This window comes from Marmota monax, unplaced genomic scaffold (genome assembly GCF_021218885.2).
Source record: "Marmota monax isolate L192 unplaced genomic scaffold, Marmota_monax_Labrador192_F-V1.1 WCK01_AAM20220418_F8-fsc00174, whole genome shotgun sequence".
NCBI lineage: Eukaryota > Metazoa > Chordata > Mammalia > Rodentia > Sciuridae > Marmota > Marmota monax.
This window is the reverse complement of record NW_026694860.1, coordinates 1,739,323-1,861,218: the sequence shown is the minus strand read 5'-3', so window position 1 is coordinate 1,861,218 and position 121,896 is coordinate 1,739,323. Positions and strand designations below refer to the sequence as shown.

General features: G+C 36.0%; 1 protein-coding gene across 1 annotated transcript; it reads left to right on the top strand.

Annotated features, from left to right (window-relative positions):
• Positions 1-1,799: 1,799 nt before the first annotated feature.
• Positions 1,800-102,494, top strand: Frk (fyn related Src family tyrosine kinase). The gene is made up of 9 exons (XM_046426446.2): positions 1,800-1,966; positions 2,116-2,771; positions 52,734-52,855; positions 82,022-82,185; positions 82,983-83,151; positions 87,689-87,847; positions 95,616-95,797; positions 97,070-97,235; positions 97,618-102,494. Exons 2-9 carry the CDS (start codon positions 2,401-2,403, stop codon positions 97,827-97,829), a joined length of 1,545 nt encoding a protein of 514 aa, XP_046282402.1. The 5' UTR covers positions 1,800-1,966; positions 2,116-2,400; the 3' UTR covers positions 97,830-102,494.
• The last annotated feature ends 19,402 nt before the right edge of the window (positions 102,495-121,896 follow it).

The window sequence follows — 121,896 nt, the reverse complement described above, 5'->3', positions numbered from 1 at the left end:
CGAGCCTTCAAGCTTGGGTGACTGGAGGATCCTAGTACTCTTCGCAGGAGGAAGCCCCTTCCCACCCTGTACTCTGCTTCTTGGGCCATCATTGGATGGTTGACTGCTTCTTCACTTTCATTCACTTGCTCTGTGACTCTGCCGTGCAAGCTGCTGCTTTGTCTTTTTTACAGAATGCCTTGTCATAACTATAGTGAAGTCATATTTGAATTTGGAATCTTCAAATTTTTGAAGTCTCAGGCCCCACTTACAAATTGGGTTTGACACATCTCACTGGTTGTTTCCAAATCTGCTTTCATCTCTAGATCATGTAGACTTCAGCATCTGCAACTTTGTTTAGGGGCATTAACAGGATCCTCTACTTGTAGGGTACATATTGCTTTTGGAACAAAATAATTTAATGTTTTGTCAGTATTACATAATTATTATTTTTCTCTTCTGTATAAAATATGGAATTATAAATGCCTTCTATTTTAAGTTCCATGTCATAAAAAAATCAAATCAAAACAAAGCAATACAATAAAAACCTAGCTCAGCTTTTAGCTTTTCTATTCCTGAAAATTTTTACTTCTACTCTGACAAGGGGGACAAGTGGAGAAACCTGGGAGCATGACAAGATTTTGTTCTAACCAAATGATCTGTCCCTTGTACCTAGTTTTAGAGCAATGTAGCTGTGGCCATGATTCTTTGGTTTTCTTTTTTCCTTCTTTCTTTTTTAACTTTCATTATTCTAATTGCTAAAACTGCCTTGCAATTCGAGAAAGAACAAGAGTTTTGAGATTGTGTTAGGGCTAGGTTAGCCAGGTTCCAGACTCTGACAGCTCTTATCTTGTTTTTAAGAGAGAAACTTTGTTTTGCTGCTGGGATTTGAATCCAGGGCCTTGTGATTGTTAAGCACGTGCTCTACCATTGAGCAATACCTCCAGCTCCTAAGAGAGAAAATTTTAAATAAATATCTTATACAGGAACAAGTGGCATATCACGAACAATTTGTAATGCTCTCTGCTGGTTGATCTGCCCAAAGTCCTGTCCAGTTGTTCTTGAGATTCAGGAAACACATTTGTGAGAAAGCTGCCCTAAACTAGGGGAAATAGATCAAAACCCATGGCCTGCCTGGAATGATTGTCTTGTTCTCAGCCTCTTCAGTCCCTGAACTCTGCCACCACCCCTGCCAAGTTAGAAAGAACCAGTATAGAGCTGGGGGTCAAAGTTTAACAGAAAGATTCTTCATGGTGGTTTACAAAGAGCCCTTCCACTTGTTTTTCTCTACTGGTCACCTAATGTGTGTGTGTATGTATGTGTGGATGTGTGTGTGTGTGTGTGTGTGTTTCAGAAATAGTATGTGAAGGATGGGAAATCAAATGTCTCTGTGGGAAAAAACAGTGTTTCAGGTTCTCAGAGTTTTAGTCATCTGCTCTCTTACTTTTCCAGACTGTGAATATACTTTAAGGCCATTAAAATCTATTCCTGGTGGTTAAAAAAAAAAAAAAAGTAGGGACTCAGTGGTTCCTTCTCAGTTGCCCTGTGTCTGGCAACAAATATCTGAACACTCTGATTTGCCTTTTTTATTTCCCCTAGTGGTTGCAAAACAATTCTACTCATATTTGTGGTGGAAAAAAAAATCCTCTGCCCTGATTTCTGTGCTGGGAATATAGCAAAACACAGGCTACCTGTGCTAGCCTGTTTCTCCAGGATAAAATGAAAGGAATTTGGCTCCCTGGTAAGGGGGCTGGCCTATCCTGGGTGTGTGAGAAGGGAGGGGTAACTGGGAGGGGAATCCCATTTAGATCACAGAAGAAACCAGGAAGTAAGGAGAAATTATTACAGTCTGTACATAGCTCAGGATGTTAAAGGCAATAGTTTCTGTCTGTTGGTTATTCATTCGCAAAACAGAAAAGAAAAGTCAGGATCAGGACGGGTGGAACCACAGGAGCACGCTTGAAGCCTGGAGAGGGCTGTGGCACAGGTGAGACATGGAGATTTTACCTGGAAATAGTATCTTTCTCTTGCTAACTTTTTTCTTTAGACAAAGGGCAAGGTGGCTCTTTCTGCTCTCAGATATTTATTTAAAGTCCTTTTAATTTACTTTTATTTTGTTGTGGGATTCTTGAACAGACAGGAAGAAGAGGCATTTTCCTCCTGAACAACTGCCCAGTTCCCACTTGATTTTGCTCTGGGGCAGCAGCTACAGCTGAAGAAAACCAGGAGGTGAATCCCAGGCAGGGCTTGCTGCAACCAGATCTGCGGGGACTGCTCTGAAACAGGACTTAGCACACTCTCCAAAGTATGGTGATTTGGAGCTGATTTCAAAGTTACCTGGAGAAGAAGAGAAGAGAAAGTGGATCTGTGGAGACGACGGGGAGAGGGAAGGCCCTCTCCCCCTCTCCTAACCAGGGCACCATGGGCAATATCTGTTTGAGGCTCTGGGCATACTTGGAACCCTGTCTCCCCTGCATGTCCCAGGAGGCAGACAAGTCGGTGGTAATTGAGAATCCAGGGGCCCACTCTCCCCCTGAAGCTCCTCAGACTGCGAAACATGAACCCAAGAGAAGCCAGAGGCACTACTTTGTGGCTCTGTTTGATTATCAAGCTCGGACAGCAGAGGACCTCAGCTTCCGTGCAGGTGACAAACTCCAAGTCCTGGACACTTCCCATGAGGGCTGGTGGCTGGCCAGACACTTGGAGAAAAGGGCAGATGGCTCCAGCCAGCAATCTCAGGGCTATATTCCTTCTAACTACGTGGCTGAAGACAGGAGCCTACAAGCAGAGCCGTGAGTAGTACAGACCTACACTTTATTTGTTAACTCTCTGAGGGCTGGGTACTGAGTTTTCCTTCCTACCTATCTTCAACCTCCTATTCTCCAGAGTTGCATAGAGAGTTTATGGAAGTGCTGGTAAAAAACCATTAGTTGAAACATACCTTTCTTGAAAAGTCAGTGTGAAACTTGCAGGTAATTGTTGCTGAAATGACTTTGATTAGTATGTATACCCATGGGCCAGGTGCACTTCCATCAACAGAAACAGGAAATAATCCAGCAGTCACTTTAAAAACAGAAATATATTTCATTTGCAGGTAAACCATAGACTCTCTTAAACCATCCTTTAAAATCTAAAGTTCAGCTCTCTTTTGTTTTTGTTTTGACTTTTGAAGCATATATCAAGTCCTAACATGATTCTTTTTTTAAAAAAAATTATTTGTTCTTTTAAGTTATACATGACATCCTAATATGAATTCTAATCCTTTTCATTCTTAGTAGTCACACACATAGGTTAATCAACATAGATGGTGACTTTTATACAATTCTATTTTTTTTCCCACTAAAATCATGACAGAGACATTTTTTCTTTGAATTCCCAGATTCTGAAGTATGTGACTCAAATTATGATATCTTTTGGTTATGATGATTAAACATTGGCCAGGTACAGAGAGTTACTAAAGTTTAACAAGAAAAATAAAGAGAACATTTCTCTGAAAGAGTAGATAAAGATTTGATCCTGAAAAAATAAAAATAAAAAGACTTTATATCTTGGTATTTGAATAAGCCCTATGAATTATAGTGCAACAAAGGAGCAAAATTTTATGTACTTGGTCATTCCATGCTTCCATTCATCCATCCATCTATCCAACCACCAGGAGGAACAGTAGTAGATATGATGAGTGGGGAAGAGAGAGCTACTGCTGATAGTTGAATATACAACTATCAGCTGATAGTTGGATAAACTGCAGTCTTGATGATGGATACATGGGGTCTGGTGAATTGGGAGCAAGTGGAGACTGTTGTGGGTCCCAGTCTTATTGCTGCCTGGTTTCAATGAAATTCAAGACTGAGAATGTCTCTCATGAAATGTACTCATTTTATAGAATGATTCTTTAATGAAAGAGTCTTGGGGATTCACTCATGATCTCATATAAGTATTTTTTCTTTTTATGTGGTTTGAAACATCTCTTACTGTCCCAGGGAATAAGATGATAGGCCAGGAAACATTATTGTTAGTTTCCAAATTCATGTATCCTAATATGAAAGATGGTTTGATGATTTTTGAGAGTCTTTTCAACATCAAGAGCTTATAAAAGGTTTTAATTTATACCTAAATAGAAATGAATTGAATTTGTACTTTTGATGAATGGAATTGAGTTCTTAAATGAGAAAATCACCTGTGTGAACATTTATTTTCTATAATGATCTACAAGAAATATATTTTCTTATTCGTGGAATGTTTACTTATATGTTTTTATTATCACATGATTTCTGTGTAATAAATGGCTGTATGTATATTTTATATTTGGTGTAACATATTAGAAAAATACCATAATGTTAATATTTAGTGCCTTGAATTCATAATCTACTAGGTTTAAATAAATTAAATATTCAGTTCATTTAACTGTGTAATGCCTCCATCTCCTCGTCTATAAAGTCTCTAGAGTTGCCTCGATTTCTGAATTTTCTGATTATTTGGGAACTCAAACTCTTTTATTTTATATATATATATATATATATATATATATATATATATATATATATATATTGGTACTGGGGATTGAACCCATGGGTGCTCTACCACTGTGCTACATCCCAGCCCTTTTTATTTTATCTTGAGACAAAGTCTTGCTAAATTGCTCAAGTTGGCCTTGAACTTGTGATCCTTCTACCTCACAAGTTGAAATTACAGGTGTGGGCCACCACATCTGTCTTGGAAACACAACTCTTATTCTATCAAGCATTCATTCTTAATGCTGAAGAAAGCAGGCTGACAGACTCAAGATAAGCAATCCAAAGGTGATCATGCACTGGGTAAAAGGCACGAGTAGTGTCCTTATTAATTTAGATGGTCTTTGCCTACAAGCCAAAATAAAGCAGCTAAAGTATTGTGGCTATTTTTTGATTCTCAGGGGCCATCTGTAACCAAGAATACTCTTTTTCCCTCTGTGCATAACTCCTGACCTTTCAACTTGAAATCGGTTCTCAGCAGTGTTTCCATCTGTCACTGCCAACTCAGATCTCTGCAGTGAGCCTCCTTGGAATCACTATACCTACTGGAATAAGATCCCGAAAATGCTACCATTCTGCTTCCAGCCCAGGACAGCCCACTTCTTTCCTTCTAAGTGCACACAGAGGCCTCACCTTTGAACCCAGATTACTTCTGGAGGTCTTTGCCACCATATGGCTAAATTTCTTTAATACTTTTGGGGCAAGTAGCTGCAGCCTCTTGAATTCCACTCCATTTCAAAGAGAAGTGATGTGTGTGTGTGTGTGTGTGTGTATTGGGGGAATTCTTGGGATTGAACCCAAGGCCTACGCATGCTCTCTACCACAGAGCCACATACCCAGTCCCTCAAAGAGAAGTGATTTTAACTTAGCAGTCATCAGAAGGAGTGTCTCAAGAGGCCTGCCCAGTGCTGTACTATGGAAGGAATCATACAAAAATAACTTATTTTAATATCTTTAGTGGGTTTTTTTTCAAACTATAATTCATTTTTCCTTATGAACACTGTGGAGGTTCATGTGGTTTATTGAGTTCAGTAAATATTACTAAGGGAAGATTATTGTTTATATTCATACATGTGAGATGGGTAGGTAATGGGAAGCCAATGAAAATTGAATCATCTAATTTCTAATTAGAACAGTGTAATGCAGTGTATATTAGTGTTCATATATTTATGTCTTTTTGTTCTGATACTGGCTACTGAACCCAGGGATGCTATATTCCCAGCCTTTTTTATTCTTTATTTTGAGACAGGGTCTTGATAAGTTGCTGAGCCTGGCCTCAAATTTGTGATCTCCTGCCTGTGTTCGCCACCCTGCCCAACTGTTTATATCTTTATTCTTGACTTGCGTAAGTAAGAAATTTAGTGCAAGTACTTCACGAGTTATTAGTGCCAGGGTAAATCAGTTTGGTTTGTCAAATTCTTTTCTTTTTTAGTACTTGAAAGTAGAGATGTTGACAAAAGAGCTAGTCTATTGATAAAAGAAACCAATTTACTAACTGATGATTATTCCTCTTAGAAAGGCTGTAACTTTTCTGAGTATCTTACATTAAGTGATATAAAAGCTCAATTCTTAAATAATTTTGTCTCTGTAAAGAATCATTACTGCATTTATCTTATCTTCAATTTGAACTTATTCATACAACCTTTTATAGATTTTTTCCCCCTACATCTTCAAAATGAAATCCCTCATGAACTTACTCTCAGCATCTTTTTACTCAGAGCTTTCTCTCTTTTTAAAAATATTTATTTTTTTAGTTGTAGTTGGATACAATACCTTTATTTTATTTATTTATTTTTATGTGGTGCTGAGGATTGAACCCATGGCCTTGTACATGCTAGGCAAACATTCTACCACTGAGCCACAACCCCAGCCCCACAGAGCTCTCTTTAAATATAATATTATTATATTTAATAATATATAGTGTTTTTCAAGATATAAAGTTAACCCAGAAAATAATGAAATGGAAATTACATATGAATCTTGAAGTCAAGAAAAATGGCTTCACGTTTTGCTAATTTTAATGTAAGAAATTCAAGCATTGCAATATATTGATGAAAAATAAAATGATCAGCAATAATGTAGCACCATTTATCTATAACTAGTTTAAAAAGTTGTTTGCCCACTTGCTTAGTGTCATGATGGGCAAAAGGTGTGACTTATGCAGTCGAGGGGGAGAAATAAAGAATGTCCACATGTTTCTGCCCTTTTCAATACTTTATTCACTCAAATCACTCAATATAATTTCACTCTATAGGTTATTAAGGTTCTTAATCAAGAAAATGACAAGCCTTAATGCTAGATACTACAATAGACACAATCAATTCACAGCAAACAATTCTAGATTAATTCTAAGCACTGCAGACACACTTAATTATGACAGGCTCATGACAGACATTCCCTCTGCATGCTAAGCTCAAGTGTCAGATCAAAAGTCTCAAGCCTTAGGATCTAAGTCCAGCAGATGCACACTCACTCAGACTGTGGTGATTAGATCAGGGACCAAGGCAGACTTCTCCTGGGTTAGAGCTGACAGCTGGCTGAGGAGGTGGTCATAGGGAGAAGTCCTTTTCTCACCAGAGTCAAGAGGCTGCTGTAGAGTTTGAGAGTGGTGAGAACAATGCAGAGGATCAGGCAGATGATACGAATTGGGATGTCAGTCTAGGTCCTCCTCAGGTGCTCAGGCTTGTGTGCATCAGTGTCGGTTGGCTGAAAGTCTGTTCATTTGTTCCATCATTTATACTAAATTTTGGGGCTTCTGACCACCCTTTCAATCCCTATCAGCTGCTGTGGGATTTCTAAGTGATGTCATTCGAACTGTGATTAAAGCATCTGGTCTGGTAGTCCCCACCCTGATTTTCTTGTTTCTTGCTTTTATCAGAGTTAGGGCAACATACCATTGACTTCACTCTGAGTTTATCAAGGTGGGGATTAGTGACTTGTTTGTGCTTGAGGGCCATACTGGAAGGCTCCTTAGGCATGCCTGGTTAGACTTCAGTTTTCACACTGGAGTTTTTAAATGAAGTTGCTTAGGCTAAGGCCTAAGGCCATCATTACATTTAGTTGTGCCTTAGCTGTTGTCTGTGTCTGAACTAGGGTCAGAGATGAGGTCCCTTAGTCTCCTGGAGAGAGGACTGGTGGGAGGGGAGTGTGGAAAGAAGCACAAAAAACAGCAGCTGATGGTTTTTGCTTCACCCACTTGACCACACAGGCCAAGGGGTAGCAGTTAGCATAAACAATTTGAATTTCCTTTGCGTGTGATTCTTGTTACGGTAACAACAGTGAAATACACTGCTGCAGTTCTACTCCATAAGCTTCTCAAAGGCATAAATTAGGTTTTCATAAAAAATAAAATCTGAGCTTGGAGTGTAGCTCAGTGATAGAGGACTTGTCTGTTGTGCATGAGGCCCTGGGTTTGATTCTCAGCACCATGGAGGGAGAGGGGATGGTGGAGTGAGGGGGACAATGAATCAATAGAGTAATATCTAAATCTTATATTTTAATTAAGCTCCATATCTTTCTGTGTTGTATTCTTGTGTATGCTCCTGCTGGAGAGTCCACAATTGTGCTCTCTGTCCATTCCATGAGCCAGGTATGGTGCTAGGTGAATGACTCAGCAAAGTCGAGGAATCAGCCTTTGTTTTGTTACTTGCCTAATGTGGCTTTATGTTAAGAAGTGTCTCAGCACTGCACCTAAACTGTAAAGGCTATGAAGTTCTGTCCCCCACTAACTTGAGAATGGCCTACCTTTGTGTATCCGAGGCCTGGAGGAGCCACCGATACAATGGTATCTTTGTATGTCTTGTTAGCACTTCAGCAAAGGAAGTACTTTAGCAAAGGAAGAAGCAAAGTAGAAAGTTTTTTTTCTTCTCCTCAATTATTTTTGATTCTTTACCTGCTCAGGATTCTAGGGGCTGCCTTGAAAAAGAAAGCAAGAGTAAATATTTGTAACTTATAATTATGTTGGTAGTTTATGGGCTAAAAAGATTAGAATGTTAATAAGTACAAAGGTAATGAAATTTCTCTCTTCGTTTAGAGAGTATTTTCCTTCTCTTTAATGTGTTAGACAAGATTTAAGATTTTGTATCATCTAAGGTCACTGCCATTGTCTGGCTTTAAGAAAGTACATGGTGAAATGCTAAGAGTCTATGCTCTGAAGATTCTTACATCTTTGTTTTAGAACCACGTAAGGTTTTCCTGTTTGGTAATTTAAATATTGAAGAATTTAAAAATTATCCAATACTAGTTGTATACAAGGTTTCTAATCATTTTTTACCTAGATGTCAGTTTCTTTCTTAGCTGGGATGTGAATCCAGGTTTTGAAAGTCAAATTAGTCAAAGAGAAATAATATGGCTTAAAAATTAAAATTACTATTATAAAACAAGAAGGAAAGAAAGAAGAGAGAGGCATCAAAATATTCCTAAGTCAATCTTACATAATGGATTTTTATCTACTATGAGTAGTTAAGTCACTAGAAAGTGGTTCTTTATCATCCCACAGTGGTTCTTTATCCAGACTGTTTCTTTACCTTGGTGTTTTTTTTTTCAAGGAATAATAAAAGCACATGTGTTGACATGAAAATAATGCATTTTCAGTTCTTCTCTAAGATAAAATATATTTAAATACTCTAGTTTTTTGAGACTAAGCAAATATATATATGTATATATATAATATACATATTGCTTTTTATCAAATCAAATGTTTTGGATAAATCCAAGATGAGATTTTAGAATTTAAAATTTCTCAAGAGCATGTTTAGATCCCATGAGTTTAATTAAAAGCATCTATTATTAAACGACAGTATTACCTATAGGATTACAAGGTATTCTATTCTCCCCATCCATTAAATTGTCATTATGAACCATTTATCAAGATGTTAAATAATAATATAACAAATATGTTGCTAAAATAATTAATTTAATACAGACTTTCATCTCAGGTATATAATATTGTATAATTTTTCATGTTAATATTACCATACAATGTTTATGTTAATAAAACTATTTACTTCAATTAGTAACCTAATGAAATTTTATATAAATTGTCACCACTTTGACACAAAATTATAGTTAACTACCAAATTAAAATAAACTGTATAAAAAAATGACAAAGTCTCCTGAACTATCAAAAAATGTCTTTTGTTTAAGCCATTAAAAAAAAGGAAAAGTCAGAAAAAGAGGAACAAATTGAGATACATTGATATCAAAGTTAAAGTTTAGTTAATAGCATTTAAAAGTAATGGCAATAAAACTTGATTACTTGTATTTCAAAAATACCTTTGAGAAGCAATGAAACACCATAGTATGGAATCATAAAAATGAGCTGGGTATCATCTTTTCTAGGAAATGTAATAAAGGTGATAATACTATAAAAATTTCAGGGCTGGGGATGTGGCTCAAGCGGTAGCGCACTCGCCTGGCATGCGTGAGGCCCGGGTTCGAGCCTCAGCACCACATACTAAAACAAAGATGTTGTGTCCGCCTATAACTAAAAAATAAATATTAAGACAATTCTCTCTCCCTCTTTCACTCTCTCTTTAAAAAAAAAAAAAATTTCAATTGCGATATTTCATTCAGAAGCACTCTCTCTTTAGTAAAAGTATTGATTTTTTTTCTTTTTAGGTTTTCAACAAACAATGGAAAAAAATCTTGTGAAAGTAAAATAAATCATTAACTACTGAACTGTAGTCTTTTTTTTTTTTTTTTTTTTTTTTTTTAAAGAGAGAGTGAGAGAGATAGAGGTAGAGAGAGAGAGAATTTTTTTTTTTTAATATTTATTTTTTAGTATTTGGCGGACACAACATCTTTGTTTGTATGTGGTGCTGAGGATCGAACCCGGGCCGCACGCATGCCAGGCGAGCGCGCTACCGCTTGAGCCACATCCCAGCCCCTGAACTGTAGTCTTAAAGATTAAAACCTAAATTCCACCTTGATTGAATTTACTCTTTGAAAGCACAAAAGATTCTATTGGATTTGAATGGGCTTGTTTTTATGCAAGTAAATTCAGTTAAGTACATGGACTGTCTCTGTTCATTTATCTTGATGTTCCCTTTTGACAAATAATACTTAAGCATCTCACCAAAATAATATTGTCAACGTAGACACAATCTTCTATACAGTGAAGCATGACTAACTTTTTTTTTTCTTTAGAACCTACTATGTACTATGCACTTTAATTTGTCTTGTGTTCCCAAGGCAGAAAAATCAACAAACAATTCTTTGCCTCAATTAACTAACTGGTTGTCAGCTCAAAAAAAATTTCCTTTGGATTTTCCAACTATGAGTACTACACTGAGAATTTACACGGTAAATAAAAACTAGAGCTACTTTTAGGTTCTTCCAGTCGATATTTTAACTGTCCAAATGTTAGTGGTATAGAGTTTTAATAGAAATAATATGCTGGTTGTTCTTTTTGACATGTAGTGTGGTATGCTTTAAAGACACAGTATAAGGACTCAAAGGTTCTGGGACTGAATTTGTCTCTGTTATCACTTAACTATGTGATCTTGAGTAGTTTCTCTTCTGGGAAATATAAATAATTATGACATCTATCTCACTTGATCGTTGTAGGACATTAATGAGATGCTGTGCAGAAAGGGTGCAGAGCAGAGAACCCGATACACAGGAAATTTGTAAATATTGTATATTATTATTTAGTCAGCAGCTTTTCCTTCACCTATATAAATGGATCATTCTTTGTACATCTCCATTCTAGTCCAAGCTCCCGATATTCTTTCCCTGGGCTGGTCTCCTGTTCTGAGCATCTTTTCTGTCTTTGAAAGTTCCATTCTGTCACCAGCAGGCTTGCCTTTCCCATGGTCTATTCTGTCTGTCTGCAATCCTCTCCTTCCTCTACTTTCCCTGACCAGCTCTAACTCATTATTTAGGACTCGCCTTTTTTTGTCCCTCCCATCCCAGGCCTTTCTGAGAATTCTAGTCTAGATTAGGTGTTCCTGCTTGGAGCCTTTTAGCATCCTTTGTCAATATTATTAATTTGTTTTCGGTCAGACTAGGAGCTTTGGATGTGAGTGATGGGAAGGGGAGCCATTGCCTAGCCCCTGAGCTTAGAGTGATGCTAAGCAAAATAAACATTGGTTGGGTAAATGGATAATTAAACGAATGATTGCTCCAAATCTCAGGTCTTTTAAAAAACATATGACAGAGTACCACCCCCCCCCCTTTTTTTTTAACGTTTTCTCTTTCAGTTGCTTTTTAATACCAGGAAAACTACATTAAAGGCACAGACTGTTATCCATTCTTCTCTCAATTAATTGTTCATATCTTAATTTTTGTTTAGAATTGCATTAATAGTAGCATAATTCCAGGATCCCAGAAATCAGTTGCTCTAATATGCCCCTGGGGTGAAAATACTAAATTCATAGACTGATTCAGATATTCGTTATAATGTAGAATGAATATCAAGCCAGCAACACATTGTAAATCTCATGAAAATGGCATCTAAACATCACATGAACACATTTAAAACCATATAATGGTTACATTCAAAGTTAAGGAATTACTGGCTAGAGCATTTAAATGGACAGAAAACCAAAACCCAATTTATAAAATTAACGTTTTGGGACCAAACTTGTTTCGGTTTTTATGGTTGACATACATAATTTAAAATTATTATGTATATGAAATATTTTTCAGCTAATATATACTGAAAGTTTACTGAATATTAATAGATTTTTCACTGTTACATTCCTAAACCTTATCAAACAAAATAATTATATCTTCTTTTTGCTAATTTTCTTTCTAATTAGCTGCTAATTTCTCTGCAGTATTTTGTGGCTCCCATTTTTAATGGGGGTTCTTAGCACTTCTTAGCATTGAAAGCATTGGGTTGCTTTCCCTGGGGAAGGTAGTTGTGCAGATTAATAGCAGCTTTAATGATATTTCAGGGCTCCTTACAGCTATTTCCCAAAGCCTGCAACTTTAGTATTAGTTTATGTGGCTGTTTCTTTGAAGATTAATGTAATAGAAGAATTTTGCTAAAATGCATAGATGCAAATATAAATCACGTGATCCATATTACCCACCTTATTGCTTATTTGGCTAAATTCATATGCTTAATAGACTATCCTTTGTCAAAATCTTTCTGTGGTGTCATTTTTTTCAACAAAAGTTTTTTTAGATGTTTTTCTTTTTAAAAATTGAGTTAATTTGCATGTTAGTCTTTAATGTTTTTATTAAGGTCTTCTTTTTAAAAATGTACATGGCATATTTTATAGTGCTTTTACATTTAGGCTACATTTCTCAGATCTTTTTTTAATGATTTCTCTGGCATTTTGAGAGTAACATGACAATGCAACTCAAGGAATGGCAATTACTATAAACTTTTGAACTTCATTTATGTAAGGTATACATAATATATCTTATGTGTATAATTTTTAAGGAATTGAGAATCTTATCACAAATATTTTCTTTAACAGAAATGTTGCATACTGCATTGGCAGCTTGATTTGGATGATTTGGAAGAATCCCATATGGTTCTTAAGGTCACTGTAATGCTATCCTAGCCTCACATATGTCTTTTTTGCCATTTCTGAATATTAGCCAATTATGACAGATCAAGACACCATCCTGCAAGCCCCAGCATTGTGCTGACTGCCAAGTCATTGCCCAGGAGTCATTCCTCTAAGGAGCCTGTTATTCCTCTGAGTAACAGGACTCAGAATGATTTCCCTAAGTCTTTTTGGCACTTCTGATGATTGAAGAAAAGAAGTTCTAAGGGATTCATGTATGCATTCAATAAACTTTTTGTATCCTCTCACTTTATTAAAGGCATTGTTTTTCCATCGTGGGAGTTATAAAAAATTAATAAGATGGTGTTTCCTCTGCAGAGAATTTTGCAATCCTTGGAGGTAAGACTGAAAAAAACAAGAATGTTATGTCAATGCCCTTCAACAAAAGACCACCAAGACCACATCTGTAGTGGTACATTACTTGTTGCAGAGAAGAACACATACCATGGAGAAGAGTGGATCATTTCTGTAAGAGGATGTTAGAAAGGATTTAGAAGTTTGAGGGTGTGATTTTGGGGAGAGTTGAAGCAAGCGGGGGTTTGCTCTGGATCAATGCTGTCAAGAAACGGAGATAAATATATGACTGGGTGTCCATAAATATTTTTGAGAAGAAGGAAAGACTAGTAGTAGATTGATGCCGTAACTGGTGCTGAAATAGCAGTCACTCAGGTTTGTCAAGATAGATAGATGTTTGGTCATTTTTGTGGTTGGACAATGTTCATTTTTTGTGGATGTTCAAACATGATTCTGGAGTGATACGATCATGTTTTTGACTTCATACATCATGGTCACAGGGTGGTCTTGTCTGATGTTGATGAGGGAACACTGAGGCCTGACCATAGTACCTGGCCAGCTCCCTGATGCCAGGGGCTGCTCATCATTCTCTCAGCATGGACAGATGCTGATCAGTGTACAAGAGTGGCACAAACTGTCATAAAGTACACACTTGAAAAAATAATTACTTAATGCTTAAATGAAGAAACAAATATGAGAATGAATGCACAGAAGTAGGATAGATCAGTCTTGATTTTGGGGAAATTGTACCCTTTTTTCAGTGTTTAGCTTACATGATCCTCTTCTTAGAAGCATTTTCTAATCTTTGCAGAAGGAACGAACATATTTTCCTATGATTTTGATTTATTGTTAGTAGAACAATAGATTGTAATAATTAGCATTTGAGGGCTTACTATTTATTGTGTTACCCACCATATAAAGAACTCCATTTGCATGTCTTTTGTATCTCACAACAACTCAATGAGATAGATAGCTGTTATTATCCTCATTGGCAAATGTGGAGGCTGAAAGTAAGTAAACTCCTTGGTGGGAGGTCATTAGAGCTTAATTTTGATTTGTGTCAGTTAAAAAAATGAAGGGTATGGAGGTGACAATCTCATGAATAAAGACAAGAAGACTTAAGAGGAAAGGAAATAACTAATATTTTTGAGTATCTTCAATATGCTAAGCACACAAAACTAATTTAATCTTTATAATAGCTCTGTATGGCAAGTTTTCTTATCACTATTTTTAGGGTTGGAAAATGGAAACTAAAATTAAATAGATTCTAGAGTATTCTTATCTGGTAAATAGTAGAGGCAAAACTATAAATTAGATGAAGAAAAAGAGAAAGTGACTAGAATAGAAAAATATGTGATTTGGCACCAGGTGCAGTGTTAGCAGAAATAGTCATTTCACACAGTAATTTTTTATGGGGATGGAAGGAACAGTTAAAGCAGAAAGGGAAAAAATGCATTCAATTTTTAGGCATGTCAAATTTTGAAGTTGTAATAGGACATCTCAATGAAAATGTCCAGGAGAAATTTAGAAACACAAAAGTCAAGACAAAGGAAAAAGTCTATTCTGTAAGGATGGATTCTGAAGTCATTCACAGAGAGGTGCTGTTATAGATGTAACAGGAATATATAAACAATGGAACATTGTAGACTTCATGAAGTTTATAAGAACCATAGCAGCAGAGTCTAAAAACACAGGAGAAGGAGGCATTTCTTTAGAAATGCCCATAGTTTAGCTGAGTATATGTGATGTGTAGGTTGTGGTATGACTCCCTTTGTTCCTGCCTCTTTGTGTCCCCACTCTTGGGTAGTCTCTCGCCATATTGACAATCAGCTTGATTAATTTACTTGTTTTGATGAATGGCATGGTAGCAATTGTGACAAAAGCAGAGACTTCCTTGGAAAGTACTTGCATGTTGTGGTTTGCTCTCTCACTGCTCTTGGAATTCTGCAGCTACCATGAAAAAACTCAAACTAACCTCCAGAAGGATGAGAGGCCTGACTAGTCCCAGCTGACCAAAGATTCATGATTAATCCGGCTAAGATCAGTGGAGCCTGTCTCAAAGTCCTAAGCCTTTAGATTTGTGAATTAGCTAAACAGTATGGAGCAAAACCTAATATAAGAAAGAACAGTCTGGACAGGAAACAATGAAGAATTAATAAAAGTAGAAGGAAAAAAAGCATCTTTTTAAATTAAGAAAATTGAATATAAGGGGATTGGGGATATAGCTCAGTTGGTAGAATGCCTGCCTCTCATTTACAAGGCCCTGGGTTCAATCCCCAGCACCACCACCACCAAAAAAAAAAAAAAAAAAAATCAAGATGGTGGTTTGGGGTCATATGCTGAAGAAAGATCAAGGTAATGAAGAAGAGAAAGGATTGTTGGCTTTTTGGAGGATTATTGGGGAGACTGAAAAACAATTTCATAAAGTAATGGTAGGTCAAGGCATGCAATAAAGATAAAGTGCATAAAGAGAAACTGGCTTTTCTATCCAGGACTCTGCACTGAGAAGTTTAGGCTGAGTTGGGTCCTAGATGATGTATTGTATGATAAGGATCACACATAGAGTTAGGTTCACCCTGAGAATGAGAGCTGAGGGAAATCCAAGGCCAAAGGACAGTGGAGCCCAGCTGCCTCCACTTCTAAGCAGAGTCTGCAGGGTCTGAAAGGATTGTATCTGATTAGGATTTGAAAAAATGTTTCATCCTTTCTAGGGTGTCAAAGTTGGTAGGTATTCGTCATCACTGGATATCCAGCATTTGAAAATTGAGGTATGTTGAGAAAAGGTTTAGGGTTCATTTCTAATTTTGTGGGTCTGATCTTCCCAAAATTATTTTTAAAAATTTATCAGTTTTTCTCCTAGGTACTCTACTATCAGATTTGGGGGTCATGCTGTGGGAAAAGTGAACCCAGTCCTAAGTCTTAGAGAGGCAGTAAATATATGTTACTTTAAAGAAATTTATCTGTGAAGGAAAGTTCACAGATCAGATATAGAACAGCAGATTAAGGAGGCATAAGGATCAGAATTTGCTTGGAAATACTAAATCAGCCTAATTGTTCTTTAAAAGTACTTCAATAGTTAACTATATATTCTGCATCTATGTTTAAAAAATTTCCTTTCTATGGAAGGAAAATAATGCACTCTGATCCACCTATGTAAGGAATCCTTTTATATACAACAGAAATACACTGGCCTCTGCACTTTCTGGAAAACCCCTGGGGAGTGGGTTAGGAAAGCCCAAAGTTTTCTCCTCTGATATACTGTAGTTACAGAATATTCCTCTGTTTAGCCTCAGGCTATTATAATACAGCAACGACAGTGACGTTTCAGATAAAAACAATACAAAACTGACTCAATAACTTGTATTTGGGTTATGTAATAGTTGATACCAAAACAGGCAGATATTGGTTTTGGTGCTGAATCACTTTGAACTCTGTGATTTCTTATCAAAAGTCTGACTCAGGGAACTAGTAGTTTAGAAAAATAAAAATTCATGTTATTGACTTAGCAGGTCTTGGTAGAATGATGGAAAGCAAAAGAGTTTCATGACTGTTAGTGGAGACTAAAGAACCCCAATAGATAACTTTTCACTTTTGAATATTTTGCTCTTTAGTAAAATTCCAACTATTTTTTGAAGACTTAATGTCCATTTCTAAAAATTTTTAGTCTTATAAAATATTCTAGGATATCAATAATTTTTAAAACATTTATCTTTAAAAATATGTTTGGTAAATACAAAGAATCTGTATAAATTTTAGTAAATTCTAAATTATAATGGTTAATAAACATCCCTACAACTGGCTAGCCCCAAGAATTAAATTATTACTAACAATGAACCTTTGAGTTCCTCCTCTAGGTCCATCCTTAGAGTAAAACCTTCTTCCCAGAAAACACTCATAGTAACTCAGTTCACAATAGAAAAAGACGGGAGTTAGTCCAAATGTCCACTAATGAAAGAGGAATAATTTGTGATTCATGCATTTAATGGAATATTATACAAGAGTGAAAATAATGAATTGAATGACATACAAAAGTATGGATGAACTTTGGAAACATAATTTAGAGTGAAAAAATAGTTGGAGAGACTAAATAAAGTCCCTCAATAAGGAAAACCAAATAATATATTGTTTTGGCATGCATGTTAGTACACTAACAAAGTAAGGGAATGATAGGTTGCTATTTGATTTACTCATCGGAGTATTGTGAATTCTATACTTCTGTAGACCTTTTTTTTTGGTACTGGGTATTGAACCCAGAGCCTGTGCATGCTAGGCAGATACCTCACCACTGAGCTACATTCTTAGTCCTTATTATTTAAAGTTCTTATTATTTAGTCCTCATTATTTAAAGAAATTCTAAGAAGTGGGGACTGGGAATGTAGCTCAGGAATAGGGTGCTTGTCTAAAATATGTAAGGCCTTGGATTAAATTAGCACCTCAAAACAAACAAAGAAACAAAAAGCAACAACTTTTTTTTTTTTTTTTTTTTAAGAAGTCTCCTATTCCATAAAAAACAAAGGCTAGCAAGTATGTTGGTCATAAGGGATCAGATATAAGCATATGTAGTTCATGGTTTGTTCTATCTTACAATATTCTTTTCTTTTCTTTTTGGGATTGAACCCATCCCCAGTCCTTTATATATTTTTACTTAGAGACAGGGTCTCGCTAAGTTGCTGAGGGTCTCCCTAAATTACCAAGGCTGACCTGAAACTTTTGATCCTCCTCCCTCAGCCTCCCAAATTAGTGAGATTACTGGCATGCACCATGTGACTGACACAAAATTGTTTTCACAGAATTATCCTTTAATATTCTGCTTCTAACCTAAATAGAGATAAAAACTGATGATGACTTTTCCAATTTCTGATGTCATTATTTACTTTTAAAACTTCTCTACCCCTTAACCTGTGGACCATGGTCTCCTATAGTTTCAAAAATATGCTTGAGATTGTCCATGAACACTCTGAAATTGCACATAAAATTTATATGACATTTTCAGACAAGGAATTATAGGTTTTATGATATTCTAAAAGAAATAATGTTTAGAACGTAGAAGAACCTGTATTCTAAAATTAGTATCAGCAAAAGGTTGAAGTTTGTTCCTCTTGAAAAATTGACTTGTTTCCTTATAGCAGATACTAATAATTTATTGCACACCACAGTTTTCTTCCTTCTTAGCTGCCAGGAAGCTCAGAGTCCAGTTAAAAGCTTTGTCATAATGACCGTTTTTGACCTTAAGTCTGTTGTTTTCCTCTTTTCATTCTCTTCTCTTTATAAACTCCTTTTTGTTTTTGTTTTATTTTGTTTGTGCTGGGAGTTGAACCCAGGGGTACTCTACCACTGAGCTCTACCTGGCTCTTTTTATTTTTCCTTTTAAAATTTCTTTTCTTAGAACATATATTGAGTTTTTCTAGGGGTCTGTATTGTGATCAACTAAACATGTAAATACTAATGATTAGTCTAGATGTATGTTACACTTTTGAAATCCTAAATTATAAAGAAAAAACAATTTTACATTTTAATCTGTACACTCACTAATCAAAAATACATTTTCAATAATTGTCTTTCTGAGCTTGGTTGGGATACTTATATTCTGCCTCTTACCTTGTTTAGTTCATTGCTTCTCAATTCCATCAGGGCACATCTTTGCCCTTTCTCCTCGTCTATGTGTGTGTACATGTGCATGGGATTCATTTTTTTTGGTAACTGGGATTGAACCCAGGGGTGCTTAACCACTGAGCCACATACCCAGCCCTTTAAAAATATTTTATCTACAGACAGAGTCTCACTGAGTTTCTCAGTACCTTGCTAAGTTACTGAGGCCAGCTTTGAACTTGCAGCCCTCCTGCCCCAGTCTCCTGAGTGAGCTGCTGGGATCATTCTAGCCATCTCTTGATCTGTAAAGTGAGGCAGGAAAGTATTCTCAGAAGGGCTTTTAACCCTGAATGAGACCCAGGTACATTAGAAGAGACACAAAAGTGTGAAGAAAAAATGGAGACAAAGGACAGGAGAGGACATAATGGCTTACGATGTAAATTTAAAAAAAAAAAGGCACTTTTTCTAAACTTTTAAAACAGACATTAGAAAAAGTGTGAGAATACACATACTTCTGTTTAATAGGAGTATAAATAAAAATAAAAGGAAATAAATTAATGTTCAAGGAAAGCAAATACGGTGAGATTACACTAGGAACTACAGAAAACAAGAAGAGGGATTGGTGAGCAGATGATAGCATGCATTGGTTTACAGTTGAGGATTAGGGTTAGGGTTAGTCAGGGATAGTGTGTTAACTATGGAAGTAAGTCAGACACATGTAGGCATTCAGGAAGTTCATGATTCTGTGCTTACATTATTTTAACTATATTTTTAAAAATATCGCTGGAGTTTTTGCATTTGTGTTCTGAAGCATTTGTATTAAGGAGAGGATCACCCGATCTCAGCTTTTCAATTCATGCTTTATTGCTGGGTCCAAATTGAAGGAGATATAATGCTAATCATTATTACTGAAAGTCAGTTAAGCCCATTTCTTCCTGCATTATATCTTCTTGATACCATCCAAGTTACCTGTGAAACTTTGTTGTTGGTTATCTTTCAGAAAGATAACTATCCAAGTTACCTATGAAACTTTGTTGTAGGTTATCTTTCATAAAGAAATACAGAAACTTGTTGGATAGAGATAAAACCAAGTGATTTTAGGGACCTAAAAATGAATTGACCTGTAAATTTGGCACATAGGGTTAAACAAACTTGGGAGTGAGGCAAGAAAAATCTTCTATGTTTGCCAATGGAAATTGGCTATTTAGGCAAGTTGGTAAAACCAAAGGCTGCTGCAGGGAATTAGAATAAGTTAATACCTTTTCTTGCTCCCAGTGACTCAGAAAGTCAAGAAGAAAGCACTGGTATGTTCAGATGGCTCTGCTACTCCTATTAGGGCAAATCTGAAATAAGTGTTATTTAGTGACTTACTAGTCAAAGAAAAACCATGTTAATCATAATAATAACAACTTTTATTCTGTTGGCATCTTCACAAGTAGAATAGAAAATAGCTTTTTAAGGAATTAGAAGAATAGTTAGACATGAATGACAGAAGGTTTGTATAAACTTCTGCACAGTTCTAATGTTGATTTCTAGGACAGAGCTTACTTATTTCATTCAACCTATCTATACCTTTACATTTATAGTTAAATGGACTGATATTTGTCTTGTAAATCTATTTCACTTTAATGGACAAAATAGTATTTTTTTCCTTTCCAAAGGAATCTTATCAGTTGATCTGAGTTTGAAAGTAACTTCACAGAATCTAATCTTTCTCAAATGTAAGGGAAGAACATCTCCCAGGAATCTTTGCTCAACAGTTCTGGGAAGATAAGATTTTCAAAAGCATTTTGTCTTAATATTTCTATCTGCATCTTTGTATACTGACAGGTGCTTGAGAGCCCTTAGTGATTTAGTTTTGTACAATGAGTATTATAAGAAAAATGATCCAAACTTATTTTTCAAACCTTTATTTTTCATTATCCATTTGACATATTTTAGCAATTTTTGGTTATCATAATTTTGTGCCACTGGAAAGGAAGAGGAGTATAAATAATAAATGGTTTAGTTTGATCCAGCAGAAAGTCATTGTATTTGCTGAGGACAACTTAAGTAATTGGCTCACTGCATTCTAGGAGCTTACCTTATCTAATGATCTCAGCCTCTGCAGAGAGAGAAGAGCAAATCACCCCTGTTACTGGAAGATTTGTCATGGAAAGAAGCTTTGTCCAAGCAAAGAAGGAAACTTTGCCATTTCTTCTTAAATTGCTGGTCTATTTTCAGAAACAATGTATTTACTCAAAGTTATTAAAGAAAAGAACAGACAGCTCTCCCACTGCCTGCTCTTTTTGTCCACTTTACCTGGAATGGAAAAATGAAATTAAGTCACACTTAATGGAATTTACAGGTAATAGTGATTAAGAAAGAGAGCCAGATGAAGAGAAAGAAAATATATGAAATGAGGACAAGATGGTGGAGAAAAAGGATAGGAAAAAGGGAGGAGAAGGCAGTACTAAAAATTTTTATCACCAAGGAAAGTAGCAAGTTTCAATCTCTATGAATGTTCTCTACTGTAAATAGAAACCATAGAAACAGACATTCACCTGCTCACTGTTTATTTGTGGGTAGTTGTTGCAACACAGAAATTCAGTACCTGTTGTTAGTACCAAAATGAAAAAAAAATCAGTACATTGGAGATTAAGGAAATATTTAATAAAAACTCTACCAAGGGACCAATGAGTTGAACACTTGATTTAAGGGCATAGCTCATGAATGATATTGACAATTCTCCTTGCTTTTTCCTTTTTTGATATAGGCATTCATTACATTTAATCCAAATGTTCTAGCAATCATGCACTGATAGTTTGCTAATCAAATATGGTAGCAGATTATAACTTAGAAGCAGAATTTTCAATCATTGTTATTAGGAAGAGTGTTTCAGAGAATATGCTTTAAATGGGTGGTGGGAATGAATACCGATTGTGGTTAAATTGGAAAAAAAAAATAAGGCTGTTAGCAAGTTTAGAATGTACATGATTTTTTTTTTCATCTAAATGCTTTGCCCTGTGGTGATCATCTTTCTTTTCTTTTCATTCTTTCTTTCTTTTTTAACTTTTTTAGTTGTAGATGGACACAATATCTTTGTTTTATTTATTTATTTTTATGTGGTGCTGAGGATCAAAACCAGTGCCTGAACCATGCTAGGCAAGTGCTCTGCCACTGAGCTATAACCCCAGCCCTTTTTTTTTTTATTAATTTTTTATTTGTTCTTTTTAGTTATACATGATAGTATATGTATTTTGACATATTATATATACATGATGTATAACTTCCCATTCTTGTGGTTGAACATGGTCATATATTCATATATGAACATAGGAAAGTTATGTTCAATTCATTCTATTGTCTTTCCTATTCCCACCCGACTCACTCCCTTCCCTTGTCCTCTTTGTTTGACCCAATGAACTTCTATTCTTCCCCCCACATTCTTTTTTTTATTGGTTGTTCAAAACATTACAAAACTCTTGACATATCATATTTCATACATTAGATTCAGGTGGGTTATGAACTCCCATTTTTACCCCAAATACAGATTGCAGAATCACATCGGTTACACATCCACATTTTTACATAATGCCATATTAGTAACTGTTGTATTCTGCTACCTTTCCTATCCTCTACTATCCCCCCCTCCCCTCCCCTCCCATCTTCTCTCTACCCCATCTACTGTAATTCATTTCTCTCCTTGTTTTTTTTTCCCATTCCCCTCATAACCTCTTATATGTAATTTTGTATAACAATGAGGGTCTCCTTCCATTTCCATGCAATTTCCCTTTTCTCTACCTTTCCCTCCCACCTCATGTCTCTGTTTAATGTTAATCTTTTCCTCCTGCTCTTCCTCCCTGCTCTGTTCTTAGTTGCTCTCATTATATCAAAGAAGACATTTGGCATTTGTTTTTTAGGGATTGGCTAGCTTCACTTAGCATAATCTGCTCTAGTGCCATCCATTTCCCTGCAAATTCCATGATTTTGTCATTTTTTAGTGCTGCGTAATACTCCATTGTGTATAAATGCCACATTTTTTTTATCCATTCATCTATTGAAGGGCATCTGGGTTGGTTCCACAGTCTAGCTTTTGTGAATTGTGCTGCTATGAACATCAATGTGGCAGTATCCCTGTACTATGCTCTTTTAAGGTCTTCAGGGAATAGTCCGAGAAGGGCAATAGCTGGGTCAAATGGTGGTTCCATTCCCAGCTTTCCCAGGAATCTCCATACTGCTTTCCAAATTGGCCGCACCAATTTGCAGTCCTACCAGCAATGTACAAGAGTACCCTTTTCCCCACATCCTCGCCAGCACTGTTGTTGTTTGACTTCATAATGGCTGCCAATCTTACTGGAATGAGATGGTATTTTAGGGTGGTTTTGATTTGCATTTCTCTGACTGCTAGAGATGGTGAGCATTTTTCCATGTACTTGTTGATTGATTGTATGTCCTCCTCTGAGAAGTGTCTGTTCAGGTCCTTGGCCCATTTGTTGATTGGGTTATTTGTTTTCTTATTGTTTAATTTTTTGAGTTCTTTGTATACTCTGGATATTAGGGCTCTATCTGAAGTGTGAGGAGTAAAGATTTGTTCCCAGGATGTAGGCTCCCTATTTACCTCTCTTATTGTTTCTCTTGCTGAGAAAAAACTTTTTAGTTTGAGTAAGTCCCATTAGAAAAACTAGGGATAACAGGAACTTACCTCAACATTGTAAAAGCTATCTATGCTAAGCCTCAGGCTAGCATCATTCTGAATGGAGAAAAATTGAGGGCATTCCCTCTAAAATCTGGAACAAGACAGGGATGCCCTCTGTCATCACTTCTATTCAATATAGTTCTCGAAACACTGGCCAGAGCAATTAGACAGACGAAAGAAATTAAAGGCATAAAAATAGGAAAACAAGAACTTAAATTATCACTATTTGCACATTCTTATTGCATGTTAACATCCACATATCAGAGAAAACATTTGTCTTTTGGTTTTTGGGATTTGCGTATGTCACTTAGCATGATTAGTCTCCAGTTCCATCCATTTACTGGCAAATGCCATAATTGTATTCTTTATGGCTGAATAATATTCCATTGTGTATGTATACCACATTTTCTTTATCTATTCATCTGTTGAGGGGCACCTAGGTTGGTTCCATAGATTAGCTATTGTGAATTGAGCTGCTATAAATATTGGTGTGGCTGCATTACTATAGTATATTCATTTTAAGTCTTTTGGGTTTATGCCAAAGAGTAGGATAATTGGGTCAAAAGGTGGTTCCATTCCAAGTTTTCTGAGGAATCTCCATACTGCTTTCCATAGAAGTTAGAATGTGCATGATCGTTAAGCATTCCATGGGCCCAACTGAAATTGGATATATGGGTATTGATTTCTTATAAAAATTTTTTGACCTCTTATAAGTTCACATTTATAATTTAAATTCTGGTTAATAAAGAATTAAGTTATTTATTTACAATGAATTTCTTCTTGGAAGGCCATGCAGCAGCAAACAAGTAAAATCAATATTCTTAACTCTTAAAAACAATTCTTGTCTCTACCTCCCCTCCAGCCATTGCACATTAAACTCCTTTCTTATACAGCAAATCTGTTTGCAAAAGTTGTCTGAACTCAGGTCCTATTTCCTTCTTTTTCCCCTCTTTAAAAATTGTTTTATTGTGGAAAATTTCAAACATTCTTAAAGTATAGAAAATAGTGCCCTCACATACTATCAGTCAACTTCAAAAATGATCGACACATGAAAATCTTATATCTTTTTATTTCTTCTTCCCATTTATCTACCACCTCTTCTGTATTATTTTAAGCAAATTCTAGACATATACATGTTCAAATGCAGATATATTTCTATCTGAAAAATATTTTGTAAGTAAAAGACATGAAATACTATTGATAAACAAATAAACATAATTACAGTAGAATAATTAATCCTAATATTATCAAATATCCAACATGGAACTTTCCATAGTCTTGTTGTTTACTTTTTATGGTTTATTTATTTAAATCCATATTTTCATGGATTTATTTTGTGGTTTATTTGTGATCCAGACACAGTTCATTCATTGCGACTGGTTGATTTGTTTCTTTTAATCTCTTTTATTTATTTATTTGTGGTGCTGGGGATTGAGCCCATGGTTTCTCACATGCTAAGCATACATTCTAACACTGAGCTACACCCCCAGCCTCAGTCGCTTTTAATATATATCTCTCCTCTATGTTTACTTGGATTTTGATACTTTATTCTCTCTTGAACTCATTGCAATTAGACTTCTCCTTTTTACCACTTCAGAAAGCTGTTCTTATCAAAGATCAATAGAGAAACTTCACATCACAAAGCTTATTGGCCAGTTTCTAATCTTTGTTATCTTACCAACATCACTTAGTACACTTGATGACTCCCAACATCCTTAATACACTTCCTTTAACCAATCCCCAAGATAGCCACTCCTTTGGTTTTCTGCTATACCACTGACTCAGATGTTTTTGCTGGTTCCTTCTCTTTCCCTTAAACCATTAGATATCAGAGTGCCCAGAGCTCTAAACGTGGTTCTTTATTTGCCCCCACTTTCTTGTCCCTCTCAGTGATCTATTTGACATTACCATTTCCAAATGGAAATGTCTAAATTCTAAACATTTCCAATACTTCCGAAATTGAACTCTTTTATTCTCCCCATGAACCTTTCTCACAAAATTTTCCCCAGTTCTGGCCATGGCAAATGTTCCTGTTTGCCCAGATTAAATATCTTGCAATCATCTTGAGTCCCATTTTCCTTTCACACCTCACTTCCAGTCAGTCAGCACATCATTTTGTCTCTTCCTTCACTGTATGTCCACCAATCCTCTTACCAGCTCCTGCTCTCATTGGGTCCGATCCACCTTGATCTTTGGATCTGGCTTAGTAGGGTCATAGTCTTTCCAAAACTCTTTAATTCCAAATTCTCCAGCAGTTTCAGATCTCATTCAGTTAACCCTTGAATCTCCTTGCAGTGGTTTATAAGGTCTTAATGATCTTTTTTTTTGTGTGTGTGAGGATTGAGGGTAGGGGTGAATTGGAGGCTTAGTTGAAAAATCATTTTATAAATTCTGTTAAGAGCCTAGAATTTGAATTTTACTCTTCAATAAATTTGAATAAGGAGAAAAATAACTGGCCCAAATAGAATTTAAAAGCTGAAGAACTTTGTAAATGGTGTTATAGATAAAATACTTTGCTCTATACTGAACCCTTGATCTATAGGGGTAGGCCAAATTACCCCTAAATACTTAATTTTGATATTTATTGGGAAAAAATGTCCTTCTTTGTCCAGGTACATATGTACAATCATCCTAAATATACTGGTAAGCATAGCCAGCTTCAAAATCTATTGATATTGTGGGAAAGACTATTATTTTCACTCAGACTTTTTTTTTTTTAGTTGTAGGTGGACACATATCTTTATTTTACTTTTATGAGGTGCTGAGAATCGAACCCAGTGCCTCATGGGTGCGAGGTGAGCACCCTACCTCTGAGCCACAATCCCAGCCCCTTCACTCAGACTTTTGAACTGAAACGTGGCCTTTTAATTAGCTTATGCTTATGTTTCCTCTGTGTCTGGCATTTCCAGCTGACTGTGATTAATAAATGGCTGTCTATGTTTTAGTGCATAGTCTTGAGAACACAGTCTTTCTTGCTTCAGAATCTGAGCACAAGAAGGGAACATCTGAGAGCTGAAGAAAATTATCTCTAGTATTTCTAACAATGACAACAGAAGGCTGTATTGTTAATAAACAGGTATCTGGATTTTAATCAGAGGCATTTCAAAATTTTGATTACATTTTTATTTGTATCTTTAAAGAAGGATTTTGACTTTCAGTGAATTCAATACAATATGTACATGCCTAAAATAGTTTTTTTTTAAAGCTCCCTTTAAAAATATATTTTTAGCTGTGATGGACCTTTATTTTATTTATTTATTTTTATGTGGTGCTGAGAATTGAACCTAGAGCCTCACACATGCCAGGCAAATGCTCTACCTTTGAGCCACATCTCTAGTCCTCTAAAATAGTTTTAACATAAAAAATACTGAGTCAATTGTGCAGCACCACCACATAGAATTACTCTCTGAGAGATGTTTTTCCCTCCCCTAGGAAATTAAATACAGCTATGAAATATAAATGAATATGTGTTTGCTAAAATGCTACTTGACATTTTAGTTGTAATTAACAGGACTTCTAATATTAACTAACATTAATTAACAATGCAGAGTGTTTAAATATGGAATGTAATAACAATGCCAAGTAGATTATGCGCACTCATCAGTACACCTCATGTTTCTTGAAGATTTATCTTAGAATTCTGTATCATTAAATAAGTTTATTAAGCTTACTGCACAGATGGTGATTCTTCTGCTGTGCTCATTCTGCAATTATTACACCCTCCTTAGCATGCTGTGGTGCTGGAGGAGACTCCATGGTCTATGCTAAGGTTTAGAAAGGGACCACCTTGGGTGAGGGGTTACCTGGAGGTATGATTCAAAGCTGACTTCGTGATTTGATTTTGGTTATGTTAGCATTGTATTTTTTTTTAAAAAGGACCAAATGTTTACTACTTTCTGCTTATGAAAACTAATAGAACCTCATTATAATTATAAAAAGTATCTGGCAACAATGAAAAATGTGAGGAAAAATTCCGTCTCATCTGAACATTGGACATAGTAACGGTCGGTATTTTTCATGTATGTCTTATTAGGAATTCTTCTGTTGTTGCATATCGGTCTTTTAGGAATTGTGCGTTATACATATACATATATATAATGCCAGATTTACATACAGGACTTGTATGCATGTGCGTATGTTTGTGTTTGTATAGTTTTTTTAAAAGAAAAATGAGATCTAATAATATATATAATGTGTGAAGCTTCACCACCTACATACACCATAGCTTGGTGTTATTGTTTCCTCTTTACCTTGACATTTCTCTTAGGTGAAAACTAGTATCACGTTAGCGGGCATTTTTTCACCCAGTACTGGGGATTGAATCCAGGGTTGCTGCTTCACCACTGAGCTATATCCCCAGCTCTTTTTAGTTTTTTTGGGGGGGCGGGGGCAGGGTCTTATTGAGGGTCTCATTAAATTGTTGATGGTCTCACTAAGTTACCCAGGCTGGCTTCAAACTTTTATCCTCCTGCCTCAGCCTGTAAGTAGCTTGGCTTACAGGTATGTGCCATCAGGGTAATATACATGTTTTAAAAATTAGTACAATTTGAAGTATTTAGTATGTGAATTGATCATTATGAGCATTATGGGGAGAGCAACCCTTTTCCTTTTATATGTGTTGTGAGTAATGTTTACCTGTTTTATTTTGTTTGTTTGTTTTCTCTGGAGATCAAGCCCAGGGTCTAATGTGTACAAGGCATGGGCTTTACCAGTGAGCTCCATTTCAGCCCTTTGTTTGCCTTTTGACTTTGATTATGGTGTCTTTGTGCACAAAACACCATATTTTAAAAATTTCATATAATACTACTTGTCAATGTTTTCTTTTATGATTTTTACTTGTCTTGCTTTTCTCAGAAGGTACAATATTAATGTCTGCTGTGTGCTCAATATTGTGGGTGAGTCTGGGAGGTGTCACAGGGTCCCTGATTCCATAGACCTTGGAATTCCATGAGGGATTCTTTTTATCAGGAAATAATCTTACTTTAGGTATTTCTCTGTTACCTTCTCTTGTGTGTATTTTGAATCTCAATTTAGTTGTAGTTCAGAATAATGACAAAGTTTTATTAGAATGGAATGATGATAAATCACTGTGTATGAATCTAGAAAGAATCATAATATTGGTAGATTTGGGAGAGTTCAATTTGCTACTTAGTTAGATTGACATCTTTAAGTAGTTTATCAAAAACCATTGCGATCATCTTTCAGGAATTGAGAATATCTGAGAGTTTGGTACATTTTTCATGTGAATCGTTGTGTCATTTCTTAAATGAATTTTATTCCCAATCCATTGTTTCATATTTTGAACACAAATGGGTCAAATATGATTTATTTTTATGACAGTCCTACCCTTCAAAGAATAAACTGAAAGAAACTCAAACTGCATCTATTTCTAGAAGATCTTATTTTGATGGTGAAGATGGAGGTCACATGGTTTTGAGGTGGTCCCTGGACCCTAATTCTAATTGGCTTAGATGAACACAGATTCATTGGATTGATTACTTATTTCTTTAAATTGGATGATGTGGAGACCAGAAATTTAGAGTGTTGTTCTGAATATGCTTTTTGAGAAGTTTTTTATTTTCTATTTTTGTTTGTTTCTCAGTCATCCAAATTGTTACAGCTCCAGGGTTTTTTGGTATAGGACCTCTGAGCTACATTCCCAGCAGTTTTTATTTTTTATTTTGAGAGAAAGCTCTGACTAAGTTGCCCAGACTGGCTTTGAACTTGATGTCATCCTGTCTTAGCCTTCCGAGTTGAGCTGGGATTACAGGTGTGTGTTACCACGTCTTACTGAAGGTCCAGTTTAAATCCAGCTGCATTATGTCTCCTTCTAAACCACTACAGCTAGATGTGATTTTCCTCTTCCCTGAAATTCCCTTAAATATTTTCACTCAATCAAATATGATCCTGTGATGACATTTTTGAATATTTCTAAAAACCTTTTCCAAATAAAATATGTATTATCAAAAAAGATACGTATTTTTCAAATATGCAAATATTAAAAATATCTTCTTAGTTTTCATATGCATATGTCTTTTACATGAAAGTATCAAGTATACACATTCTATTTATTTCTATGCATTTTAAGGTACTCTTCAGCCTTCATATTAATTTTTCCAATTTCCATAAAAATCTGACAGTAAATGGACCAGAATTTATTTAGCAGTTCTTTTTATAGTAAGCATTTATGTTTTCTGGCACTTTTTTATTTTTCCAGTGTTTAGAATAATATAGCAACAACGATCTTCCTACACAGAGATATTTTCCAAGTTTCGTATGATTTCTTTAGGATTGATTCCCAGAATCTGAATTATTGAGCCAAAGGGATGAACTATTTTAAGGCTCTTAATATGTATTGCCAAATTTCTTTCAAAAGGATTCCACTGACACAGTACAGAGTGGTTACAAGTTCACAAAGTCCTATCACTACTTGATATCATGATCATTTTTTCTAACACCAGGAAATCACAATTGCTTCAACAAAATTTTTTCTATACTAACAAATTTGAACTTTCTTCCATATGTTGTTTTTCCAATTAGGTTAATAAATTTTCAGACTTTTGACCATGTAAAAATTAAACATATCTCCCTCTTTTACCATTGTGCATAGGCTTTGTCAAAAGAAAATCATTTACTCAGTGTATTAGTTTGCTAAGACTGCTCTAACAAAGTGTCACAAATGGAGTGGCTTAATAGAAATTTATCGCCTTACAGTTCTCAAGGCTAGAAGACTGAGGTCAATGTTTGGTGGGCTGTTTCCTTCTGAAGTCTGTGAGGGAGGTTTGTCCCATGCCTGTCTTGTGGCTTCTGGTTGCACTCTGTAGTCTTTGGAGTCCCCTGTCTTGTAGGTATGTCTCCCCAATGTTTGCCTTCGTGTTTACACATGTTCTCTCTGTGTGCTTGTCTGAATGTTCTATTCCTCCTCTCCCCAACTCTTCTAAGCACACCTATCATGTCAGATCAGGGACCTGTTCTACTTCAGGACAACATCAACTTAACTCATTATATCTGCAATGACCCTATTTCCAAACTGGGTCACATTCTGAGGTTCAGGTGATTAGGACTTCAACATATGGACTTGGAGGACATACTTCAACACATGTCAATCAGTAATTCTCTTACACTATATTTAGGCAGAGAGCATTTATGTGGTGATTTTTACTATACTACATCTCATACTAATCATTGGGAGTAGAGATGAAAGGTACAGCTTTGGTCTTTATGGAGCAGAAAATTGAGATGTGGAGCCTACTGCTCTCTGTTTCCCTCAATTTGCCCCATTTACATAGGTATCCTGCATGTTTCTGGGTGCAATAGTCATACCCCTTCCTCAGACACTTTGCAATTTCTCTTCCCTCTGCCTGGCATGCTCTTCCACCACAAGTCTGTGCTGTGTGCTCCCCCTCTGCTCAGGTGTCACCATCTCTGGACACCTCCCCAGACTATTCTGTATAAAATTCTCCCATGACCCACCTTATCATGCCTATTTCTTTTTCATGCTTTAATTTTCTTAAAATTTCTTCTCACCTTCTCACATAATGTATAATTCAATTCTTTGTTTGGGTTATTGGCTTTCTGTCCATTTTGTAGGGAGTAGTAGAATACCAACTGCTTGAAGAAAGAGACTTTTGTCTGTTTTGTTCATTGCTGTTATCTTCAGGGTTTAAACCCATGCTCAGTAAAAAAGTAATGAGAGAATTATAATGCAGAGTTTTCAGTGGTATAAGATACAGACAGTCTCAATTCAATATCTCCTTATTTATTTAGAGATGTTTACTGAGCACCTATTTAGTTACTTCATGTGCTCTATTTAGTTACTGCATGTGCTGTAGTTACTTATTATTTGTAATTAAAATGGTAAACATAAGTTAAATGTCTCTCTTTGTTCTGTGAGCTGCTATAGAAAATTAATTGAAACTTTCCTTATTATTTTTATTTATTCTATTTTGCACATATTAACATTTAATTATCATCATGACTACTATCAGTTATGATAATCTTTACAATTTTGATGCTTTTATTAAAAACTCCATACTCTACTTTTTCATATTGTTTTTTTTCTAGACATTTTTGTCTTTTTTATTTTTTAATTTTTTTTAAAACTGGTAATCATTTATCTACCATTTTACTTTCATCATTTTCATATTTTTTGACCTTGCACAAATAAAAAGCATATGCTTAGATTTGATTTTTAAATCCATCTCAAATTCTATGACTTGGTCATAGGCCACTATATTCATTATAAGTATTATCATCTGTTATGTATTATTTGACCCTTAAGAAGTATGCCTCCTTGTTTCTTTCCTGTTGATGGTCTGTATTTGGGTCTGTGGTTTTTAATTTTACTCTATTACTATCATTCTTAAAGAATAGCAGTGTTTGAAGACTGCTAGGTTACTTAAGTATTTTCTCTCACTAGTCCTTGCAGTAATTAGGATCTGTTAGTCATTAGGATCTTCAACCTGTCGAACAGCTTCCACTGCATCTGACACATCTCTCCCAATATACTTAGTGGTTGAGGATGGTCAGCTCTTCAAGGCCTCACTGATAACCGCGGAGCATACGCAGTTATGCTTAAAGGACATGTTATGGCCAGAAGGCAACATTTTTGAGTCGTACTGTGAACTTACCGTCTTGTCTTACTCCATGCCCTTATTTCTTGCCCCATTTGCACACATTTTTCTCTACTCCTCAGTCTGTCCAATTTTGATATCAACTGATCATTTCTTCAGGTCCCAAGTCTGGCACCATTCACCTGTATGTTCCATTTTCTTCCATCTGGCAAGTCATTTGTAGGATTATTCCTTTGATCTGTTACCTCTTGGGTTCTTGAAAACTTTTCTTTCCTGATTTCCCTTGTGGATAGAGAAGTCAGCCTTCTCCAAGTTGGGCCTCAAAGAACATAGATCCTTGAAGAATGTCTTATCCACATTCCTGACTCTTTTTTCCATTGGTAAAGACAAACTTCTGTGTATATATGGATGTATATAGGCAAGTATACATATATCTATGTATGTGTGTATGTACATATTTCTTACAGTAGCTGGAGTTTAATCTACTTTGGCCCCTCTAATTGTCCTTATGTTCTGGCTGTGGCTGGTAGGGTCTTTAAAAAAATACACCAGATTTTTGGGTACTGTAATAACTCAAGAATTATTCTAGGCTCTCCTTTTCCTCAGTTACTTAGAATTTTCTTATTAATCTGCATGTCTTGTTCACCATCTCACTGATTGACCCAGGGCACAAGCGTTGGTGCTCTGGGACATTTCTATGCCATTTTTCCTGAAAGTAAATGCTTATCTCCTGTTTGTACCTTTTCTCTTTTCTGTTTTTATCAGTATATGTTATTTGTGCTTGACATTCACATTTTGTTCCATGAGTGTAGAGGGAACTCAATTGCAAATAATACTTTGAATATGCCTGAATTTGTGGCACAGTCTACATTTCGGATCTTGCATTGCAAATGCCTATAGTATAAATGAAATAAACCTCAATTTCTTCTTTTTAGCACTTTTAATCCCACTATGATTTTTAAGAGAAGTAGTTTGTAAACATCAGTGGATTTTTTAAGTGAAACTTTCATTTTGAGATAACTATGAACTCATGTGCAGATGATAAAAATATGATGACATCTTTCAAAGTGACACTATAGTATTGCAATCAAGATACTGATACTGATACCGTGAAGGTACAGTTTCTTCTATACAAGGGTCTCTGCTGTTGCTTGTGACAGCCAGCTTACCTCACTTTTGCTTCTCACCTCCACTTCCTCCTCTTCTGCCTTCAGCCTCCAGCCCAGAACTCTGGAACTCACTAATCTCCATGTATTTTATTTTATTTGAATAATATATAAGTTGAATCAGATATTTTGGAGTTGAATTCTTTTCATCTAATAAAATTCCCTGGAGATTTAATTCAGGTTGCTGCATGTATCAGTGATTTCTTCTTTTTCATTGCTGTGCAGTTTTCCAGGGTTTAGATCTACATAGTTTAAGCATTCACTCATTGAAGGGGATCTGAGTTTTTTTCCAGTTGCTCTCTGTTATGAGTAAAGACACTGAACTCTCTTGGACAGTTTTTTTTTTTTTTTTGGTGTGTGTGTGTGTGTGTGTTAACATAAATTTTTATTTCTCTGAAATGAAGGACCCAAAATGCAATTGTGGGCCATTTGATACTTGTATGTTTATTTTTATGAAAATCTGCAAAGCTCATATTCAGAGTAGCTGTAACACTTTATTTCCATCAGCAATGTAAGGATGATTGCTTCTCTGCATCCTCATCCTCATTTATTCTTTTTAATTTTAGCCATTCTAATGAGTGGTAATATTTTCTGATTTTAATTTGCATTTTCCTAATGTCTATGATGCCAAAATCTTTTTGTGTTTAACTTCTTTTTATTATCTTCCAAGAAATATTTATATATGCCTTTTGCCCATTTTTCTACTGTTGAGTTTTAAAGAATTCTGTATAATTCTAGATATTAATTCTTCATAATATATGTGGTTTTCAAATACTTCATACATTTTCTTTCAGTCTTTAGATTGTCATTTTATCCCCCAAACAGAGTCTTTAACAGCGTAAAAGTTTTTCACTTTGCTGAGATTTAATTTATTGTGGGGGACAGTTATGGGGTTTGAACTCAGGGATAGTCTACCACTGAGCTGCCCCAGTCCTTCTTTGAAAAATTTTACTTGTTTTCAAATAGGGTCTCATTCAAATTGTCAATGCTCTACCTGGAACTTATGATCCTCCTGCCTCAGCCTCCTAAGTAGCTGAAATTACAGGGTTGTGCCATCATACCTGGGTATTTTGAGGTTTAATTTATTATGCTTCCCTATTATGAATCATACTTTTTAATGACAAGTCTAAGAACTGTTAGCTTTCTGTCACTGTGACAAAATACCAGAGATAAATAACTTATATTGAAAAAGGTTTAATTTGGCTCATGGTTTCAGAAGTTTCATTTTGTGGTTGTTTGGCTTCGTTGCTTTGGGCCTGTGGTGACACATGTGGTAGAGGAGGCCTGATTACTTCATGGAGGACAGGAAGCAAAAAGAGAAGCAAGAAGAAGCCGGGGTCCCAATATTGCCTCCCTATGCATACCCCAAGTGACCTATTTTCCTTCACTTTGTAAAGGTCCCACCATCTCCCAATGGCACCACAGCTGGGGACTGAGCCTTTAATGAATAGGTCTTTTGGCAGGGACATTCCAGATCCACATTATAGCAAGCTCTTGTGTAGCTTTAGATCCTGAAGATATTCTCATTTTTGATTTGAGAATTGGGTTGGTATATGCTTCTCATCTGAAATCAGTAGTCTTGACAGCAAAGTTGAAACCTATGTAAATGAATAAATGAATGAGAGCATTAGCTATAGTCTTTATATATATATATATAGCTGGAGTCTTTCCTTTAAAAATATATGTATATGTATATGTATATACTATGTATATACGTGTGTGTATGTATATGTGTGTGTGTATGTATAGTGTGTGTGTGTGTGTGTGTGGTGATGGGGATTGAACCCAGGGCTTTGCATATGAAGCAAGCACTCTACCTACTGAGCTATAACCTCAACCCCTAAAATATATTTTTGATGCACGTTAGCATTGTAAAGAAACATAAAGTGCCTCTTGTGCAGGTTTTGTCAGGAAGAAAGGAAGAACCTGGAAAGAGGGAACCCTCTCTCTGTTCTTTACAGAATTACTGGTAGATTTCTAGAATGAAGGGCATGCAATAGAAATGTTGAGGAGTGATTAAAGTATTGGGTGTTTTCTTGTTTAGTTCTACTTTGACCTTTGCAATAACCCTGTATGGAAGGCACGATAATTACCTGTTGCAAGACGAGAAGACTGAGACCAGAGGTTGTGTGACATGCAAAATGTACTCATTTACAGTGACTTAATTGGCTGACTTTGGATCCAAGTCTGAACAGAGAATGACAGCTTGTTCTAACACTGTTTACCATCCTGAATTACGGAACCAATGTTAGATGACTCATTATTAACAGAGGATTAAGAACACATGAAGATTAGCGATAGGTGAGGGCATGGTCGAGAAACAGACTGTAACAAACAAAGGCAGAACTTCCTACGCTGGGTCTTTAGGTCTTCTAATAAGACTTTCAGGTCTTTTAAAAGGTCAGAATTACAAGGGTCTGTCTTCAGGCTTTATTATTTCTAGAAAGAACTTGATTTCTTCAAAAGTATGTTTATGGCCCAGATATAAATTCTTGCTGACTTCATTATTACTGATAGGAGTTTTCTTCAGAATTGAAATTCAGTAGAATATTTTACAGTTCAATATGGAATAGATTTCTTATATAGATTTTAAGATAAAGTTTTAGTCATTTTTATAGTAAAAGTGAAAATGAACAGTGCATTTTGGTTTAGTTTCTAATCTTAATATATGCTTTCTAAAACCCCTAACTGATTAGAAGCATAATTTTTCACAAGAAATATTACAGATTAGTGACTTCTGACTCCAGGCATTAGCCCTGACTAGACCTCTGAGACTCGTGAATATTTTGAGACTTTTATAAACTAGGAAAATTTTCCCTTTCATGAATCTGAATTCATGCTATTCTTTAATTTAAAGTTTTTATCTTCAGAAGCCCTTTTAAAAATGTAAATAGCTTACCAGGAAGCAGATATTATCTGCAACCAACTCACATTTTGATACCTACCCCTTGCTGAGAATAGGGAAACACAAGGTGGAAGAGTTACATTCACAAAGGTCATTCTAACTGACGTGTGTGTGTGTGTGTGTGTGTGTGTGTGTGTGTGTGTGTTGTATTTAGGAACTCATGGCAGTAGAGGCATAAATGTTATGAAAAGCAGATTTCTGAGGTCAGACTTTCCAATTGAATACTTTTTTAAAAAAAGCAAACCTAGTTATTTTCAAGTCTAAGGAAATGTAAGGGTTATAAAGGGCACATAATTTTGTTGTTCTGTTTGGTTTGGTTTTTTGCAATACCAGGGATGAAACCCAGAGGCAATCTACCAGTGAGCTACATCCCCTGTTCCTTCCTTCCTTCCTTCCTTTCTTTCTGTATTTATTTATTTATCTTAGTTGTCAGTGGACCTTTATTTTGTTTATTTATATGCATTGCTGAGAATTGAACTCAGTGCCTCACACATGCTAGGCATGCGCTCTGCCACTGAGCCACAATCCCAGCCCTTTTGTTTTATTTTTGAGATAGGGTCTTGCTAAGTTGCTCAGGCTGTACTTGAACTTGCAATACTTTTGCCTCATGCTCCCAGTCACTGGGATAACAGGTATGCATCACTGCATCCTTCACATACTATAGTTTTTAAAAACTTTTTTTTTTCTGAACTATAGTTTATATATGCCAGAATATACAGATATTAAACTTACACTTCAATAAAATTTGATAAATTTAAATACTCATGTAAACACACAAAAATTAAGATGTAGAATATTTTTATTACCTCAGAAAATTCCCTTAAGTCTCTCCTCTTCTCCTACCCTTCACAAACACCATTTTGATTTCTATCATCAGACCTTCTTTTTTGTGTTTCTGACACTCACATAGATGTAATCATATATTTACTTCTTTGGGTCTTGCTTCCTTGGCAATAATAGTTTTAAGACCTCAATTATATTGTTGTTATCATTAGTTTGTTTATTTTTAGTGTTGATTACTAATTCGTTGTATGAATATACCACAGTTTGTTTTTTCAGTCTCCTGTCGATGGGCTGTTCTCCATTTTTCATTACAATTTGCTAGCAACAATTTCTTGCAAGTCCATTTGTGACCATAATGTTTTCATTTTTCTTAAGTATATATCCAAGAGTAGAATGCTGTGTCATTGGATAAATAAGTTGTCAAATTTATTGTCATATAGTTACTGATATTTATTATTATTTTAATATCTTTTGGTCCCACCTTTATTAGCTGATATTGATAATTGGTTTTGATTAGTTTTCTTAGACAATATTGCTAGAGGCTAATGCCTTCTCTTTTTTCCTTTTTCTTTTCCTCTTCTTTCTTAGATCTTCTTCTTTTGTGGTGCTGAGGATTGAACGTAAGGCTTTGCACATGAAAGGCAAGCTCTGTACTGCTGAGCTATATCTTCAACCTTCTTTTTTTCTTTTTTTTTTCATTTTATTCTGAGGCAGCATCTTGCTAAGTTGCTGAGGCTGGCCTCAAACTTCCAATCCTACTGCCTCAGCCTCTTGAGTAGTGGAAATGTCAGGCATGTACCACTGTGCCTGGATTGAGGCCTTTTATTAATCTTTCCCAAATCAACTTGTATCTTTGTATGTTCTTTCTATGGTTTTTAAAAATTTGACCATTTTCCACTGTTGTCTTTATTTTTTTTCTTTCCTTCTATGTTTTTAAAGTTTAATTTCTCATCTTTTTTATTTTAATGCTTCTAAAGGGAAGATCTGGCATGGTTTTTAAAAAGCAATAGAAAGATTTGCATTAGGGTATGCTTTGAACATTTATGTCAAACAGATTTTGCAAACTTCTTATTTTTGTTATCAACAGATTTTTTTAAGTGACATGACCATTGCTGTAAGTTTAATTTCAATTAATTATGTATAATGAGCATGAAAACAGCAAGCAGCATAAAGCAGTCATAAGGCAGAAAATCCTTATTTCCTATTATTGTCAATCCAAATTCCTAAAAATAGTACTTTAATTTGGAGGCAGAAGTATGATTATATATCTCAGACAATTGTATTGCCTAGCTCCTTTACTCAGAGCCTCTACTTTATCAGCCATTACCTGTGATATTTTGTCTGCACCATTGACATATTGATCACACATGTCAATTATGAAACATTTCGTTATGATAAATTTATCTTGAAATATATTTCTCCAGTGACCTGATATCAAAATGATGTATAGCATGGGTAGGTAGCTTTTTCTGACTTCTTGTGTTTACCCCTTTCTTTACTCGTCTAAATGTGTGTTTTTCCAACCATAATGTAAACTTGTACGTGTTCACGGTCTTTTCTTTCCCCCCCTCCCCCAGCTCTTAGTAGATAAGTATTGATCTAGTTCAATATTTTTTTGTATTGACCTATTTCAATATTTTTTGAAATGTTTCTTAGCCTTGAAAACATTTATAACCCATCCACAAGAGTGAGATTAGAAAATTGATCCTTGTTGAAACTGGGTGTTGGATAAAAGTGAATATTATACTGTTTCCTTCACTTTGGAATGTACTTGAAAATTTCTATAATGCAAAGTTTAATAATGTCTATAACAAACAACATATGGAAACCCAAGGAGTTGGGAAAACAGTGTTTTGCCATTGAGATTTCTAGTCTTTGAAAATATTTCTTTGAACCCAGATAGAGTCAGTGAGTCTACAGCACATAGAATTTGAAGGGAGAATTTACTTAAATAAAAAGACTACAAAACTATGTATATAGAGCTTAATAAGAAAGGGAATATTTATCTAGATTAAAATAAGAGATCACTTCCAATTACTTAAAGAAGCAGTTAAGTAACACACATTACAATAATAGAAAATTTAATTTAATTTCATTAATGCTTTCTATATATTTTTTTTCTCTATTTTTCAACTTAATTCTCTTTGATTCTTCACATGTCAGTGATTTGGTAATATTTCCTGTGGAAAAAAACAAGTGGTAACTTGGTTTTACTTTCAAAATGTTTGATCAAATTTTTATTGTTGTTGATACCTTACTTAATCTATCAATCAATTAATTATTATATATCTATTTTTTGCAGTACCAGAGATTGAATCCTGGTTGTTTTAACACTGAACTACATTTCCAGCCTTTTTGAGATAGAGTCCAATTAAGTTGCCAAGTTGCAATCCTCCTGCCTCAGCCTCTTTCTGGAAGAGTTGGGATTATAGGTGTGTGCTATGCTGCCCAGCTATTATGGATACTTTAGAAAAGTTTCTTTTTGTTATTTATTGTTGGTAACATCAGCTATGATTTTAATATTGCTTTGCTTTTTTGAATCTCATTCTACTTTCCATTTGTAACTTTCGATTCTTATGCAACCAAACCTACATCAGAACTACAAATGGGAGTTAGTGTTTAGCTTCATAGGAGTGTATTCTGTTACTCTGCAGAAACATTTTTAGAACCTGTAGTATTGCTCTTAAAAAGCCATAGCTGTTTTGTACCCTGCCAATGCCCTAGCGATGCTGATTATTGCATTATTGCATTAGTGCACGGAAAGTAATTCCATTTCTCTAGTTCAACTCTCTACAAAATAGAAATATTAAGTCACCTTCTTAGACCACCCCAAGATTTGCCATAAGAACGAAGCATAACATAGATCATGACAATGTGAAGTATAAAGTGGAATACAAATGTTTTTTTTTTTTCCATGACAGTCATTTTTGTCACCTTTCTTATAGGGTTGTGATCATCTGATTGACTCTAAGATTACTCACCTGGGTAAAACCTGTTTTTTTTCCTTTGCTGTCTATACCAGACCTCTGATATTTCTTTCTATATGCTTGTCCTACTGAGTGAAATGATTTCATCAGCTTTAACGTTTAGCTATGAGTCATATCTCCAAATAATTCTTTGCTCATTCACTTATGTATTCATTTTACAGTATTAAGGGTATATTTAATGCTAGTGTCACTGGGCCTGGCAGTTGTAGTGACAGACTAAAATACAATAGCCTCTTGTTAGCTCCAAGAGAGATTTCAAATATAAAAGGAGGAAGAAGGAGTTACCAAATAATACCCAAAACAGGTTGAACCAAGGAAAGGTGTATAAAGGAGAGGAACATAGGAACTCAGACACAAATGACCTAGAGAAGGTTTTTCTACCACAAGTCTTTGGGTTTCCACTCAAAGGATAAGTAGGAGTCAATGGGAGAAAACTTTACTCATGTAATGAATCTAGAATCATTTGCCTTTGCAGAAATCTGCTCCTCAGATCTATTTGGGGGGGTCCCAATTCTAAGGCTGTGGTGTACTTCTGTTCTGTGCCCTCATTCCAACATCAGGGCATTTCAAATATATAAGATTTAAAAATCTCTTTCCTGGGTTGTGAAGGACACGTCAGAGTTTACTTTGTGTTTTGCTGAGTTGTATTTGTTTTCCCCCAGTTAATCCTGACAAAGGGGCTAGTATTATGTTTTAGTACCTAGTAAAGTCTTGGTATTATAAAAACTGTGGAATGAAATTTTATTTAATAAAATTTGCTAATTAGTTAGGCAGCCACTGAGATGGGACATACTTCAATTTCTCCAAACACATATCTGTATATACACAGTTTACATGCTTTTTATAAATACTATTCACATTGTGGATCATTAAAGTATATCCCCATATGAAGGTACTTTGTAAGAACATTTTAGACTACTTCAAGAAATTCATAATTTTAATAAACTGCATTATTTAAAACATAAATATGACTGGTAGGCACTCTGCCCATCTTGTTTTCCTAGGACACAGACTTGTTCTAGAGTATGTATAATTCTGTTGCTACTGTACACTATAGATAATGGTGTGAGAGATGCTCTGCCTAAGGATTTGATGTGCTAAAAAAAAATTTCTATTTTCAAAGTCTGGCTGTTTGTGTTGCTGAAATCAAGAGACGAAATAGATGGGCTTTTATTGAGCAGAACATTTTAATGAGTGTTGGAATACACAAAGGTAGTCCCACAATGTAATATGGAGTGAGGATGAACCAAACTGATTTGCATACAAAAGCAAGGGGAAATTATGTAGTAAATGCCTGTCAAAGAGAGGAGAGGAAGAAGAGAGCAGACTTAGCAACTGGACAAGGGCCCTGGACAGAAGGGAGAAGGTGGTTTGGGAAAATTGCTCTTCATGGCAAGGGCCATTACATTTCTATAAACAGAGTTTTCTGGTAGTGTTTTGAGCTTATTTTGTACTCTGGATTGTATTTAAAACTTTGTTCTTCACAGACTTTGCACAACATTTCGATTGAATTTATAATGTTTTGGATGGATTGAAAATAAAAGGGTGCACTCCAGTGTGAGGCGGATTTTAGCAGCACCACTTAGGGCTCAGGAGTGGACTCCAGACAAAGTTCCTCCCTTGCAAAAACAGGGCTATGCTTTTCTAAAGGCAAGTCCTGGGTACTGTGCCTCAGAATTCCCTGCTGTGCGGGGAACCTGTAGTACCCTGAGCTCTACTTCAGCCCTTCTTGTAGTATTTACCTTGTACACACACTTTACTTGGGACATTTCTCAGAAACTGGAGTATGAGAACTGAGTTCTCAAAAAAGTTAATCCTTAGGTAGCCCTGGCAGAGCTGGGGACTGGGGACAAGGTAGACAATTCTGAATGCCATTCCCCTAAATTCCAGGGAGTGAGGCTGTTGTTTATCTGCAACTGACTGTCTTTTTCTCTAATTCTATGCAAAAGCAATCAGGAATCTAATTTTCAAATTTCAGAAGAATCTATGCTTCTGGCTGAGCCTTCCCTTTGTTTCCTGACAAATAGCTTGTTGACACCAAAAACAAAAGGTGTATTTTCTGGCACTGGTTCTGGCTTTCTTTTTGAAAGGAACAAGCTGCTTTGTGGACATGATCAGGTCTGCCATTTTCAAGTCAGTGAGTGGCATTTGTATAGTTATAAACAGCTGTAAGTTATTAATGTCAGTGTTACAATTGGTAATTATTAATGCTAGCCAAGTTTAGTGAGTACCTGTGTGCACAGAACCGAATTATTTAAAAAGAGAGAAGATGAAAGCCTGCTCTGACTTTTGGTGGACCCTGTGTCTCACATCTTGGTAGCCTGGGGGTGGGAAGGAGACCTGTTTTATTTTAACCTCAAAGAGCAGTGAAACTAGAACACATCTGTGCATCCATGATGGTAGCTGCAGACACACACACACGCACACACGCACACACACACACACAGGCTTGTCTCTGTGAAACATGTGAATTAAAATTAGGCAATATAGAGATTCTGCTGTGCATTTTATGTTTACCAAAAGTGAAAAACAATTTCATTTCAACATGTTGCCTTTTATATGAATTTAAGAGCTATTGATGGGCTAGGGATATGGCTCAAGCAGTAGCGCGCTCGCCTGGCATGCGTGCAGCCCGGGTTCGATCCTCAGCACCACATACAAAAACAAATATGTTGTGCCTGCCGAAAAACTAAAAAATAAATATTAAAAAATTCTCTCTCTCTGTCTCTCTCTCACTCTCTGTTTAAAAAAAAAGAGCTATTGATTAAAAATCCTACCTTAAATATTTCATTATAATTAAAAATGTTATTTCTATTCTGTGTATGATTATTTTTCATTAAATGGATTCCTCCCTTTTCCTTAGCTAAAGAGTCACAGCTCCCAAGGAACTCTTTGGAGGGTCTATTTAGCTTCTGCTGTTTTGTATTTCCATACACATCTGTGATAGAAATGAGTAAAGTTGATGGGCATTGTTTATTTCTTAATTAGAAAGAAATGCTAATAGATCTCAGCTAAGCTGCTGTTGAGAAATGTGGTTATTGGCTTCAGTCCTACAATGGATTATGATCCTCATTCATTTGTGGCTGTGAAAGTGTTGATCCAATTTGTCTCCATAGCTCTATTTATTCTCTTGATTACTTTGACTTTAGGAACTCAAAGGAAAACCCTCTGGAATTCCACCTGCCATACACAGCTGCCTACTAAGAGTAATTTTAAAAATGCACTCCTTCCTTCTTACTTTGCTTTTTTTCCTCTCTACTCCTTTGCTCTTATTACCTTCAAATACACGTATTTATTTTGTCCATCGTCTTTCTCTATTAGTAAATGAGCACCACAAAGGCAGGAGTTTTTGTTCCATTTATTGTACTATTTTATTCTACCAAACTATAATTGTGCCCAGTATATAGTAGGTACTTCAAAGTTAAATGAAAGATAATGAATGAATTTTGTGGCAGTAGGCCATGGTGATGGTTTCGTTACCAGTTCTTGTGTGAATTTGGAAATAAAAGTCAGCCTTATGGAAGGAGATGGTTAGTTGCCGTCATGGCCATCTTTGAAATTTTAATGAAATAACAGATTCTTTTCCAGAAAAATGCATGTACTTATTAAAACAAAATTTCCTATGAATTCTCATAAAAATTTCTTTTCAACTCAGGAATCTGATGGTTCCCCTTTTTTGTCTTTCCCGAAAGAAATATTTTTCCTTGATCTGCATTCCACACCCTCACTTAAATTTGTTCATCAATTTTTGAAGAACAAGCTATGTTTTCCTGTCATTTTGCTGATGAGCTCAGAACTTGAAACTATCTACTGTGTTAAACATTCATAAAAGCATCTGATCCTTATAATATATTTTCACATTTTGCTGAAGATCTGTTTCTTCCATGGAATTAGTAGTTTCCATATGAATTACCTGTACACATCAAAGATCTGTACAAATCTCTTGCTTCTTCCTGTCCACTGTTACCCATAAAACCAACCTGCTCACAGATATATCATGGTTCACCCATGTGTGCCCATGCGCTTGTCCTTCATCTCTTTTAAGTCCTATTCAAAGTGTATTTGCCTTAGGAAGTTTCATCCTTGTTATAGCTAACAGTTAATTTCTCCAATTGAACATCCTTACAATTACATGCTCTGTTTTGTTTTTGTACTTTTTTTTTTACTACTGGGGATTGAACCCAAGGGTACTTAACCACTGAGTCACATCCCCAGCTCTTTTTTGTATTTTATTTAAAGACAGGGTCTTGCTGAGTTGCTTAGGGCCTCACTGGGTTTCTGAGGCTGGCTTTGAACTTGCTTGCAATCCTCCTGCTTCAGCCTCCTGAGCCAAAGGGATTACAGGTGTGTACCACTGTGCCTGGCTATACTTTCTTTTTTTTTTTATATACCTTTATTTATCCATTTTTATGTGGTGCCAAAGATCGAACCCAATGCCTCTCACACATGTTAGGCAAGCGCTCCTTCCACTGAGCCACAACCCCAGCCCTTCTTTTTGATTAATTGCTCAAAGTAGTTTTTTTTTTTTAATCTTCAGAGTCTCAAAGGAAAGGTAATAGGCTCTTCTTTTGCCTCTTCAACCTTTCTTCATATAATTATCATGAAATCAATGTTAATGACATATTTCAACATATTAAGCATGTAGAAAACTGTTTAATTGTTAGTTGTACAGGTAATAATGTATATCAGGCAAAAGTAGGTTCAGCCACCTTTAGGATGTGTATGATATTTGAGATGGTAAAATTTCATAAGGCTAAGTGATGGCATAGTACATAGGATAGTTATGCTGAAATTTAAGACGTAAACCTATGGCTTTGCTGATGTCTATTCTGATGGCATGTGTATGTGCAGTAACATTCATGAAATATTTTGAATATCGTCTCTGGTATAGGCAAAAAAGAAGACCAATGTTGTCTTTTTTTTCTTTGTTAGAAAAATTTGGATCCAAGAAATACTGAGTGGGCTACTAAGCCCATAGCTTAACATTATAACCCACCTTAAGTGAGTCCATACACCAACTGGCTAAACTCAACGTTAGTATTTTTCATTCCTTGAAGATAATGCCCAAGGAATGTTATTTTGTAGATCTTTTAGGAACACTCCATGATTTAAATAAAGTAAGTTGATATAAGACAATTTATGACAGTGTGAATTAATTCACTTTATTATTAATTAAATTAAAATATTCCTTTCACTGGACATGGTGGCGTGTGCCTGTAATCCCAGCAGCTTGGGAAGCTGAGGCAGGAGGATTACAAGTTCACAGCCAGTCTCAGCAACTTAGTGAAATCCTGTCTTAAAAACAACAAACAAACAAAAACCAAATAAAACCCAAAAAACAGGCTGGGGATGTAGTTGAGTGGTTAAGCACACCTGGGTTCAATACCTGGTACATTTTTTTTCTCAGAATGAGGAAGAAAATGATTCATATGAGAGAAGATTATTGTTTTTGGAGGGGAAATAGAAAAATAGAAAACTGTTACTGCCACTTCAGAAATTTAATGCCCCATCTATCCATTAAGAAGAATATGAGTACCCTAAGCTTATTCATAGAATCATAGGAATGAACATATGTAATGTTTTGTGACATAAAGGAATTTTTCAAAGCATTATATAAGGTCAATTGCATTTATCTTCTTTTGATGTGACACAAAGTATTCAATGGTTAATAATTTTAAGTCATAATCTAGTTTCTGGGACAAACATTAGCACAGATATTATAGGAAAACAAAGTAGATGGGTTAAATTTACTTCAGACTTGATGATTGTCACACTCACACACACACACAAACACACTATAATTTTAAAAGAGAAATCATTATTGACTTCCATTTCTTTTTGCATAAATAGGGGCTGTTGTGAAACAACAGCATGTTTTGAGATTGAATGCCTGTTTGAACTGTGTTGTATTCTTTGTGAACTTTTCCTGTGAGCAATTCGTGCTTTTGGTAAGTAGACTCAGGGAAATGGGTTCAGGGTATAACCAGATTCTTTTGCAAATAGTCACTTCCCCCAGTGAGGGACACACAAATTGGTTCACCTTACTTCCTCTCTCCTATAGTAGTTCTTTCAAAATTCTATTTTTAGAGTGACTATCAAGGTGAGCAACAGCAACAAAACAAGCTTTATCCAATGATCCAAGAGAGCACTTCCTGGTTTCTGTGTGACTGCATGTCCTATCTCAGATACTGACCTAAAGTGACATTGTTACTTTATCACACATTCTTTACATGTGCATAGCCCTGACAGGCTTGTATTTTGAAGGACAGAGAGGTCAGATTAATTTTTGATCTTTACTTTCATGTACAAATGGTCTCTTTGGGAGAAGAGAAAGAAGTCAGATCAGAATCTGTGTTCTAATGCCAATTAACACCACAACTATGAAGGAACTGGCCCATAGAAGATAAGGCACTTTATGTTGTTGCAAAGTGTGTAGCAAACAGAAGTAAAAGATTACATGAAAACACCGCATTATCTGAAGTTCAATGGTCAGTATAAACCCAAAGACTATATAAAACACCCTCACTGGAGTACAATGTATTGATGGTTTCATCAACAAGTATTTAACTGCTCCAAAGGCCAAAGCTTCCTGCCAGAAATAAGTCAAGCCAGACTCAGTCCTTGGGCCACAAGTGAACATAAGGAATAATCTAAAATAAACAAACAAAATATGTGGTACTAGTTTGTGTTTGCTTCTTGTCAAACCAGAAGAGTAGTAGTCACTGAATACTGTAGGAATTCTGAACAGGCATCATGTGTAAGTAATTCTACTACAACTTATGGTCACAGTACCAATTTAGCTGGAGCAGATGAAGGAGAGACAAAGTTGAAGGCACAGGTGATGTACAGGTGGTAGAGAGCCTGCAATTCCAGCTTAATAGGTTTTATTCTAAAAGCAATCAAAATAACACAGTGCAACAACAAAATCAACATTATTTACATGTATATGTTGGTGAGATGTACCAGTTCATACTTTTAGAAGATAAACCCAGTGGTGGTGGAATGAGCAGAGAAGGGAGACTGAGATCATCCCTGTAAAACTTATGACAACATTGCCAGGCTCCTGGTACATGATCAATAAATATAAGCTCTTAATTTTAACTTATTTTAAAGAGAAGAGATTGTAGAATATTGTCATAATACATGTGGTGATGATGAACTGGATGGAGGTTATATTTGGGGCAAATGGAAATGAAGGGACTTCACAGAGGCCTTCCTGGCAATGTTGTTGAAACACAATAGCTGAAGGGAACCTGGAGCCAAGCCTTTCATTTAGATATGATAAATGACTGAATGTGGTTACGAGTGTGAACTGCAAACTATAGGCATTTTGCCAAGTTTAATACCATGGAAATATCCCAAGCCACACTGGTGAGAACAAGATTTGGTTTTAGCTGTCATTACACGCATGGCTATGATGACAACAATAAAGACACCCTTAGCCCTGAGTTACCACAGGGATCTCCTCCCAGGTTACTTTCCCCAGTCATCAGGCCAAGTTGACCCCAAACTTTCCTTTTTGCATTTTCTGGGAGAAATATATATTTAAATATATATTTAATTTTTTTCTGGGATAGGTTTTAGGACCTTGTTTTTATTTTTATTTTCAAGATTTGACTATGGGGGGCTGGGGATGTGGCTCAAGTGGTAGCGCGCTCGCTTGGCATGCGTGCGGCCCGGGTTCAATCCTCAGCACCACATACAAAACAAAGATGTTGTGTCCACCGACAACTAAAAAAAATAAATAATAAACTTCTCTCTCTCTCTCTCTCTCCCCCCCTCTCGCTCTCTCTTTAAAAAAAAAAAAAAAAAAAAAAAATAGATTTGACTATGGTAGTTGAAGACCAGCTGCCTTGTTTTATTTAGGGAGACATTAGAAAAAAATATACATTTGGTTGATATCTATATTATTTGAATGTTGATATTTAAGTGGTAATGCTACTTTTAAAAAAAATTAAAGCTCACTTTATTTATTCATTTTGGTAAAATACAGATTAAGGTCCTCTTCCTCTTTTTGAATTAGTAAAATGGGCTACTGCCACCTGGTGGCAGATTATCAGGAATGATAGGCAGGGATGAACTAACTATGAACATAATTACAGATCATGTTTATATATTCACTCGTGTTCAATCATGAGCTCAAATTCATCAGGTCTAAAACAATTTATAATTTACCCTTTAAATTCGTTTTCTTAAAATGGGTTGAAAACAAATGTGTCCAGATATCAAGCTCTACACAGATGTGATTTTTTCTTAATCTCAAAACAAGGCTGTGAGGGTTGTTATTCCCACCTACAAATGAGAAAATTGAAGTTGGGAGGTTAATTAACATCTCCAGTGAGATGCTGTCACTCTTAACCATTAGTCTACACTGCTTTCTAAGGTGTTGACGGGCACACCATCTGTAGTCACTCAGAGTTGAACCCTGGTGGTGCATGGACTCTCCCATCATTGCGCTGCTCAACCATGCTTACCTGTTCTCATGTTCCTTTGGGATTTTTCTTGTCTCCATCAATTCTAATTGCCAGACTTTCTGGTCCACACCTTTACAACACCTAGAGTTTGTTAAATAACTTAATTTTTTATATTTAAATAAATTATAATGTGATCTACAACTACGTCTCACTGTAGACATTCAAATTATAGAGAAGAGCACAAAGTAAGAACTGAAAGTCCTCTGTCATCACTTTTATCATATCTCAGAGAAGAAGCACATATAAGTTTGGATTGGTTTTAAAAATATAAATAGGACTATATTATTCCGATTGCTCTGCAATGTACTCTTTTCATTTAATGATGTCTTAAAGATCTTTCTCTGTCATGTTGTAGCCTTTTACCCACAGTGGATACTTGATAGATTGTTTGCAAAATAAAATTTAGACTTTAGTCACATATTACTTTTGCCACAAATAGGCATTAACTTTTTTTGTGTGTGTGTGGTGGTACTGAGAATCAAACCCAGGGCATTTTAAAATTGAGCTATACATCCCTAGCCCTTTTTATTTTTATGTGGAGACAAGGTCTTACTAAGTTGACCTGGCTGCTGGCCTTCAACTTGTGACTCTCCCTCAGTCTCCTGAATCATTAGAATTATAGGCATGTGCCACCATCCTTGGGTTTTTGCTCAGTTTTCATCTAATGGAAGCATTTATTTCTCCTGGGATATAAGTTATCATAGGTATTGTATCCTTTTAGTTATTATTAATCAATAGCTTCTTCATGGCATTGTTATGGTACAGCAAATAGATTATTTTCATGAAATATCAATAGTGTGTATCTGTCTTATGTAAATATCTAATTTCTTTACTATTTCTATAGGTCAATAGTCCTCAAGATTTAATGTGCATCAGATCCACCTGGGAGGCTTGTTATAACCCAAATTTCTGAATCCCACTTCCAGAGTTTTTGGTTCAGTAGGTCTGGAATGAGGCCTGTGAATTTGCATTTCTAATAATTTCTGTGTGATGCTGATGCTCCTGGTCTAGAAACTCTACTTTAAAGACCACTGCTCTGTTTGGCTCACCTGTGCAATTTATATCTCATATGATATCTAGATCCCTTCTCAGTACTCATTGTTTTACTCCCTATAAGAACTGCAGGTTAAAGAGGGCGTCAAAAATGGCTGTGATGTGCCACCAAACCTCCGGTATGCGTGTCCTTTCACAACAGGGCCAGCAGGGACACTTAAAGGTAGAACTGAAGAGAATGACAGTCCTGCCAATGGCTCAGACCTCAAATTAAGGAATAGTTTTCACGAGTGCAGAGGGTGGAACTAGCTATTGTTTTCTCATTAGTCTCTGTGGCATCACATGCTCCAAAGATTGCAATCTATAGCAGGTGTGTCATCTTAGCGTATGAAGGATGGTATTATGATGCCGCTACATCCAGAAAACAATTTATTATTTATATTCTCTTCCTGGTAGGAGCTCAGCCAAGTAAAAAAGTGACCTGCTGCATCCAGTCAAACATTTATATCAATTTCATCATTACTGTAGATTCAGTACTGAATCCATAAAGCAATTATACCCATCTATTAAACAAAAATCCAAAATTGAGACAGGATTTTTAAAACTTACTATAGAGTTTCTTTATAGTAAAATTGCTTAATCTTTAATCATTTGGTTTACAAAAACTGCTTGCTTATATATATGTTGGGTAATGGAAACATCATTTATAAGGTTGATTATCTAAAATACTAATATAATGTGTATACATAAACATATAATGGAATATTTGTACTTGAGAATGAAATATAGGAGATAAAAATTATAATTTAAAGAATTTAATTTTCTAGATAAGTTGTAATTCTTGTAAAGGTTTACGTATTTATGTTTTGACCAAGCATTTTAATGTTTATGAATAATCAATGCACTTTGAATGAGGAAAATGCATTGAGCTGATTAGGAGTATTTCATCCATGGTACTTCTTCACTTGAAATACTGTGTGAAGAAATTTTGTCATTTCTGTAAATGGATTTTAAAGAATATTTTAACTATTAAATTTCACTAGGCATTCATGTATGCATAAAAACATGTATAGTTTTTTTAAGTGTCTTTGCTTAAACTTTATACAAAGGATATTATATTGGTATGCAAATTTCTTCTACTTCCTTTTGTCTCTGAACAATTTATGCATTTCAACTTCTGAGTAAAAGTACACTTAATATCCATAACTAAGCTTATATATGTCGAAAACAACATTCATTATTTATTTATTTATTCATTTTTTTTGGTGGTACTGGGAAGTTAACCCAGGGCCTCATGCATGCTAGGCAAGCGCTCTACCACAAAAATTGTGTCCAACTTTTCAATATTTGAGTTCTTTAGTGAATATTTTTGTCATATTTCTCCTTTGGTACACTCACCATATAAGTCAGGAAGTGAAACTGAGTAATGCCATATTGCTCTATAAATTTGTTGAACCAAATTATATTGTCACTAGTGTTGTGTAAAGTTTTTTTTTTTTTTTTTTTTTTGGACTGGTAATTGAACTCAGGGGCACTTTGCGACTGAACCACATCCATAGCCCTTTTTATTTATTTATCTTCAAATTTTGAGACAGGGTCTTGCTGAGTTGCTGAGAGCCTATGTTGCTGAGGCTGGCCTTGAACTTGTGATCTTCATGCCTTAGGCTCCTGTGTTTGGATTACAGGCATGCTCCACTTGCTGGCTGTATAAAGTTCTTATTTCATATTTTCTCCAATATCTGATAATGTGAGAATTTTAAATTTTGGTCAGCATGAAAAGTGTGAAATTGTTTTTCATTGTGGTTTTTATATGTAATATTTAATTAGCATAGATAAAGACTGTGCTTCTTCATTTTTATTAATTATTTGGGTTTCCCATTTCTGTGAACTATCCAATTATGTACTTTGCCATTTTTTTCTACTGTTTTGTCTTTTGTTTTAGATCTCAATATAATCTGAATATTAATCTTATTTTTGTTACATACTTTGAAAAATTTTCTCCAAGTTTGTGACTTGTATTTTAATCTTATTCCATAGTAATCTTGTTGGTGAGGGAGTTTTAAATTGTGATGCAATAAATATTATTAATCTATTCCTTTAAGGTTTGTATATCTTTTTCTTTTTGCTCTAGTCCAATGTCCTTAGAAAGTTTTAAAGTTTGCCTTTTATATTAGATCCTTATGTGAAATTATTGTATAAGCTGTTGGTAGCATCTATATTTCTCTATGGATTATTAATGATATCAGCATCATTGATTGAATAATTTGTCCTTTCATCACTGTTCTATATGTTGGGTCAGTTTGAGTTTTTATTATGTTATAGTATTCCCTTGACTTATTTCTGAAATAGTAGGAAACAGGCATTTGTATTTTCTATGAATTTGTGACCTGCTACTTTGGAACTTTTCCATGTTTTTCATTGTTTCTGTTGGACCAATAATAGTCTATGACTGTTAATTTGGTGCTGACACTGAATCAGTGTGGCATCCATTAGTTTAGTTCCCCCCAGTGTTTCTAGTTCTCTGTCTTCTGGTAAATGGTGGATTGCACTTTCCCCTCTTTTTGATTTAGGCATGGCATGTGACTGCTTGCCAATGGATTCATTCATGAGTCAAAGCTTGAAATAGAATCTCTGTATCTAACTCTTATATTTCTGAAAGGGTAAAGATAAGAGGGTAAAGACAAAGGGTGAGGTGGCACCAAGAAGGTACTTCTCAGCCAGAAGTAGCTTTTTCATGTAATCTCTTCATTGACTAAAGTTTCCTTTGTATTAATAAATTCCTCTTACATATATTTTAGTGGGGTTGGGCCCCAATGGAGATGGGAAAAGAAAGGAATTAATGTTTGGGGGAAGTATACTTTTAATCCCTCACACTGCAATATTAATTGAAATATTTGCCTCCTAACATCTAGGTGGTATTAGGTAAGCAGTGGACATTTGGATAGTGATGATGAGTAATTTTATAGACTGGATCATGTTGGCTTACATGACAAGGACTATAGAGGGGCTTTGGCTTTGATAGAAAGAGGGAACAAGATCTCAGATTGTAGGGATGAGGAGGGGTGTGGAGCAGGCATCCCCCAAGTTTCTGCTTCATAATTTATTTTTATGGACATCCTGAAAAATCATTCAAGTGCAAAAGTCACTACTTATATTTGTAACAATTTATTTAGTGTGTCAGATGTTTCTGATGTTAGGACACTTTCTTGCTAAGTTTCTTGCTTTTAAAACTGAATGTTGATGTTTAATTAAGGTTTTACATCTCTCTCTTTTTAGGTGGTTCTTTGGAGCAATTAAAAGAGCAGATGCAGAAAAGCAACTATTATATTCAGAAAATCAGACGGGTGCTTTTCTCATCAGAGAGAGTGAAAGCCAGAAAGGAGATTTCTCCCTTTCAGGTATGGACATTATTTAGTGGAGTTGGAATATAAATTTGAGAGTCTGCACTCATGAACCTGCTGTGTGGATATGGACATGTTAAACTTGCCTTCTTTTGTTTTCTTCATAATAACTCCAAAATTAAATCTACAGAACTACTCAGGAGTAATATAAAAATTAACACAAAAATTTTCCTATGGCTAGTAGTCTCTATAAACAGTTTCAAATATATGTACTCTAGATATGAAAGTGTAAGCACATGAATCTGGCTGTGTTTTTTCACTTCAGCATTATCTAGGATCCTTTTAGGGAAATGATAAGCAAGAAACAAAACTATACTGTCTTCAAATTTAATTTGGCCATGATATAATTGTATATATGCACATATGCACACATATAATATATGCATTATAATGTATATGTAATGTATAAATTTTAACATATTATAACACATACAAACACACACATATGTATGCATTTGCATTTTACCTGTCTTTGCCTGGTAAATAGGAAGTGAATTGAAATGCTGAATGCAAATGCATTTAATTAACTCATGATATGTATGATGTCATCAAATGTAGTTTTCCGGCTGAAGGTCAAGTACATGTTTCTCCACCCTAGAAAATACAGAAGCTTAGGAGACCTGAGAAAGAACTTTTGAGAGTTCAGGTGATACATGCAGGTCTTTGCTTTCAAATATCTTTAAAGGTTTATGTTGCAGTGTTGCAGAATGGCCTTTTCTTAAAGTCTCTACACTAGTTCAGCTCTAAATATCAAAATTTCTCTCCTCTTGCCTTATCCTGATCTCCAGTGGAAAAAAGCCTGTCCTTTGTGTTATTGTCCTCTTATTCAATTTTCCTGACTAGATGTAAACCTTGTAGGGGAAGAGACTTTGCTTCCTTTCATTCCTTCGGATCTGGAGTAAGTGCTTAGTACATGTGATGTCCCATACCTCACTGTGTCTGCCTGGCTCAGAGCTAGGAGTCAGGACAGCTTCATGGTATCACAGTGAAGCAGGTCCTGAGCCCCCATGTGTTGGGAACTTTGAACCTGTACTCTGGTCATGAAATGTGTTTTTGGCATCTGTTACCTTTCTGCTTACCTGGTGGTCCCAAATATTAGAGCAGGTGGGTTGGAGCTGGAGAAAATCAAGAATGGTATTATTGAGTCAGATTTTGCAGAGGGTCCTTTTGCCTATTCTGATACTAAATCTATATGATTTTTCAAAATCATGTGGATTTGACTCAACTCCTACCTTCATGGATGAGAGGTTAGATAACGCTGTTCTGATTATCATTCTTGAAATGTGTCCAAGTTTAACATGTCCCTAACCTTTTAAAAGTTGCTTATACCCAGGGCAGTAATCAAAATACTTCATTATGAGCTCAGAATAATACCCTACCTGGTTGGGACTTCACACTAATGTATACCTGTACAAATTCAGGTGACATGAATATTTTATATAACATTGTTCTGATTATAAAAAAATTAAAAATTTATATAAACAGAAACAACTCAAATAAGAATTATCTAACATATCACTTTCTGAAAATAAATTTTGTGTTTGAAATATTTTTTCTGTCAACCTTTTTTTCTACACTCCATCTGCATCATATACACTCACACCTTCATACACAGGAAACAAAATTGAGACCATCTTGTAAATATGGAAAAGTCTATCTATGTATATGTATGTCTATGTGCATATATAAGCATATGTATATACACAATTTTGTGTGCATGTGTAATGTGGATCCAGGCTCCATTTTAAATTCTGTTTTGCAGTATCCTGTGACCATTTTTGCATGCCTTTTAATATTTTTTTTAAAAGCTACATAACATTCCACTGTATAAGCATACGATCATTTTATTTGACCTATTTCAAGTTTTGCACATTTTGTTATTTTCAGTGATTTTGCTATTATAAAATATGATATAGTGAAGATTCTTGTAGATAAATACTTGAATATTTAAGTATTTTCATGAGCATACTATGTATGGATGAAGAAAACTGAATCTTTTTGAAGTCTCTATGCTTAATAAGAAGAGATACATGAGAATTCCTTGTTTAAATGCATTCATGTTAGTTTATTTGAGTTTGACAATATTTATATATTAAATTAGGCAGTAGTCATTTACGGCTAGGTGAAATGTTTCAGATCAGCATTAAAAATACAGAAGACTAATATCTCCATGAGAAAAATAACAGCAACAGCTGAATTACGTGATTTTATCTTTGAATAACATTTAGGCTATAGCAATGGCTCAGAACATTCTCTAAAAAGAATATTATGGAGCAAAACAGATTTACAGGCTTAGAACAAAATTACGAGGATATTGGCTGTTGTGTGCTGTGAATACTCTAGAGCTTGCTTATGGATTTAGGAAGCTTTGTAGGCCTTGCTCAGAGACCAGCATATCATTATAGATTCTTTTTCAATGAAGTCAAACAATTTAGAGTCTTTCAAACAAATTATCTTTTGCCGTGTATTCACTAGGAGATAAAGTAAATGCATCCTATTATGTTCTACTGAAAGGAAAATTTTCTTATTAGCCAGAGGGAAGGCTATGTGTGTGTGGGGGGGAAATGGAAAGAAAAAGGTCTTCAGTATATCCACATTAAATAAACAAACAATCCAATTGCTGACTGTTGATTATCACTAAAAATCTTCAGATGTACCGCTCATGGATTTATTTCTTAGTGCAGTTGTCTCCTTAATCAGTCAGAATTGATGGTCTTCAATTTTGCTGACTGCTGTGCAGGTAAAGGCAGGCAAATAATATCCCTTTTCTATCTCCATCTTTCCCACATGAGTTTTCCTTAGAAGTACTGTCTTATTCCTTGGGCAGCACTGGCTTGCAGCTGTCAGGGAAGAGCTTCATGAGAGAGCATGATTTATTGATGCTGGGGTGGCTCTGAGAAGCAGCAACCCAAGGTTGGGGTGGGTGCTAATTGGGTTGTTGTGGTCCTTGCGTGACTGTCGGCTCTTGTGAGGTCTGAGTAGATCGGAAAAGAGAGTTAGGCCATGACACCTCTCATAACTGCAAGACACTAATTAGCTGTGAATTACAGCAGTGCTTTTGGATATTACATATTATATGTGGTAGCCAGAGAATCTGTCTTCATTAGATGCATGACAGGTAGTTTTAGTGGCCCTACTGTTATTTGTCATTGGTAGTGAATTGTTTTTCTGATGAAAAATATAAATTTCTGACTGCATGTCACTGGTTTGGCTACTTCTTGACATCAGTCAATTACTTAAAAGGAAATTATTACACCATTATGTACAACTATAATGCACTAATAAAAATATGGAAAATAGAGAAAAAACAAAAAGGAAATTATTATTGTTATTACCATTAATATTAATTTAATATTTGGTGTCCTATAAAGCGTTGATACTATTGTTTAAAGTAAATTTTAAGGAACGTGCAAATTGAGGGCTAAAATTGAGCTGTCGAGAGTTTTTCAAAACTCATTGCACATTATAATTTTGCTTTAGATGATTTACATATAAAACTTACAGAGAAGGAAGGGGAAATAGCTCAGTTGGTAGAGTGCTTGCCTAATATACCCGCAGTCCTGGGTTCACTCATCATCACCACCAAAACAACAACAACAACAACAATAACAAACAAACAAACACCAACAACAAAAATCTTACAGAGTAGGAAAGAGACTTCCAGATTCATCCTTGGTGAAACACTTTAAAGAACAAATAATAGCAGCTTGCAGGTAGCTGAAAAAGTGACTTAATTGAAGACAGACAAAAGGGCTCATTGACAATGCCTCCTGGTGATGAGCTTGTTTATTTATACATTAGTTTATTTCTTCAACAAATATTCAGAGTGCCCATTATGTGCTAGGCTCTCTGCTAGGTGAAGGGAAGCAAAGCTCAGAAGGGAACAGTCTCTGGATTAAGTCTAGATATAATACAGTAGTCTTGTGAGAGAAGAGGGGCAGGGGCCAAGCCTCCCAAGAAGATTGGGGAGGGCTTCCTGGGGGAGGGAGCATTTGTGTTCTCTGTCAATTTGTGTTAAAAGGTGGCAGTGTGATTATTTTTGTCAACGACAAGTACACAGACCTCTGAGTACATTTTGTGTTTTGTGCAGTGGTGGGAAAGGTGTAGGATAGTGGAAGGATGTGTGTATGTGAAGTGTGTGTGTCTGTGTGTCTCTGTGGATGGAGGGGCAGAAAATGAGTGGGGAAAGTTGGAGCTAGAAGGTTGAGGACTTTGTTCACCATACTGAGAAATTTGGGCTTTGTTCTACAAAGGAAAGTCTTAGGCAGGAAGTAATTGATCTGATCTGTTTTAGGTAGTTGCCTTTAATGTGAAGTATGGATGAGAGATTTATAAACAGAAGTCTGGGGAGATGTGAGAAGAGCAAAGACAAGGGCATCCCTTGCTGCTCTCTGAAGTCACAGGTGAAAGGCAGGGTCCATCAGGTGAGAGGCAGAGTCCATCATTTTTCTGCAGAAAAGCATTTTGGAACCCAAATTGGTGGGTTGCACATTAAGTCCCTGTTCCAGCACAGTGTCCCCCATCAAAGCAATATGGTCATTCTATGGCCTCCTCCTCCTCCTCCTCCTCCTCCTCCTCCTCCTCCTCCTCCTCCTTCTTCTTCTCCTTCTCCTTCTCCTTCTCCTTCTTCATGGGGCAAGTGTGAGAGCGATCCTAGGACTAGGGATAAGAAGACTACTTTGGGTTTAGCAGTCTCATTGTAATGTCAGGCATTTGCAGGGTTATTTGGAAAGCCTAGAACTTATGGACTTCAGGTAATGTGGGAAACTTCAGCTTGTCTTTCTCAGGAGAAGCAACTGGGGGGCCAGTAGGAGCTGAGTTTAGGTGCAACCTTTTTTGCTGGGTGGGGGTGATGGTATTCACGCTCAGTGGACCCTTTGCATTGCAATCCAGAAAGAGCTCCTAGGATTTTCTTAAAGTCCTACTTGTCTGCACAGATGTCGGCCTGAGTAAGGATCAAGTTATGAGAAATGAAGAGAAGGGAATAGAGGTGAGAGATATCTAGAAGATAGAACCCATGGGAATTGGTGGTTGATCAGAAATAGAGTAAAGTAAAGGAGGGTGAAAATTGGCTGTCAGACTTCTGACTTGAGTTGGGGGGCCGTGGTAGCTTCAGCCAAATGAAGTCTGTAGGAGGATGTAATTTGTAGTGAGAGAGAAGGGAGAACCAGGGCAAAGAGCCTCAGAGTTGTTTGATGTACTTATGAGTGGACATTGTAGTAGTAGTTCACATTCTTTTGTGAGCTGTTTCTTGTTTATTTATTTTTAAAACTTTAACTGAGGTTAATTGAGCCAAGACTAACCAGGCAGTCCTTAAACCAGGTTCAGAGTTGTTTCTACTGATTTTGAGGATAGCATTTCCTGAATTTGAATTTCATTACAGTGAACATATAGGTCCCATAGAATATGCCAGAGTTTTGTAATAAGTTTATGGTTACTGTGAAGTCTTTTCTAGAGGATGTAAGACATGCTTTCTTGTGACATAATTTTATCTTAAAGTAAATATTCTAGAATTATATTCTACAATTTTTAGGACCAAATGAATGTTTTACTCTCCAATGTAATTGATCACTGTTGCTCAAAGTATTGCACAAATGGTAGAATTGTCTTCATACAAAGAATGGCTCTTGAAGATGTTATAACCTGATCATTTCATCTCTGCACTTTCTTGCATTGTCTTACATAACATCTTCAACTTAATCATTAAATTAATCCCCTGATATGGAATACCTTGGTGGTAACTGTAGGCAAGTTGGGTGTGGCGTGAGGAGGTGGATTATTGTGGGGTGTGCCTTTGGGGTATATATTTTGTTTCTGGTGATGGCAGAGTGCTCTCTTTGCTTCCTGGTGTCATCCTCCATGATGTTCTGCCTCCTCTCAAGTCCTAAGGAATAGAGTTAGTCATCTATGGACTGATACCTCTGAAACCATGAGCCTCAAAATAAAATTTTCCTCCTGTAATTGCTCTTGTCAAGTCTTTTTTAATTACAATGGCAAAAAAGCTGACTAAAACCAAGTGGACTGTGTAATCCAGCCAAAGGATCATGATCAATCAAATGTTAGCCTCTACCTCCATGAGATTAATGTGTTGTTTTTTTTCCCCTAAGTCTCATTCCTGCTTTGATACATCCCAGAAAACTTCTAGAGTACTGGAGAGGGACAAATAAATTTATAGGCTGGTCATTATGCTCCTAAAAAAAAAAACAAAGAAAGAATAGCTCTTGATGTAGTATGTAATATTCCTACGATGGGGAAATTACGTGTTTATTAAGGGGAACATTGGTACTGTGAAATGACCAGAATTATCTGAAGCAACTTTCTGAATAATATGGATGAATAACCTGAATGATACCATAGATGTATAAATGTTATTATTTCTGCATGACTTATAAGTTAATTCTGAAGGCAATCCAAAAATAATGAGAACAAGTCACTCATGGTGGTGCATGCCAATGACTCAGAAGACTGAGACAGTAGGATCCCAAGTTGGAGGCCAGCCTGAACAACTTGGTGAGACTCTGTCTCAAAATAAAATAAAAAGGGCTGGGGGTATGTTTCAGAGTGCCCCTGAGTTCAATCCCTCATTACACACACACACACACACACACACACACACACACACTTGCATACATGCACACACAAAGTTATGAGAGCAACAGCAGCTTCCTTAGGAAATGTTCTCATGTTAACCATTGACCTTGTGAGTATACTTCATTTTGAACTTACACATTGAAAGATTCACTTATTTATGAGCAACTCGTTCACTATGGGTAACAATGTGCCTTTCAAACTAGACTGTAAACTCCTTGAGCAGAATAAACATTTTCATTGCTTCTGTTGCATGCATGTTTCTATCTCTATAGTTTCTACTAATTCTGTGAAGATAGTAGACCCTCTAATGCTTACCTCTTCATACTATGGTCTACTAGGAAAAAAGCTAAGCAAGGCCACTGTCACTTTTTAAAAACCTTTGAAGTCTGGGCTGTGTAAGATCACAAATAATTCTCCTATCTGTTGTGTTTCAGACTTATGTTAGAAAGACAGTTTCACACCTTGACAGGTTAGTTTTTTCCAGGTAATAAGACTTTTATAGAAGAGACAAATTGGAAAAGGATATCACTTGTTAGTGTTACCCTCTATCTCTCTGCCAGGCGCCGGAGTTCAGACTGAAAGTCACTTTACAGAGGCTACTCAGCTACCATTATTGCTCCCAGATCTTCCAGATCTGCTGACTCATTCTAAACTAAGTTTGGCCCAGTGGCAAAAGTTCAGGGTTTCCTTGTCAGTCTTCTGAACCATCCATTCATTCTTCATTGAAAATTGATGTGAACCTTGTGACCACTAGCGTTTCTCAGTATCCTGTTCTGGTTTAGCCATGAATGTAAATACAATTCTTTATCCTGAGTAGGGCCAAGTATTAAATGACTGGAAAAAAAATTGCCTCTTGGATTTATTATGTAATGAAACTTCTGTGGACTCTGGGAGGATTTTGATGTTGGTTAAAGATGTTTTGCTTTTTAAAAAGTGCACATGCTGCAGAAAGGGAATTTTATGTTGATAACTCTGGTATCTCATATAAAATGTATTAAATTTTAAACATGTTGGTGCCATCTTAGAAAATGCCTTTTAATTAAAGTCATAATTTAGTTGTGTTCAGCTTAATTGCAAATATCATTGACTATAATTGCAAGTGACTTTTTGTGAGTTATCGTATATGGAGGCTTTTCTTATCATTGCTACTAATAAGTTATATTTCAAATGTCTTAAATACTCTATAAAATTAAATAAACATTTTATTATGCAGTACACATATTTGTGTTTGTCTGTATATACTCACATGCACAGGCAAAATACCTTCCCCCCCCAGGGCACTGACTTATGGAGAAATCCACAAGGAATCCATAGTATTCTTTATAGGACTTATTCTTTATCATCCCCCCACCTTCCCCTTTTTGCTTGTCTGTGAACCCCTAATATTGATGCATTAAGGAAAGGACTTCTTGTTATGTGTACTTAGTTTTATTAAAACATTTTTGAGCTATTTGAGGGCAAGAGCAACAAAGAAGTGATGCATATTATTTCACTTTGAATGTAACTATAAAAGTCAATTTCAGATATTAAATAAGTAGAAATTTTATTGATAAGTCCTATAGAGGTCAGTGAAGTTGCTATCTTTTTGTAATTCATAATACATTCAACTCCTTTCTTTTTCATTATAATGCTACCAAATTAAATTGATTCTTTATTTACATTTGTCTCATGTTATAGTTACAGATCAATCTTGTGGCTAAACTAAGAATCTCTGAACTTGGCATCCCCTTAGTTTCTCTTCAACTGTTCAAGAACAGATGTGAGAGATGCAGAATTATAGTAGCCCTATAAACTAAGTCTATCAATCAGTGATTTGTTAGAATCTGGATAGATATTTTTCCCAGATTCCCAGGGAATGTAGAGAAACTGAGATGTTGTAAGTGGCTGAAACAGACTTTGACCTTGGCATCAGATTAGGGATGATCAAGAAGAAGGTAGAAGGATGCTTTGACTTTTGCTCACTTTGTATGGACAAGGTGTTATGGTTTGAATCATCTGGAATGTTCTCCAAAGGTTCATGTTACTTAAAGACTTGGTCCCTATGTAGCAATGTCATGAGGTGGGTTTTTAGGAAATGATTGGATCATGAGGGCTCTGACCTTATCAGTGGATTAATCCATTGTTGAATGAACTACTAGGAGGTGAGGCCTGGTGAAGGAAGCAAGTCTCTGAGAGCATGCTCTGGAAGGCCATATTTTGTCTCAGTTCCTTTCTTCCCTGCCCCCCTCCCTTCCTGGCTGCTATGAGCTGAGCAGTTTTTTCTCATGTACATTTCTGGTCTTCTGCCCTTCTGCCATGAAGTTCTTTCTCATCTCAGTCCCAGAGCAATGGAGCTAACTCACCATGGGCTAAACCCTCTGAAACAGTGAGCCAAAATAAGCTTTTCCTCCTTTAAATTGTTTATCTCAGGTATTTTAATCACTGTCACAAAATGCTTACTAACATACCAGGAAACTAGTCGGTCTGTGCTCTCCTGTGTGGAACTGATATTGATCTGGGCCTTTCTGAAGCATCCATGTGTTGCCCCTCGTTTTCTACATCCAAGGCACAACAGCTTCCCACCCAGCAAATGTTACAAGTGTGAAAAATGATGACTGATAATAGTGTGTTGCAGACTGGCGTGTGAAGCTGACCTTTTGAAATAAAGGGAATTAAAAGCATGGCTCTCTTGTAGTCATTTGCACAAATTTGTCTTACTAAACAAACATAAACCACTAAGCATTACTGTCTTAAGCAATTTGAGATGGTTTGAAACAATGAATATTTATTTCTCACATTCTTGAGGCTGAAAGTCCAAGATCAAGGCGCTGTCAGCTTTGGTGTTTGGGGGCAGGGGGCTAAATGTCTGGTGTGTAGACAGCTGCTTTCTTTGCTGTATCCTCATGTGACAGAGACAGAAAAGAGGTCCTGGTTTCTTCCTCTTATAAAGTTAATCCTATAATGGGAGCTCTACCCTCATGATCTTCTCTAACTCTAATTGTCTCCCAAAGGCTTCATCTCTAAGTACCATCATGTTGTGAATTAGGACTTCAATAGATGGACTTTTTGGGGGGGCGGGGGAGGGGGTTGAGGGTGGGAAAAGGAGGTGGGTACACAAATCATTAGACCATAGCAATGACAAAGTATTGAATTCTTTTTTTTTTTTTTTTAATTGCCAGAAAGCATGCCAGGAGAGTAGGAGAAGATCCACCCTTCTTCCAGCAAACCCATGGGGGTTGGATGTTTGCTAGACTTAGGCAATCTTTAGAAGCTTGGTGACTTAGTAGCCCTGCTATGTCTGAGCTAACAAAAGGAAATGTATCCTCTCCAAATGGATAGATGAGCACAGGTGCATATGTTTTTCCATAAATGACAGTTTTTTTTTTCACTCAAGGATGAATATAAAAGGAAAAGAGATCATGACATTCTGGATACTCAATAACAGAATTTCCCAAATTATTTTATAAAACATGAATTATTTGGAAAGCCAACAATGTTCCATAGAACAGAAGGTTCAGCAGTTAAGGGCATTAAAAGAACATCATACTACATTTCCTCTGTCTTGACTCTACAAAGCATATTAAAGAGTCTCTGGAGTCTGATGGAAAAATAATTGTATTTTCTCAATGGAGAATTTCCCAAACTAGTTGGCATAGAATTATTTGCTTTTATATGAAACATGGTTTGGAAAAAAATAGGAGCATAAGAGATGGCAAACCTGAAGGTAGAGAAAACATTCACTAAAAGGAACAGAAGAAAAATTTTGAAAACCATTTGGTTTGAAATCATAGAATACAAGAAAGCACACATTCTATGAAATTAGGTATAAAAAGCAGCATGAAAAGGCAATAGATGAGAGATAGCAAACAGTAAAATTGGCACTGCAGGGAAGCTTTCAGTGATATAAAGGGCATTCTTGAGAAGCTCTCTGAAGAGATAAGAAAAATAGATCAAAGTTTGTGAAGACAGATGATGCATAAACAGGAGATATATCTTAGAAACTTATCAGAATAATTAAATGCAAACAATAGTAAATATGTAGTAGAAGGAAATTTTCCTGGGCTTTTGTTCTATAAACCTGTTTGCAAATTGAAAGAATGCAGTTACAAACAAAATATATGAAAAACTCTATACCTAGGGTGTCTTTTAAAAGTACTTTAGTGTCAAGGATAAATGAAAAAAAAAATCTGTGAGCACCCAGGAAAAAAAATCACAAAAGAATGAAAATTGAATTGGACTTAGAATTCTCCTTTATAATATCAGAAACGAACACCCAATATAAATTTTTCCTCTATTGATAAAGTGAAAAAATATATATACATTTTGGGGGCCTAACTTTATTGATAAAGTTGGTAAGTTGCATACTTTCACCTAAACTTGCCAGCTGTTAACAGTTTGTGATGTTTACTTTCTCCATCACTCATATGTCTGCATTTTCATACATCTACTTATAAGTTACAGTTTTCAGGTGGCTTCAGCTCTATAAACTTTAATATTAGTCTGCATGTCCTATGATTGCAGACACTCTTCCCCATTTCCATAGTGCCATTATTAAGCCAAGAAAATTTCACACTGGTTTCTATTACAGACTACATACTCAGATCTCTGCAAATGTCCTTTCTAGCTCTTTATTTATTTGTTGGCTGATACAATAAGGGCTTAGGTATTGCATTTGGTTATCATATCTCATTCTTCTCTTTTATCTGGAGGAGTCGAAAGCCTTCAATAGCTCTCTTTTACAAGCCACATAAATTCCTATTTACCTTGCATTTCAGCCCTTTAAGCTGAAACCATTTCCAGCTTAATCTTTCATATTGCCTTAGATCACACTGTGCTTCTTGAAAGATTCACACCAGCTATTGCATGATTAAGGCTTGAACTTCCCAGCTTCCTAATCTTTGTTTTCACTTTCTTTGAGCAAGGTACTCAAGACTTAGCACCATGTCTGGCATACACAAAGATTTTTTTGTTTGTTGGTTTTTTGATAAATGCTTGTTTATGAAAGCTGGACGATTTTAAAAGGATGCTACTGACTTTTTTCCTTGCCTCACCTTGCTTTCATTTAGAAAAAGAATTTTCAGAAATATTGGGAGGGACATTTTGTACTCTTTTAAAAACATAAATGTATTCTTCAAGTCATCCATTCACTCACTTTCATTTGTGTTTACTATGAGGCATGATTGTGTAGGCAACTAAGTAGCTTACATTGTGACAAGTATAATGATCAAGTTGTGTGTACAGTGCTCAACAAAACAGAACAATTGATTTTCTGGAAGGGATTAGTAAGGTAGGCATGATGGGAGAGATGAAACAATTTGCACTGTACCTGGTAGTGAGTGAAACTAAGAAAAACAGTGTGCACAAAAGTTAATTTTTTGTTGAGATAATGTCCATTCTTAAGAATTTTCTTTCTTTAAAAAATCATAATGCTCCTTAAGAATTGAAAATTATTTTTTTCTGACACACTTTTGATTTCTTTAACAAATAACTGGCAGATCTGTAAATTGCCCATCCATCATCCGTATGCTTGAATAACTAACAAAGGTATTAGGTTGTAATGTTATCAATGTGGTCATGATAAATTCAATATGGGTTATATTTTTAGATAGCATGACAGTACCAGAAGTGAGATGGACAGGTCTCTCTGGTTCTTTGGTCCATATATTAACTTAATAATCTCATACTGGAAAAAAAAAGAAGGATTAAAGATCTTGAGCAGTGAAGACAAAGGGGGGCAAAGAGAAGAAGGAAGAATATTTCAAAAAGCATGGTGTCACTTTTGGATTGAACAGAAAATTAAGATGTCTTGGCTCAGTAAATGAAAGCCAGTGACCTACAACCCTCCTATCTCCTCCTTCTTTCCTCTAGCCCTGAGAAGTTTTTTCCAGTTTATATCTCAAGTAAGTAACATCTAAACAAGCATTGCATATCAATTTAAAGTAAATTATGCAAGAGATTTCTTTCTGTTACTCTAAGTGGAAAAAATGTATTACTGAAAAAATACTACAAAATCAAATCTTCCTAGAGTATTTTATGTGTTGGTACAGAGACATTGTCTACAATTTATTTTATGTGTGCTGTATGTGAACCGTTTATTTTGAAATCCAGACCCTATGGCAGCTTTTCTGTTCCCACTCTGAGTATGAGCCATTGGAAGACTTTCAATCAAATTTGCTCCCTCGTGTGGAGTGTCAGGAAATAACATACCATTATACAAACAAAATACAGGGTTTTGTTTTTAGTTTTCATAGCCCATTCATTTACAGAGAGGGGGAAGATATCTGATTTTAGCTGAAAACAAATTTATAATTTCAAAATATTTCTATTTCTAGAAACTTGTGCTCTAAATGAAAATGTACGCAACTGGCAGAAGTTTAACTTTATTAATCTCTAAAGATTGAAGAAGGTTTAAATTTTCTTAATGATTTTGACATCTATTATCTATGTGGTGATTGCTATGCAAAATGTGTTCATAATATAAAAGCTGAATGAATAAATACAGTCAAATTTAATAAGATAGTAGCTCCAATTTTAAACTATGATTTAAAATGATATATGCATATTAGCTAATTTATAACTATTTATCGGTATCCCATCAATCATGAAATCATTTCTAATGCATTTTAGAAACGTGCTTTGCATTAATTTATTAGAAACTTTGGCACAGAAACTATAATCTGAGAAAGTATTCTGTTGTCTTAAAAGCCTATGCATGACAGGGACTAAATTTATTTTCCTATTTATTTCAGTAGGGCAGGGACTTTCTTCCAATCCCTTCTCCCTGCAGAGCTATTTCTTTACCACCTGCAGATGTTTGTAAAAAGGTTTTGTGAAAATTAAAATATGGAGGAGGAGAAAGCATAAAATAAAGGGTAAAAACAAAAAATTATATTGCCTGTTTTTATATAATTATAGAGAACATCATTTTCTATATTGCTGTTACATGTATATTTCTGAACAAAGAGATAATCCAGGCCTTAAATAACTTGAGATTCATCCATCAAATATTTATTTAATGCCTACTATGCATCTGTTAGTATTCAGATGACTGAGCTACAATGGAAAACAAGACAAACTCTTCCTCTAGAACAAACATCCTAGTTGACAGTGGAGAAGAGGTGCCAACCACAAAGAAAGGACATAGTTATGAAGGAAAGTTAACTATTTTTTGTGATACTCTAGTTTTTAATAAGTAAACAAGTAATCAAAATTGAGGAAACATTTTATTTTTCTGTACACAGTAGTAGGCATAATAATAATAATAATAGGTGGAGTAGAATTGGTGATGGTTTTCTTACATTGGGAATTTGAAAGAAAACTGAAAGCAGAATTTTATGCTAAGATTATCTTGATTGGAAAGATAATGTCATCACAGTTTCAACTGGATAATCCCATTAACAGAATTGGTGCTTATAATACAGAATTGTGAAGCCAGTTTGCTTGGTTTGGGTTCTTTCTCCTACTAGTAGTGGCTTTGGGCATATCACTTTGCTTTTCCATGCCTCAGTTTCCTTTTCAGAAGAGTAGAAATTAAAAAGAGCATCTACCACCAATGGTACAGAATAGAAGACACAGAGACAAACTCACATAAACACAATTATCTCGTACTAAACAAAGGGGACAAAAAATTATCTGGATAAAAGATAGCCTATTCAACAAATGGTGCTGGGAAAAACAGAAAGCTACATGTAATGAAATGAAATTAAACCTCTATCTTTCACCCTGCAAGAAACTCAACTCAGATGGATCAAAGACTTAGGCACAGAGACCCTACGCCTACTAGAAGTAAAAGTAGGTCCAAATCTTCACCACATCAGCCTAGGATCTGACTTCCTTAACAAGACTCCTAAAGCACAAGAGTAAAATCAAGAATCAATAAAAGGGAGAGAGAAGGAAAATTGCATGGAAATGAAAGGAGACCCTCAGGGTTATACAAAATTACATACAAGAGGAAGTGAGGGGAAAGGGAAAAATAATACAAGGGGGGAGAAATGAATGACAGTAGAGGGGGTAGAGAGAGAAGAGGGGAGGGGAGGGGAGGGGAGGGGAGGAGAGGGGAGGGGAGGGGAGGGGGGATAGTAGAGGATAGGAAAGGCAGCAGAACACAACAGACACTAGTATGGCAACATGTAAATCAATGGATGTGTAACTGATGTGATTCTGCAATCTGTATACGGGGTAAAAATGGGAGTTCATAACCCACTTGAATCAAAGTGTGAAATATGATATATCAAGAACTATGTAATGTTTTGAACAACCAACAATAAAAAATTAAAAAAAAAAGAATCAATAAATGGGATGGATTCAAACTAAAAAACTTCTTCTCAGCAAAAGAAACAATCAGTAATGTGGAGAGAGAACCTACAGAATGGGAGAACATCTTTACTACCTGCACCTCAGATAAAGCATTAATATCTAGGATATATAAAGAACTCAAAAAACTTAACACCAAAAAACCAAGTAGTCCAATCAATAAATGGGCTAAGGGACTGAACAGACATTTCAGTCTGTTTTTGTATTACATGTAATACAAAATATAATACATGTAATATACATTTTGTATTTCACTGAACGAAATACAATTGATCAACGAATATATGAAAAAATGTTCAACATCTCTTGCAATTAGAGAAATGCAAATTCAAACTATTCTAAGATTTCATCTTACTCCAGTCAGAATGGCAATCATTAAGAATATAGGCAACAATAAATGTTGGCGAGGATGTGGGGGAAAAGGTACACTCACATTGCTGGTGGGACTGCAAATTGGTGCAACCATATCAAAAGCAGTATGAAGATTCCTCTGAAAACTTAGAATGGAACCACCATTTGATCCAGTTATCCCACTCCTCGGTTTATACCCAAAGGACTTAAAATCAGCATACTACAGTGACCCAGCCACATAAATGTTTACAGAAGCTTAATTCACAGCCTATGGAACCAACCTAAGTGTCCTTCAATAGATGAATGGATAAAGAAAATATGATACACACACACACACACACACACACACACACGGATATTACTCAGCTTTAAAGAAAAATGAAATCATAACATTTGCCTGTAAATTAACAGAGTTGGAGAATATCATGCTAAATGAAATAAAAAAACTAAAAGGCTGAATGTTTTCTCTGATATGCAGATGCTAATTCATAATAAGGGGGGCTGCTAGGAAGAATAGAGTTACTTTAGATTAGGTAGAAGGGAGTGAAGGGAAGGGAGGATATATGGGTAGAGGAAGGACTGTAGAATGAAACAGACATTATTACCTTATGTATATTATATTATATATTACCTTATGTACATATATGACTGCATGACCAGTGTGATTCTACAACATGTACAATCAGAAAAATGAGAAATGATACCCCATTTATGTATTAAACATCAAAGTGTATAAATGCATTCTATTATCATGTATAACTAATTAAAAAGAATAAAGAAATTTATAAAGTAAAAAAATAAAGAAAAGAGCATCTACCTTTTTATGATGTTATTTGGATTAAATGATCTAATAAATGAAAAGTGCTTAGAATGCAACTTGGCACAAAGAAAGCCATATAACATTTGCTCTTGTCATTAGTGCTCAAACCTGAGCAACAAGGAACATGTACTGAGCTTGCCTGTGATTCTAGCTGAGTGTCCCTAGCATCACAGTGGACTGTGAAGCTTTGACAATTTTCGTGTGAGATGGACAGAAGAAGATGTTAGACTTATTCTTTTTTCTCTGTAATTTGCGATGTACTGTCTATATTTCATTTTGTTTATTTAGTAATTTAGGTAACAAAAATGGAGAATTAGGTAAATTGGCAGAGCTGCTATCAAGGGTCAGAGGAAAGCCCAGTGAACAGAGCAGGTCCTGGTGTCAACCCCATTACTCCACGCATAACCCATGTTTCCCTGGCTGTGACTTTGCCATGATGATTAAGCTCCAGAATTTTCAGGTTTCAATTCAATGTTTAAATTTGTGTCTTGGTTTTCTCTTTCAGAAAGTGGATATTTTAGTGTTTACCATATTATACTCTATTTCTGTAAATCTCCTTATTAGAGCATTAGTATTAGAGAATTTGAACAGGAAGGATCACCTAGACAAAATAGTTTTTCTAACTAAAGGAATCAGAGGCTTGATAGGATAAGTTACTTGACCAAGATAATCAGTTGGGAAAACATAGCTAGGTCTACAACTGGATTTTCTGATATCTTTAAATATTATTCAGAATTTGCAATGCTTTCTTTAATATGTCCTATAGTAATAACTTTTTGCACCTAAAGCTTAGTCCCTTGAGGGTTGCAGGCTGGCTGTGGCTCAGCTGGACACTGCTTGGGTTGCCAGGCCCAGGCTCATCTCCCTGTCTTTCTTCCTGGGATTCAGGCCAAAGGAGCTACCCTGTGTTATGGCAATCTCATGGTGGAGAACAGAAGATTAAGGGAGAGATTGAAACCATTCATACTACTTAAAGCTTCTGCTAGGATCTGCTTATGTCAACTGAGATTACAGGGAAAAATAAGAGAAATAAATATTAAAACACATACAATAGATCACATTCTGCTTGGGCCTTACCTCTATACATTTATTATTCATGCATTCCTTTATGTATCTACCTGTTCTTGAAACAGGTACCGAGAACCCTCAATAGCTAGCTGCTCCATTCACTATACAGTATATCCACTGCCATACATGTAACCTGATGTTGAATGATATGTTATTATGCAGCACATGACTGTGTGTGTGTGTGTGTGTGTGCGTGCAAATTTGAAAGAGAGAAAGAGAAAGGAGAATGGACACACATGCGTGTTCATGCTGTTAGGAAGTTTGGCTCACATGATTATGATGGAGGCCAAGGAGGCTCAAGATCTGAAAGGTGAAGGCTCAGGAAAGCCATTGCTGGTGCAATTATTCAGTGTAAGTCTTAAGGCCTGAGAACTACAGGAGCCAATGGGGTGAATCCTAGAATTCAAAGGTCCAAAAAGTAGGAGCTCTGATGTCTATAGACAGGAGAAGATAGATCTTCCAATTCAACAAGAGAAAGCAAATTTGTCATTTCTTTACTTTTCATTCTATTCAAGCCCTCAGTGGATTGTATGATGCTGGCCCACAGTGGTGAGGGTGATTCTTCTTTAATGATTCAAATGATAATCCTTCAAGAAATATCCTCACAGACACACTGATAAATTCTATTTTACTAATTCTCTGGGCATCCCTTAGTCAACTCAAGTTGACGCGTAAAATAACCACCCCAGTACCCTTTGTCTAATACATGTTTGAAATAAACAGCAGAAACATCTTTTATCATGGATCCTTATTTAATATGGTGAGAATTTGGAAGGATAAGAGCTACATGTTTTTAGAAATGAGAATGAGTAATTAGCAAATTAGTTCCCTTGAATATGTTAAAACAAGGTAAAAAATGGAAGGAGACAATATTCTATTGTGAAAGTAAATTAGCTTATACACAAAAATAATTCTTTGTAATGGAGAGGAAAATTAAAAATAAAAAATTAATCTGAAGTCATTTTAATTACCATCCATTACATTTCTTAATGATTTTCATGTTTACTTTGTTTAATGGGCCCACTAATTACTGGAACTCAGTGAGGCAAAGGGGAACAAGAATTAAGGCTCACATTCTTCCCCAGGAAGGTGTTTTTGAGAGTTCTGGGAGTTTTGAGGAGAAATAACATTCAGAAAGCTTTGAAATATGTAACATCCTACTGAGAAATTAACAAATTGTCATCTTTTTTTTCTTCTTCAATCAGGAAACAGGCAATAAGTGGTTAAAAGTTCCTATAGTTCTTACTATCATTATGTCACCTCCATGACCAGACTTGGATTCCAGCCCTGCAAAAAGCTAGCAAATTACTTGTTATTTTTCTCATCATTAAAAATATTTTTAAAAATCTTTAAAACTTCTTGTAGTTCACATTACACTTTCTATTTTCCCCATGAATTTTCATTAACATTAACAGAACACTAAAATTTGCAAGGAATGTCTAACCTAATATTGTCCTTTCAGAGAAATCTCATAATTTGAAGCTTCAAACATCCTATGAACAGTATCCTGTAGAACCAACTTATTCCATTATTGGGTAATTCACTTTTATTTGAAATTTTTTTGTGTGTGTTTAGGCGGGGTACTAAGACATTTTGTTATTTATTATTTCATTTGTGCATGTATTTATGTCTACAAAATGTTTTAAATTGACTTAAAATAACAAAACAGCATAAAATACAGCTAAATATATAAAAGACAAAAATCAATGAAAAAGAACAGACAAATAAGTCTTGCTGTGCCTCTACTGGGAGATAATTATCACAGTTTAGAAATCAGTTTAGCGAGGGGTTCTCTGGCAGATAAAGTGAGGTAAAAAGGGAAACATTATGCTTCTCATGGGCTTATGAAAGATAAGGTAAATTATGATTTTAAGAATTAAATTCAAAGAGAAATGAATTTTATGGGTTCTTAATATAAAGAATATCAAGTATCACACTGGACAACGTTTTGAGCAAACTCTGTAGCCATTGTCTGTAGATAGTTAATTTTTAAATTGTTTCTCTAAAAATTCTAGAAGCATTATATGTATATTCTTATTTTAAAGACAATATACCTTTATGACAGTTGGTTTAGAAAACAGATGTAATAAAACACCCACAAATCTGCCAGTTGAACGGTTATTTTCATGTTGGCAAATTTAATCATCTTTGCCCATATGTAATTATGGCTTCCACAAGGAACCTCAGGGGGATTCCTTTAATAGTAAATGGCTCCAGGACATGTGAGCTGCCAGATATATCCTCATGTTTGCAATTATAATATTCTGTAAATTTTATATCCCCCCATTTCACTTAATACATTATTTCTAGATAATTTTTGCAATTATACAATTTTTAAAATTAATTCGGCTTTTGATTTACTATAATTTAACAGTTATTTCATCCTATAAGCATACTGCATGAACATCCTAATGCATATTGCCTTTTCTCTTTTGGTTGATTAACTGTGCTGTTTTAGTTTCCTATACAAATGTTTTTATTAAATTTCATGTTGGAAAATGGCTCACAATAATGGAAATTATAAGAACCACTTTTTTGGGCTGTGTGTTGATGTATTTACCAGTAAGGATGTTTTTGATGATATTGCTTATTACATTTTCTGTGTTCTCTTTATGAGGATCTATGTGAGAAATTTCTTTCTCATTTTAATACCAGAAATTAATAGATGTGTGTGCCTGTGTGCATGTGTGCGTGTGCGTGTGTGCATGCACGTGCACATGAATGCTTTGGACTAATAGTTTGTTAATATTTCCTTCTGGGAATGAGGTAACTGAATATTTTTCCTTATTTACCATGAGCTGCTAGAAAAGCACATAGCCAAATCTTTGGTCTACATCTCACCAGTTTAGATGGGCATCTGAAGCCACCCATGTAAAACATAATCAGCCTTATCCTAGAGTCATTATCCTGTCCTTTACCCGCTCTTGCCTCATCCACATATGTTTCTTATCTCTTTTTATAATAGAACACTATATTCTTTATTTTCTTAAACTTTTGGGGTCCTGGGAATTGAACCCAGGATGCACTTGGCCACTGAGCTACACTCCTAGCCCTCATCCACTTATTTTAAATTTTATTTTATTTTGAAATTTATGCAAGCCTTTGAAGCTTTCTGAAATAAGGCAGGGACTAACTAAATAAATGCATGTAAATATTTAAATTATTTCCTTAGGGTAAGTTTTGAAAAGTAGGAGCACTGGTTCCTATGTTGCATTTTGTCTTAACCCAGTGAAAGATTTTCTGCAGGAAACTGAGAAAATATAATTCAAGTATGTTAATTTCTGGTGATTTATTGCAGATATAATACTTTGTGAGAAGTTAGAGTCCCAAGAGGAATAAAGAGTCAAGCTGGTTTTTTTTTTTTTTTTTTGGAGTTTCTCTGCAATATCAGACACTGCAAAAACCGTTTTCATGCGAAGCTGTGTTAGACTTTCAATTAAATTAGCTGACAAAATATTGAATGCTACAATTATGTATTGTTAATTTACCCTTCTGATTTAGATGCCAGATATACAAACAATAAAATCGACATTCTGTTCTGAAAATTTAGGAGCCAGCTAAATTGGATTAAATTTAGGAGTCAGAAATTGATGCAGGGGTGGAGGGTTGGCTTATTTCCATGAAGGGTTGAATTATAAGGGTCTTGAGAGTAGGACCAACGTTTTCCTCAAAAAATGTGACAAGCATTTGAACAGATACATGGTTCAGGGCACAATTTCTGTGCTTCATGGCATGGAAGAGAGAACTTGATTTTTGTCTGCAAAGGTTTCTGGTTTCTGATTCTGTTTCCTCTGTAACCTCAGCTGGGCTTCTAGACCTGTAACAATCCTGGAAGGACATGAGAGCTATCAGCCATATCCTCGAATAACTGTTTTAGTGAAAAGCTTTTTTGAGTCATCTGAAATAGACATTTGAACCTTTGCCTGATCGCTTGACCAGTTTAAAAGTAAAACTTACTAACCAACATCCACAGCACAGTGAATATTCTTTACTAGGAGCCAGGGATATTCTGCACCCACTAGTTGAGTTATATGCATAGAAAGAATCAGTTCTGTTTGTTCTCTTTGGCTTCAATGGATGTTGTTTCCCCCAGAAAAGGAAAGGGCCACTCTTTTTTTTTTTTAACACCTTATGTATTTATTTATCTTTATGTGGTGGTGAGGATCAAACCCAGTGCCTCACATGTGCTAGGCAAGCTTTCTACCACTGAGCCACAACCCCAGCCCAAGAGGGAAACTCTTTAACATGATGCCACTTCAATGTTTTAAACAGATATAATTTCTCCTTTCAAAGTGCTCATACTGGAGTTCTATTCTATAATACTGAGCAAGAATTCAGTACAGAATAAGTACCTGTCTTGAATTCTATTTTAATGGGGAATGCAGCCTAATAACTCAGTTATGTGTTATCTACTTATTAGTGAAGAACTAACTCAGCATAACTTCTGAGGCAATAGTATGGGGAGAGTCATGGTTTCAAAATGTACAAACAAATCCCCCAAAGACCAAATAAACAAGAGTTTGTAAGTACAGAAATCTTCTCACCTGGAATTAATAGCAATTTCTTCACTGAATATGTTGGGTAGCCACTGGGCTCTCTAGGCATTAGTTGCAGAGAGTAGAAAATGTTACTTTGGAAGTGCCTCTTTTCAGTAGACAAAGCTATTTGATAATACTGATATTGTAATACCCGAACTTGCACATTGCACATTAGAAATATCTATCATCCTTTGTGAACAATGACACTCAAAGTATCCCTGTGGGGTATATAGATAAGATCATTATTCTCATTTTCTAGATAAGGAAACTGAAATGAAATTCCTTGCCTAAGGTCAAAGAACAAATCACTGGCAGAATAAGATTAGGGCAGAGAGTTCTTGATTTTCAATCCTTTGCTCAATCAATGGAGTCATATTGTTTTACTCACTATGGGAACAGATTATTATCAGTCAGTAGGAATAAGACTGTGCCCAGATGATGCCAGAAGACCTGCTGAAAAATGAAAATCTGTTCACTCAACCATTCATTTATCTATAAAATACCAAACTACTTGTTAGACTGATATTTTTCACTGAACTGACTAGGCGTCTTTGTGTCTTTCAGAGACAGCTTCTAACTTCATGTCTATGTTGTGTTCCAAAATTAGTTTCTGTCTTTTAAAAACCTAATTTTGGAATATCTTGGCTTTCATAATTATTTAATAGATTCTGAACAATATATGACCTGTGTTGTAGAGTTGGGACAGATTTATGAAAGTACCTTATGATAAAATCTCACAGCACTCCTTTATTTTGTGCCAGATAACCTGTTTTTTACTTCTGTAGCAATGTGAATAAGACCTCAGCCTTAGGAGAAAGCTGGGCCTGTGTACCTGTCATCAACTACATATAAATGCATTTGGATCTGGCAAATAGGACTGAAATCTCAGACCCCATCTGAGTTTACCTGGATCTCTCCAGCTACTCTGGTTGTAAAGCAAGCCAAATAGGTGACCGGCAGTATAATCCACAGGGAAAATAATGTGCAGAAATAGATGAATTCTTTCAATATTCAATGAACATTTTTCGTACTCTTCATACATGCTTACATATAGCTCTGCAATATATCCTAATTCTTGGACATGTTCTGGTAGATTAATCAGTTGACAGGTGAAGCACTTCCCCCTAAGTCAAATAGCAAACATGAGAGTAAAGATGTAAACTCAGGATCCCTAGTCTGTTCACTCAATTCAATCATGACGCCACTGACTTTGTTTATGAATGATTCCATTACATTTTATAGTTAGCCTTATATATTTTTGAGGTTGAACTACTGAAATGCTTAACTAATCTGAACTCATAGTAATTCACAATAAAAAATGGCACAAGCATTATCATTTACTTATAATATATAGGATTTGGAATAGTTTTGGTTCAGTAATAAAGAGCACAATACATTACAGAAGGAAAAGCAAATTCTTTTCTGCCTTGTTCTGAGACCCATGAATTCACTTTTATTGAGAAAGAGAATTTGCAAGTGTATGGACTCCACTACTAAAACACTTAAAATCACTTTTAAAACATAGTTATATGCTGGGTGTGGTGGTACACACCTATAATCCCAGCAGTTCGGGAGGTTGGGACAGGAGGATCTCAAGTTCAAAGCCAGCCTCAGCAAAAGTGAGGTGCTAAGCAACTCAGTGAGATCTTGTCTCTAAATAAAATACAAAATCAGGCTGGGGATGTGGCTCAGTGGTCAAGTGCCCCTGAGTTGAATCTCTGGTACCTCCCCTCCCCCTGGACAAAACACCATATTTATATAATTTGTATTTGATTACCTAAGAATTTTGTAATATTAAAGGTACTTTCATCTTGACTACAATGTACTGAGTTTCCCTGATGTTTCTGTTACCTGATTTTAAAATAATGTATATATTTCAGTCTTGTTTAAATTGAAACCTTGAATGAACCACATATAAATGGCCATGATGCTAGATAGAGGTATGTTGAAAAGTCAAAAAGTTAGATATATACCTTAATTGGCTATCCCAGTATTTATATCCTTGGTTTAAGTTTTTCTTCTTTTAAAAGTAAGATTCCAGGTTACTCTTAAGTCTTGAAAGTCTTTGTGTGATTGTCTATTTAACTTTGTAGTGGACACTTCAGAAACTTATATTTCACTTTAAATCCAAGAGTTCATGACATCATTCATTCATTTCATAAGTATTTATGTAAATCACCACTCTCTGTCAAGCTTTGACTAGGTATTGAATCAGTACAGCAGAGCCCTTATCTTCACAGAGATACCTTTACAGTGATAAGTGTCATCACAATTAAACAGTGTTATATGATAAAATGAAGAGCTTGGGTGGGTAGGAAAGGCTGGTTTAGGATCTAAATTGATACCCAGAGGAAAGTGCTAACTGCTAGACAATTCATAGGAAAATATTAAAGTATGGTTCAAATGTTTCAAGATGAAGATTATTTGTTTTGTGAATGGACCTTTAAAAAAGGGGGGAGAGAGAGAGAGAGAGAGAGAGAGAGAGAGAGAGAGAGAGAGAGAGAGGGAGAGATATTTCAGAATTCTGTGATCCTGGGAGAGGAAAAAACAACTATCACAAATAGTTGAACATGAAGGTGGAAATATTTGGAAATTTAAGAATTTTTTAAAGCCTACTTTTAAAATTTTAATAATAAAAAAAATCAAAGCCCAGAGAGCTTGACATATTTTTGGTTGCATACTAGATAAATTTTAACCAGTGTCTCCAGTCTCCTACTCTAATGCTTTTCCTATTAAATAAAATTACTCTTATTGTGCTTAAAAACCCTAGATTTATTGACAAATATTGGGTTTTATAGTTGAGAGCTTAAACCTGTATCTACAAAGATCTGGCAAACATTTGCTTGGGCTTTCTTTATAATCAATAGCAATTGCCAAAGCCATATCAATCATTGTGATTTGCATCCCTTACTAAGAAAATAACAAGGAGTACTTTAACCCTTCAGTCATCTATTGACTTTAATCTCTAGCTTGCAAACTATTAGATATTTTGTGGTACATTAAAGTGAAATCCATAAATTTGTGTCTAATTTACACATAGTCTACTTCAATTTGGATCCAGAAAATGGTCAATCTTGTTTAAAAAAGGAGAATTTTTTTATTGCTTTTCATCATTTCCAATTACAGAGAGCTATTGGCTTACCAGACATCTCAGCTATAATTTATGCACTTTTCTTTTTGATAAATGGCAAGGCTTGAATTTTCAGGCTAGTAATTTATATAAATTGCAGGTATACTTTATATTTTGCTACCCTTCTACTTCTAATATTTTTTATTACATTGAGGAGAAATGAATCGAGACTGACATGATATTGTTTACAGCTCTCTTCGATTTTTTTGTTAGCTTTTTAATCCATATACAGAAATCTGTTATGAGCTAAGCTCTATATCCTAATAAAAAGCCTTCTATTTGGTGATGATTATACAGGGCAATTAACCTTGCCCCAAGAGTCACACAGTCAGTGGGATTGGTAACTTGACAGATCAGAACATCATGATGTATTTTAGCCAGTTTAAAAAAAATCTGTAACTTAAGAAACTGATTCTCTTTGGAGAAGTTGAACATACTCTTGGCCTTTGTACTTTAATCAAAAGAACTGAAAGGTAAACATTTCACATATTCAGATGATGAAATTTTATTGTCATGAACCAGAGGTGTTTTAGTTAATCTGAAACCCACTGGATACCGTGAATCTTAGCATCATCAGATCCCTAATTGAATCCTGGCTGTGCTACCCACTCTCTTCAATGAGCAACAAAATTGGTCTGGTAACATCTACCCAGTGTGACTGTTATGAAGCTATGACAAAATAATGCAAGATAATGCTTAGCAGAGTGCTTGGCTCAATAAATGTGGAATGTTTAAATGCAATTTTTGACTGAGGCTATCAAATAAAAGTCAAATTCCAAAGCCAGATCCCCAGACCCAGATTTATAAAGGATTTGGTCAAAGATAGGTACTGCTGCTCATGAGTCCCTCACATGTGGAAGGCATGGATTTGATGAGAGCATTATACTGTGGGCACAATCTGAGCCCAGACTCTCTTTCAAGTGATGAGTGGGAGCCCCAAACCTAGTGAGAAAGACCTTCAGGAAAGGCCACAAGGAGCTTGCTCTCTGTTCTCTGCTGTTGGAGGATAGAACACAGGTGCCTAATGTAGGCTGAGAAGTATGCATAGCCTATGGCATTGGGATAGAAGTGCCTTGTGATATCAGCCTTTCCTCCCAGTAATCAATTGGCAAGATAAGAACTGCCTCATCTCCTATATTTTCTCAGGACCATAACTGGGCCTCCTACATGAGCAAAAATGCCAGGGAACTGTAAATAGATGGCCTGGAGGAGTTCAGAGTTCCACCCAAGTGGAACTTCTGTCAGAGGGTGAGGAGAGACCTCCTGGGGTGAAGTGTGGTAGATGAACTGCCAAAGAGAGCTGAGAAGCCATAGGGTGCAGGCAGCCTAGGAAAACCTGCCTCTTGGGAGCTGTAATGGGAGGTCCTGCAGGGATGAGAAAGCTCTAGAGGGCCTATCTGAGTGTCCACAGGGAAGTCAGCTGGAAACATTGTCAGCATGCTCAGCCTGTGAAGCCCACTGATGTTGGACCCATCTAAGTGTGGGCTTCCTGTTCTTGCCCTTCCTTATTCTGCTTCTTCCCTGAATACTCAGAACTCAGCAAGCAATGCCAAGGAGAGGGAGCAACTCTAGAGAGAGAAATAGAGAGGAAGCCACCTAGACCACTTTTTACGTGACTGCCCTTCAGCTGGAAGCAGGCCTGGGCTGTAAAGGGGAGAACATTGGGCATTTTAATCAAGGAGTAGAGTGAATTGTGAGTGTGTTTCTGATTTTAAGTAGGACTGTCTGATACCTATAAGTGAGAAGCAAATCTTTTCTGGAGCTTTTATCTAGGGATACGGCCGTGTAATTGCCATGGAATACAAACTAAAGAGTGTTTGGAAGGAAATGAAAGGTATGCTATTAAATTATAGTTGTGTTAGTCTGCTGTATTGGTTACTTTATTGTTGTTGATACTGTTATAGGCTACCTTCAAATTTAGTATTGAATTCGTGTAGTTGCTATTTTGTTTGCTATTCCCCCTGCATTTTTCTGGCTAGTAACAAATATACCACAAGTCAACTCATTCAGTGATTTAAAGGAGCATTTTGCAGCTAGGTTTCTCACAGTGTTTACCAGAAAATTTATTTGGTTAAAGTTAATGTTCTGTGAATACTTGATTGAGATTTCCTATACCCAACATGAGAATTAGGTGGCATTTACTTTAACTTTGCAGACTTAAATATTTCAGCAGCATGCACCATGATGTAGCATTTTGGGAAAGTGAACATGAACAGAGGCAGATAACTATTCTCTTGTAGTGTTCTTTTAAATTGATGTATAGTCACATAACAAAAGTACACAGTTCATAAGCATTTAACAAATATTTACATAATATATCCAGGTAACCAATGCTTAGTTACTGTGTGGGATACTGCTGATACCTCACTCACTGACTCCTCGTATCAATGATTTTGGGTCATTTTAAACTTTTTAATAATGGAATCATATGTAAAATTGTTTGTGAGATTCATTCATGTTAAGTGTAGTCGCTTGTTTATTTGAAAATCTTTATTGTATTCCACTTGACAAATAAGCAATAATATATTAATTTATTCTTAGTTTATGGGCATTTGGATTGTTTTTGTGCCACCAAAAGCATTCTTATATGTGTGCTTTGGCAAATATATTGTGCATTTTTGCTGATTTCATACATGGTGGTAGAGTTATTATAGACAGGACTATGTTCAACCTTAGTACATAATAACTTAAAAAATAGAAAAGCGCTGGGGGGTGTGGCTCAGTGTTAAGTGCCCCTGGGTTCAATCTCCATACCAAAAAAAAAAAAAGGTGATAAAATTATGCTTTGCTCAACTATGTATAAGAAGTCATTCCACTGCTTTGCCAACACTTTTAGATGTTGCCTTCTTTCATTATACCTAACCAGGTGCGCACCAATTGTTTTTTTGAAGAAATTCTTTTCCTAGCCATGGGCATGGCTTCAGTACATCTCCTTTTGTTGGGATGAGAATGTCTTCTTTCCTTTCATGAAAGTTTTGCTCCAGTTAAACCTGGTTATTGGAGCATAAGTTTCTATATTTAGAAGGAACTCAGAAAGCTATATTCAAGGTAAATGCTGTTCAATGCTCATCAATAACTTTGCTAAGTGAAAGAATAGGTATGAATTGCACCAGTCAATATTTTGAATGCAAATGTAGAAAACCTAATTCAAACTAATTTAAGCAAAAAGTAATTGACTCTTGCAGCTGTAAAGCCAGAATTGGCTGGCTCCAGGGGCTACCTCTCTTCTCATGTAAGCTTGCTCCATGCTGGAGGCAAGGATTCTGCCAATAGCTCCAAATTCCCATCAGTAAAAACAAAAACAACAGCAGCAATAAAACTCCTCTTGTCCTCCTGGAGCTCCCTGATGTGAACCCTGGAATTGGTGCTCCTTGGATTTAATTGGTCTGATTAGGTCTCCCTCAACTCAAGGTGGGCACCAAGTCTCTCTGCATCATATGTTCTTAGAGAAGCAATGGTTTTATGAGAAAGATTGGAGTGCCAATAACAGAAGAAAGAACAATGGTTGGTAGCAAGGAGAAATAATAAAATATTTGCTGTAAGTCAGACTACCTAAAAATGATGCAGGTTGTTTATTCTTTCAGATCCTATGAGATTTATCTTTGGATTAGTCAAAGCTGCAGGAAATTTGCACATGTGAACTGCATCATTTTAGGACCTATGGAATTGTTTTTATTGAGCTGTGCTGGGACATTCTGGTATAAGCCTACATTGAGGGATAGTACAGTGAATGGCCCTGCAGAATCCCTTATAACATTGTAAGTTAGTACTGAGGACCCTCTTTGTTCTATTTCAGTCTCATGTTATCAAACTCCATGGAAAAATTACCAGAAAGAGTTCAACTGTTTCTAAACACCTTTGTGATTTTATCACAGGGACACTGTGATTTCTGAAACTGACAAGATTTTTTTACCTTGAATTTCTGGAATGAGAGTTAATTTTATGGCTTTTTAAATCAAGTGTAGTCCTCAAAGCATGGAATGGTTTTAGTATTAACCTCACTTCTTTATTTTTTATCTTGTACTTCCTTTAGTGCTAGAATCTTGAAATTATTTTTCCTTTTCTCCTTCCTTCCTTCCTTCCTTCCTTCCTTCCTTCCTTCCCTCCCTCCCTCCCTCCCTCCCTCCCTCCCTCTCTTTTTTCTTTCTTTCTTGATATTTCCTTTAACAAGTACCTATACTATTATTTTGAACAACAGAATGTTAATCTTTCTTTCTGTGTATCCTTGATCAAATTCCTTAACTCTTCTGAGACAAAGTTGAGAAACATTGAATTCTATATAAATTTTATGCCATACATTGAAAAATCTCCGCAAAATGAATCTACTTGGCTTTGGCAATAAGTTTATTAACAGGACTTATTTTGGGTTCCAGTTTTAGATGAAGGAGTTGTGAAACACTACAGAATCAGGAGACTAGACCAAGGGGGCTTTTTCCTTACCCGGAGAAAAACTTTCTCAACACTGAATGAATTCGTGAACTACTACACCACCACAAGTGATGGCCTGTGTGTCAAGCTGGAGAAACCATGCTTAAAGGTGAACTACTTTCTGCTTTCAAACTGTTTTTAAGTATTTGCCATGTGATATCAGTTCAGGAAAAAGAAATTTATCATTTGTTTACTTAAGGCAGGAAGAGGAAAACTATCTGTTTCATATTCATTTTTGTAAACGAGTTTTATTGGAAGAGATATGCTCATTCATTTACTATTGTTGGCTGATTTTGTGCCATTACAGTGAGTTTAATAGTTGCAACAGAGAAAGTGTGTCAGATGGAAATCTTTATTACGAACTCTAAGATGGCAGGGGCCTTGCCTGTTTTGTTTGCTGAAGGGCAGATAGTTCCTACTTTAAAAATTTTATTTATTAAATGAATGAACAAACAAACAAATTAAACAAAAATGAATTGATTTTATTTTGCAAAAATATATAATATATAATACATATTTTGCAGAAATGTATAATATATCTAGTTAATACTACAGCCAGAGTTTGAGAAGGCCTTGTGAATGAGTGGAACTCCAATGGAGGCTGAAATTGGGAGGGTTTAGCTGAGCAGAGAGGCGGAAACATCATTGCAGACCTGTGTGTGAGCATGGTATTGGCTACAGATGGACATCAAAGTGCAGGATCTGAGAGAGAATGAATCTAAAGAGTTAACAATGCAGAATCTCCTACAATTGTTTTCTATCTTCAAGGAATTAGAATGTAACTTCTAGTGTTTTTGTTTTTAAAAGTAATATTTCCCTCAACAAGTACCTACACTATTATTTTGAACAACAGAATGTTAATCTTCCTTTTTCTCTTACACATATTCTCATTATTCTGCAAAACAGATACAAATCCCAACTCCTTTTGATTTGTCCTATAAAACCGTGGACCAGTGGGAGATAGACCGCAACTCTGTCCAGCTTCTGAAGCGATTGGGATCCGGTCAGTTTGGAGAAGTTTGGGAAGGCCTCTGGAACAACACTACTCCAGTGGCTGTAAAGACATTAAAACCAGGTGTGAAAATATTAAAGATTAAATGGCATATGTGGATTTTTATGGGCTCAATTTGCCACTGTGAAATGCCTAAGAGGTCATGGGACAGTCAGTGCTGGCAGCAAACAGGTGTTGTCATCTGTCTTGCCACCCCAGGTGACCATAACATGTGGACAAGCTTTAAAATATAAAGGCCAACATGCTCCTTGGATTAGCTAAGCATAAAAGGTTCTCAGATGAAGATTCCAACAACACATTTCTTATCTAAAGGATTCAGTCTTCTATTGTCCTTCTTCCCTTTCATTTCTATCTTAGTTAAAAAACAAAAACAAACAAAACAAAACAACAAACAAAAACAAAACAAAACAAAAACCCCACTGACTGTAAAAACTTACTGAAAAATCAGATGGAACTTTGGTGATATTCGGGGAATAACTGTTTTATTAGATGCCAAATGACTATGACTAAAAGATAAAATGGTTCATCTAAAGAATCCCATATTTGAACTTGCAGGAAGTATTTCTTCTCCTATCTTCACTTATCCTTTTGAAGGCAGAAGAAGTATGCTAAAATGAACAGTCCCTCATTTTTAAGGGTGGGATAAGAGAATTTAGAGAGATTAAAAATAACTTTCCTAAGACTTTGTATTCAAATCTTGAGCAAATTTTTGAACTACTCTATCTCTCAGTTTTATCATTTATGTGATGGGGGATAATAAGATATACCTAGCAGGGTTATTATGAAGATTAAATTAGGTCACTAGTACAAACACTTTGCATAATGCTTGGCTCATAGTAGGTAACCAATAAAAATTTTATTATTATTATTATTATTATTATTATTATTATTATTATTATTATTAAACAGTAAATGGCAGAGCTGGGATTTTTGACTTATCACCATTATATCAGACCCCATGGAAGTGACATTCTGTAAAAGTGCAACATCACTGTGGCAGTCTCCTATCTTCCTCTAATAACATAGAAAAGAATAATAACAGCAACAAAAGGTTAATCTTCCTTTTTTTTTCCTTACAAGCATTTTCATTATTCTACAAAACAGATATGGGTTCCAACTCTACAGGCTAGATGAGTTTTCTGGGGGCCCTCTGTTACTTGCTGAGTCCAGAGTTCTTAGAAATTTGGAAAGCTTCCTGGTGGCAGAACTTGAGCCCTTAGGATTTGTTGGCTGGCAGAGTGTGTAATAGCACTGTTTCCAAACTGTTGTGCTAAGGCACATTGAGGCATCACAGTGAATTCTCAGGGGTCTGTGGGATATTTAAAAGTTTTGAGGTAAACGTTTTCAAAACAACACAAATTGCTACCTTTAGGTAGTTTGTAGATTCAGATTTAGATCGTTACATTCCTTTTTCTGACATCATATTTTTGTGAAGCTGGAGTTTTGATGATCACTGTGGACCAATATTGGCAAGATACACACAAAAATTGACACAGATCAGGAAATAAAGGTGGTAGAGCTGAACCTGAAGGTCAGAGAGATTTGGGTAACTTGCTCAAGATTGCACAGGGAAGAGTAACAGAGCTGAGATTTTTCCAGGATCCAGAACTTCTGTTTGAACTCTTACTTGATTTTGAGAAGTTGTATAGTACTTATATCACTTTAGTAAATAACTGTGGTTAAGAATGAAATAAATATTATTTTTTTCCTCTTAATTTACCTGTATTAATTTTTCAAATGGCTATTAAGTTATTAGGATGGATACTTCTTAGTTGTTTAGTAATTGAACTATTAAATATGCATTTTAACCTGGCATACTATAAAAATATTACTGATGCACTAAGGATGCCATTGACTGAAAAGGTTGGGACCTTGTGATGTTATCAGTTAAGAGCATAAAGGTAAACCTGGCTCTGTCCTCTGTAACTTGTATAATTTTTTAACCTTTCTGAGTCTCCTCATCTGGACATGTGAATTAAAATAGCCCCCACTTTATAGGATTGTATGAGGATTGAGTAAATGTGAATAAAGTATATGCAGTGAGTTTTTAATAAATGTTAGGTTCTGTGGTGCTGCTGATAGATGCACACCCTGAATTGTAGATTCACTGGTGCAGGAGTTTAGTTCTAGCATTAACATCTGGCAGAGGAAACAACAGAGAGGCACTTTTAAGGGGCCAGATGCCATCACTCAGGTGAGGACAATCTATTTCAGCATTTAAGATTTTCAGTCATCATGTATATGTGCTTTTAAATCCTAAACTTGTTGAACTATTGAGACATAAATTTTAAATTTATTGTTAATCTAATCATTCCTCCCTCCCTCCACCCCCAAAAAAGGAAAAGAAAGAAAAGCGTCAAGCTATGCTTGCTAGCATTGCTTTCTAAGGAAGGCCTTCTGGAGGTCAAAAGAGAACAAAAAATCATATTTTTATAGTAAAAAAAAGCACAATAGTTTTCTTTCTAACAGGAATAATTATTATTGATTTACAGTGTAATAGCAACAAACAGCTTTGGTGATTGGTTAAATGTCTTCACTTCACGGGGGCCATTCATCAATCTTAGCAGCTATTTATTGCTTAGCAGACTACCATGCAATAAAGATGAGCCTGAAATCAACTCCTGCAGTAGCTATGACAGGCAAAAATTAATATTTAATGTTGCGTTACTGAGTTGAGATTGGGTCTCTGTTGCTCTACCAGCATAGCCATGAAGGAGTTCCCTGAGTTCTCTACCTACAGAGGCTCCTGGCATATCATGATTTCAGCTCTTGCAGATAGTGTGACTTGGGCATGGTTTAAGTGTCCTGCATAAACAGTCTGAGTGATGATACTAATTCTGTTATCACAGAACCCTTCATGAATCATTTTATTTTGAGGGGGGCAGTCATATGGTATCCGTATTTGATCCCAGACAAACTAGTTATACCAACCAAGAACAAAGTACTTTATTTTGGTGTAGAGGTCTCTTTTCCTTCCAGTGTTATTTTTTTATTATGATTCCAAATTTTAAACTTATTTGATTATGTGGATTAAACTTAATGTCAGAACTAGAATTGATAAAACTAAAAAGAAAGGAAAAAAATGGAATGGAAAAGAAAATAGAAGAAAACATTTTTTTCTTCTCTAACACCTTACCTCTTTTCTCCTCAGTCAATGAAAAATATTTACAGTTGGTCTGTTTGGTTTTCCTATGAGTGTGCATGTTAAGAATGATACATATAATGGTCAGCAATCTTTGAGTACACATTTTCCAGGCATTGTTATTATCCTGATAATGATTTTCTGATGTTAGTAGGATTACTAGCTGTACTTTGTGGATGAAGAAACTGAAGTTCAGAGAGATTTGGTAACCTGCTTAAGATTGAACAGGGAACAGTAACAGAGCTAAGATTTTTCCAGGTTCCAGAGTTTTGATTGGATCTGGATCCTAAGCTTCTGGGCTCTTAAAAGGTAGACTGTTTCAATGCTTATGTGAAATAACCTGTATGTAGGTCATATGAAACTCTTCTTAACTTGACATTAACAAACAAGTCATAGTGCTACCTTGAATTGTCAAAGCTTATCCACACCCAGGTTCTAATGTCAGTTGTAGAGTCTCTGACATTCAGAGGATGATAAATTGAATGGTCTCTTTGGACATCAGTAGAAATGATATTTGCACTATCTACAGTGAATACTAAGATGTGAAATGACAGTATTTCTTCAATTACAGTAATGTTTCTGAAACATCACAGCCTAGAAGAAAAAAAAGATTTAAAAATTACTGATGAAATGTCAACTCCAGATATCCTTCCTCCTCTTAGATTTTATCTGACATTAACTGCTGGGCACCTTGCGTGGTGACTCAGAGTTGAACCATCTAAACACAATTTAATTATAGATTAGTCTTCAAAATATGCTTCAATGCCATCTCCCTAATCATTTGATCCAGCTTTTGAGGCTCTGGTGGTAGTGGAAGCAAATAGTATGGGAGAAAATGTTGAGTATTATTTTCACATTAAACATGTAAAATTGGTGGAAAAAAAAGCCACTATCTTTTGGGGATGTCCCTTGAATGTTTTCTATGTGGCCCATAGCCTGTGTTCCTACAGGAATAAGAATATAAATTTGGCAGAATAGCATTGTTTTAGAGTTGTTTTTCAGCTGTTCCCACAGTGGGTACCAAGGCCAGGGCAACCATCCGTCTTTTCTTGATTCCCCCAAAAAGAGCTCTGACTGGAGTAATTAGACATTCAGTGTCCTCCAGTGTTCATGTTGATAGGATGTCTTCTCTTTGTGTTCTTCAGATGCCTGCCGTGTTTTATCAATTAAACTGTCAGTCTCTCCTTTGCTCTTCATTTTTCACATGGGCCCAAATCAACCGTTTTTCACCTACGGGTCATAACATATAAAGTGCACATCCCTGATACAACACCACATCTAGTAATTAGGTTGCCCTGGCTGAACTGATTCTCTCCTCTGATAACTCTGAAGATTTGTGACACTGATGCTCTTCTGTTACTGAGAGGCAGGAGGCAATCTCGGCGATTCCCACCAGGCTGCTGTGAGGACAGGAATGCCTCAATAACATAAAGTGATTTCCTCCTTTTCTTGTTTCAGGTTCAATGGATCCAAATGACTTCCTGAGGGAGGCACAGATAATGAAGAGTCTAAGACATCCAAAGCTTATCCAGCTTTATGCTGTTTGCACTTTAGAAGATCCAATTTATATTATTACAGAGTTGATGAGACATGGAAGTCTGCAAGAATATCTCCAAAGTAAGCTAAAGACTCAATAAAAGGAAAAAACAAAAGGAGGAATCTAGTTTAGCTAGTCCTATAAATGTCAATTTAGCCAGCTTTGTCTAACCCAAAGGATATTTACTATGTGTATATCTGTAAGAATGAATGTTGTAACATTGAATGGCTCAACTACTATTTAATAGGATATATTCTGCGGACTCAAAGGGAGAAAAATATTTATATAGTGGAAGAATAAATTGTTCACAATAGACACATCAGAGAGCTTAAATGTAATGTGGGAAACTGATCAATGGATTTTTTGCATAATGCTCTACTTTTTACACTAATTGAACACTGTAAACCATATTTTCTATGGTACAGAATCTGGAACATGGGAAACATCAGGGAAAAGAGCAAGAGAGGTATCTGACATTTTTGTCTTTGCTAGTATTTGCTAATATTGTACTTGGTGTTTAAAATGACCTCTTTGCTAGGCAACATTAGAATTTTCAGACTAAAAAGCAAAAATATACTATTAGCTTTATTCCTCCATCCGCTTTCTGCAGTCAAAAAGGACTTAAGGGCATTGTGAAATTGTGATGTTTATTACAAATGAATAATTTAATAAACAATAAAATAATACACATTAAAATATGATATTCAAAGAAATTGAGATCAAATACTGAGAGAATCATTCATGCTTGAAAAACAGACTTTTCCTGTAATTTCTTGAAATGTCAGAGCGAGATTGATAGGCTATATAGAGGCAAAAGGAGGTGAGGATAATGGAACAAAGATATCAGAAAGATAAGAGTGTTCTCTGATTTCAGGGTGACTTGTGAAGCTGATAATTCTAAATTTCAAAACAACAACAAAAGAATGGAGAATATATGTAACATAATAAATTCTGTTAAAAACAAAAATATACTTACCTATTGCATAAAGATCATCACATTTATCACCCTTAGAATGCTACCCACCACAGAAAGACTGACCTCAATTGTTGACTCCTTTTGCCTTATTCAGGAAAAAGTACAGTATGATCCTGGGCTAGATCTAACAAAGTGCATATTACAATGTGCATATTATAAGAGCCCTTACAGCATGCACATTACTAATCTAATTGTCAATTTCTGGTATTCAAATCTATCAGGACCATTCAAGTCTCTTGCTCCATTTGGCTTCCAAGATAGTTAACCTGATCACTTATCCTCCTCTTCATTGGTTCTTCTCAATAAGTGATTTTCTCCCAGACCTCTCAACATTCTGGAGTTCTCCAGGATTATTTTGCAATACCATTAATCCCTTTGTTAATCTCTTCAATTTTTAATTTATTTTTAAATTTTGAGATAGGGTGCCAATGCTTTGAACAGGCTGGGCTTGAACCTGCCATTCCTCTCGCCTCAGACTCCTAAGTAGCTGGGATTACAGGTGTGCACCATTGCACTTGGCTTCCTTTGTTAACTTCACCCAGTGCCATTGTTTGAATGTTTATGTATCAACAGTTCCTAAAATTTTATCCCTACCTTGGAACTTCAGAATAATACACCCAGCTGCCTTCATGCCCTCTCCACTGGAATGTTGTATCAGTCTGGACAGTGCAGGTGTCCAGACTGCAGCCACGGTCCTCAAATCTCAGAGGCTCAGCACAGCAATAGTTTTTTCCTTACTTGTGCTTTGTGTGTAAAATAGATTGGTAGCTCAGCTCTTTGGTCACCTTGGTAGGGAAAGGGGATGGGACTAATCTCATCCTGGCTCTTAAAGCTTCTTAACTTTTGTCACTTCTGTACCCTTTTCATTTGGTCAAATCAAGTCCAATGGAATAGGCAGTGCAATCCACTAAAGTGCCTTGCAAAAAGGGGGAAAATGTTTGTGAGCAACCCTAATTTCTACTCCAAATGACAATTAGACGTTTCAAAATGATATGTCCAAACCTGATTCTCCACGGTGATCTGCTACCCTTGTTTCATTCCTTCTTGGACAATGACAACACTCAGGTCTAATACCTGGGAGGCATTTTGGCTTCTTACATCCCATTACCTAACAAACCTACAAATCCTATTGGCTGGCCTTGAAAACATACCCAGTCTTTCCCCTTTTCTCAATGTTCCCATTCAGGTTCAAGCAATCATTGCCTCCACTTTGGATTCTGCACCCTCTTGGTCTCCCTCTTTGGCTTCCTGTCCTCTTTAGTCTTTCCCTAACACAGCAGCTGGAGATATCTTGTTGAAGCATAAGTCAGAGTTTGTTCTTCCTCAGCTTAAAACCTTCTGAGACTCCCACTGGTTCTTACCTCTGTTTAACTCCTTCTGATCTGGTTTTCCAGGTCTTATCTACAACTTTCTCTTTGGCCTTATCTATAACTTTGCCCGTGTACTTGAAGTGTCACTACAGTGACCTTTGTGGTTCTTTCTATTCCATAGGCACACTTTTATTTTACCTCAAGCCCTTTGCACTTGAGTTTTTTTTGCTTGATTTTTTTTTTTTTTTAATATTTATCCACATGGTCACTTCTCATTTCCTGAAAGTCTTTACTCAGGTTATTCTACCTTGGTAAGTTGTTCACTGGTCAACTCAGGAATGCTCTACCACTGAGCTACTTCCCCAGCCCTTTTTATTATTTTATGTTTTGAGACAGTGTCTTGCTAAGTTGCTGAGGCGGGCTTTGAACTTGTGCTTCTTCTATGTCTGCTTCCCGAGTTGCTGGGGTTATAGGATACACCACTGTACCTGGCTCACTTGTCAAACTGTAAAGTTTAATCTCCTACTGATTCTTCATATTCCTTCTTCGTTTTCCTCTTCATATTCTTCTTTGGTGTTCTCTCCTTAGCTATTAATCATCTTATGTTGCATGACATTATTTAGCTTATTTTTAGTATTTTAGATTTTTTTTTTTGTATTGGAGATTAGAACACAGAGGCACTTTTACCACTGAGCCACATCCCCAGCTCTTTTTATTTTTTATTTTGAGACAGAGTCTTGCTAAGGTGCTTAGGGCCTCACTTAGGGCTAAGGTGATGATCCTCCTGTCTCATCTTCCCAAATTGTTGGTATTATAGGTGTGTACCATTTCACCTGGCTTTAGTATTTCTAAATGCAATTCCATAAGGGCAGAATTTTTATTTTGCTGTTGTTGTAGTGCTAGAACAGAGTGTCACATAGAAGGTGTGCACTGATTATGTGTTGACTGAATAAATAAGTTGAGACCATTCTGAATATAGTAAGAGTGGGATTGAGAGTCAAGCTAGTTTTGCAATTCTTGGTATCAGCTTGAAAAGATCCAGTTAACTATACTGCAAACTCCTTGTGCATTGAGGATTTCTGTGGTTGATGTGGTACTCAAGGCTGAGTGCAAATCCTACCATCTGCTGGATTAGGCCATCAGGGGCAAGATTACCAAGGCATTCATTTGCAAGAGTACCTACCAGTCAAGAGGAACAGTGAATTTATACTTGGTCCCAGTCAAGAGTTGTAGATTTAATAGATAGATCTTAAAGTTAATCTGCCATTCATAAGTAGCTCATCAAGATAAGTATCATTAACGTAAAAGTCTCTTTAGTAATAGGATGCATTTTTTTTTTTTTTTTTTGCAGATATAAACTGTCACAGGTTTGTGAACATTTCCATCAGCTTTGCTGTCTGGTTGTATAGATGTGCTCTGCTCTTTACTTAGGCAGTCCCTAGGACACTGCTCTTCAGAATAGGAAATGTGTATTACCCAATTTCTTCCAGTACTGTACTTTCCAGTAAAAACCTTTTTATATGCACTGTAATAGGATTAGGTATTGTATTTGATATTTGAAATAACATACATATTCCTAATCATATTTCTCTATATTCCAGTCTTTGTAGACCTCAAGCTTGGCTGATTTTTTTTGGTAATAAATTTCTCTCAAATGAGAGAGGCCTATGGGGAAGGAAGGAAGGAAGGAAGGAAGGAAGGAAGGAAGGAAGGAAGGAAGGAAATAAATAGGGCCGGGATGTTTTCCAGTGGTTGAGAACCCCTGAGTTCACACCCCAGAAACAAACAAACAAAAATTGACAGTTGACCAGTGAATGATTTACCAAGATGGAATAACCTGAGTAAAGACTTCCAGGAAATGAGAAGTGACCATGTGGGTAAGTTAAAACAAACAAACAAATAAAAACAAACAAACAAACAAAAAATGGGCAAAAGAAATCTGAAGTGCAAAGGGCTGGAGATAACATAAAAGTGTGCCTGTGGGGTAGAAAGAATCACAGAGGCCACTGTCTTGACATTGCAATAACAAGGGCAAAGCTGAAGATAAGGCCAAAGAGGTAATGGAGAACCAGGTCGGGGGACTGTAGGAGTTAAAGAGAGGGAAGAACCAGTGGATGTGGCAGTCATTTTTCTAAGTTCTTTACAAGTGTTAACTTATTTCACTTTTGAACCACTTTATGAACTAAGTATCATTATTATTACCCCTACTTTACGATTGAAGAAACTGAGTAATAGACACCTTGGGTGACTTTTCCAAGGTTGAAGCCTGGTTTGATAGTTCTTGCTCTTAACTGAATGCATAACACTGATGCCATTCCTAACATCAACCTATGTTAGTTGTCCATTACGACACGACACAGTACCCCAACAATTAGATGCTTAAAGCAGCAAACATTTATTATCTCACAGTTTCTGTGGTCAGAAATCCAGGAGCAGCTTAGCCAGGTTCTAGCCCTGGGTTTCATAAGGCTGCAGCAAGGTTTTGGCAGGTGTCCCAGTCATCGGAAGGCTTAGTGGATGTGGATTCCCTTCCAAACGCACTTTTATGATTGTCAGGAGGAGTTGGTTCCTCATGGCTGCAGAATTGAGGGAGTCAGCTCCTTGCTGGTTGTTAGCTGGAGAGTGGCCCATGCTCCTTGGTATGGAGGGTAGCTTCTAACGTGGCAACTTGCTTCATTAAAGTGAACAAGCAAGAAAGCAACGGAATTCAGAGCACCAGTAAGATGAAGTCATAGTCTTATATAAGTTAACCTGGGAGACCCCATTACTCTTGCTGTAGTCTCTGCCAGATGTGAGTCACTGGGTCCAGAACAGTCCAATGGAAAGGACTCTTGGAAAGGTGTGAATTCCAGGAGGCAGGATCACTGCAAGCTATTTTAGAAGCTGCCTGCCACATAGCTTATGGTCAGTCACCAGCTTCTCTTAATGTCATTGTTTCTTTTTTGAGTGGATGTGATATCAAAAGGCATATCTATTTTGACCATCACAGCAGCCAGGCTTTTCCATTATGCTTTTTACAGAGTTATATTTTATCTTTATGTTTACATTTTGTTGCAGACTGAATAATTAATGTTACCTGTTGTAATACACAATTCAAAACTCTCAGTGGCAAAACACAGATAACAATTTTGATAGGGCTTAGACTACTCTTTTAGGGAATTAGACTCTTTCCTAAAATTTTGAAATTTGTTCCTCTATGTGAGGTCCTATATGTGATGTCCATCATTTCTGAACACACTGTGTTGCCCAGAACTAGGCATGGCCCTACTTAATTGCAAAGGGAGGTGGGCAATGTGGTCTTCTGCTAGTGCCCAGGATAAAAGAAAGTAAAGGACAAAAGGATAGGTGAGCAGTTAGTTTTACCTCACAACCAATTTAAATATACTTCTGCCTTTTATACACACACACACACACACACACACACACACACACACCTGCTGTGCTTAAGTCTTTCTCATTTAAAAATTCCTTTGACTCTTTCATTTTTTTAACGGAAAAGATAGCATTTATATAGAAAGTACATAAATCATGTAGCATAGTTTGACATGTAATTATAACATGCACAAGTAAGCAACTATGCAGCTACTGTCCAAATCAAGAATTAGAACACAGCCAGCAAGCACCCCAGAGACCCTGGAATACTTTAACCATCACAACTTCCCACTTTTCTGAATTCTATAATGGCTTTCCTATGACATTACATTTACCTCTACCAGATCCTTATTGCCTTCCCTTTTTGACTAGGGTTTTGAAATTTTCCATCTCTTCTTTCTGTCTGTCTGTATGTCCTCATCTTCAAGTTACCCTTTGGCCTCTTACACATGATCTCAAATAAAACCCTTCACCAATGACTCCCTCATTCTTATATTTAACACAAGCCTCTTAGTCCTTATCTTACTGAACTTATCTGTGAAACTTGACTATGATGACATATTTTCTTTCTCAAAATTTTTGATTTGTTAAAACATTCTCCTTTCTTATGATTCTGGCTGATTCTTCTCAATTTTCTTTTTTTCAGGTTAGCTTCCTGTGCCACCCTCAATTATTGGTGTTTCTTATGAATCAATATCTTCCTAGGACCTCACCCACTTTTCATGTTTTAACTCTCACTCAAACTATGACCATTAAGTCTATGTCTTTAGCTGAAGTTCTTGTCTGAACTCTAGACCCATAAACTCATCTTCTTTCAGCCATTTTCACATTGGTAATTTATATATATCTTGAGCTTAACAAGTCCCAAAAATGTTTCATTTTTCTTAGAAGCAATGATGACATTAAGAGCTAGGATTTATTGTGTTTTTCCTAGATACCAGGTACTGTTTTAAGTGCTGTACATGTATTCAATTGTTTTGACTCTCATTTTAAAAATTAATACTGTAAGAGTTACTGTTACCATTATACAGATTAGGAAACTCAGGTACAGGGGTGCTAAACAGTTTGCTTACGGTTATAGAGAAATATGAGGCCCAGCCATGATCTCAAGTCTGACAGCTTTAAGCCAGTTTTCCTAAATCTTGTGCTTTAGTGAGCACTCAAATCAGGACTTGTGTTTAAACCTCATGTTCATAAGACCAATGGACTCTGTGTAATAGTATTTTACTTAGTCACACAGGGATAATAATAATTTGTTTTTATGTGAAACTTTAAAAAACGAAATCTGAAGATACCTATCAATAGTATGGCAGATAAGTTGACTTACTCTGTTTTGTAAAGACATCATAAAATACCATGGACCTCTTTTACTTATGATAAATCTGACTCTACTACCTAAATTTCCTGTACTTAGTTTTACAGAATGAGCAGTAGGTGAAATGCTGCCCATTAAAGGTATGTTTGTACTTAGAGAGATGAGCAACTTATTCTAGGAACAACAGAGTAAGAAAGCGAAATTTAAAAAATACATATTAAACTTAGAGATACAAATGTTATATATATATATGTGTGTGTGTGTGTGTGTGTGTGTGTGTGTGTGTGTATAGTATTGCAGGTTGAACTCAGGGGCACTTAACCACTAAACCAGATCCCCAGCCCTTTTAAAAAATATTTTATTTAGATACAGGGTCTCACTAAGCTGCTTAGGGTCTTCCTAAGTTGCTGATGCTGTCTTTGAACTTGACAATCCTTCTGTTCACCACTTGCAATATGCACATTTTATAACTACTGCTAGACTCTTCATTTTTATTAGTGAACCAGTTTTTAAGAAAACTCTTATGAAAAAAAATGTGAACTTTTCATTTGTTCAGCCATGCAAATTAGGACCACTATAAGCTCAATGACTAAAATAAACTATGTAAAGTTTAAAAGTAATCCAAAAGTACCCAAGCAACAGTTTCCATGAAGAGATAAATTGGTGAAATATGGTATTGAAAAAATGGCAGTAACTGGACTCATTTAGAAACTTGCTCCTATCTTTGGATTATTTGATACCCTTGCTCCTTTCTTAGCAGATCAGTACCATGGCACATAATTCTATCAATATCTTATTCATCAAAATTGTCAGAATTCACTTCAATAGTTCAAATACTTTCCAGAATAAATCTCTTATTTTCTCTTATTCCTTAGATGATGCTGGATTAAGAATCCATCTGCCTCAACAGGTAGACATGGCTGCACAGGTTGCTTCTGGAATGGCCTATCTGGAGTCCCAGAACTACATCCACAGAGATCTGGCTGCCAGAAATGTCCTTGTTGGTGAGCATAATATCTACAAAGTAGCGGATTTTGGACTGGCAAGAGTTTTTAAGGTAAGTTTAGTTTTGTTTTAATTAGCTTTTGTAATAGGTTAAAAGTCAAACAGACTGATAGACCAATAAATTCACTATTATTTAAAGCAGCGTTCTTCAAAGTTCTGTGGTCCATAGATCATTTCAAGTAGCTGAAGATCTTATAGACAAACTACCTGTTTCTTCCCATTTCTTCATCAAGGAGGAAAAAAAATACTCAACTGAATTGAAAATGATGCCATTGTTTTGGTTGAACTTATGACCTATTTTTCAATCAGTAAAAGTAGCTTCTATTTGTCTTGTATAAAAACCAGGGCACTTTGTACAGTTACCCTACCCACCTTTGTTCACTTTATCTACTCATTTACCTATTGCTAGAATTCTAGAGCAATTAATAGCTTTTTTTTTTTTTTTTTTTAGGGGGGAGGTACCAGGGATTGAATTCAGGGGCACTCAACCACTGAGCCACATCCTCAGCCCTATTTTGTATTTAATTTAGAGACAGGGTCTCACTGAGTTGTTTAGCACCTCATTGTTGCTGAGGCTGGCTTTGAATTCATGATCCTCCTGCCTCAGTCTCCCAAGCCACTGGGATGACAGGTGTGCACCACCATGCTGGCCAATTATTGGCTTTTTAATTCTTCCTCCCCACTCAGTGGGTGACATCCATTCAAAAAACACTAAGATAAAGACATAGAATGAGGTATTAATCTCTGAATTTAATTCTAAATTTCCATATTGTATCCTAAAAATATGGATTTGGGCCAGAAAACATAACAAATAAATTATTCTCATGTTGATACTCATGAAACCATCATCTTTTCTTTGTGTAAATTAATTAGGAGACCAATGAGATGATATATTAATTTAAATCATTTGGATTCTACTTTTTAATATTAGCAAACTGTAGTTATCAAAGTCATTGACTTTTAAATACCAGAATTAAATTTTAAAAAAAAGCAGACCTATTTTGCTTCCATTTTTCCATTTGATAAACAGCAGATGGGAAGTCAGAATCCCATTATGTATGAATTCTTCTACACATAGTAGGATGTTCCTTCCAATATTATTCTTAGTACATAGTAGGTTCTCAAATATTTTATGGATGACTTCCCACAGATTGTTTCTGTCTTGAATGTCAGAGTCAGAATTTGCTATGCTAATTATCAATTGATCTAAGCTAATTTTTTTGGTATTTTCCATCTAAGTTTTATGTGAAACTGGTTATAAATGAATGAGGGCAGCAAAAAAAAAATCACTTTAAATTGGCTTGAATCCTTAATGCATTAACAGGTAGATAATGAAGACATCTATGAATCTAAACACGAAATAAAGCTGCCGGTGAAGTGGACTGCACCTGAAGCCATTCGTACTAATAAATTCAGCATTAAGTCCGATGTGTGGTCATTTGGAATCCTTCTTTATGAAATCATTACTTATGGCAAAATGCCGTACAGTGGTAAGTAATTAATTCTGAAGTGGGCCTTTCTGCTGCAGGTCACTTACTTAGGTGTGACTTTAACTGCTTTGCCCAGACTTAGAGGGCAGAGTTATGAGGCTGACCATACCATGTGCCTGTGGGAGCTAGATAGATAAAATTTGATGGTGATAATTTGCATTAATGAGGTGGTTTATTGCTTCCTTCTCCTTTGCTCCTGAATTGCAGTCTTATAGACATTACTTGCTGCAGGGTGTCGTTTAATCTCTGCAACCTGTAAAGGGTATGGTAGATCTCACAGCTTTATCAAAGAAATCAATTTGCTTTGTAACTTAGAGTTTAAGTGTCTGTGAATTGAAGAGTCTAATCCATGCCCCCCTCTTTTGTTGGTTATATTTTTCAGGTATGACAGGTACTCAAGTAATCCAGTTGTTGGGACAAAACTATAGACTTCCACAGCCATCTAACTGTCCACAGCAATTCTACAACATCATGTTGGAGTGCTGGAATGCAGAGCCTAAGGAACGACCAACATTTGAGACACTGCATTGGAAACTTGAGGACTATTTTGAAACAGAGTCTTCATATTCAGATACAAATAACTTCATAAGATGAATACTGAAGAAGAAGTAATTGAGAATTAAGAACAAAGAATAACTAATAAAGAAATACAATCTTCAATTTTATCAATGAACTGCAAAATCAGTTTTCTTGACATATTCAAGTGATAGGGCAAATTTGGCCATGCATTATAAAAAAAAAATTTATATGTGCATTTTATTGACTAGGAAATACTGCCGGACAGTCTAAGATGATGTATCATTTTCTCACTGCCTGATAAAATCAAACAAACTAAATGAAGTTATTTTTCTTTGTAAGAGACACTTATATTTCTATTTATTGTTTGAAAAGCCGATCAAGAGAATCAACAGATGATAGTCAATTTTTACTCAGTGACTGTTGTAGCATTTTCCTGTTTACTGATTAGAGCCGTTATTCATTATTCCTCGGATTGCTGAATCCCATCAGGCTGTTATTATGAAGGAATTTGATTGCTTTGCTGCACAGCAGGACCTGTGCTTTGAGATTTTTTTTTCTCTTTTAAAATATCCTTTAACTACAATGATGGCAAAGCCGTGTTAAATGACTTGATTGTACTTGAAGTAATTGCACATATTTTTTCCTATGCATAAAAAAATGAAGCAGCTGTTGAGAAAAAGAATTAAAATCTTTCTCATTTTGTGGAAGGAAATGATGGAATTTTTCTATACTTCAGTATGTGTCATCTGATAATCATCTACGTTAGTTTTAATCTTAATGTTAAAGAATTGGTTTGCAAAGCTGATGAGTTATTATGCACAGATATATGTGAGAAACACCTAATAGCCCGCAAAATCTGAGAAACAGGTACTAAAGAAGTTTAGGAAAAATAAAAGGAAAGCTGTAGAATGGCTGTGGCCTTCTGAATAATTACAAAAGAGCAGTACCTTCAGGCCAGTTTTTAATTTACCACAAAGGAGGTCAAGGTCTATTTCAGATATAGAGTCTAGTAATAACAACTGAACTTAGTCGTGCAGTTGTATATTTTTTGTCTGGCAGGACAAGGTTTTAACTACCTTCAATATACATTGACATTGGTAGCAATTTTACTGTTTTCTTAAGCAATGGCTGTGTTAAATTCTCCAATTGAGAAGGAGAAGGACTTCTTCAAGGTGGTTTTAAAGACAAATATAAGTTCAAAGATCTTCTGATGCACAGAAAAATGAATGAAATGTGCCATGGTAAATCAGGATATTTTGAGTATATTTTCTTATCTTTCTTTAAAAGAAGTTGCAAAAACCTTCAATCAATATGGAATAAGCAATCAGTAAATTTGTGAACTCTTTTAACTGGGAGCAAGAGGTAGAGAGGGTTTGGGGTATAATATCATTAACAGCCCAATGATGTCAATCAAGACCCATGCCATGACCTTCCCGACCCTCCCCTCTGCCATCAACATTGTTTTCATTCTCATGGTCACAGATGTCTGTAGTGGCAACTGGGATTCCTTTTTCTATGCCTCATCCAACGAGAGAAAAATGGGAAACTTCTCTCCCAAGTTTGCATAAAAATCATTCTTATTTTTCTGCTCAAGTCAACCAGAGTCACATGCCCAGATCTGAACCAATAATACACCTAATGTGAATGTTCTTTGTTGATTGGTTTTGGAGAAGGTCTGCCACTGAAACTGGGAATGTAGTTACCTTCCCTGGAGACAAGTTGGTTTTTGGTTTATCTGAAAAAAATTAGAGATTAGAGGCTGGATAGCTGTCCACTGAGAAAATCCTGTGAGAGCGATTAACTATTAGAATTAACATAGGCATGTATATACCTATCACCTTCCTCCACATTCTCCCTACATATTTGTGTTAGGCAGATAGGTATGTGCATATACATTAGAATTGTTCCAGGACCTTAGACTGAAATAAGTCGTATGGCACTAAAGTTTATAGAGCTATGCATAGAAGTGAAACTATTTGTAAAATAAGGTCAACAATATTTTTAGTCTGTAGGCTGAGTATAGGATAACTTTATTTAAAGTCACCTAGACTAATAAAATCAAGTAGATCATAAATAACCAGTTATTTATAAGATTAAAAGAATTATAAAATTAAAATAATTTCTTTTCCTGAGTTCATTTTTTTGGGTTCAGTTCTGCTTGGGCATATATAGGAATGATTGGAAATATTCCCATTTCACTGTGCAAATTCTACTACTATATAATCTGTCTTTTTGTAGTAGCTGATAATAATAAATTTTTAAGTAAGATTTGGTTTTAAAATATAAAATGGAGGTTATCCTTTCCTGTTTTAATACCACCTGAAACTCATTTAACTTACTATGTTTGATTCTTTGGGACATTTATGTTCAAGGTTCTGTCAAAGCAATCTATTATTCTTGTTTTTACCCTGATGGATCATGGAGAAAAATAATGGATTCAGTTATGAGAAGCAGTAATAGATTTTTTTAACTGACATAAATTTCTCTCCCTGTATAGAATAAAAGGATCAGGAAAAGATAAGTTGAATTTTCCTACAATGAGCCAGCTCTTGTTAAATTTACTTCCCATAAATTGTAGAAAAGCACTTTTCACGTAATGTTTTATTTATGTAATTCAGTTATTTGGAGGTGGTGGTGAGGGATGGGAGTACATCATTTTATGTGATATTTCAAATCTCTCCTGACAAAAACGTTAAGAATTTTTGTAATAGGAAAAATTCAAAATTCCATTAAGCCTCCTTTTAAGAAGGCAAGGAAGGAAATAGGTTTAAATTACCTCAGGTCAAGAGAGGCACAGAGTGAAACTCCTAGTAGTGGGGGAAGCTGAATATTTTGTCATCAAAAACAAAGGTAAAGTCAAAGTGAGCAGCAATTGCAAGCTGGGCTGGGGGAATGGGTCACCTTAGAGGGCACTGAAGAGCAAGGCCTGTAAGGAAATGCCAAGCTGGGCTCACTCACCATGTCTACTGACAGCATGTGTCTGCATGGTGACCACATGGATCCAGTGAACCATGAGGAACCCCAAACTCCTGTGACTCTCTGGTGGCCTAAAGGGAATCATGGTCTTGGAAAGTAGCCGCCCTGTAACCCAGCTGGAATTTCCTGGAGGAAGCAGGGCCCAGCTGGTCCTGCATGGTGTGTCCAACATATGCCATTTCCGCAATTGTGTTTTTCATGGAATTGTTAAGCACATGCTGTCTGGGCCAAACAATCCTGCTGGTCGTGTATCTATGGTAACTTCCTGGGATCCTTTGCAAGGACATGCAATGTGAGTTAGAGTGGTGCTGGTTTGAGCACCTTTTCCAAATTGCATCATGTTCTTACACTGAGAAAGGCTGCTCTTAAGAAATAGTAAATGAGGTCTGTACACCTTGGAGTTGGGAATTACCAGTGGGCTCATCTAGAAATATTTGGTTCTTTTATTTATTTCCTGTTATCATTAAGGAGAAGTTTTGGTTTGTAATCATCAACATCAGGCAAAAAGTTGGTGTTACAGGATCGAAAAACAAAACAAAACAAGCTGGGAAATTTAGTGGAGAATACCAACAAATCTTTCAATTCTGGGACCCCAGCAATATTTTAATTTTCATAGGGACATCTTTTCCCATGTATTGCCCCATAAACTGAAATTTCTATCTCTTTTTTTATATTAAGGAAATAGTGTTGGTAGATCTCTCCAATTATGGACTAAATTCAGAAAAAAACTAGAGAGTAAAAAATAGTATGCAAACCTGAATTTCAGAGGCTCTAACAAGTTTACCTTCATTTAGATTGAGATGATACTATGTACACGGGGTCAATAAGACTAAGTTATAAGGAAAGAGATACCCAATTATTTCCATTCACTCCTCTTGCCTGTGTAATTGATTTATCCATTAGCCATCTGAAGCAAAAGACTTCAATGTAAAATCTCTTTCATTCTCATGGAAAATAATCAACTCTTCCAGAAAAGGGTGACCAATTCAGACATACCTTAACTGTCCAGTTAGGAGTATTACCCTGCAGCGTATTCAAATCATATGGTGTAATAGCCATGAAATCGTATGTTAGGGGAAAATGGTTAAAAGCAACTAAAACTGCTTTGTTTGGAAGAAGCAAAATGTTGCAATAAATTTCTGAGATTTTAAAATCCAGGCTTTGGTTATACTGTTTGTGAAAGATAAAACTGGTTAGTATTAAGCAAATTATATTTAAATTTTATGGTCCACAAAATTTCAGGGTAAAAAAAATCATAGATTTTAATCAAGTTACAGAATCCATACTTATTTATAGATTCAAAAAATGAGAAATGACACTGACTAGCCAGATTATTATACTTTAAAGTTAGCATAGTGCAATTCGTGTCTCTTAAATATACTCATGTTTCTGTGTGGTATTCTTTAATATTGATATTGTGTAATAATATGTGAATATATATTACACATCATCAGCTTTGGTGTCCAAAAAGGGACTGAAAAAGACCTCTTAATTGTACAATTGTTATAATGCTATTATCTGGACTCAAGTGTGACTATTTTTTTTAAAATTCTATTTCTGGATACTTTAAAACATTAGGAAAAAGACTTTTTTGAAAATATATTTGTAATTTTACTTGCACTTGATTTTTTAAAATTATTGTAATTAAATGTTTTTGTCTTGACTTTTAGAAGTTGACTTGACCATTTCAGAATTCAAATTGGTGGTGGATCCACAACAAAAATTTACTGTATTTCCCTGCAAGTAAAGTGTTTCCTCATTTGACTACATTTGTATTTGTATGGTGGGGAAAGTAATTCTGTGAATATAAGGTGTTAGTCATTTTTTTTTTTTTTTTTGGTCACTGTGACCAAAGTACCCAACAAGAACAACTTAGAGGAGGAAAAGTTTATTTTGTGCTCAGGGTTTCAGAGGTCTTAGACTGTTGTTGGCCAACTCCATTGCTCTGGGGCCAACGTGAGGCAGAACATCATGATGGAAGAGTGTGGTAGAGGAAAGCTGTTTAACTTATGTTAGCCAGGGAGCAGAGTGGGGAGACATAGACAAGATATAATTCCTAAGGCACATCCCCAATGACCTACTTCTCCCATCCACATTCCATTTGCCTATAGTTGACACCCAGAAGACAATTCAAATTATTAATCCATCAAATGGGTTAGTCCATTGATGAGGTTACAGTTCCAATCACTGCCTAAAACCTCACCTCTTGACCTTCTTGCATTGGGAATCATCAAACATGAACTTTGGCAGAGGGACAGAGGGTGACATTTCTAGATTCAAAGCATAATGCAGGGTAGATGATCTTGTCTGTGCCACATACTTCCTGCAGGTCACCTTTATCAGGACACCAGGTTGATGGAGACAACCCAGTCTCTTATGCTGTCAGTCACTCTAACAGTAGGAATAGAGCTTTGGTGGGTCTTATATCAGCAGTTATATCCCTTAGCCCAGAAGATACACAAATCCTTTTTGCTTACTCTCATTGGCTACAATCATGTGGCTTCACTCAGACACAAGAAATGAAGGTTATGCCATCCTACCATGTGCCCAGACATAACTTCAATAATACTCAGTAAATAGCATTAAAGACTCATATTTCATTAAAACATAGAGTAGATATCAAGTCATGCTGAGTGATGGAAGACCACATATACTCACTTGTCTATTTCTTTTTCACCCATTATTTTATTCATTCATTCAACAAACATTTGTTGGACGAAGTATTGGACAGTTGGCTAGATGTTTGGATAAAATTGTGAAGAGAGAAATAGACTCTGATTTCTTAAAGTTTATAATCTACTAAGGAAGACAAAATGGGGTACACAGATCTCAGCTCACAAATCTACATGCATAATTTTATCTTTTGGTTTCCCTTTAAAAACTAAATTGTTATCTGTAAGCTATTATCAAGTCTCCCTTTCCCTCCTCTCTTTTCACCCAGTAGATCCATCTGCAGAAGGGACAGAGAGATAGCATGGGCCTTTTCTTGTCTTTTTCTCCATTGCATATTTGAAGACATCTTAGATGATGAAGAAAACCTGGAGATGGAAGTCACTCTGGTTCCTTGATGAGAAGAAAATTGTCATGCCAGCCTTGGGTTGCTGACCTCAGGAACTCTACGATAGGACAGCAGAAATCTTGTGCTGTTTGAGCAGCTGTCATTTCTAACTTCTGCAGAGATTGGAACACTAACTTCCTGAATGACAGATTATCTATTTGATATCTTCATTCCAGCAAGTATTGGAAAATAAGTCTCAGTTGTCTCTGTGAAGCACCTGCCCCAAATTCCTAGGTGCTTATGATGTGTTCAAGCTTTGGCGGAAGGAATATTGTATGGTGCTGGTTTTTAACCTGCTCATCTGACCTCTGCTGAGATGTCCTCTCTTCCATAGGAGGTGATCTTGGTTTTAGGTCTTTTTCATCTATGTTTACATTTTTCTTCAGGCCAAAGGATGCATTTCACCTCTCTGCCTCAATTATCCCCAACCAGGAGCTGTTCTCCCTTGCACCACTCCCGGTGTGAGGAAGCACAATGAACCTTTTCTTCTCTGCAGCCTCTCCTTGTAATGAAGTTGGCCCCTTCTTTCATATTCCCCCTTAAAGAGATTCAAATGGGAGTCTTCTCTTTCACCCTCCTCATGTCTCAGAACAGGATCTACCAGCCTTTGACTTCCCTTTTCCCTATGTCCTTGGAATTTCTTCTTTTTTTAATGTGTTGGGATTAGGTGGAGTAGACCTAACCAAAAATAGCATTTGAAGTGCCTTGGATTTTAAAACTTTAATGATATTAATTTGATGCAAGTTTTCCTATTTGTCAACTGTAATAATCCTTCTTTTAGGTAATAGATGCCTTTTGGTCTAATAGCTACATAGGGAGGAAAAAAAAACACTTAATTATGGTTGTGCTGAGTATTACGAATACAAGTTGATGTTTGAATGAATATCAAGTACCCATAACTGGGTGTTGGGCTTAGAGGGAAATGAATGAAGTGGTGTTTTTCTGTGGTCTAAAGAGTAAAAAGGTGTTCACTAGCTCTAGGGAGACAGTCAGCAAGATAAAGACATAGGCCTGCCAAGACAAAGAGTATGATACAGTGCAAGAACAAAAAGAAATCCAGTTTGATATGAGTATGGCAGTGAAGACAAAGGGATCTAAGTTAGGGCTGGTCAAGCTAATCCTGTCCCAGTTATAGAGGGCCCTCACGTTTGGGTTGATCACCATAGTCCCATGGGACAGAAGTTGAAAACATTCAAATCGATGATGTGACTTAATCCAGATTTTAAAAATATGATTTCCACAAAAGTATGGCTTAGATGAGAATAAGAATGGATATGAGGAGAGAGTTTAGGAGGATGAATTTTCTGGGTAAGAGATTATGCTGTAGTTGATTAGTGGGTAGCAGAGGTTTAGAGAACAATGAACACCTGAGACACTTGGAGACAGCACTTGACAACTATTTGACTATGTGGGCCAGAAATACTTAGGTATCAAGGAAGACCCCATGAGTCCTCCAGGAGCAACTGAAATTTGGAACAATGAAAAAGAAGCAGATGAGTAGGGTTGATCACAGCAGCTGGCTGGCTGATTAGTTTAAGATGTCATGAAATGTGCAATTTGGTCAGTGGAATAAGGGGGTGTAACTGGGATGTGTACCTGGGATGTGAAGTGAAGAATGAAGCTAAACAAAAATTAAGGAGGTGTCTAGATTTATATTAAGAAGAAAAGCCTGCTAAAGGAGAGAGTATAGGGTAAGAAACAAAGAAGACCCAGTGTTGGTCCCTAGAACCATGGGGACATTTAAAATTGGGTGAAGCAGCAATCAGTGAGTGGGAAATCAGTAGAATATTATCACAGGAGCCAAGAACTAGGGAGTGGCCCAAGAGCTTTGGTGAATCTCATATCAGCAGTTTTATCAGAGAAATCAATACAGGTGGAGAGTTGAAAGTTTCCATTAGCCTCTAACAACTTGCAGTTCAATGCTCTTCTTAGGAAGAGCATTTTCACCCAAGAAATGGGATTAAAAGTCAGACTGCTGGGCTGGAATTGTAGCTTAGTGGTAGAGAGCTTGCCTAGCATGTGTGAGAAGGCACTAGATTCAATTCTCAGCACCACATAAAAATAAAGGTCCAACAACAACTAATAAAATACTAAAAAAAAAAAAAAGTCAGACTTCTATGAACGGAGGCACCAATGAGAGACAGGAGGTTGGGGACAGCATTTGTCACACCAGCAACTTTTCCTAGTATGTGTCTTTGAATGTGAGAGGATAGATAGCAACCAAATGTGAATGTGGAATTCAGAGGGGATGTGTGTGTTCCAGAATAGGGGAAAGACTAGATTTTGTTTGAATGCTTAAAGGATTGTTGTTAGAAGATATTTCAGCAGGCATGGAGTAGGAGTATATTATAGGGACATTTTTTGACTAAAGTAAGTCTGAAAGAGTAACCAACTGCCTTCTTGTTCATTGAATTTGTATAGATTTATAATATAGTTCTTCTTTGTTAAGCTAAATATCTTTCCCCTAGGGAAACTTAGCCTAGAATGTAGTAAAAGCTTATTTTAAAGTGGTACACCTCTTCTTCCAGAATCGGCCGTTTACTTGGCTTTAATGAAAGCCTCCTGGTGACATTTTCATTCCTGTTTCCCCAAGATTGATATAATTGCTAATATTCTACGCATAGGTAGGTTGCTTTTCTTTGGAAATATAAATCTTATCTAGATTAGAGAAACAAACAAAAAAATTAAAGAAAGAGAGATTTCAAGTAATTTCAGATAAAATATCTATTAATTTTCCTTGACTATGGATGTCAGGTCTAATTGTTCAAAATGAAACAATATGGCTCATTGCAGATGAATTATAAAATCCATTTAAGAGTATGTTAAAATAGTGTCAAGGAGATGATAAGAAGCTTGAATTTTAATATCTCAGGGGGAAGACATTTGAACACCTTGAAGAATACAATTATAAGGAAGAATAAAAGAGAAAAAGAAAGGAAAATGAAAACAAAGAAAGGAAAGGATATTTTAAGAAAATGTTATCGTCAAAGTCTTTGGAAAATTTTTCTTCCTTTATCTGGTTGATCAGCTTATGAATAATAAAGAAATGTTCTTATCTGGCTTTAAAATATCCTTAGTTCCAATTCTTAAGTTTTAGGATCTGAGTCAGAATTGATTTTGTAATGAAATATTTCTTGGGAATTATCTTCATCAATCTATTTTTGCAGAACTGAAAAATTTTAGACCCGACAAGAACCTTGGAGATCTTGTAGTTGGACTATTAGGAGCTTTTCCCCTTTGAAAGAAAATTCAGAAGCAAGAAATAATAAAAAGCAAAGGACATATATAGTCATTTGAGAAAGATTTTTCCTTCAAATGAAATTGCTTCATGGTTTCTTTAATACCTTGCAGGATTACATGCATATTTTCAAGAAAAGTCACAGCAAAAATAATGTCTTAAGTTAATTTTCTTTTTTTCTGTATTTTAGAGATATTTACAGCACTTAATATAGAAAAATAGCAAAGATAAAATTGCACCTTTTATTTTGTGGACCGTGCATTAAAAGTACTATTAAGAAGCATGTAAGTTTTGCAATGTTGTGCTAACGGGAATGGGTACCAATATCAAGCAACAGCAGAAACCAAAGCAACAGGATAAATTATTTCATGAATTCTCAAGCTGACCAGTAGATGGGGGCCCAGATTGCTGCCAAAGAGTTTATGATTAGAAGAAAGAAGAAATGGACCTTAAAGATAATCTAAAATTCTCATATAATATTCAGTTTGTGTGAAAAGCTTATGTTGAAAGTAAGTTTACTTTTCTTAAATTTTTATCTACACTCAGACCTGCCGCAAAGACATTGATTATAACTGTGCTTCACAGTTTAGAGAAATGTATTTCGGATCTCACCAAACTCTAATTATCAAAATAACTTGAAGAACATTCACCAGTAGAGCTAATAGCACTTAGAGCTCATGAATGTTACTTTTTTTGATATATGGATTCTAATATTTCAGCTCTTATTTTTATGATGTGTGATGAATATCTTCCCACATGCCCAATTATATTTCAAATGCAATGAAGTACTTTTTATATATCTTTGCTCTCATTCTTTGCTTATTCACTTTTAATAATTATGAATAGGGTTGTTTGAAATTAGTTTAAAATTATAGGCATTTGGATTATTAGTAATATAAAAAGCAAAACATTTTCAATACTGACTTGAACAAATTGACAATTGATCATAGTTCATTTTTTGTCACTCATAGGAGGAGAGTTAAATTATTATTATACAAGAAAAAAATTATACAGTTCCTACCACTCCCACCACCACTGTACTTTAGAACTTTAAGTTGAGGAAACAGTGACAATGATATGTTGTTTGTGGCATTATGTCTACTAATTTGGAAACTTGGAATAATTTTATTTTCTTCCATTAAATCCTTAATGCATTTTCAGCATAAAATTTAAATATTAATATATCAAGCATTGATTTTGTGTTAACACTTTAAGCCTATCTAAATCACATTGATACTTTTGTGGTGGATCTGTAGACCAGCTGATCTATACTTTATTATTTGCTCAATATTATGATTATAAATCAATTTGTTGAATGAAGAAGAATTATGTTTTTCAGGTCCATTCTATCTAAGAAATGGATTTCTAATGATATAAAGTATTACAAATATTCATACACTTCTCCTGCATTAATGACACAATTGAATTTTCTCTATTTTTTTTTAACATTGCTTGGTTAAAGTTTGCCAGTCTTATGTTGGAAAGTCATAGTGAGAAGGATTTTAGAAAGAAAAGCACTACTTAGTTAATGCTGGAAAAATGCCAGAGGAAAGTTGGCTTTCCATCTTCTTGATCTTGTTGTTTTGGAGATACAGTGGATGAGAATAGATGGAATGTTAAAATCCCAGTATGATTCTGGCAGACCTCTGGGCACAGAGAAAATTTTGCCTTGGGGCTCATTTCAGAGATCACTTGGTTCAACTGCAGAGCAAGTTTTCAGCAATACTTGCATAACTACTAAGTAGTTGCAGGGAAAGATGAGTTTATTGAAAAGGGAAAGGGTGAAGCTTCTCCAAGGAATTTAGGAATTTTCTTCTTTTTGGCTCCCACAGAGGCTGTCCCAATTTCTCTACTTCATAACTCGTACTTCTTTTTTTTTTTTTTTAACTAATATGAAAAGCAAAACATTTTCAGTTCTAACTCACAAACTGACAGCTGATCACAGTTAATTCTCTTTTTTCACTCATAGGAGAGTTAAATTATTATACCAGGGAAATATTTGGCAGAGAGTGGAATGAGATCATAGAAAAAAGAAGAAAGACAATTATGAAGAAGGCAAAATGTAGGTAAGCAGAGACTAGGAGAGAGCTAGCAGAAGAAAACTAGTTCTTCCCTCTTGAGACTACATAGTTAGATTTATAGTATCTGCCTCAGTCTTAGCCAGAGATTTACTGACAGATCTTTGCCAAATCAGATCACTTAATTTTATAACCCCCCTTTTCTGCCCTTGGTAAAATATTATTGTTAGTATTTATGAATCACAATGAGGGTTTCATGAATATAAAGCCATGAATATTTCATGAGGTTCATGAGATATTTGGGTCTAAGTATGTGTTATCAAATACAGTCAACTCTCAAATACCACTTACTGGGTTATGTGTGGGGACTTGGTTCGGCATTGGTATCCCCTTGCTACATAACATATTTCTGACCTGTCTCCTTTCACAAGTTGGTCAGTGGTAGTTAGGGAAAGCAATTTAATTTAATTTTAGTGTGGGCAGTAAATCTCCTGTGAAGGCTGAGCTAGAAGCAGCTTGGTGAGTGCTGCTGGTGGAGCCAGCATCTGCTCTGTGCTAGGGTTGGGATTAGGGAATGGGAATAAAAACAGGAATAAAGGAGTGAGTCCAGTGTGGTTGAGTGGAAAGGTTTTGCAGTTAGATTTACTGGATTTGACTTCTAGATATAAAGTACTAGTTGTTGGCCTTGGCCATGTTATTTAATCTCTTTTATTTGTTTTCTTATCTGTAAAATGGGGATATTGTCTAGGTCACAGACTTATTTTGAGAATAAAATGAGAAAAGCACATTGAACTGGGTCTGGCACAAGACTATACACTTAGTACATGCCACCTCTACAGATCTAGTCTCTGTCCTTCAAGACTGTCATCTATGGGGAATATGGATAAGTAACCAATGACTACAACATTGAATTAATTGTTATTATCCAGAAATGCATGGTCTATTACAAGGGCTCAGGGGACACTCTGAAAATCAGATTGGAGGGTTGGTCTGAGTTAGAGGAGGATGTCAACACCAGGTTTCGAAGGAAATTGCATGCTAGGCCAAGGACTGATTCTAGCTTGAAAAAATATTGGTGCACAAGTATAACTTTCCAGTCTGAGTTTCAAACAAAGGAAACTTTTGTCCAAGAAACTCTACTTAAGATTTTTAACCTCTGACCTGCTTCTTAGGACATGAAAGAAATTAGTTTTACATCTTTGACTTTTGATGTTTTTTTGGTACATCAAAGATTTGGTTTAGTTCTTAGGGATCCCTTTATCTTATCAAATGTTAGAAATTAGTTTTATATTTAATGGATTTTTATCTACATTAACTTGTCATATTTTTTGAATCACCATGTTTGTTTTGGACTTTATTCCTATTTTTAAAATTTAGTGTCTTTCTTTAGTGAATTTTGGAATTTCTGGGTTCCTCATAAAATGTTTATTTGCCTCACACCAATTTAGGTGAGCTAGTTTCAGGGAAATAAATGCAGCACATAAAAGGGGAGGTTCTACCAGGCAAGGTCAGACCTGTATACCTGTCATTCAAGCATCTCAGGAAGCTGAGGCAGGATCACTGAAGTTGGAGGCCAGCCTGGGCAACTTAGCAAGACCCTGTCTCAAAATTAAAAATAAAAAAGGATTGTGGATGTAGCTTAGTGGTAGGGCACCCTTGGGATCTATCCCTAGTACAACAACAACAATAAAACAGGTAGGGTCATAGAGAGAACTCAGTGTTTGAACGAAGCATGTCTATTCCCTAACTCTGTAACTTGGGCTAATTAATTGCTGTCTCATTTTTTTAAAAAAACTTTAAAGAATGTGAGAATGTGTATCACCTGTAATAATTAATGTGGAAATGCCCAGAATACAGAAGGTTCTGAACAATCTTAAGTTGAACCCAGTCCATGTGTCTGAACCCAGTTCAGAATCCCTCTTTCAATTTAAAGTGATCTCTTTGATCTAGAGGAAATTGGCCTCACACCACATATGACCAACTCTTACCATAGTGCCCTACATGTAGTAAGCAATCAGTACACTCTATACACATGAATAAATAAAAGAGGGAGACGGCCAAAACCTCCAAAATTAAAACCATAGCTTCTGGCTTCTCAGCAGGTGGTGATATAAACATTTCCTTAAGAGGATACTGAAGGTGGTGTGGTGTGTTGGTTTGCTTATACCCAGTCACCTGATGCCTGGTAACCAGATGGTGTAACTTTTTGCCTCTGGTTAACATATCCATGCAATTGGCAGGAGTGAATGGGAAGAATGCAACCTGAAACCCAAGTTTAAATCCAAGATACCCCTTATCAGTCATCTATTCACAGCACTGGTTTTACCAGAAAAAAAAAAAAATTAGAAGCACAGATGGAGGCCCTGATGCACTCATGAGAAATGAGAAACCTGTTTCCAGGATAAATTAAAGACAAATAAATTAAATTCATTTTCCTTCAGGGTTGGATTTTACAAGGATTCTTTATCAACATTCCTTTCTCTTAATGTGAAATCAAAGAAGAAATTACCTAGGGTTGGGGTCATTAAAGACTAAATTTAGGATGAGATGGATTATCTCACTTGCCTAAACTAGAAAAAAGAACTTTGTTGTCTCAATGCCTGCTGAGAACACTTACAAATATTCCTAAAATACAGGTGACACCTGTTATGGTTGACATCCATTTGTCAGGCTGTGACAATGGTTTGAGGAGACTTCAGTGTTAGGATAGGCTGGTTCTGAGAATATTATGGGCTGGTTCTATGAAAAAATCTTCTTGAGCCATAATAGGAAAATTTCAGGCCAAGTTTGTTACAATCTAATTCAGTTACCCTTAGGCTGAGTCTTCACTCAGGGCCCAAGGATGATTCATTATTTAGTGCTTTTCTCTATTCTGCAGATGAATGTTTTAAATTAAGTTGAAGTGTTCATTCATTAATTTTCACCTAGCAGCTGTCTATTGAGTGCTTATTATGTGCTTAGTATTTTCTAGGCCCTGGGAAGAGTAAGGTGAAGAAAACAAATTTTCACCTCACATTCTAAGGATGATTTAGACCTTACTTTAGCCAAGTATTTCTGCCCCAATCATGCAGTTTTATAACCCAAAGTTCAATTTTATGGGGATATCAAGGTAAAATGGAGTTAAAATGCTTCTAATTACACAGTTATTCTTCAAAATTCTAAAATACCTTCTGTCTTTCTGTCCTGCTATATGGTTGAGCTTTTCCTTAAAGTAACTTGAGGGGTTTGGTGATTATTTGAAGTCAGTCTCAACTTCCATGTGCCAGGAAAACAGAGAGTTGACATTCTTATCTCTTTGTGCAATAAATATTATCTGAATATTTCTTTCAGCCTGAACACGTGTAGAGACAATTCAAACAGAACTCATATAAAATGATTTCAGTACTTTAGCTTAACTATTGTTGCAAAACAAAAGTAGTGTTTCAAACTTTAGATTATCATAGTTTATTAGGAGATCTATGATAGGTCATTGGTGGCAACTGTAGATGTTTCAAAAAGACAGCTCCAAAAAAATACAAATCCTGTGGATCCTGGAAAAACATTTTACTCATTTCTCCTATAAGGATTTATCTGAGCTTTATCAATTGCAGAGTTTCTGCAGCTGAACCACTACCTCCAGCACAACATCAACCAAATTTCTCCTCTGAAGCAGCTGGACACTTGGCGAAAACTTACAAGGATCCTGTGGGACCTCTTGATATCAACAAAATTAGACCCTATCTTGGATTGTAGATCTCCCAAACCCTGCAAACATTGTAATTAACTCTGTACAGATGTGGTATCCTCTTCAGAATTAGAATTACTCAGTGTGTCATGTACTCCATCTCCAAAGATGCACCGTGTAGGGAAGTATCCCCTTCAACTTGACCTTATTCTGTTATGTTTTCTATGACTTTTCACTCTGTTGCTTTTCTGATTTCTCTGAGAAGACATCTGGTATCTACTTACTTTAACTTTTCTAAGTTTAACTTAAAGTAATTTGCTTAGAAATATGAGGATTACAATCCATTGCTTCCCCATGCTCTTTTTGTTATATTCATTTCTTTCTTACCAGTGGACTCTTTAAGACCGATCTCTATGTTCTAATAATGAATGAAAACCAGAAGCCTCAAAGTGGATACAGAGTTTGTATTACTCAAAATGTGAAATACAAAAATTGGTCATTAAGTGCCGCAGTCTGGCTGGGCACAAAATCACGAGCCACTCAAGCAGGAACAAACTTTATTTCCAAAACTCCCACGAATGCCACGAATGCCATGCACGCGGCCTTTTCCCGGGACACACTACACCAACAGAAAATCCCTTGTCCGGAATTCCCTCCTACAGCACTTCCCCAACCAATGGAACTCTCCGGGAGTCCCGCAGAGCTCCAAAGTAGCAGGCGAGGTGACAGCAGGGGTCTAATCTCCAATTGAATGCACATCTTAACATAATCATTATCATCTCAATGGCTTGCTGGCGTCACCTTTCAACCAAAAATGCCATGCGTCATTCCTACTTGGCTATGGCGCTCAGCAATTGAGAATATTCACTTATGCTGGGCATGGTGGTGCACACCTGTAATATCAGAGGCTCAGGAGGCTGAGGCAGGAGGACCGTGAGTTCAAAGCCAGCCTCAGCAAAAGCAAGGTGCTAAGCAACTCAGTGAGACTCTGTCTCTAAATAAAATACAAAATAGGGCTGGGGATGTGGTTCAGTGGTTGAGTGCCCCTGAGTTCATTCCTGGGTAACCCCCCCCTCCAAAAAAAAAAAGAAAAAGAATATTCACTTGAAAATTTGTAGTGTATGATGAATAGTAATGAAAAACTGTAGTGACCCTCAACAAATGTGTTGTTGCTCCTTTTAAATCTCCCTTTCTCCTCTCATTCCCTCAAAGAGGGCATCCTTTAGAATATGCTTCTTTATTTTCTGTTCATCTCTAGAGTTCAGCCTATTATTTTGGATTTAACTATCACATTCACGTATGTTGAACAACCACATATATTCACTGGGTGCTGAGCTGGTTCTTCTTTGTCCTGTTTTGTGCCGAAGGAGGATAATTTCCACAGAGCGTATCATCCTGGCACTCTTGGCCCTGGCTTCCAGTTAGATTTAGACAGTGGAAAGATGGGAGGCAAATAAGTTGGGGAACTGTTTCTGGTGTGGGCTCTTGATGGTTCATCCCTTTTTACCACTCTAGCCTCAGGTAAATCACTTCCTCTTCTTGCTTCTTTCTATCCGAAGTTAATGGCAGCTTCCTTCTGTTGCCAGTTTGTGGGACTTCCTATTCCTCTCAGATCCCTCAATCCTGCTGCACTTTTGGTCCTCACAGAGGCAACTTCTCCTTGGGTCTCAAGTGCTAGAGACTCAGTGGTGATAAAACAGTTAATGATTCATCTTTGTGCTGCTCAAATGCTATCCTGACTGTGTTTAGTGTTGACAGACACTTAGTGATTGCAGAGTCCTGTTCTAAGTGCTTTATGTCATCTCAATTAATCCACCTTAAAATCTTAAAATTAGATTGTGAGAGGCTGCCCTGCCCTTTTGCTAAGCATCCCCTCTCAGCCTTGAGTAAAGGGGGTATAGGTCTGGCATTGCACCCCACTCGCTGTGCCAAGCAAGTGGCGTTCACTTTTACTTCTCAAAGAAGTTTGCTTGGGCTCTGGACTTGACCATTACCCAGTGGGATTGGGCAACCCCCTTTGAAACCTTGTCTCCTGCCTTATTTGGTGTAGAATATTCTATCAAAAATCTTTTGTAGTCTTTTCCCTATAAATAAAGCGATTCCGGGTGCACTTGCTCTCTTGCTTTCCAGGGTGGAAGAGGAGGACCCTTGAGGTCACAGAGCAGTCCTGCCCAGAATAAGAAAATTACTTCTGTGTCCTGTGCTTTTTTGCCATTTTCATAGCTTAATGTTGCCGCCAGTTCTTTTGAACCCAGTTCATTTCGTCAGCGTGGGTCACTGGCGGGAATAGATGTTATTTTTTCTACCTTGTGGAGGAGAAAACTGTGGCACAAAGAAGACATTTCCTAGTATTGTTTCAGATGTGGCAGCTGCAGGACTAATTTTATGATTTCTAATTCTGTCTTATTTCTGTCAATGAAGCCCTCATTGTCTGAATCATATGGAATAAAACCTTGGAGAGTGCACTGATTTTTTTCTTTTCTCAGGCCCTTTCTCAGACATGAATCTTTATCAAGTGTCCCCTCAAGCATTTCCCGTGTATGCTCTGGTCTTTCCATTCTTGTCTGTAATGTCCTAAGGTAAATCCATTTCCTCCCTCCTGGACCTATGTCTTGCTGCAGACTTCTCCCTTTGTCCTGCCAGCTCAGACCAGGAGAGTGTGAGGAAGCTGCCATGTTATTTCATTCTAAAAAACTAGTTTGTCATGTTATTTCTCTTTTCAAAATCTGCTAACATCTCACAGTTCTGACAAAAAGGAAACGCCATAAGAGAGCTTTGTGGAGGAGCTCTGTTCTCTGTATCCTTTATGTCTGTTTTTTTTCAAGGTGAGTCTTCTGTCCCCGATTTCTGATTTTTCTATTTTCTGTACATGGAAGAATTGGAAATTCCATGTGTACCACTGCTGTCAAGTATAAATTAGGTGAACATCTGAATTGAAGTGGGGAAAGGCATTAAGAATCTATTCATATTTGGGAGGTTCAAGCACTCTGTTTTAGAAGAGGATCATGTACCATGACTGAAATCATACTTATAAATATGAAAACTGATTTGCTCTTTTTAACAGCAAGGTAGATCCTTTTAAATGTTTTTTTTGTGTGTGTGTGCGTGTGTGTGTGTGTGTGTGTGTGATTATCTATCACAATTTCATTTTCTTTACTCAGCAGTCCCTCAGTAACTTGAATGTTGTATTTAACTATGAGAATTATATTTAAGAAAACAAAATCCATTCATTTAGTTAATATTTACTGAGGCATTATTATATAAAAGTATCCAATTTTTAAGAGCCATGGGGAGTAGAGTAAAAGAATATGCTATGCTTTTTTTCTTTTTTATCCTAATGGAGTTTAAAGTCCACCACATTTCAACATGATGCTCATCTAAGCTCACCTGGAGAGTATAGCACAAGGAGATGATGTTAGGTATCTAATGGGTAGAAATGCTCATTAATTTATTCAGCACTTGGATATCACTACTTTTGTAATGGAGTTTGAATTTCTTTCCTTTTAGCCTAAAGCTGCTGTCTGGCTCAGTACTTAATCTTCACTTATGCCTCTTGGCATTAAGAAACTGCCAATATTTGTCTGAAATTAAGGATTGAGAAATCAATGTTTTAAAAAAGTGCAGTTACTGATCTCCTAGGGTATTTACTCACTTTCAGAAGCGCTTCTATTTCAATCAGTGCAAAAGCTCTCGGATTTGTTGTTCTGCTTCAAGATTCAGTCTCTTTCCCCAGCATTACATGCTTTTGTGTCTGCATAATTCATTCTAGAATTAATGCCCCAGGAGTCCAGCAGGGCGGTCTATGGTGACTTTTGGTACTCTCTGAACCTCGGGGTAGTCAGAGGATAGGGAGTAGGGATTAGGGTGTTTCAAATCCTTTTGAACCCTTTGGGATGGCTATGTGCACATCAATTTTATTTCTTCTTGGAGGTGTCCCCTTTATATAAGTGGTCTCTATGCTTCTTAGTTTTTCTTATGGTCTAATGTAATAGCTGTGAGACTACACATGTGTGTGCACACGCGTGCACGCATGTGGATACACACACATACACATACACACACACACACACACATACACGCACACCAGAAAGACCAATGTCAGCTCTTACAGACAATACAGTTCAAACCAGAGAATCCCAAATTCAATTGTGTGCATATTATAGCTAGAAAGACCAAGTAAATGCAGGGGCACAGTATCATAGGGAGGGGAGAGCGAGGACTATGGCAGCCCCTACTACTACAAAATGGAAATGAGTTTCCAGTGTTGACTTATAATTTGAATTATGAAAAAGGAATTCTCAGAGATCAATATTTTTAAAAACATGTGATGGAAAGTTTTATGTGTCGACTTGAGTGGGCCATGGAGTACCCAGATATTTGAACAAACATTATTCTGGATGTGTCTGCGAGAGTGTTTTTGGATGAGATTAACAGTTTAATTATTAAATAGAGTGAAGCAGATTACTTTACCTACTGTAAACTTACATCAATCAGCCAACTGAAGACTTGAATGGAGCAGATAGGTAAGAGAGACCCCTCCTGCCTGACTGCTTGCTCTGGAACATTGATCTTTTTCTGCTTTTGGATTTGACCTGAAAAGTCAGCTTTTCTAAGTCTTCAATGTGCCAGTTTTCATACTGGGACTTATACCATCAAGCATCCTGTTTCTCAGGTTTTTGGGGAGTCCCATCGAACTATATAAATGGCTGTCCTGGGCTTGAAGCTGGTCCCAAGGTCACAGATCTTGGGACATCACCTTCCAATATTGCAGGAGCTAAAACTTTATCTATCTATCTATCTATCTATCTATCTACCTCCCTACCTACTATTTCTCTCTCTCTCTCTCTCTCTATATATATATATATATATATAAATATAAAAAATAATATATACTAATATATATATATATATATATTAGTATAATCACTTCAATACTTTATATTATAAATATAAAAGGACTTATAAACATTTTCCTAGCTTCTCCAGTCAATTGTCTCTCTCACAAAGACCACATGAGTTCAAGTTCACATGGAGAGCAATGCCTTTTCTCCATTCCTGTCTTCCTGTTAGTGATATTTCTAGGGCATCCTAACAATAAAAACAACCCTGTTACTGGTCCATATACTTCAATGGCTGCTCTGTAGTTGCACCAGGAACTAGTGAATTCTTAAAAAAGGGCCTCTTCTTCCTGAGATCCTATTCATTCTAGTATTGTGAAGGCTGGGATGAATGTTTCATTATTCCAGTTAGATAAGAAAAGGGACTTTATTTTTAAACAAACCAAATCAATATGCATTAAAAGGGATTTTGGCTCCTAAGGTAGTCTCCTTAAAAATAACAACATCTTAACAAAATACTGTCATTATTCAAATAATATTTTAATTCTTTTTTTTTTCAGAATTGCTTTTTAAACCTGTTTCATAAGAAAATCAATCTACAATGTAAAATATTCTTTGTTTTTCATTCTTGTTGTTTCTTTTCAGTTATAAATAACATTAGGATTCATTTTGACATAATTATAAAAACATGGTACATAATTTGTTCTAATTCAGTCCCCAGTACTTCCTGTTTCTCTCTGCCTCATCTCCCTCCCCCTGTTGCTTTCCCTCTACTCTACTGATTTTTCTGCTATTTACAGTTTTTTTAAAATTAATGTTTTGTGGATATATATGATGGTGGGATTCACAGTGGTGTATTTGTATATTACATGGAAAAGTTATGTCAAATTCATTCCACTCTTATTTCCTAATCCCATCCTTCCTTCCTCCCCTCAATCTCTTTTGTCTGCTCCACTGATCTTCCTTCTATTTTATTTTTTATACCACCTCCTTATTTTGGATTAGTTTCTACATATTAGAGAAAACATTCAACCTTTTGACTTTTTGGAATTGGCTTGTTTCACTTAGCACGATAGTTTTCAGCCCCATCCGTTTACTGGCAAATGCCATAATGCCATTCTTCTTCTTCTTCCTCCTTTTTTAAAAAATATATTTTTAGTTGTTGAACCTTTATTTTATTTATTTATATGTGGTGCTGAGACTCCAACCCAGTGCCTCACCCATAGGAGGCAAGCGCTCTTCCTCTGAGCCACAACTCTAACTTCCCATTCTTCTTCATATACCACATTTTCTTTTTTCATTCATGTGTTGAAGGACACGTAGGTTGGTTCCATAGCTTTGCTACTGTGAATTGATCTGCTATAAATGTTGATGTGGTTTTGTCAATGTGGTATGCTGATTTTAAATCTTTGGGATATATACCAAGGTGTGGAATAACTAGGTCATATGGTGGTTCCACTCCTAGTGTTTTGAAGAATCTCCAAATTGCTTTCCAGAATAGTTACATTAATTTGCAGTTATACCAACAAGGTGTGAGCGTACCTTTCCCCTACATACTTGAAACATTTATTATTATTCTTGATAATTATTATTCTTGAAAATCGCCATTCTGATTGGAGTGAGGTAAAATTTCAAAAATAGTTTTGATTTGCATTTCCCTGATTGCTAGAGATGTTGAACTTTTTTTCATACATTTGTTGGTCATTTGTATTTCTTCTTTGGGGGAAGTGTCTATTCAGTTCTTTTGCCCATTTATTGATTGGGTCATTATTATTTTTTTGTTTGTGTATGTGTATGTTCTTTGAGTTCTTTGTTTATTCTGGATATTAATGTTCTATCTGAGAAGCAGATGGCAAAGATTTTCTCCCATTCTATAGGCTCTCTCTTTATGTTTTTGTTTCCTTTGTTGTGCAAAGGCTTTTAAACTTGATACCATACTACCTATTGATTTTTTATTTTATGTCTTGTGCTTTAGGTGTCTTTGTTAGGGAAGTTGTTTCCTGTGCAGACATGTTGGAGTGGTGGGCCTACATTTTATTCTAGCAGTTGCAGGGTTTCTGGTCTAATTTTTAGGTCTCTGATCCACTTTGAGTTGACTTTGGGGCAGGGCAAGAGAAAGGGATCAAATTTCATTCTTCTACATGTAGATTTTCAGTTTTGTTGACACCATTTGTTTAGAAGACTACCTTTTCTCTAACATTTGATTTTGACACTTTTTTTCTGGTATCACATAACTGTATTTATGTAGGTATGTCTTGTGTATTCTACTCTATTGCATTGGTCTTTGGGCCTATTTTGGTGCAGGTATTATGCTGTAATATAATTTAAGGTCTGGTATTGTGGTGCCTCCTGCTTTCCTTTTCTTGTTAAGGATTGTGTTTTGGGTATTCTGGGTCTCTTTTTTCCAAATGAATTTCATAACTACTTTTTCTAGTTCTATGAGGAACGTCATTGGGACTTTGATGGGGATTGTGTCAAATCAGTATGGCTCTTTCCATTTTGATAATATTAATTCTACCTGTCCAAGAACATGGGAATTCTTTCCATTTTCTAAGGTCTCCTTAAATGTCTTTTTTTAGTGTTCTATATTTTCCTTTTATAGGTCTTTCACTTCTTTTGTTAGACTGAGAATTATGGATATCTGTGAAATGTTCCAAAGTCCAATGAAATCCAAACCCAGATTCAACAAGAATTTTATTCTTTTTTTAAAAAAAATGCAATTAGTGAAATTAAACATTTTTTTTCAGGTAACTTTTGGTGAAAATGTAAATTTAAACATACCCTTCAAAAACCCAAAACACTTGCTACCATTAGGATTATACAGCAGGATGCACCACAGAAAGAATGCAAAATGTTTTAAGCAAAGGCTGTATCACTGAAATAAATGCATATTATAATAAATAAATGCAAGAACAATTACTTGTTTTAACGGGGCCATGTGAAGGAGGGCTGGGTATATGTATTTAAAACTCAGTCTTGGTATCTTAAATCAGGGAACACCCCCAAAAGCATTCACTGAGTATGTTGGATGGGGGCAGGTCAACAGAAGTGTGGTGAGTTTAAAAAGGAGGCTCTGTGGAGAGCAAGAAGCTGCTATTCAGCATCAACCAGATATTGTCAGGGAGGTGTCTGGGTTCTGTGTTACTAAATCATTGATTGTTCAGCATCTATGGAACATGCAAGAAAGATGTGTGGGGTGGAGAAAGTTGAGACCCTAAGCACAGACCATGAATTTGAGAAATTTACCTGAAAAAGGAAGAAAACACATTAGATATTATCAGGGTCCAGAGGAATTTCTTTAAGGTGCATATAAAAGGGAAAGGAAGTAGCCAAGGGCAGGATATGAGTAATGTGTGTGGAGAGAGGAGTGAGGGTCTTGTGGAAAGCAGGACTAATCAAGGGAGCATGGAACTAGGGGACGTTGAGGGGAAGAAGTTAAGAGTCGAGGAATAAAAGTAAATTATGGGAATGAGGAAGGAGATCTCATCCTCTGGGAGAGAGATTTATTCTTATAGAGGAAGAAGATCAATTATTTGTTTAAAAATAGAAGGCATACTTACAAAATGTGTGCATGCTACCAATTTCTGAGGAGTAGCTAATATGATTAATAATAGAGTCAAGATTCAAGAAGTTGTTTTGGAATGTGGGAATGATGAATTGAAAGAAACAAAATGAAATTTCATGATGATAAATGTAAAATTTCTCCTTTCTAAGAAAATAAATCACTTAAAAGTACAGAGTGGAGGAGAAGTGACTTAGTACTACTTCATGTGGAAAAGATGAGCATTTTACTTACAAAAAGCTTGTGTATTAATGATGCTAGCAGGGTGACATGATTGCTTTAAAGCTAGAGTAGCCCTACATTTAATGAATTGAATATAGGGTCTAGCTCAAGAGAGTCTATAATCTAATATGAAAATTGTCTAAAATTGGAATGGGGTGACAGTCTATAATTGAAATACTGATTAAATGAATTATATTATAGTCTTATGATAGAATACTCTGTAGATATAAAAAAACAATTAGCCCTTTGTGTACTAATTAGGAAAGATTTTCAAGACAGAGTCAAGTAAAAAAATGAAGTTGCACAATCTTATACATATCATGCTACATTTTACTTAAAATGAGGGAAATAAGAAAATATAATCATGCTTATATTTATTTGCATGAACAAATCAGGATAATAAAAATGAATTAAAAATGTGATCACCAATGGTAGTAGAGTGGGAATGAAGCAGAGACTGGGGTAGAAATAAGATTGCTCAAAGTACCTTACTTTATTTAGTTTTGACCATGTGAAAATACTACCAAATTAAAACAAAGTTTAAAAAAATGAGATTGATGAGGTAG

Bases quoted from the DNA above. Each gene is read 5' to 3' on its own strand.
- Frk (XM_046426446.2), top strand. From the start codon at position 2,401: ATGGGCAATATCTGTTTGAGGCTCTGGGCATACTTGGAACCCTGTCTC. The intron at 83,152-87,688 runs GTGTGAAAATAT...TTCTTGTTTCAG, and splicing joins TGTAAAGACATTAAAACCAG to GTTCAATGGATCCAAATGAC. The intron at 97,236-97,617 runs GTAAGTAATTAA...TATATTTTTCAG, and splicing joins TGGCAAAATGCCGTACAGTG to GTATGACAGGTACTCAAGTA.